General features: G+C 47.1%; 6 protein-coding genes, 1 long non-coding RNA gene and 1 pseudogene across 8 annotated transcripts; 4 read left to right on the top strand and 4 right to left on the bottom strand.

The window, feature by feature from the left end:
• The first annotated feature begins 22,429 nt into the window (after nt 1–22,429).
• Xylt2 (xylosyltransferase 2) lies at nt 22,430–35,005 on the top strand. The gene is made up of 11 exons (XM_027924686.2): nt 22,430–22,615; nt 27,927–28,419; nt 28,662–28,834; nt 29,125–29,327; nt 29,758–29,838; nt 30,031–30,247; nt 30,325–30,501; nt 30,740–31,002; nt 31,292–31,487; nt 32,171–32,504; nt 33,860–35,005. Exons 1-11 carry the CDS (start codon nt 22,481–22,483, stop codon nt 34,180–34,182), a joined length of 2,595 nt encoding a protein of 864 aa, XP_027780487.2. The 5' UTR covers nt 22,430–22,480; the 3' UTR covers nt 34,183–35,005.
• Nucleotides 35,006–40,955: 5,950 nt separating this feature from the next.
• Mrpl27 (mitochondrial ribosomal protein L27) lies at nt 40,956–46,525 on the bottom strand. 2 transcript variants are annotated; one of them, XM_027924605.1, is made up of 5 exons: nt 46,456–46,516; nt 45,090–45,212; nt 44,550–44,681; nt 44,214–44,281; nt 40,956–41,364 (listed from the first exon to the last, which is right to left on the bottom strand). In XM_027924605.1, the coding sequence occupies exons 2-5, from the start codon at nt 45,100–45,102 to the stop codon at nt 41,158–41,160; spliced, it is 420 nt and encodes a 139-aa protein (XP_027780406.1). In that variant the 5' UTR covers nt 45,103–45,212; nt 46,456–46,516; the 3' UTR covers nt 40,956–41,157. The 2 variants fall into 2 exon arrangements, with proteins under 2 accessions (XP_027780406.1, XP_027780405.1); XM_027924604.1 differs by lacking the exon at nt 45,090–45,212 and having other exon boundaries at nt 46,456–46,525.
• Nucleotide 46,526: 1 nt separating this feature from the next.
• Eme1 (essential meiotic structure-specific endonuclease 1) lies at nt 46,527–54,603 on the top strand. Its single transcript, XM_027924601.2, has 9 exons — nt 46,527–46,600; nt 47,936–48,735; nt 48,821–48,948; nt 51,989–52,075; nt 52,173–52,294; nt 52,495–52,612; nt 52,836–52,951; nt 53,547–53,736; nt 53,979–54,603. Exons 2-9 carry the CDS (start codon nt 47,955–47,957, stop codon nt 54,153–54,155), a joined length of 1,719 nt encoding a protein of 572 aa, XP_027780402.2. The 5' UTR covers nt 46,527–46,600; nt 47,936–47,954; the 3' UTR covers nt 54,156–54,603.
• Nucleotides 54,389–66,195, bottom strand: Lrrc59 (leucine rich repeat containing 59). The gene is made up of 7 exons (XM_027924603.2): nt 65,850–66,195; nt 64,110–64,169; nt 62,282–62,440; nt 61,958–62,062; nt 59,746–59,818; nt 57,223–57,396; nt 54,389–56,366 (listed from the first exon to the last, which is right to left on the bottom strand). Exons 1-7 carry the CDS (start codon nt 65,952–65,954, stop codon nt 56,119–56,121), a joined length of 924 nt encoding a protein of 307 aa, XP_027780404.1. The 5' UTR covers nt 65,955–66,195; the 3' UTR covers nt 54,389–56,118.
• A 1,586-nt stretch (nt 66,196–67,781) lies between these two features.
• LOC114083354 (dual specificity protein phosphatase 1 pseudogene) lies at nt 67,782–68,848 on the top strand (annotated as a pseudogene).
• Nucleotides 68,849–73,927: 5,079 nt separating this feature from the next.
• On the bottom strand, nt 73,928–91,395 carry LOC114083371 (uncharacterized). Its single transcript, XR_003581133.3, has 3 exons — nt 91,316–91,395; nt 77,520–77,561; nt 73,928–76,822 (listed from the first exon to the last, which is right to left on the bottom strand). It is a non-coding gene; the product is annotated as an uncharacterized lncRNA (long non-coding RNA).
• On the top strand, nt 91,295–123,435 carry Acsf2 (acyl-CoA synthetase family member 2). The gene is made up of 16 exons (XM_027924606.2): nt 91,295–91,478; nt 109,964–110,159; nt 110,517–110,645; nt 110,889–110,942; nt 111,339–111,457; nt 111,606–111,771; nt 112,328–112,423; nt 112,575–112,732; nt 113,006–113,097; nt 113,396–113,472; nt 119,497–119,604; nt 120,994–121,145; nt 121,925–122,066; nt 122,157–122,267; nt 122,458–122,526; nt 122,784–123,435. The coding sequence occupies exons 1-16, from the start codon at nt 91,369–91,371 to the stop codon at nt 122,832–122,834; spliced, it is 1,830 nt and encodes a 609-aa protein (XP_027780407.2). The 5' UTR covers nt 91,295–91,368; the 3' UTR covers nt 122,835–123,435.
• Nucleotides 113,997–117,602, bottom strand: Chad (chondroadherin). The gene is made up of 4 exons (XM_027924607.2): nt 116,767–117,602; nt 114,811–114,974; nt 114,415–114,560; nt 113,997–114,207 (listed from the first exon to the last, which is right to left on the bottom strand). The coding sequence occupies exons 1-3, from the start codon at nt 117,538–117,540 to the stop codon at nt 114,419–114,421; spliced, it is 1,080 nt and encodes a 359-aa protein (XP_027780408.1). The 5' UTR covers nt 117,541–117,602; the 3' UTR covers nt 113,997–114,207; nt 114,415–114,418.
• Nucleotides 123,436–124,962: the final 1,527 nt, after the last annotated feature.

The following is a 124,962-nucleotide window of genomic DNA, read 5'->3' as shown; positions in this document are numbered from 1 at the left end:
GAATTATACTTAGGACTGTCTCCCCCAGTTCTGAACCAGATAAGAGGCTGGCAAAGAAGTCAGGCAGGGGAGGGTCTAAACGTGAGCTTTCTTGCCATCTGCACTGGAAGACATGATTTGGCCAAACAATGACGACCTATTTCTAATGCAGTACCCCAGAACCAGGCTGAGAGACCCCCAGCCACAGGCAGCCCTGGACAACAGCTCTCCTCAGCCAGGGCAGAGCCTGGCACTTCAGACCCAGGGCCCAGAGGCGCGAAGCTGAATGTGGGCGTCCTGTGGGCACCTGGCTCCCAAGAACAGCGGCTGGGGGGGTGCGCCTGGCTTCTCCCTGGAAGCAGACAATTCACACCTCCTGCCATGGGGGGGAGGGAGGGAGAGGTCTGGGGCTGGGGCTAACAAAGCCCCTTTCACAATGAGCAAGACCCAGGGAGGTCTCCCACTCGCTCCCTTGGAACAAATAAAAGGCCAACTAAGGATTAAGTAAGTCTAAAGTCCAAAGTGATATTATGTTGACTGAGAGTTTCACAACCTCATGGGACCGGCCTTGCTTGGCCAGGCTGGAGGAAACTGACCAGAGCTGCTTCCCTGGCCTCTATCCACTAGCTGCCTGGAGCCACTGCCACACCACCACTAGTCATGACAACCAAAAATGTCCCCAGACTGTCTCTGGGAAGTCCCATCACCCCTGCTCAAGAACCACCACGTAGACTGATTAGAAAGGAAAAAGAGCTCTCTCCTGGCTGCTGTGGCTTCCTGTGCTCCAGAAGCACCCGGCGAATGGGAGAGAAGGGATCACAGGGGAGGAAGTGGGGGTGGCAGGGTCGGGGGGGGGGGGGTTGTCCCTGAGATGGAGGTGTGGGAGCTGGTGTCAGGGGGTGGGTAACAAGGGGTATAAAAGCAAAGCTGGGCCAGGGGAGGTGGTGCAAGTCTGTAATCCCAGCAGCTCAGGAGACTGAGGCAAGAGGATCATGAGTTCAAAGCCAGCCTCAGTAAAAATGAGGCGCTAAGCAACTCAGTGAGACCCTGTCTCTAAATAAAATACAAAATAGGGCTGGGGATGTGGCTCAGTAGTCAAGAGCCTCTGAGTTCAATCCCTGGTACACCCTCACCCCTGGCAAAAAAAAAAAAAAAGTAAACCAGGGAGGAAGGAAGTCCTCCAGCTGTGGCCAGCCTGTCCAGGAGGGGGAAAGAATGTGAGTGGGAGCTGCCCAGGGGTGCCCAGTCTCTGGTCCAGAGGGACACAATCCCAGATGGGGAAGGAACCACACTAGGGGTCTCTCAGAGCCTTCTTCACATTTTTATGAAAATGAGAGACACATCAAGAGATTGTACAAGGGCAAGTATTGTCCTCATTTCCTAAAATGATTCCAGAATTTTAAGGCCACCAAGCTTGACACCTTTGATTTTGGAATGAATTCAAGTCCAAAGGACCCAAATCGAGCCCCGACTTTGTATCCAGCCAGGCGTGAATCATCCACCAGATGGTGGGGGCACATTTAGAAACCAGCACAGTGAGCCCTGGAAGGCAGAAAGGCCCCGAAGATGGCCCTGGCAAGCCGCGCTGCTGAGAGTGGGCTGAGCCACCAGGGAATTTGTGGGTTCCGCTCTTCCTGGCTTCAGGGAGCAGCTGTGACTCCGCAAATTCAAGTAATTGAGAGGGAGGCAGCAACTGTCGGAACAGGAAAACAGATGCTAGGATCCAGCTCAGCCTGAGTCACAAGTCCTCCCTGTGGCAGAAGCTGGGAGGGCCCTGTGATTGACAGCACTCCCCCAGGACTGCGGGAGTGGGAGTGGGCACCCTTGCTCCAAAAGTATGCAAAGCAAGGAGTTCCCTAGCCCGACAGGGGCCCCCTGGACACTGACCCATTGAAGAACTGAGGTCCTTGCCACTTGGACAGGCAGGACCTGCCCCAGTTCCCACAAGGAAACTCCTGCTTCATCTGCTCAACTTGATTCTGTAGTTTCATTTTGACTTCAAGTACTTGTCTGAGCAAGCCTGCTCTTCCACGGATGGCTGAAAATACTTTATGAACTGGTACACTTCACAGGAGTTAATAACAAAAAGCCGAAGACATAAATATAATTAAAATCACATTATATTTCCTGTCGGTGGCTGAAGCAGGCATTAAGCAAGTCTTATCTTCGATATTACATTTAGAATTCCATGTCACAGAAAATTATCTTTAAATGATAGGTCAGAAAAGAAATAGAAAAAGCTCTTGTGCTATTTATTTTTAATGTGATTTATGTTACATCTCTCAGCGGAAAGCTGAAAATATGCCAATAAATTAGTTCAAGAAATGATATAAAATTAAATATTAATGAAGTGCTCAAACAAGCACCAATTATCCTGCAGTATAAGCTGGTAAATATTTTCATGAGTGATTCCTGCTCCATATTCTAGTAGCACCATAGACCAAGAAAACAATCATTAATTTGCACAGAGACCTTTTTACCGATACATTTTCCAATTTACAATTTGAATCTTCTTTTCAAAAAGCAATAAAACCATTAATCTGTGTACTTAGATTCATGAATAGTCTTTATGTTGAAAATGATAAAGTCCAACACAGAGGACTTAAACGAGGAGGAAAATTCACCTGCTTACTTAAAAGTCTAATTGAAATGTGGCTGCAGGCAAGGTTTCATCCAGCAGCTGAAAGGATCTCACCAAGGACCCCATATCTTTCTGCCCTTCCGCTCTGCCTTCTGCTGAGTCAAGCTCATCTTCAGGGCAGTGGATACTAGTATGTGCTAACTCCCTCTCTCTCTTGGGACCACAGCACCCAGCTATGGGGAGACCTGGCTGTTGATGGCTCACAGCGGAGTCCCCCCAGCACCTTTCATGTTTGTCAATGTTTGGTTTCATTACTGTCATCCTTATACTATCCTCTGCTTGGCCCAAAGTTACGTGGCCTCCCAAAGATTGCCCAGTTTATGGAGTCAAAGGCCTAGTCCTCTGGCCTGAATCTGAGATAACTCTGAAGGGCCACTTCCGCTCCAAATCTCCCTGCCGGATCTTGTAAGTCTCCTGGTGTAACTGCATTGCAGGTCCGCGGGTCTGCCTGCTCAGTCCTGCTTCGTACCCTCACTTAAGGATATTATTTCTGCATATAAACATACTGCATATAAGTCTCCATCACAGAATCTCTTCCCAGGGACCCAGACTTAGGTAGTTTGGGCCAGAAGCTAGAAGGCAGGACACCAATAGCCAATGGTATGCCAAAGTGGGACCACGTTCAGACACTGGGGATGGACTGGAATGGGAAATGAATGGAAGAGAGGCACAGTGGAGGCAGATCCCCAGAAGTCAGAGGGGCTTGAGGGCTAAGAGAGAGAGAGCGTTTTTCTTTCCTCCACCTTTGCTTTCTTTTGGGCTCTCAACAAACTGGAGGATGCCCACCCACCCTGGAGAGGCTGATCTTCTTTACGCAGTCTACTGCTTCAATCTAATCCTTCCAGAAACACCTTCACAGACATACTCCAAAATCACGTTTACCAGCTCTCCAGGCATCCCTTAGCCAAGTCCAGTTGCCACATAAAATTAACCATCTCAGCATCTGACCACGGGACATTGAGTGACCAGGTAGCCAGGGCTGTCCCTGTGAGCTAGCTGCGTCAGAGGCACGAAGCCATAATGCCAGGCAGGCCCAACAGCAGTGCAGGACCCAGGTATAGTTGTACCTCTAAGACTGGACCAAGCAGGGCCAGCAGGTTAAAAAGAGCTGTGCAAGCTGGTGTCCAAGCTCCTCCACCAGTGTCAAATATGCCTCCCACTTAGGTCACAGCTATCTATAACCGCCTTAGGATAAGTTTGGCTCCTGGATGAGTTGGCTGGGTGCATGGATGAGAGCTTCTGCTGCTCTAAGCTACACTCGGCATGGCTCTGGCAGAACAGGGAGGAGAAATCCACCATGGGCACAGCTTCACGTGACACAGCGGCCATCCACCTCATATGAAGAAAGTGGTCGGAGGGAGGAATGTGCATGGACGGGGGGAGTTGTTGCTGATGGCTTGGCTGTTTGGTCAGGAGCCTAGAAACACCTTAGAAAGTTAGGGGGAAAAGTCTGGGGCAAGATGTATGGCTGGACCCATAAGAGTGGGACAATAAGATGGGACAATTTGGAATCTCATGTTAATGTGATTAAGAAGGACCACCCAGGGGCTGGAGAAAAACTAATCCCACCCAGACCAGAGAGTAATAGAGAAAGTTTTGACAGATGGGATAAAGCGTGCCAGGAGACGGAAACCGCAGATGTCCAGGACAATAACAAATTCAATGACTAGTAGCCAAGAAAAATGTCCTTAGGTCCTTATTGCTAGATGGAGTTGAGAGAACATTTGGTTTATTCTCTCACCGAAAAAGTAACTCAAACTAACCAGCCTCCATGGGAACACTTGCAGAAGAGGATGCTCATTACCTCCAAGGCAAGCGTTGTCCTCCAGGTTCCACTAAGCAGGATTTCTCCCCACCTTGCAGGGAAGTGCTCCTGCCCCTCCCCGACCCGTGGGCTCCAAGTCAACCTGGGATCAAGAAGAAAGTGTGTGGATAAGATGAAGATCAGTGACAGAGGCTTTGTGAGCAGAGCAGTCGGATGAAGTTGTGCTTCAAGAAACGATCCCCAGCTGGGGCTGGGGCTCAGGGGCAGAGCGCTCGCCTCGCACATGTGAGGCCCTGGGTTTGATCCTCAGCACCACATAAGAATGAATAAACAAAATAAAGGTATAAAACAACAACAACAACAGAGAGAAATCATCCATTTTAATAAGAGAAAGGATGGTTTGCCTAGCAAATGCTTCACTCAGAGGGAACTAAAACCTCCCATCACACACCTACCACCTCCACTTCCAATGACAGAAAACCCAGAAAGAACAGTTAGGTTGAGACCCTGGAACAGAAAAGCAAATGGGTAAAATGGCCTGGGAGCTGGGCTGGGGTAGGAATATAGAGGAGAGGGGAGAGAACAAGGAGCCAGAAAGGAGGGATTTCTGATGCCCATTGAGTTGGGTTCAGTGGACAAAGGGGTAAAGGTTTCCCTACCATTATGAAAGCTCCAGCTATAGGATTGTTTGTCTAGTGATGAGACTTCATGTTACAGCTTGGATCTGGAACATTCCCCAAAAGCTCCTGTGTTGAAGATTTACTTCCCATCTGGGGGTGCTATTAGAAGGTGCTAGAAACTTTAGGAGGAAGAGCCTAGTTGAAGGAAGTACGTCATTGGGGGTATGTCCTTGAAAGGGGTATTGAGACCCCTGTCCCTTCTTCTGTCTCTCTCTTTCTCTCTTTTTAGTTGTAGTTGAACACAATACCTTTATTTATTTATTTTTAATGTGGTGCTGAGGATCGAACCCAGGGCCTTGCACATGCTAGACGAGCACTCTACTGCTGAGCCACAACCCCAGCCCTCTTCTGTCTCTTTCTGTGCTTCCCAGTCACCATGAGATCAGCAGCTTTGCCCTGCCCGGTGTTCCTCAACCTGATGTTCTGCCTCATCACGGGCCCAAGGTGACAGGGCTGAAACTGTGAGCCAAAATGAATCTTTCCTCCTCTTAAGTTGCTTATCTCAGGTATTTGTCACACCTTACCTTACCTTCCCACTCTTTCATATGTGAGGCTTACACACAGCTTACCTCTAGCTGAGACCAGTTCTAGGTGCTTCTGAGTATAACCCAGAGCCAGCTGAGAGGTAGACCCAAAGGCTTGTGTGTTGAAAATTTATCCCACTGCCTGGGGAGCTCTAGGATTCATGAGAAGATGATGCCGGTAACCGCAGTCTCCACCTGTGCTTCCAAACCTAACTACGTAAACTACCCGACTCATGCCAGAACGAATGAGGCCCTCAGCTGGAAATTTTTAAATACTCCTCAGCAACCCCACAGGACCTCTGCTGGGTGTTTTCACGGCTCACATGTCAATCAGAGAGCTCAGCTATAAGTGTAGCACCAACCTCAGCCCAGCCAGGGACTCTCCTCCGTGCTCCCTGAGGTCGGCAGCTGCAGTCAGCTGAAATTATGAAACCAAAGCACACAAGGGAAATCTCCTTTCCCAGAAGGAGAGATTTATTTTGTTGTCTAATAATTAAGTGGTTTGATATGCCTCCCAATAAGTTGTCTGGTTCAGAAAAGAGCCTGTAACAAATACATGCAATAAATCCCTCATTTTTAATGATGGGGAACATACAGACAGTTTTTATTAACAGAACATCTGTTTCTCTCCATTTCCTCTTAATAAGTGTTTAAAGAAGGTTGGTTGGAAGAGGCGCTTACAGCTCCCAGTCACACTGGCCCCGGCCTCAACAGCCTGTGGGTCAAAACTAAGCTGTATCATCATCAGTGCCCAAACCACAAAGCCCACAGCCCCTCAGCACTTCGCCACCCGCCCCTGTCTCTGTACAGGGTCTCCCGGTGCCCACGGCCAGCCTCCCTGCCTGAGCCTCCTTCCCAGGAAGCCCCTGCCCACCTGCCCCTCAGGGAGAGGCCTAGCACCGCTATTGATTCTGCAACTGGTCATGCCAAGTCTTTTCTTGATGCCATGGCAGGGGGTCAGCTTGTCCCTGTTGGTAGCACCAGAGCCCTGAGGCCATGAACACTGCTGTGGAGACCTGGAGAAGGAGGAGCAGAGGAACAAGTGTCATTCCACAGCTCTACCCGACCCCATCACCTGGACTGGGAGAGGCAGGTGTGTCCCGAGTCTCCAGTATCCTTCAATTTCAGGCGCCATGTATGTCCCTGAAGGTTCTACATCGTGTGTGTGTATGTGTGTGTGTGTGTACATGTGCACATGCGTGCACACACAGGCTCACGCATATGCATACACATGCACACACTAATGTAGGCTCCATGAAGTCAGGGGATTTTTCTTTTTTTTTTTCTTTTTGAGGTGCTGGGGATGGAACCCAGGCCTTAGGCACGGTAAGCAAGTGCTTTATCACTGAGCTACATCCCAGCCCATCATTATATCCTTTGTGCCCACCATAGTGCCTAGCACATAATAGTTTTGTAGCATAATTTTTTAAAAAAAGTTAAGGAGCTGGGGTTGGGGCTCAGCAGTAGAGCACTCGCCTAGCACATGCAAGGCTCTGGGTTCGATCCTCAGCACCCCATAAAAACAAACAAAATAAAGGTTGGTGTCCAACTACAACTAAAAAAATTTTTTTTTAAATTAAATAAAAGAAACCTCATGCCTTATCATTCACCACAAAAGCTCTAGGCCTTGGATGAACCATTTCAGATCTAAAATCCACAAGGTCCCCACTCCAGTTCTACAGTCTGGGCTCAGCCGGGAGACCCAGCTACATGAGGACACTATCTCTAGCCACACCCTGGCTCTAGTGTGAGTTCCACTCAATCACAGAAAGTCCAAACTTTCCAAGTGCTCCTGAGACTCGGGGGATGATGACATGTCCCCTCATGACAGTCTTGTGCCCCTTGCTGCCTCACCCAGCCTTCTGCTCCTACCACTGCTTGGCTCTCCCTGTCCACCCGCTGCCCACTCTGTCACCCCCTTTCCACCACCTGCAGGTGACTATCTTATCCCTGGCACTGGCTCAGACCCTTCCTGCAGTTTACCATGACAGTAGACCAGGTCCCAACTTCTGGAGATGACTGAAGTTTTGAGGAGAGAGAAAGAAAGAGGAAGACAGATGCTTCCACTGACTCTCCACAAACTCTGGCCCATCCTTAGGGCTGCCAATGCCCCCGACCCTGGGTGTGCACACATGGGGGGCAGCTCCTCCTCACGGCGCCTGCTCATCCACCCACAGCCCCTCTGGCCCCGCTGCCTTCCCCCGCAGGACCTGTGCTTGTCCTGGGACAACTGCCTGCCAGGACCTCTGTTCTGCTGGCGTCTCTGGTTCTTCCTTCCTGTCACAGCACCGCTCCAGGAGGCCTTCTCTGACACACTACCTAAAAGAGCCTTGGAGCCCGTCTGCCACCTCAGCAAGCCCATCTCTGCCACCTCAGCCTGCCTCTCTATCCTCATGGCTCCTGCCACTATCGGAATGGCTGGTGTGATTTTTGTTGGTCATCTCAGTCACACTGGCCCCTCTTGCTCTTCATTCAATTCTGTACTATTCACTGCTGTATCCTGACACTTTCAATGGCATCCGGCACACAGTGTGTACGCAGTTAAAATCCACTGACTGCATGTTGAACATCCTCCCCACCTGAGGACATTCCAGCCCTGGTCCAACAACTACCAAACCCAGAGAGGAGTTTTACCCTCTTCCCAGCTTTGGACCCTCCTCCCAGGCTCTGGTGTTTCCTGATGAGATCCAGATCCTCCCAGCGTGCATGTTGGTGGAACTGTTGGCACATTCAAGGGTCAATAGGGATGTGGCCCTTGCCCCAGTCTACCCAGCCAGAATTCCCTGAACTCGGTTAAACCCTTCCAAACCTAGGAGGATTTCGTTTTAGTCAAAGTGAAAACAGGGTCAGGCCGGTGTGCCTACTCAGCCATATTGATCTGTGAGTGTGCCAGCAAAAGACACACACACACGTGGCCATAGCCACAGCCACCCACTATAGACAGACAATGGAAGTCCCTTTGGAAAACTACAAAGCCTATACACCGAGATCCAGTTCTGCACAAACTTGGCCTCCTCAACGTTTGGAAGCAGACAATGTACTTCATCTGGGAACACAGGCTGCTCAGTGACTCAAGGGTCTTCCCCAGGAAGGATGAGGGGGGCTCCCTTTCTCCTGGGGTTTTGCTCAGAATAAGAATCCCCTGAGCACAAAGGAGAATTCAAGAGTGCACCGCAACTGTATTCACTTTTCCAAAGGCCCTTTGTCCAGCTCTAGCCCTCCAGGTCTCCAACCCCTTCCCCCCACAACTCTTCCTCCAGACACGGGTCCAGCCCCCGGCACTGTCTCTTCAGCACACAAACCTAGTTTGGTGAACTGGGAAGGGCTTTAGTGTTGCAGACTGTGTTTCATGACCAGAAATCAAAGTTTTAAAATCAGAACACACCAAGAGCAGAACGCGTGCTCAATACGGGGACTCTCTGAAGGAGACAGGCAGAGCACAGGTAGTGCAGGGGGCACACATGGTCAGCTCGGCCTGAGGGAGGACAGGGCCCAGGAGGAGGAGACCTTGAGCTATATTTGGAAGATGGGGCCGGTGTACCCAGGGCCACAGGCAGCAGGAGCTTCGGGGGTCTTATTTGGAGGTCTTGTAAGCCACTCTAACAACAGCACTGTTTTCTTGAAGAAGTTGCTGCCCTCAGGGCCTGAACTCAGCAGGAGTCACAATAATCAGAGAACAAGGATCCAAAAGCATAGAACATGGATTAAGAATAGGAAATCGTTGAGTTTTCTTGCTTTCTGAAGTTCAAGTACACATAATAATGGCAAATAAGCGAGAAACATGTGTCTGGGGATACCTGGTCCATGGGTAGCAAAGACTGGGCTTATTCTCCGTCTCTGGCCCCACTTTCTGTTCCAACAAAACCCTCCTGAAATGGCCACCAGTAAAAAGGGAAGACTTAGGGGCTGGGCTTGTGGCTCAGTGGTAGTGTGTTTGCCTCACGTGTGTGAGGCACTGGGTTCGATTCTCAGTACCACATATAAATAAATGAATACAATAAAGGTTCATCGACATCTAAAAACAATTTAAAAAAAAAGGAAGACTTACACAACAACCTTGGCAACTAGCTAGGCACCAAGAAAACGAGGAACGGCCAGACTGTCCCTGTGGAGCAAGCAGAAGGCACCGTGAGGAGAAGGCAAGCCACCTCCAAGGGGCAGTGCTGTGTGTTCAGGACACAGCAGAAGATGCCCATCACGGGGGAGGGGCCTCTCACTCTGCTGGCAGGGGCTGGAGGCCAGTCTGGCCCACGGGATGATGAGGCCAGGATGCACCCCTGACCTTCCCCTGTCTCAGCATCACTGAAGTTTACAGACCATCCCAAGAAGCTCCAAGAAGTGGCTGATGGCTCAGAAAGACATGTCACCAGCTTATCAGGAAGTCTCCCCAAATTTTTATTAACTCACTGGCACTTGTAATGCTTTCTTGAGAATTTAAAAATAATGATTCCATTTTTTTTTTCCTTTTCTAAAAATTAATCTGTGGAGGTGGTTCTCAAACTCCCAGAAGTGGCTACTCTGCTCTTGCTTTCTCCCGCTCCTGCCAGGCTGTGTGCCATCTGAGAGGCTCACGCTTGCTGCCAATCTTCCTGCCAATCTTCTGTGATTCCTTCCCTCTGCATCTGAGAAAGCTTTGGGCAAGTACTCTGACCACCATCCTGCTGAACCTAGCTAAGTTCCTTCTTGACTTGAAGTTAGACAGGCAACAAATGGTATCTCTCTGGCCCTCCTGGAGGCAGGGTCAGGTGAGAAACAGGTCACTTGAACTAGGCAGCTGGAGATCAAACTGTCAGGTTTGTCACTGACGCAGGGAATCAGAGCATGTGGCTTTTGCGCCTTAATGGAATGGGCTCCCCAGTGGTTCACACCTGAATTAGACAGACTTTAAATCAGCCCTGACACACGGCCTCCTGCAGAGCCAAGGCAGGCAAAGAGCAGCCCAATACATACTCTGAGAAGGGGCTGAGCCATGTCCATCATCACATCAGACAGTCCTCTGAGGAGTGGGCCTTGACAGTTTCTGTGGCTTAAGTTGACACCCCTACACCTATTCTCACCCCCCCCACACACACACACACACAGGGAGAAAGGATGCTACCCCAGCAGCTCTCTGGCAGGCTCAGGCCTTCCCTGTGATGGGGAGGCCAAGCAAAGCTCACACCTGGGAACAGACTCTGCCTCCAAAAGTAAATGTCCTGAAGGTTTTGAGGAAGCTGCCTCTCTGGGGAGTGGGGGGAAATATAGTTTTTCTGAAGCACAAATTTTTTTTAAAAAGTATTTAAAAATATTTTAAAGTATTCATATTTTATTCAAGTTATCAACAAGATTCTGCGGGCTTTGGAAAAGACCTAGAAATGAAAAAAGATCACAAAAAAGAGGGAGACATCTGAGAACAGGAAGTAGAGCAAGAAGTCAGAATCACAATAGCCAGGTTACAAAACCAGGATGTAGGCTGGAAATAGCAGACAAGACACCGGAGAAGGGAAGATTAACCTGGGCAAGGGTAAAATGAGAAAAAGATGAAAAGAAGGGAGGCAGACGCTCAGACACAGGAGATGTGGCAGGAACAATAGGAATTTCAGAGAGGGCAAAATAGATGTGGGGAAAGCAGTGACCAAAGAAATGGAAGGAGAAGACTTTGGGGGTATAAAGAAAGAACTCAGTGGAAAATTGAGATATGTCCTGACGTCCAAGCAAGGTTAATGAAAAAGGTGGGGTGGGTCACACTTAGACGTGCTGGGATGGAATTCTCAAAGTTAAAAAGTTAAGAAAGGAGCCAGACACGGTGGCGCACGCCTGTCATCCCAGCAGCTCAGGAGGCTGAGGCAGGAGGATCACGAGTTCAAAGCCAGCCTCAGAAAAAAGCAAGGCACTAAGCAACTCAGTGAGACCCTGTCTCTAAATAAAATACAAAATAGGGCTGGGGATGTGGCTCAGTGGTAGAGTGCCCCTGAGTTCAATCCCTAGTACCAAAAAAAAAAAAAGTTAAGAAAGGGCTGAGATGGAGCTCAGTTGTAAGTAGAATGTTTGCTGGCATGTGGAAGGCCCTAGGCTTGATCCCTAGCACTGCAAAAAAAAAAAAAAAAAGTTAAGAAAAATTTGGAAAACGCACACACACACACAACCCTTTGGAAGAGGAAATTGAGGTAGAAAAAGAGTTTTTTACCTCTTTGTATCTTTTGTTCTTTGGGTATGTGTTTGGGTGTGTGGTGCTGAGGACCGAACCCAGGGCTTTACACATGCCAGGCAAGTGCTCTACAACCAAGCTATCCCGCAGCCTTTTTAAATTTTTTGAGACAGAGTTGCCCAGGCTGACCTTAAATTTACAATCCTTCTCCTTCATCTTCCCTAGTACTTGGGGTTTTGACTTGTGTGCCACTATGCCCGGCTTGGGTGTTTGTTTTGATATAAGGTATTGAGTCGAGAAAGCTCAACCACTGAGCCTCATCACCAGCTATACATTTTTATATTTTATTTAGAAAGAGGGTCTCACTGAGTTGCTTAGGGCCTTGCTATATTGCTGAGACTGGCTTTGAATCTTCCTGCCTCAGCCTCCTGAGCTGCTGGGATTACAGGCATGTGCCACCACATCCAGCTTTTCTCTCTCTCTTTTTAAAATATCATTTATAAATATTTCTTTCTTCATTTTAAAAAACAGTCTAAATCAGGGGGAGGAATAGTAAATAAGGATCTCACAGACTAATGGGAAAAAAATAACAAAAATCCTAAATTAAAATGATCCCAGAATTTTTGCAACATCCAAAGAAGAATCAATCTATTTTTATCTCATCACTAGAAATACATTTTACTTTGTAACATATTTATATTTTTTCTTAAACAGAATAAAAGATATAAAAAGAAAATTAAACCTCCCTCTAACTTGGAGCTTTAGGCATTCATAAAATAGTCATTATCCTTACTGCATCCAATGTACTTTATTTTCTATTCTTATCTATGCCACTCGATGTCTTTAAAATGCAGTCACAATCCATTAAATTGGGTGGGCTATAAAATACACCAATCTAAAAAAACCTAAGGAAAAACCATATTGTCATTCACATATGGAGGCAACCAGAAAACTCCAGGTATCGAAGTTATTTAAAAATTAATCCCACTGAGGACTCTTCTGAGGACTTTCCTCGCATAAATCACTTGAGGATGTGTGCTAGGACATGGGAGGCAGGGAGAATCAGGCACGAAAACTCAAGAACAAGAAAAAAATCCAACTTGAAGTACCTGCTTAGAGGTTTAATAGCAGGAAAGTCTTCATGTAGTCTCTAAAGAATATAAATTGCTAGCACTTTTTTGTAATCTTCTGGGAATATCTTTGAAAATTGAAATGTACATACCTGTCTCACTCTTGGAAATCCATCCTACCAGAAAAAAAAAAAAAAAAGACACCAGTAGTTCAGGCTACACAAACTAAAACGCCTCTTACAGTAATAAGTGCAGTGATATAAATGTGCAATACTAACAAAGTCTAGCAATTACATAAATGTACAATAAACAGGTTCATGTTTTAATAAATTATGGTGTAGCTACATACTAAAGTAATAAATCTCATCTAGCTATATTTTTAGGATATCATCTATGTACGTATTAACTTAGAGGGACGTCCCTGATAAAATGGTGATATGTAGCTGGAGAATTTCTTTTCTTTTTCTTTTTTCTTTTCTTTTCTTTTCTTTCCTTTTTTTTTTTTTTTTTGTACCAGGAATTGAACACAGGGCCACATCCCCAGTCCTTTTTTTTAAATATATTTTTTTAGTTGATGATGGACCTTTATTTTTTATTTATTCATTTATATGTGCTGCTGAGAATTGAACCCAGTGCCTCACACATGCTGGACAAGCACTCTACCACTGAGTTGCAACCTTAGCCCTCCCCAGCCCCCTTTTATATTTTATTTAGAGATAAGGTCTCACTGACTTGCTTAGGACCTCGCTAAGTTGCTGAAATTGGCTTTGAACCTATAATCCTCTTGCCTAGGCCTCCAGAGCCTCTGGGATTACAAGCATGCACAACCAGCTATAAACTGGAGAATTTCTACATGATCCTGTTCCTTTAAAACCTAGGCAGGGGCCTTATTAAAGGGTTTACATATTTACATGAGCAGAGAGAAAAATGTGGAAGGAACAAAGTAAACTGTCAAGGCAGGTTATTCTAAGTGGGGGAGCAGAGGGAAAGTTAGGGGAGATCACTTGCTATTCTGAAACATTTTGAACTGAATTGTTGCCTTATATATACATTTTTTTTTGGGGGGGGGGTACTGGGGATTGAACTCAGAGGCACTCGACCACTGAGCCACATCCCCAGCCCTATTTTGTATTTTATTTAGAGACAGGGTCTCACTGAGTTGCTTAGCACCTCGCTTTTGCTGAGGCTGGCTTTGAACTCGAGATCCTCCTGCCTCAGCCTTCAGAGTTACTGGGATGACAGGCATATGCCACCACTCTCGGATCTTATATATACAATTTTTAATCCAATTTTTAAACTTACTTGGTAAAGGGTATTAAACACATTAATATACATGTGTCACTCTAAACAACTGTATTCTTAAAATTGTTTCAAAATTGATGACCCAAAATAGTATCTGTTCATTTAAAAGAGATTAGCTATGTTATAAAGAAAAACAATGAAGTTTATAGTCCCAAATGAAATTTGAAAAAGTAGGAATGATCCAGGTACAGTGGAGCATGCCTGTAATCCCAGTGGCAGGAGAGGCTGAGGCAGGATGATCACAAGCTCAAGGCTAACCTTAGCAACTTAGCAAGGACTTAAGCAACTTATTGAGACTCTGTGTCAAAATAAAAAATAAAAAAGGACTGGGGATGTGACTCGATGATAAAGTGCCCCTTTTTAATCCCTGATGAGAGAGAGAGAGAGAATGAGAATGAATGGGGAAAAATTTTTCCACAGCAGGTATAAAATTATAGTTCTATATGGACTGTGATTACTGAATTTCATATCACAAATATCTGAAAAGCCTTAAGATAAACACAGTAGAATTAGAAAAAAAATTCTAATTCTTGCCTTCTAAATTATTGTTGTTGTTAGTATTATTATTTGGTATTGGGGATTAAACCCAGGGACACTTTACCACTTAGCTTTATCTCCAGCCCTTTTTTATTTTTTATTTTGAGGCAGAGTCTCACTGAGTTTCTTAGGGCCTTGCTAAATTGTTGAGGCTGGCCTCAAACTTGTGATCCTCTTACCTTAGCCTCCAGAATTGCTGGGATTAGAGGTATGGGCCACCGTGCCTGGCAATTTGTCTTTTAAATTGTTGAGGAAGATTATAGCAAAAACAGTCAATTTAGCACTAAAAAGAAAACAGCACAATGTGTGGGAGGCTTAAAACTCAAGCCCAATATGAAATGCTGCCTTGACTTATGTGAAACTCAGAGGGCCTCAGAGGGCCTAACCCTAAGTCCTCCTCCCCAATCTACCCCTCTCAGGAAAGGTCCCCTAGCAAACCACCTCCTTACTAAGGAAAACAGGTGCAGTTCCTGCTTATTCCTGAACCAGTTTCAGTTCCCTGCTAGCCTGGAGCCTGCTGAAGTTCAAATAAGCCATGCACATCCTTCTGCAGAAGCCAGGGGGCACTCCACCTCTTGATATTTCAAAGCCTGTCTCCCACAGACCCATTTGAGAAAATATAGAATAATAGTTTTTAAAAAAGAAAGTTTGAATGCATCTTCAATATCAATAAAAGTAAATTAATTATACACACTTAATAAAATACAGAGCACCAGATTGGGTTTAAAAAAATCAATTGTATGTTACTAATGTTTCCCTTCAATTCTAGAATATTTTCCACTATCATGTCTTCAATATTATTTGCCATTTTCTTTATTTTCTTCTTCTGAAAAAATTATGAAATATATTGGAGTATTTTAATTTATTCTCCTACTCTTGAAAATGTTCTCTTACTTCTCTTTATCTCTCTGCACTGCATACTATGTAGATCTATTTAGAATTATTTTCCAGTTCACTAATTTTATCTTCAACTATTTCCAGTATAAAATTCATTCCATCTTTTAGATTTTTTTTTTATTTTTATTTTTTTAGGTGGGTACCAGGGGATTGAACTCAAGAACACTCCATCACTGAGTCACATCCCCAGTTCTGTTTTGTATTTTATTTAGGGTCTCACTGAGTTGCTTAGTACCTCGCTTTTGCTGAGGCTGGCTTTGAAATCTTGATCCTTCTGCCTCAGATTTCCGAGCTGCTGGGATTACAGGGGTGCACCACCATGCCTGCCTGGCCTTTTAGGGTTTTTTTATGATTATATTTAATGTCTGAGATTCATGATTTTATTTTCATGTCTATGTTCTTATCTTATTTTTAATCTGCATTTGTTTCACAATCTCTTAACCATGTGCAGTGGCTCATGCCTGTAATGCCACCCAGGCTCAGAAGACTGAGGAGGGAAGATCACAAGCTCAAGCCCATTCTCAGCAACTTAATCAGACCTGTCTCAAGAAAAAAAAATTAGAAAGGAATGGGGATGTAGCTCGGTGGTAGAGCACCACTGAATTCAATCTCCAGTACTACCAAAAAAAAAAATCAAATTAAATTTTGAAAAATTTCCTCTTTGTAAAATGATTTCTTCATTTATCTCTGGGTATGTTTTTTACCATATGAATCCAAAAATGACTGTAGTGGGCTCATATTTCAGTTGTTGAATTGGTTGGCGGCTATTTTTAGCATTTGGTTTCTTGAAGTGCTTTGGAATTTTGGTTTATAGGCTCATTATGGCTGGGAGTTTTTGTTTTTCTTTTTCTTTGTGGGTTTTTTTTTTTCTCTCTCTCTCTCCTTTTACATCTGGGGGATTTAGTTTGGTGGCTGCATCCAGTGTATCCTGGTCCAGAACTTGTCCTCTGAGGGCCTTGGAATTGGTGCTCTTCCCTCACACTGGGAGACTTGCAGACTCAATCACAGAGTTAGAGGATGGCTTGACCCTGCTCTCCAGCTTCCCTGGGCCCATGCTTTTGTTTTGGCCACAGCCCCTGAGATCTGCTCAGCTGCTTTTTTTTGTTCTTTTTTTCCCAGGCTCCTTTCAAAAGTGTGGTGGCCTCGCTCCAGTCCTTGGCTGGGCAGAGTCTGGTTCTGTCCTCCATTCTCTGACAGCCCCCTTCCCCCACAAGCCCTCGGCTTTGGCTCCTCTTGCTACTTTGCTTTACCAGTTCTCTTTCTTGTCCCTGAGATGTTTATCCAGATTTTTAACTTGTCTTTGTCATATGAATGCCTATTTTTTAGGTATTTGTTAGGTATTTGGAGGGTGTGTCAAAGCATACACGTGTGACCTCCTTCTTATTAATGTTTAAATCGCACGGTGAGGGAGTGTCTGCTTCTCACAGTGGGAACATGCTAGCTGACAGAGTCTAGGGTGAGGACCCAGGCACAGACTGCAACCCTGGGAGTCCAAGTCATGGGCATCTTGTCTGGGGTTGGGGGGCTGCTCAGAGATGTGGGCCATTAAGGACCAGCTTCCTGTAATGGCCCTATGAGGCAGGAAGAGGACTTGCTGAGAAGAACACTCCATCCCAGAGCTCTTCTGTTTACACCCCTTATATGTGCCTGTCATAGGCATTTTAGACAACTTGGAGAAACAGAGGCAGGCAGACAAGCGACTCAGAGGACCAAAAAGAAAGCTGACACACGTGGATTCTCAGCTGGCCTAAATGGAAAGATGAAAGAGATGTGACCCTTTCATTTTTGGGGACAATTCATACTGTTGGCACACATTACAAGTGAAATAACTGCAGAGGAAAAATAAGAGAAATCGAGTGTTTAAATTTTTCTCCAGAAAAACATTCATAAATTACACTGTTGAGCCAAAACAGAAACACAAAATTCCGAATAGGCCAATAACCAGGAGAGAAAAAAAAGAAATAGAAATTACAAGAGAATGAGCTCCCCAAGGAGCTCCTGGGGTAGATGCTTTTGCTGACAAGCCTTTTCAAATGCTTGAGAACAGCAGTGTCTGTTTCAAAAACAGGGGCTGGCCGCACAGCTCCGTGGGAACGTGTACTTAGCATGCGAGAGGCCGTGGGCTCAGCACTAAAAAAGGAAAAAGAAAAAGAATAAAGAAGTGTGGTGAACGAGTGTCACTTGGGTATCCAAATCTACCACAGATTCTTTTTAAACGAGCAAAGAAAGCCATATAGTAGGGGTTGCAAAGTCAAGTGTTTGTAAGGACCAGAGAGTGACACGAATGGGTACAGGTGATTGGGTGTGCAATGCCAAGGAGGCGGGAGCTGCAAACAACAGAGACTATGTTCCTGAGTACAGGAACTCGGAATCAAATCCTCCCAAACCCTGCCAAATATTATCAGTCCCAAGTCACCAGTCTGCAGTCTCTGGTATATCTCCTTTAAAAACATAGATGTAAAAAACTAAGTAAAATACTAGTAAATCCAATACAATCACAAGAATCAGGAGGAGAGGGGTGAAATTCAGTGGTAGGGCACTGCTCAGCATGCACTAGGCCCTGGGTTCAATTCCAGAACCAAATAAATAAATAAAATTTTAAAATCTACTGTGAGCAAATCATATTTACTATAAAGATGCAAAAGTTGTTCTAATATGTGGAAAAACATTTTTTAAATAATTCGCCCTCTCAAAATGTCACATTGGAACAACCCATATGATGCTTTCGAGAGATGTCAGAACTTTCTGACAAGCAGGGATCCATAGAACCAGAGATGGGTTCTGGGTGAGCTGGCAGAATGTGACCAAAAGGAACTAGGTGAACTTCATCCTAGGGTGAAGCCAGTCTCGGGGCTGTGGACAGCCTCGTGATGTGTCAATCCAAGGGAACTGGACAGATGAGCAGAAAGTCAGAGCCTGGAGCCTTTCCTGCAGGGGGGCCCTGTGCCCTCTGGTGCTGAGCCAAGTTTGAATTCTGGCCGTGGAAAACACACCTGAAAACATTCAGCACCCATGCCTCCTCAAATAGCTCTGCCAACGAGGACAGCAGGGACAACTCCCTCACATGGGAAAGGGGACCTCACACCAGCAACCTGCTTACGACTACAGGATGCCTTCCCATTCTGCTGTTCCCAGAAACCTTTTGGTATTTTCAAGACTTTCCACCATAAAAGAATAAAGCACAGTGAAATTTATTGGGAGAACTAAAGAGAAAAGGGAACCGAGGGGACAATCAACCTTTCATTTTATACGGTCCAATCTAGATCAATCTATGAAGGCTATATCTCAATAATGAATTTGTTTTAAAAATAGTAGAATCTAAACAGATAACCAGGTGCCGTGGCTCACACTTGGAATTCCAGCCATTGGGGCCAAGTTTAAGGTCAACCTGGGCAATTTAGCAAGAGAGACCCTGTCTCAAAATAAAAAATGAAAGGGACTGAGGATGTAGCTCAGTGGTAGACCACCCTTGGATTCACTTCCCAGTAACCCCCCCCAAAAAAAACACCCTAAGTAGAGACTGATGTTTTATTGAAGTGCATATGCTAAAAAAGTCCCTGGCACACCTATTTTGTATCATATTTTTTAAAAGTCCAGATTAAAGACTTAAATGCAAAAAAAAGATAAAAGAAAGAAAGAAAAATAATAGGAGAACATATAAGACCGTAAGCATCATCAAAGACTAAAGAGATCTAGTAAACCAAAGTGGAAAATGAGAAGCCCTAAAAGAAAAGAACTCCCCCCACCCCCAATACTGAGAATTTGAATCCAGGGGGTGCTCTGCCACCGAGCTACATCCCCAGCCCTTTTTATTTTTTACTTTGAGACAGGATCTCAGCTAAGTTGCCCAGGCTGTCCTTGAACTTGCAATCGTCCTACCTCAGTAGCTGGGATTTTGGTATTTTCAAATACTAAAATTGGTGTTTGCTGTGCCCAGCTAGAAACATATTTGATTACAAAAAAAAAAGACAAACAATAAATAGCAATAAATTTGGGGAGAACATGAAGAGGCATAACTAGAAAAACAGCAAATGCAAACAGTACACAAAGCAATTTAATGGCCAGTGCCCAGCAGAGAAGTGCAAATTAAAAAAAAATGAGGTCACTTCTCACCTATCAGATTAGCAAAAATTAAAAACAGAGTAACACCTGCTGCTGGAAGGATGCAAGAAAACAATACTCTCATATCCTCGTTGTTGCTGGAAATGTGACTCTCCACAGGAACAAATTTTTCAGGAACAAATTTGGCAATATCTGTTAAAATTTAAAATTTCCTTTTCCCCAGTAACAGTATTCCTGGGAAATTCTGCCATAGAAATAAAAGCCTCAGTCATAGGCTTAAGCCTAGAAGTATATTTATTGCAGTTTTGTGGCAAGACCCTGGAAACCTAGTGAATGCCGATTCAAGGAAGGAATAGAATATTATGCAGTCATTAAAAAGAATGAGTTAACCAGGCACGAGTCACCTGGGCATGGTGGCCTACACATATAATACCAGCTACTCGGGAGGGAGGCTAAGACAGAAGGATTGCAAATTTGAGGCCAGCTTCAGCAATTTAGCCAAGATCCTGTCTCAAAATAAATATTAATTAATTAATCAATAAAAAGGGCTGGGAATGTAGCTCAGTGGTAGAGTGCCCTGAACTAAACACCATGAGTGATGAGATCCCAGCCATTCAAAATTATGTACAAGCCGGGCATCCTGGCTCAGGCCTGTAATCCCAGCAGCTCAGGAGGATTACAAGTTCAAAGCCAGCCTCAGCAAAAGCAAGGCCCTAAGCAACTCAGTGAGACCCTGTCTCTAGGTAAAATACAAAACAGGGCTGGGGATGTGGCTCAGAGGTCAAGTGCCCCGGAGTTCAATTCCTGGTACCCCCACCCAAATTAAGTACACATAAAAAAATGGAGAGAGGATAGTCCCCATTATGTTAAAGACAATTACCTTGCAGGTGGACTTCAAGTAACTTTAACTTTTTTTCCTTTTTTATTTTGTTTTTGTTTAAATGTTATGTGAGTATATAGTATTTATATAATCAGAGGGAAAGAAAGCTATTTCCATGGGCGGGGGTGGGGAGTACTGGCAGGTAGAGGTCCTTAGGGGACCTGATTTAATGAGCAAGGAAGATCGATATTTAATTAACATATCAATTGTTGGCATGTCAACTGATGTTTCCCCAAATCCTTGAAGTGGAGGTTCTCTTAAGTAGCCAAACTGTCATCTGAAACATTGTTTATAATTCTTCCATTTAACTAACGCTGAAGAATGGACCGAATTCCAATGTCAAAGCAGGAGAGGATTAAAGAAAGTCTTATTGAAGTGCCTCAAATGACTGCCTGTCCTGTGCTCATCCCAGTTTAGAATTCTTTCTCCAAGGTATCTCCTGGCACCTTCCTAACACCACTACCATCAACTTCAAACTTTTTAGACTTGAATTTTTTGTTTGTTTGTTTGTTTCCTCTCTCCACCCCTCTCTGTAGTGGTTCTTAAAGCTTCATTTTAAATTTTCTTTCTTGGTTTTGCCATCTCTATTCACCTTACTTTGGGGCCACTGTTTTACTTCTCCTCCTCTTCCCTCTCTCTGCCATCCTGCCAGGCTCAGGAGAGACTTTATATGTTCAGTCCCTGCAAATGCCATGTTTGAACAGACTCCGGAGAAATGTTGAGGTCAGCTAGGTAGCTAGGGTTCCTCTGCTTTTTTCCCCAACTTTTTTTTCCCTCTCAGTACAGAATTGAACGCAGGGGGTGCTGTACCACTGAGCTACATCCCAGCCCTTTTTGTAATTTAAATTCTCACTAAGTTACTGAGGGCAGCCTCAGACTGTTGATCCTCCTGTCTCAGTCTTCTGAGTAGTTGGGACCTCAGGAGTGGGCCATCACTCCCGGCATCCCAGCATTTCTTGAGCGTTGCTGGGTGTCCTATGTGGTGGTAAGGATTCGAAGGTGAATAAGGCATGATCCCAGAGAAAAGACGACCAGATGTGATAGTGCTCCACTGGACAGTGAGCACAAGCAAAGATGCCATTGACGGGGGTGGGGGAACAGCTGGTAGGACTTGGCAGAGAGAACAGCATATGCCAAGGTCTGGTGGTTCTCCAAGTGTGGTCCCAGACCAGCCACATCAGCATCGCCTGGAACCTGTTGAAAATTCTAATTCTCAGGCTCCATCCGTGATTTACCAAAGCAGAAACTCCGGGGGTGAGGACCAGTGATAGTATCTGTTTTATCAAGTCCTACAGGTGACTCTGATGCAAGCTAAGATCTGAGAATCAGAACTCCAGAAGAGGTCTGAAATGCTTAGGATGAAAGAGGAGGAAAACAGTTCAGGGTGCTTAGGATGAGGTAGGGGAGAAAGGCCAGAAGCTGCTTAGGATAAGGGAGAAGAGAGTAAAGGATGTTTTCTTGAAGGGCCTCGGAGCCAGTCAACGGGTTAGACTTTGTCCTAGGTTACGGCCTGAAGGTTTGAAGCGGGGCCTTGTGGCACTCACACCACCACTCCCAACTGGCTCTTCTGGGAGATGTAGCATTTACTGGGACCCTGGGGTGGAGAGCTTACCGCCGGCAGAGCGGAGCTCCCCCACGCCCCGCAACACCAGGCAGGCGAGCGGTCGGGCCGCAGACCCTCCGTACCCCAGTACAATAGGTCTGCTGTCCGGGAAGAGGTGAGCACGGGCTGGGGCACACACCGAGGAAGGCACGCCGGATGCAGACCCGACGTGGGAGGCCGAGCGACAGCCAGCTCGCAGCCCCAAGCCCGCCGCGGTCCGGGAGGGAGGCTCTGCGGCCCAGGCCCCGCCCCAGCCTGCGAGGCGCGGCCCTCCGGGCCCCGCCCTTGTCCCCGCCCAGACTCGCGCCCGGCCCACCTCCCTAGGCCAGCAGGAGGGCTCGGCCCCGCGTCCGTGCGCGCGCCCGCGGCGGGGTTGCAGGGCTGGGCACGCGCCCCGCGTCCCGGGCAGGAAGATGGTGGCGAGCGCGCGGGTGCAGAAGCTGGTGCGGCGCTACAAGCTGGCGATCGCCACCGCGCTGGCCATCCTGCTGCTGCAGGGCCTGGTAGTGTGGAGCTTCAGCGGCCTGGAGGAGGACGAGCCAAGCGAGGTGCTCCCGCGGTCAGGCGGGCGGGCAGGCCGGGCGCGGGGGCGCGCGGGGTCCTAGCGGGCTGCGGGCGGCCCGGGCCAGCAAGTGGGGCGCCGGCAGCGTGCGTGTGGGCAGCTGGAGGCCTCCAGGAGCCCGACGTCCGGCTCCTGACTCCCCTTTCCCAGGCGGGCCTGACGGGCTGTGCTTCGGCGTGGTGGGTGACCCAGAGGCCCGGGCCGCGGCCGGACTGGGGGCTGGGGCGGGAGGAGCGGGTCATGGTGGGGTGGTCTCCTGCCGCGGGAGCGGTGAAGGTCAGGCGCGGGGAGCGGGGCTGGGAGGCGGGGCGGGGCTGGACCCTGCTCCGAGGTGGGGAGCCCCAGGCCAAACTTTCTGAAGTTGGGAGGGGGCGGGGGTGTGCACGCCGTGGGTGGAGGAGTGGGGCGGAGGGACCCCGGGCATCTTTGCCCAGCTGCGCTTGAGAGGCAGCGACAGATAGGAAAGTGGAGCTTTGGAGTGGAATTACGGCCTGTGACGAAGTGTGTACCTCCACGAACTGAGAGAACAGGGAGTGACCCTGAGGGGAAAAGCTGGAGTGTCCCCAGTTGTGGCTTCTCAGCCAGGGGTTTGGGAGGGAAAAGTTGAGCTGGCTTCAGGACATTAAAGAATCCGGGAGAGACCCCCTGTGGCTCTAAGGGGATAGGGACGACAGCAGCTTGTTCAGCAGCGCTCAGGTTCCCTGATCCAAGAGTCTTCCTCATTCTTGTTTGATGTGTTTTCAGCCGAGGGCCAAGTCGCATCCTCCCCAGTGTGGTTCAGAAGGGTCCAGTGAGATTGGAACTGAAAGGGCATAGAGGGTGAGCCATACTCTTAAGCTGTGGCTACAAGTTAGGAGTTCCCTGCCCCTGCCTCCACTTCTGGTCCCTCCAGGGCTCTGGTCAGAGGCTGTGCTTGCCTGCCCTCTTGGGCTTCTCTACCAGGGAATTGAAGGCCAAGGGAACCCCCCTGTCCACTTTGACTTCCTGCACCTCAGCAGTCTGGAAGGCCTGGTGTGGAGATTGGAGAAGAGTTGATCTCTCTTGTTTTGGGGGGAGAACCAAGAAGCTGGAATGGGGAGGGGAGCAGGAACAGTTACATGAGACCATTACTCCATAAGGAGTTGAGGGTGGGGACTGGGGAGGCTGGCTCTGTGACTTCTGAGGGAATGAGCTTGTTTTGTGTGGACCAGGGTGCAGGAGGAAGAGGAGAAGAGAGTTTCAGGCCTAGTATAAGAAGTCTTTTGGGACAGATAAGACTTTAAGATGGACTAGCGACCAACAGAGTTAGAGAGCCCCTGACCCTGAAATATGTGAGCAGAAACTGGTGACCACTCTGGGGAGGGAGATGTCAAAGCACCTGAGCCTTCTCAGAAGCAAATGGCCCTGTGCTGCATTCGCTTGTGAGTCTATGAATGATCTGAGGACCTTGCTCCCCTGTTTATAGCTTGGCATGGAGAATTGGCTCACCCCTTTCTCCAGCTTGGAAATTGGAGGAAACTGACAAAGGAATCCTGGGCTGAATGGAAAAAGATCCTCAGTGAGCTAATGTTGAGCATCAGGCAGCCACTGATGCTTGAACCCCTCAGCAGCTACCTCACCAGACTTGGGGGTTGCCAGGCAGCATAGCACAGTGCTCGGGAAGGCGGCTGCTGAAGTGGGACTGCCCTCTTCACCATCCTGTTCCAGCTCTGCTGCTGAGCACACCACCAGTGAATCACCGCTCCTCTTTCCATATCCTCCTCAGTACCCCCTCAAGACTGGGTAATAGTAGCACCTCTCTTGTTGGGTTTATACAGACAAAGTGAAACGATGCCTGTGAGCATTTGTAGGAGTTCCTGGCACATGATAAGCTGTCAGTAATGTAACACTTATTATCTCAGCACTGCACCTAGGGGACAGGAGTTCAGTCATTCAGTCAACAAACATTTATTATGTTCTATTCACACCAGGCACTGTGTCAATATGGAGAGATAGAAATAAAGACTAGGTGAGCCCTGGCCCTCATGGGCAGAGTCTACAGAGAAAGACAGACAGTGAAAAGGTTAGTCACCAGACTAACAAGGAGGCTGGTTTAGATCGGGAGGTTGGAAAGGCTTTCAGCAGGAAGAGGTGGGCAGGAGAGTTGGGGCAGAAGGCCCTGGGAGTGGGCTGAGCTGGGTGCTCTTGAGGAATGGACAGGAGGGTGTGGCACTTTCCCTGAAAATGAATCCATACTGCATGGCTAAAGGGGCCACAGGAAGGGCCTGGGGTTTTGTTCTAAGTGCAGCAGGAGAGTGCCACCCGGGATCCAATGTGCTTTTAAGATGTGCACTCTGCTGTCTGTGGGAGGGCTGGAGTGGCTACCTGGGATGATCACCAGACTCCAAAGAGCCACTTGATAGTTTTCAAAGCCTTCACAAACATTCTCACCACTTGTTTTATCACCACTTACTTTAAATGCAGTCTGAGAAGTCCAGGGAGGTGGGGTATGGGGTGAGCATTTCTATGTTCACTGTCTCCATGGCTCAGAGAAGGATTACGGGGATTCTCAGAGCCAGGAACTGGCCAAGGACTTTGAGTGCTTCTTCAGTGGGGAACAGGGGGCCTTTGAAGCCAATATGCATCCAGGCTTGAGGACCAGTCCCCATCCTTAGTAATCAGAGGGGGCCTTGCAAGGCCTCACAACCTGAGGCTCTGCTGATGCTCACATGGACTTACCTGGGAGAGGACAGGGCAGGGGCTATCGACTAAGGCTTCTCTCATTCTTCACCGCTGCCTCCTGGTCCCCTAGCCTCCTCTGGGATTGTCCTTCTCAGGGTCAGCCAGCTCCCTGCTGCAGTGCAGGGCACCAACATGCCTGCCTGCTCTCATATCCTGTCTCCCACCACAGCCAGCCTGGCCCTGTGCCCTGCCCTCCTGACCAGCTTCCTGACTCGCTGATACTGGCTTCCACCCGGGGAACCCACACCTCTCTGCCATATCTACCCACCGAAGCTTGGGAATGTCTTTCTCTGCTTGCTGTGTAGCCAGGCTCACCTTTCTAGAAGGCTGCCCAGCCCAGGGTGCCCTTCCCGATGGGGGTACTGAACAGGATCAGCTGCCTCCACTCAGGTTTCTCTTAGATGGGGAGCCTCCCCAGCTCTCATTGGGAACCTCTTAAGTCATCAGAGGGCTGGCTCAGTGCTAGGCACAGAGGGTCTGGGTGCCAGGGTATAGGAGAGGGGCTCTGGCCTGAAGGTGGCTGTTACGTTCTTGCTGTGCTCAGATAGGGGAGAGAATGAAGATCCTAGGGAAGTGAGGGGCAGGGAGAGGCCAGCCAACTGCTGTCTAAGATGTCTGAGGGTCTTGGGCCTCTCTTGACTTCACATTTAACTGTTTCCTTCTCCCCTTCCAATAACTAAAATGAAAAGAATGGCACATTTATAAATGCACCTAAGCCAAGACTAAAACCAAGACCATTGACATCCATTCATTCGGCTGGTGCTTACTGAATGCCTGTGATCACCAGACACTCTTGGGCTCTAGGAACAAATTAGCAAATAGCCCTAAAACACACAATATAAATAAATGGCAGGATGATGAAGGGTATCAAGTGCTATGGAGAAAATAAAGCAGAGGATGGGAGGGCCAGTATTTTGAATACAATGGTGGGGGGCTCCCTGAGAGGAGGCTACTCATGCACAGTTGAAGGAGGTAAGGAGCAAGCTGTGGGAGGGGCTGAGGTCCTGGGTGCAGTGAGTGGGAAGGTGGGATGAAGGGATGTGAGGAGGCCCTTGTGACAGGATGAGAGTGAAGCAGAAGGGGTCATAGGAGAAGAGGTCAGAGGGCAGGGCTGCCAGATCCCACCAGGGGAGGCCACTGGCTGTTTCCAGCAGCAGGATGGTGAGATGGAACTGAAGTTCTAACCGGAGCCCTAGAGACTTGAGGCAGAACAAGAGCAGGTCCAGGAGACCGGGGAATCCAGGCAGAGGGCGATGGAGAAAGTCCTAAGAAAGAGTCAGATTCTGCATGTATCTTCAAGACAGCTCCAACAGGACTTGCTGATAGATTGGGTGTGAGGGAGAGAGGAATCAAAGTTGACTCCAGTGTGTTTGGCCTGAGCCACTTAAGGATGGGGTTGTCATTAACTGAGGTGGAGAGGAAGCTGAAGGAGGAGCAGGTTGGGAGGAAGAGCAGGTGCTCCCACTCGGACCTGTGGGTCAGAGGTCTTTATGCTCCCAAGAGAGATGACAGGGAAGCTGCTATTTAAATGCCTCAGAGAGAGGGAGAGAATTCTGGGAGTGTGGATGAAGTTTAGACACTGAGACTGAGTGAGATCACTGAGAAATGAAGGTGCTAGGCTGGGGACAGGCCCCAGGGTTCCCTTTGGGAGCTGAGAGACTGATGAGGTGTGGGAAGGCCCAGGAGGGTCTCCTGGAAGCCAAGGGAAGAGGTTGCCCCACTGAGGTGTGCTGCCCACAGGCCACGTGAGAAAAGGACTGAGCTCTTGCAGGGCTGGAGGAGAGGGGCCATGAGAGAGGGCTCACACGGGGTGCAGGAGGGGAATGGGACAGTGGTAGAGACACTCTCTCAAGCTGCCTTCTCCATGCTTTCTCTCTCTTGTCCCTCACTCATGGCTGAGGGCATTGCTCAGGGAGACTGAGCGGCTGTTGGTGAGAGGGCAGAGCTGAGCTCAGAGCTCTGGGGACTCGGGACCTCTCTTTCCTCTGTCACTTCCATGTCTCAAGACACCAGCCAGATGCCTCTGTGTGTCAGCTACTCCACTGGACTCTGGGGAAATGGGGCTGCCATGGCTCCCCTCAAGGGGTCCACTGTCTGCTACAGGGACATCCAGGGCTTCAGAGCTCAGTGTATCCCACTCTAGGGCAAGTGTGATGGCTGCCAGCCAGGCAAGGGGGGGAGACAGGACTGGAGAGGAGGGTGGTTCAAGCTGACCAGGCCATGGGGGAAGTGTCTGGGTTGGAGTCAAGGAAGCAGGCACTTAGAGGAAGCACTTAGAGCCAGGAAGCAGGGGTGCAGCAGGCTCGTGGAGGGCTTGTTTCCTTCGGGAGAACCTGCTGCGAGTTCAGGTTGGACAGCCTCCAGCTGTGGGCCCAGCTCAGCCTCACCTTTCCAGCCAGGGACCAAGTGTGGTGGTGGCTCAGGGGCTTACCGCCTACAGGCAGACCTTGTGCCAAGTTCGGGAGCGCAGGACTTCTCTAGGGAAAGGGTGGGCAGGAGCTCCCAAGTCTGAGGGTGCCCCCTGCCAAGGTAGAGCTCGAGGAGGCAGAGTAGGCGAGTGACTGTCCTAGTGACCTCTGTCTGCATATCTTTTACAGAAAGGAAGGCAGAGGAAGCCACGACCACTGGACCCTGGCGAGGGCTCCAAGGATACAGACAGCTCAGCGGGGCGGCGGGGCAGCGCGGGCAGAAGGCATGGGCGCTGGCGGGGCCGTGCTGAGAGCCCAGGCTTGCCCGTGGCCAAGGTGGTACGGGCAGTAACCAGCAGGCACAGAGCCAGTCGCCGGGTCCCCCCTGCCCCACCCCCAGAGGCCCCAGGGCGCCAGAACCTGAGTGGGGCAGCAGCTGGGGAGGCGCTGATAGGGGCTGCCGGCTTCCCACCACATGGAGACACAGGGAGTGTGGAGGGTGCCCCCCAGCCCACAGACAACGGCTTTACCCCTAAGTGCGAGATCGTGGGCAAGGATGCGCTGTCTGCACTGGCCCGGGCCAGCACCAAGCAGTGCCAGCAGGAGATCGCCAACGTGGTGTGCCTGCACCAGGCCGGGAGCCTTATGCCCAAGGCTGTGCCGCGGCATTGCCAGCTGGCTGGTAAGGGACAGGGCACTCTGATCCTTCCTAGGCATGGATGGGGACGTAGCTTGGCTCAGATCTTCACCCTTATTTCCCAGAGGGCCCATCTCCTTGCCCAAGCTTTTGTTAAATGTATTAAGTGGCAGAAAGGGAGCTGGGACCCAGGGCTCCAAATGTGGGCTTCTTCCATTGAAAGGTGTTTTACCCGTACCCTTTGACCTTGTGTGGACCTCAAAGATGTGTCTGTTTTCTACTCTCAGGGAAGATGAGTCCTGGCATCCAGTGGGAAGAGATTCGGGCCCAGCCCGTGGATGGCCCCCCGGTACGCATCGCCTACATGTTGGTGGTTCATGGCCGCGCCATCCGCCAGCTGAAGCGTCTCCTCAAGGCCGTCTACCATGAGCAGCACTTCTTTTATATCCATGTGGACAAGGTACTGGGGGCAGGAAAGACCAAGGGTGTCTGGAGTGAGCAGAGCAGAAACTACAAAGATCACAAATAGACAGGGTCTCTGACTTGGCTTAGGCAGCCGAGAGACAGGAAGACTGAAGCTCAGAATGGGACGTGTCCAGCAGCAGGTGGCGCAACCCTTTAGGAACTAGAGCCCTGCCCTTTGCTTTCTCTACTCCATGTTATTTGTGCTCTCCCCTGGGGTGGAGTTGGGGAATTGTAACCCTAGGGCCCAGCTGAGTAGCCCCCAGCTGAGTACCCCCTCTTCCCCAGCGTTCCAACTACCTGCACCGGGAGGTGGTGGAGCTGGCCCAGCGGTATGAAAATGTACGGGTGACACCCTGGCGCATGGTCACCATCTGGGGTGGGGCCAGCCTTCTGAGGATGTACCTGCGGAGCATGCGGGACCTGCTAGAGGTACCTGGTTGGGCCTGGGACTTCTTCATCAACCTCAGCGCCACTGACTACCCAACCAGGTGTGGGGATGGGGCTCTGAACCTCTGGGTGGGAGGGGGCCCCAGCTGGGCAGTCAGGGTTGGAGGGCCCTGATGGGCTCCTCCTCCTTTGAGCCTCATTCTGGGATCCATACATGACCCTCTTGGCCCCCTTGGTCCTAGCCATGTATTAGAGGAGGAGCTGGTAAAGGTGATCTGAGGATTGGGAATGATAAGGGGAAAAGGAGGAGCCAGAGGTCTGTACCTGGATACATCTAGCAAGGGAGGGAGGATGATGTGATCTTTCTTGGGACCTCACGTGCCTACCACCATAGAGAATTAGCCAGGGAGGGATAAGGCTCATGGCCAGAGAGCTCTCAGCAAGAGAGAAAGGTCCAAGGGAAAGTGCTGGAGGAAGTCTGCTCGGGCCAGTGGTTGAGCAACCGCCCCTCACACCCCATTCTCTCACCAGGACCAATGAGGAGCTGGTAGCATTCCTATCCAAGAACCGGGACAAGAATTTCCTCAAGTCACATGGCCGGGACAACTCCAGGTGAGGGAGGTGTGGAAGGAGGCTCTAGTGTCTTCTCACAACCCTTCCCACACAGGGGGACTTAGTGATCCCAGCCTTGGGTTCCAGAATCTCCAGACCAATCACAGATGGAGGAGTGCTGTTTGCTGGGTAGATGAGAAGGCCTGGCCCCACTCTGTGGATCCCTCGCCATGGTCCTTTTGCCACCCCCAGGTTCATCAAGAAACAGGGTCTGGACCGGCTCTTCCACGAGTGTGACTCGCACATGTGGCGCCTGGGTGAGCGGCAGATCCCTTCAGGCATCGTGGTGGATGGTGGTTCCGACTGGTTTGTGCTGACACGCAGCTTCGTGGAGTATGTGGTGTACACGGATGACCCACTTGTGGCCCAGCTACGCCAGTTCTACACATACACGCTGCTCCCAGCTGAGGTGGGTGCCTGGGCCGGCCAGAGAGGGTGCGGGTTGGGCTACCCACAGCTCATCTTCCACACCCCTGCCACCTGCAGTCCTTCTTCCACACGGTGCTGGAGAACAGCCCAGCCTGTGAGAGCCTCGTGGACAACAACCTGCGGGTTACCAACTGGAACCGCAAGCTGGGCTGCAAGTGCCAGTACAAGCACATCGTGGACTGGTGCGGCTGCTCCCCCAACGACTTCAAGCCACAGGACTTCCTACGGCTGCAGGTGCTTGCTATGGCCTGAGAGGCCGCCTTGCTAGGCCTTCACCCACCTTTTCCCCAGGAGCCTTCCAGGTCAGAAAGGCAGGATGGGCCTCCACTGGGAGCAGCCCTGGGGTCTGGGCCCACAGCAGCAGCAGAAAAAGCCCAGGGAGGCTGATTGCTAGGCAGTGCTGAGAGGGGCCGGCTTCTGCCCTACTGTGGGGTCCCAGAGCCCTTCACTCTCCTTGCGTCTCCCTCTCCAGCAAGTCTCCAGACCCACTTTCTTCGCCCGGAAGTTTGAGTCGACTGTGAACCAGGAGGTCCTGGAAATCTTGGACTTCCACCTGTATGGCAGCTACCCCGCTGGCACGCCAGCCCTCAGAGCCTACTGGGAGAACACCTATGACGTGGCCGATGGCCCTGGCGGGCTCAGCGATGTCATGCTCACAGCTTACACCGCCTTCTCCCGCCTCAGCCTGCGCCATGCTGCCACTGCCGCACCTCTACCGGCCACCTCACTGTGCAGGTGAGACCCCCTTCTGACATACTGCAGGCCCTCAGGGTGTGGTGCCCTCTGGGAGACAAATCGAAAAGATAGTCCCTGCCCACAGCAAGTCCCCAGTCTAAGGCAAGGAAAAATGCAAGAAAAAGTAATGATAAAGAAGGCAAGAGCCAGGCACATAGGTGCTATGGGTTGTGAGATTTGGGGCAAAGGAAGTGCCTGGGGATGGGACTCCCCAGTGCCCCCTCCTTGGGACTCCAGGCTGAGTCAGGTGTGCTGATGGCATCTCCCTTTCTCCCTGCTGGAACCTTAGGTTTGAGCCCAGGGGTTTGCCGTCCAGCGTGCACCTGTATTTCTATGACGACCATTTCCAGGGCTACCTGGTGACGCAGACGGTGCAGCCCTCAGTCCAAGGGCCAGCAGAGACGCTTGAGATGTGGCTGATGCCCCAGGGGTCGCTGAAGCTGTTGGGGCGCAGTGACCAGGCCAGCCGGCTCCAGAGTTTGGAGGTGGGACAGGTCCTCCCCCTTGGTTTCTCTTGACCCCTAGCAAAACATAGGGAGTGGGGAAAGAGGGACAGATTCTCTATCGGGTCTTCATGAGCTGAGTTCACTGGAATCTTCTTTCCCAGTAATGGCAGCCTTGGTGATGTCCCACACAGACATGCCTGTGTCACCCTGCATGTACACTCTGAGGATCTCTCCCAGATGGGGACATAGGACATGCAGTGAGTAGGGAGGGATTGTCATTCCATCGTAACACAAGCCCAGTCCTTCTACACTACAAGGATCCTTCTAGGGGTATGAGGATATTCTGGTTGAGCTTTTGGGTGCCGCCTCATTCTCTTTCCTAGTTACCTTCTGTGGGATGGTCTGCCTATGGCCCCACTACTGTAGAGCAGTTCAGAATGAAAGCCTAGAATGAATCTCAGAGCTGAAGAGATTAAGATTCTCCTAGGGGCTGGGGATATAGCTCAATTGGTAGAATGCTTGCTTCGCATGTACAAGGCCCTGGATTCAATCCCAGCACCACAAAAAAAAAAAAAATTCTCCAAGTCTGACCCTTTTATTTTTCATACGGGGAAACTAAGGCCCAGAAACAGTGACTGGCCTGAGGTTACACAGTAAGAGCAGCATCAGAAGAGAGAAGGACATTTCCTCCAGGCTCCTACCCACCTCCTCCCTCCCTACAGGTTGGCACTGAGTGGGACCCCAAAGAGCGTCTTTTCCGGAATTTTGGGGGGTTGCTGGGACCACTGGATGAGCCTGTGGCCATGCAGCGCTGGGCCCGGGGCCCCAACCTCACAGCCACTGTGGTCTGGATTGACCCAACCTACGTAGTGGCCACATCATATGACATCACGGTAGATGCGGAGACTGAGGTCACACAGTACAAGCCTCCACTGAGCCGGCCCCTGCGGCCAGGAGCCTGGACCGTTAGACTGCTTCAGTTCTGGGAACCTCTGGGTGAGACCCACTTCCTCGTGCTGCCCTTGACCTTCAACCGCAAACTACCTCTCAGGAAAGGTAAGGATCTAGTGCCTAAATGATGACCCAAAGACAGAATAGGATTTGCCAGGGAGATGACTTCAAGAAGGTGACCATCAGAGCTGACCCCATCCTTAAGATAAGGGAAGGGAGGAGGTTGGGACCTTGATCTTCTATCCCTTAGCATGGAGGGCCCTACAGTGTGGTATAGGGGAAAGAGGAGCTTTAAGGTAAATCAGACTTAGGTTGGGAACAGGCCTCTGCTGCTTTCATTGGGCCTTAGAAATTACTTGGCCTTCCTGAACCTCAGTCTGTTCACATGTGAAGAAGGGTAGTGTAACTATCAGACCTCCTGGGTGCCTGTGGCACATATTATTAAACTCGCTCAAGTTTAAAAAGGGGAATCATTGGAAGAATACAGGATGCTTCCTCTATCCTTTGGGGGTAGCTTGTCCCCTGTCCTAGTTTCTCTGAGATCAGCTTCTTCATACATGGCCTTGCAGAGCAGCAGAGCCTGATCAGGGCCTCTGGGTCCCCAGGTTCCATGATTTTGGGACAGCAATTCTGACTGGTCATCTCAGTCTACTGTGTGACAGAGTGAGCAGAGTCACATGGCTCTCCCCTGACTTGGCTGAGGCTAAGGAAGCAGGTGAACAGCAGCAGAGGCTGGGCAGCTTCCTGAAAGGAGCTGGAGATACCAGGGACGAGTACTGGGTAACAGCTGGGGGTATGCAGTGGGTGCTCAAGCTAGATATTTCCTTCCCCCTCCATATCTTCTCACAAGATAGGTTAACCCAGGTTGAGGGTGGCGGGGGACACTGGGGGTTGGGGAGATCTAGGGCAAGTGAGCCACATCTGCAGCCCTCCTGGAACTCAGTCTGGTGAAGGAAACAGAAGAAGGAATAGAGGCAGCTCTGCTGGTGGGGACTGGGGCTGGGTCTCCAGAACAAAGGCAGAGCATGCTGTATGTAAATGGGAGGAACAAAGCTGGCAGGTATCTGATGAGGGGACAGAGAGTTCAGGGAAAGTAGGAGATGGGAAGGCCAGCTGGCCAGGCAACTGGGCCCTCAGGGAGGATCTAATAGGTTGCCAAGGGCTCCAGGAGCCACTGACAATGATCAAGAAGGGATGTGAGTGACACAAACCAGGTTGTTACCTTATTTTCTAAAGTGCCTTGAATGCTCTGTTTGACTTAATGAAACAGTTGAGAATTCAGGGAGTACATCCTTGGTTTCATATAACTTACAATTTTATAGACACAGAAAGTTCCTTGGATTAGTCCAGTGTCACTCCACCAGATGAGATTTAATGGCAGGGCTGGGATGGGAACTGGGCTACTCAGATCTGACTCCTGGGGTCTGACCTCGTACTTATTGCCTGCCCTACACCTCCAGATGATGCCCTCTGGCTGCACGCGGGACCACCCCACAATGAATACTTGGAGCAGAGTTTCCAGGGCCTGAGCGGCATCCTGAATCTGCCTCAGCCAGAGCCTGTGGAGGAGGCCGCCCGGCGGCGCGCAGAGCTTACAGGTCCTGCTCTGGAGGCCTGGACAGATGGGGAACTGAGCCGCTTCTGGTCTGTGGCAGGACTGTGTGCCATAGGCCCCTCTGCCTGCCCCTCCCTGGATCGCTGCAGACTGACCAGCTGGAGCTCTCTGTCCCCAGACCCCAAATCAGAGCTGGGGCCTGTCAAATCAGATGGGCGACTCAGGTAGCAGGGCCCCAGCCAGCACACCCGGAGAACCCGGGAATTGCACCTTACAGACAGTGGAGGGCTATCCCCTCCCACAGGCAGGAACCAGAGGCCCCCTGGGGGTACACCACATCAGCCATCCAGAGCCCGCACAGACGGCAGCCAAGGTGGGCTAATGTCTCTGCTAGGGACCAGAGGGTTGACAGGAAGGGAGAAGGGCTCCAGCAGCATTCCGAACCCAACTCTTCCTCCCCCTCCTCTCTAGTTTGTTTGTTATTTTTATTTAAAATGGGTGTGTGGGGGAGGAACTAGAAATAAAAGATGTGCAATAGGGCTCAGAGCAGCCCCAGGAAGTGGGCCATGGCTGGGCGGAGTGGGGCCTTTTGAGCCCATCTGCTACTGCTCTGGAGAGGCTGGGTCTGCTTCGCTCTCCAGGGCTGGGTCCCCCAGCCTGGGCTGTGGTGCTCATGGCTGAGGCCCTGCAAGGGTACAGGTACCCTGCCAGCTCTGAGGCCCAGAGAGCAGGTGTTCAGGAGCCACCGTGGAGCTGGACTCTAGAGGGACAGCCTCTCCCCTGGTAGCCAGGGGACCCTAGAGCAGTGAGGGAGTCTGGCTCTAGGACTTTCTAGCACACCCTGCCCCTTGATGGGAAAGGCAGGGCATCAGGGCCTACTGAGACCATTACAGTTTCCCAGGTACTCCCAGGTGTGCCCTGGGGCAGTGAGCCTCATTAGCAGTGTGGGAAGCCTGTCAGGGGCTCAGAAGAACCCAGAGTCGCATTGTGCCTGAAGCTCGGTGTGAAGTCTGAAATATGCAACAGAAGAAATATATCTCTATCTCTCTAAGCAGCCTCGTGTTTTTCCTCCTGCATGTCGGGGATTCATCGCTGTTCCCAGGGCCACCTTCTTTTAGGAGTCTTAGCTGCTATTTTGATGGCCCTGAGAAGGCAGAAATCTCAGCCCCCCAGAGCAGGAACAGCTTCAAATCCATCCCAGCCAGAAGGGATGCAAAAACTCCTCCAGTGCAACCCTTTCTTTTTCTGAGAGGTCAACGGCCCTGGGAAGCTCAGAGACTTCCTCACTGCCACTCAGCAGGCCAGCATGAGGGGAGCTTCGTTCTTGAGAGCCCTGATCCAGCACTTCCACCTCGCCAGGCTGTAGCAGATGTTGGCTTTTCTGCCTTCAGTGTCACCTGGGCCCATCCTGGAAGCCCTCATTGTTCTGTTTCGTGGGGCACCCTCAAGAACAGAGGCAATCCCAGCCATGGCTTGATGGTCATGCTGGAGTTTGTCCCTTAAAGCTGGGAGTAAGACTTGGGTTTCCTGGCCTCTGACCTGGGACCTGAAAGGATCCTAGAAAGGTTTGTCTAGCTGCATGCAGTGGAAGGCTGAGGCAGGAGGACTGCGAGTTCAAAGCCAGCCTTGGCAACAGCGAGGTGCTAAGCAACTCAGTGAAACTGTGTCTCTAAATTAAATACAAAATAGGGCTGGGGATGTGGCTCAGTGGTCTAGTGCCTCTGAGTTCAAACCCCTGTACCCCACCTCAAAAAAAAGGTTTGTCTATTCCTTTCCCTTTCTTAAGCCCCTTCCCCACCTCTGACTCCCCTCCTGTCATTAGCAAGGGCTCAGAGTTCTTCACACCTTCTGTAATGTGGGGAGCAAGAGTGAAGGTTTCTAGACCCAAAATCACCACTGCTGATCACACTGGTCTCAGCTCAGCTTGGTATATTAAAGGGCTCAATTCCGCCCAGGCTGCCCCATGTCATTTTCCTAGTTGCCATGAGAGGGCGCTCCTGACCACTAGTAACAGCACCAGAGTGGGTTGTTCAGCCACTGGGCTGACTGCATGCAGTTCTCATTTAATCCTCCCAACCCCTAAAATCAGGCACTTTTATTACCTTCCTGGGGCCTATCAGGAAACTGAGATTCAGAACTGTGAAATGACAAGCCCAAAGCTTGTCATCCAGTGGTAGCAGCAGACTTCAGAAGGAGGTAGAAAGCCTTAGCCACTGAAATAACTATGCTCTCTCTTGAGGGCTTGACTAGACAGGTAACCAGAAGGGGCAAACAGCAAGAGCATATAGTTCATGATGTTCAGGTTCAAAGTGAATATAATTGTGTTTTACTCCTATTTTAGTGAATATCTGAAGCTGTACTCTAGTCCTCCAGATCACTGGGGGATTTGTTTCTCAACATCAACTCTGAAGGGTTTTTTGGCTCTGGGGTTGGTACGCAGGACCTTGTGCATTCGAGGCAAGTGCTCTATTTTTCAGCTACATCTCCAGCCCAACTCTTAGGCCATTAAACAGAAAAATTACTATCTGGGTTCAGCATATTAAACACAGGCCAAACCAAAACAGTTGAACTGCTGGCCCAGAGCACACAAAGCAGCCCACATTAACCAGGGCTGCGTAGCACAACAGTTCTCAAACCATTGTTGTCTTAGTTTGGGTGGCTCATGCACTGTGTGTCAGCCCCTGCCACTCCCACCATGTCACACCAGGTCTTAGTTCCACATTGCTCTCATCTGCTGCAAACATTCTGTATTTGCATTCTTGTTTAGCCCAATAGATCATGAACTTGGTTTAACTGGTCTGACAGTCCAACAATGGTTGTCACTGCTCGCCAGTGATGCTCATTTGCAGGCAGGCAGAAGAACGAGGAAAGTCTGGTCCCAGCCCTGTTGCTCTGGCTGCCTTGTCTTGGCTTTAGTGAAGTAGAAGCTCTGTAGGACCCAGGACCAGAGTCTAGGACTCTTCCCAACAGGCTTAGAAGGTAGGCTTGAAAGTGGAGGCCGTCTTGGCCTCCCCTCCTTTGTTCACATCACTGAGGCAAGTTTGGGAGCAGCTTCTCTGCCAGAATCCCTAGTCTTTTAGTAGGGAGAGTTAGCTCAGCCTGGAAGCTCAGTCAGGCCAAGTCCCCAGAGCTCACAATATTTGCTCTGGAAGGAGGAAGAACCCCAGCAGAGAGGCCTTTGTGTATTGTGGTACAAGCCCAGTTTCCAGGGTAACCATGGAATCCACAGTTCCATTAGAGGTGGGAGCCCAGACCAGAAGACAGCCAATTGGCATCCAGAACCCAGTTATGTAGGCCAATAAGAAGTAGAGATAGGCAGAGTCAGACTGAAAGGAGATCTGAGACCAAGTGCAGAACCTTGGCAAACTGGAGCTCCCCTGCCTGGCTGTCAGGTTCAGCAGAAGCCGAGTCCTTTCCCACCAACCCATTCTCCTGAAGTGATAGAGATGCCCTCATGGCTTCAAGGCATACAGAGGGGAATGCCATCTACAGGACACCAGGTCATGGCCTAGTACTCCTAAAAGAAGGCAGAAGGAGTGGAAAACCTGGAGAGGTCCTCACAGGTACCAGGGCTCTGAAGGGCTCGATCCTCTTGACCCTCTAGTTCGGGGGAGGACCAGTGGTCCTGGTGGCCACCCTCAGGGCTGATGCCCTTTCCTGGCACTCCATGCCACTGCTTCTGTGTCCACACCATGGACAACAGCTTCCTAGCCATAGTCATGGCCATGATCAGTACCTACTGCCATTCCAAGTCATAGGGTTGGAGCAGATGCACTCTGAGCCCCTAACTATAGACCAGAAGCCCAGCCCCATCAATAGGTCCCCTGTAATAACAACATTCCTCCCAAAACCACCTGGAAGAATGCTGTATGGAGGCACTATGAGTCACTGTCTCTCCCCATTAGTGTCAAGTTCTACAGTGCCACAGTCTGATAGGAGAGGGCTGAGTACCAAGGGTTGAGTTCAGGCTCTTGGGTTCTCTCCTGCCTCCTCAGACCCACTGTTTCTAAGGTTATCTGCTCCTCCTCCCTAAATGTGTTCCTCTGTAAAGTCTCCCTTACACATGGCACTGCTTCCCTGGGCTGAAGGGAGACATAGGACAAAGCCATTGTGCTCTCCTGCCCAGAGAGTTGATGCAGCAGCAGAAAGGAAGCTGCCTGCACACAAGTCTGCCCTGTGTGTTAAGCGGGTCATTCCCACATCAGCTTCTGGAGTGGGATTCTAACCCAGGGAGGAAATGGGCCACAGTCAGTCCCAGGCTGTCCCTGATTGAGCCTCTGGGAGGGTAGTTTTGTCCTTGGTATTCCTCCTGCCATCCTGCTGTTGTACCAGCGACACCCCCAGTGCTGCCAGGTCCTCTGCTCCTTTCTCTTCTTTTATTGTCCTAGCCAATATGTAAGCACTCTTCCCCAACAAGCCCTTGCCTCCCCAATTCTGGCAAGAGGGCCCCTGCTCAGGGGAAGCAGTTATTCAGTAGCAGGGGGCCTTTGGGCTCTCTTCTCTGAATGCATCCTCCTCCAGCTTAGGCTCCCGGTGGGTCAGGGCAATAGTATGGAAAGGGTTAATGACATACTGGCCATTGTTAAACTCTGCAGGGAAACTTCAGTGTCTTCACCCAGCTCCCCAGTTTCCAGGGAAAGCCCAGAGGCCCAAGGGGCAAGTGGCAACATCAGCAGTCAGGGACAAGGGCACCATATGGCATCTATACAGAAAGCAAAGGTAATCTTGAGCTTCAGCCCCCACCTCTGCATCAGGTCCAGGATGAAGAGCTGGGGACAGGAGGATGAGGTCTTTTCTAACTCCCTCCAAAGCTCACCAGAGGTGGTTGTCAGGTTGTGAGAATAAGCCAGTGGCCCGAAAGAAGTGGAATCTCTCTATACCCTTATGCATCTCAGAAATGCTGAGAGTCTGAGTTGTGGCCTGGGACTTGGCAGAGAGGACTAAAGGATGGGAGGAAAGGGAACTGGGGACAAGACAGTGCATTTGGACTCTACTCTCTTGCACAATGATCCTAAATCTTGATTTTTCACCTTGAGTTATCCTTTGTGACTCAAGTTTTACTGCCTCCATCCCTACCTCAGCACCATGGCACACCCCTGTGAAGGAACAGGAGTCCTGAGGTATGCAGGGGAGATAGGAACTTTGGGGTTACCATCTGGGAGTGGTGGAAGATGTGTGTGCTGGCTCTTGAAGCCAGCAAGGAGCCTGGTTTGGTTAAGGAGACTATGAAGAATGCAAGGGAAGGAAAGAATGAGATGAAGCCTAGAGGTTTCTTGGGGAGGAGGGAATGTGGGACCTAGTCTTAGGAGGATCCAAGCAGAAACTGGATAATGGTGGCATGTCTTTCTGGCTCTGTCGGTTTTTCTTGGTCACGGTGTTATCCCCAAGGAGATGAGGTATGCTGTGTGAGGTTCCCCAGGAGCCACTGTGGACCCTGTGGCAGCTGGTTCACTTGTCCAAGTAGAATGTTCGACAGGACTGGCAGCAGCAGACTCACCAGCTGATGGCACACTTTGGGCTCTAGGCCTGCAGAGGTGGACATTCAGTCCTCCTAGCCTAGTGCCACAAGAACTGATTTTCCCGGATCACTCTTTCATACACAATGCCTCGTTAGAGACCCTTGGGTTAGAACAAAGAAAGGGCCACTAGTGGAGGAGCTAGAATTTGGTTGGAGGCTCCACTTCCCTTTGTATATAGGGATCCAACTTATTTCCAGGAAAGACCTGTTGCTGCGGGAGAGAACACAAAGCAGCACTCCAAAAAAAAAAAAGGTAAGTATACAGCCAATACCTTTGTTCTTCCATCACTCAACTGCCACCAAGTTATGAGGAGGCTCTGCCACTGTCTGCACTACCACCCAAATGTGGTTCTGCTGACCCATCCCAAGAGGCAGCCACCTGCCTTGCTCAGGGAAACATCACTGTAGAAGGGAGTGACCCCATCTTGCCCCTTCCTATTTCTTTAGGGGCCTTGAAGATACAGCATTGTGCCTACAGAGACAGTCCCCACCAACCTCCTTTGCTAAGGACTAGCTCTACTGGGCCCTTCTGGTACTTCACGTGGAAAAATGCCAAAGTGGACCCCCACAAACCTCAGGTCACATTTGCCTAGGATCTACAGGAAGTGGGGAATCCAGGGTCATGTCTTGAGAGAACAAGGCAACAAGTTCAAGGTGAAACTTCAGAAAAGGAAGACTTCTCTGCCCCCAAATAATTGGAGCCCATGCCTATAGGCAGAGGAGAGTCCTCAGAAAAAAGCCACTGGACTCTAAGCTCCTCTCTGGGACTGCAGCCAACCCCACCTACCGCCCAACGCCAGGAATGGCTACCCTCCCTGGCTGCAATCTCCCTGCTAGGCCTTTTAAGTGTTTGGTTGGGTTGACAGTGAATGCCTGCCCCTAGCCTGCTCTGGGTCCTCAGTAAGTATTCCCAAAGCCAGATTGTTTGCTGCTATGTGGTTTGAGATAAATTAAGAACCAGAGAAGAATGTGGGCTTACTATGTCTAGCTATTGTGGTAAGCGGGAAGAAGTCACTCGTCACCTACCTGCCTCACCACTGGAAGGACGTTGGTATTCCAGGTCAGATGGGGCCTGACTGAACCTCCTGACATCCCACATGCTCCCTCTGCTCTGGATTCAAAGAGGCAGGGGCCTACTGTGTAGCCATCTCTGGGGCTAAAGCCTGCTCCTTTGCATGTGGCTTTAAGAGAGAATACAACTGTGTTGCTTCCTCTATTGCCCTCTCTCCCTCCCAGGACCCAGCCCCTGGACTTTTAGGGGATACACAGGGAAAGCAGTTGGGATACCAAGCTCACCTCTTTCTTTTCCTCTGGGAAATGGTGCCAATGTAACCCTCTCCTCAAAACAAAGCCCCCCTTTTCATTTCCTCACTCTGACAGGATTCCTTCCTGCTATCTCCCTTTAGTGTACACAAGAGAACATGGGTAAGAACCAACAAAGCAGTAAGCAGCTACATCTAAGTTTGTCCCCAAACAGCACAGATTCATGATTCCAGCAGGCTTTATTTAGGCCCAGGACAGGTCTCCCAAAAGGCATCCCAGCAGTCATCCGAGTCTCCTGCAGAGTCAACTTCCAACAGACCTCTTCCTCAGAGGCCCTGTTGTGACCCTAATACTTGACTTCTGGTATCACCTTCTCCTGTCACCTGGGCTCCAGTCTCTGTTCCAAGCCCTCAACCAGGACTTCAAAGCATGGCTACAAGTTTGAAGGTGCCCTCAGGCTTGGCAGGAACAACGTGGACAAAAGTCTTGTAGAGCACAGCACCTTTGGGCAGTCTGGTAACCAGATCTACTGCCTCCAAGTTATTGGGATTGGGTACGTAGACTTCTTTAGTGTAGTGGACTATCCCCTCCTCCAGGGCATACAGGTACTTCCTCTTCCCCAGCCCCACCTGCAACACATAGTCTTGGTTAGTTGGATGGGGAGCCAGGTGGTACATCCTAGAGCCTCCACATAGACCTCCCCCCAAGATTCAGGTCCTGGGGCTGAATGGTGAGGTTTAGAGAACTCCATGTTTCCCTTCCCACTGCTTAGTACTTTTTTGCCTTCTGCTCCGTAACAGAGAGGAAAAAGAAAATTCCAACAGCCAAATCTGTTGGCTGCTGGGTCAGAATGCTGGTTGGAAGCCACACTGAATGGATCCCAAAACCAGACCCAGGGAAAATGTCTCAAATCATTGTCCCTACGAACATGCTTTATTTAGACTTTAAAATACTTTAAAAGAATTGTCATATTAAACACCAGTCTAACGTACATTTTCATTTATAGACAGTCCAGGCTCTATGGAAAATATAGATCAGTATTTTATAGATAATGTATGTTAATAAAGCAATAATAATGACATCAGCTAGTACAGTGCTTACTATGTTTAAGCACTACAGTAGCTAATGTCTTTATTGTTATTGTTATATTAAATATACATTATCCATATAACATTGATTATACACACACACACACGCGTTTTATTTTGTTTTGGTACCAGGGATTGAACTGAGGGGCACTCGACCACTGAGCCACATCCCCAGCCCTATTTCATATTTTATTTAGAGACAGGGTCTCACTGAGTTGCTCAGCACCTCACTTTTGCCAAGGCTGGCTTTAAACCTATAATCCTGCCTCAGCCTCCCGAGTCGCTGGGATTACAGGTGTGTAGCACCATGCCTGGCAATCTATATTTATGATAGAGCCTGAACTTTATATAAATGAAAATGTACATCAAACTGGTGTTTAATGACATACACAAATATATGTATACATACACGTACAAACACACAGATATGTATACATATATATCAACTCATTTAATCCTGACCTTGTGAATTACGTACTATTCTCAGTCCCATTTTTCAGATGACAACTACTAAGCACTAAGATCCCACTTTACTGTGTCTCAGTATAATACTAACTACTTTATAGGTCATCTTAAGGACTAAATGAGTTCATGGTCACAAAGAGCTTAGAATGCTATGAACTCAAAAAATGTTAGCTCTTACCACTGTTATTTTAGCAAGTTCCAAGAGTTCTCTAGCCACACATCCAAAGTCTTTTAAATTCTAAAAACTAAAGCTACTGCATATGAAATCAATTCACATTCAAATTAGCATCTCTGAAATAATTACAGATTACTATCAGCCTTTCTGTGTCTATTAAAATTAGCAATAAATGAGCTGGGGGTATGGCTGAATGTGGAACATTTGGCTATCATCTGCTCCCCAGCACTAGAAAACAAACAAACAAAAACGTCCTACCCACAACAAAGAGGTGGGAAGCTTAATTACAAAGGAAACTAAACTGAGGAAGGGTAGATGATTTTAAAAAAGGGGGAGGGGACTAAATTATTACTTAAAATAACGTGAAGGGTACAGTATAGTTCTGTTTTAACAAAGAACTCTTCTATCTCATGAACTAAGCCCAACCTGCTGAAATTGGAATCCCTGCCTGGTATGGATCGAATTTCTGACACACACAGTGAATTGTTTTTACTAAATTCAAGCTACCTTTCAACCACATAGCAGGTTTATGCAAAGAAAAATCTTAGAAATCATGAAAAATGAATAAATGAACTTAATTTCCTAAGACTCAAAAAAAAAAAAAAGAAAATATCTGAACTCACAAGGCATCTCACCCTCTTGAACTGAGGACTGGAAAGGAGAACCAAAACGTTAGGCTAACGTAACACCAAGGCAAACACAGCTAGGCAGACTCCCTATTCACTACACTGCTTATTGTTGTTTTACTCAAGTTTTTTTCTTTTAATATTTTTTTGGTTGTCAACGGACCTTTATTTTATCTATTTATATACGGTGCTGAGAATCCAGCCCGGTGCCTCACAGATGCTCTGCCACTGAGCCACAACTTATTCAAAAAAAATTTTTTTAATATTTATTCTGAAATTTTAGGTAGACATAATATCTTTATTTTACACTTATGTGGTGCTGAGGCTCTAACCTGGTACCTCGTTCATGCTAGGTGAGCACTCTACTACTGAGCCATAACCCCAGCCACCATTATTAGTTTTTAACAGAAGAAGAAAAAATAATTTACTGAATTTGATTTTAAATCTGAATTTAATTCTAAAAGCTCCTTTCAGTCATAATATGTGCATTATTATTAAAAAATATTATTTTTGGTACTGGGGATTGAACCCAGGGGTATTTATCACTGAGCTAAATCTCTAGCCCTTTTTCTTTTTTAATTTTGAGACAGGGTCTCCCCTAAGTTGCCCCAGCTACCCTCATACTTGTGACCTCCCTGCTGAGCCTCCTGAGTAGCTGAGATTATAGATGTGTACCACCATGCCTGGTTTAGAATTGTACATTATTAAGAACTTTTAAAAACACGTACCTTTTAAAAACATTTAAAACTGCCACCTTTGCATTACTATAGCTTAAGCATATTGCTTCTCAGTGCTCAGGTAGCTGCAGTTGCCCCATATATCAAATTATATAACCCACTCCTATTTCCCACTGAAAAGAAAATGAAGCATAGGATGTGCAATCATCTAATGTTAGACAACCCTGTTACTTAGGCCCTGCCACTCTCTTAGGTTTTTGGCATTTCACCTGTGAATCCCACTTCACAGGGATTTGGTAAGGAAAAATGAGATAGTAAGGGCAGGAATAAGCACAATGCTTAGCATATGGTAAGCACCCAATAAATGCAACTGTTTTCATTACTGTATTTAGGGACAGAAAGGTGGTCCTAGAAAAAAGGGGAGGGGAGGGCCCCCAAGCAACTCACGTGGGCACCTGGGTGCCAGCGAAATTGGCGCTGAGTCCCAAGGATGTTGCCAGCATGAACATAGTGACCTAGAAGAGAAGTCCACAAGTGTGCTCTCAGCCCCAGTGATATGACAGCACAGCAAACTTCTAGGAAAACATGTTGGCTGGCCAAAGTGCTGCATACCAACTTCTAAGCATGTCCCTCAACAGAAACAACTGCCAAATGGTCCAAGCAGTGCCCAATCCCCTACCCAGCAGCCTCTTCACTCTAGTTTCATTGCTAAAGTTCACACTTACTCGTCTTCAAGATACTTCAGCCCTAAACTGAAGTATGGAAGCTAAAACACATTCTCACCTTCCATTTTCTTGATGCCATAATGTTTGCCTCGTGACTTTCCACCAAGGTTTTTGGAGCTACCACCGGTCTTCTTAGATGCATTTCTGACAGCAAGAGTTATAGCTGGAGGAGGGCTCAACAGGGCTGTAACTGCAGAGAAAACAGAAACACTGTTAGATCTTTCTCTGCCTCCATGGCCCATTTGCTAAGCTAAAAGGTGACAGGGGAAATAAGAAAGATGTGTGAGGGGAACAGAAATGCTAAGTGTTAGATTTCAAGGAATTCCTGGAAGTCCTTTGGCCTTCTCCCATAACAGGGGACCATTCATTTCTTGTACTGTCTGGAGATTAAGTGCTGCCTGAGGTAGGGGCATAGGAGTGTATGTGTGTGCATGTACGCGCTGGGAAGTGGGGTGTACAGATGTGGGGAGAATAGGAAAATATAAATGGGGGGGAAAAAATCACATGTTCTGAATCCTGGCCATTCAGTCCTACTGAAAAAACCAAAAAAGCCGGCAAGAGGACACCACAGCACTGCCTGTTTCAGAGCCTCACTCACCCTCACACCCCATGGAGAGGCACAGCCAACCCAGACAGGCCAACAACAGGACACCCAGAGCGGCCTCAGCTGCAGCTTCCCCACCGTTTTGAAGCTATTCATTCACCCACTGCAACCAGATACCTGCATACAAAAAGCGCAATTGGTGGAGCATGGCTTCCACAGGCTTCTGGACATTTTAGCAAGTTGTTCCCTTTCTTTCCAAAGTACATCAAACAGAAGTCCAACCAAGATCAATACAATGTAAGAAGTTAATCTGACCTCATCCTAAAGTGCTCAAAGGCATTTATTTTAAATTAATAAGAACAAATGCAAGACCAAGAAGGTAGGGCATTTATTTTAAAAAAGACAATGAATTCAAACTCATACTAACATGGAAGCCTCTTGCTGTACGACAAACCTAGGAACAGCAATCCTAGCTTTCAGATCTCCAGACTCAGTCATGGTTTGAGTACTATGCAAACATCTGTAGGGAAGTTTTTTGAGTGTCTGCAGCCTCTTTATTCAGCATTTTGGAAGCCTAGCTTTCTGAAGTTTTCATGAGAACAGAAACTAGCTCGAACAAAGGAGCACGGATAAGAATTAACAGAAAAGGATCCCAGCAACTGAAGGGACTGAGACAGGAGAATCCCAAGTTTGATTTGGTAAGGATTTGGTAAGGAGAAATGAGATAGTAAGGGCCAGCCCTTTTTATTTATAGATAGGGTCTTAGTAAGTTGCTAAGGCTGGCCTGGAAACGACTGGTCAGCCTCAGCCTCCCTAGGATTACAGGCGTGTGCAACCTTGCCCCGCCTCCTTTTGTTCTTTAGGTCTAAACCTCAGAGGTTTCCTTAGAGGACTTTCCTGACAATTCAATCTAAAAGAGGATGCACATATTCTCTTTCTTCATGGCACTTGTAAAAATCAACTATTTTACTGATATATGCTTACTGATCCATCTACTAGCAAGAACTGCCCAGCGGCTAGAGACCATGTCTTCATATTTTCTTCTGATATTCTTAACACTCACCAGTGTCTGGCACAGAGAACGACCTAAATCTGTTGAACAAATGGATTAACTTTGTTTGAACTCAGTCCTTTCCATGGATAAAAGGATCCACACAAACCAAGAGAGGGGAAGCGGTGTGCCTGCGTCACCAACCGCCAAGGAAGTCCTCTCTCGGTGTTCCAGATAGAGGAAGGACACGTGCTTCCCCAACCTTCCCCGCCCCGCGTAGGAGCGCCCAAGACCTGTCACGTGATCAGTGGCAGCAACCCCCTCAACCCTCGCACGACCCCAACGCCTCCAAGGCCACCCTCGGGGTCAGTTTCCAACTCCCGGCCTCCCTCCCGGTTCGCCCCGAAAAGACTACAGCACCCCACTTACTAGTTGCCCGCGTCCTCAGCGCCAGAAGCGCCGACGCCATGATTGCTTCACACTCGCTTCCGGTCTTGGAAATCTGCTTCCGCTACCGGGAGATTTATTTCCGGGTTATACGTGCCAGTTGAAAGAGTGGCGCGGGAAGTTGCAGGTGAGCTCTGCGGGATATGGACCTTCCGCGGTGAAGGCTGCGGGCCTGGGCACGACTGCAGAGGGGTTGGTGGCCAGGGCGTGCGGGAAGTTCTGCAGCGGACCGCCGGCCTCCGCGGTGCGGAGCTTGACCCACAGGGGTCCGCCTGTCCCACTCCGTCATTTGGCAGGAGAACTGAGACCCAGGACCCCTCCCTAGTAATATTAAACTTACTTAGTAAAAAAAAAATGCTAGATGGTGCTAAGCGTGGTAAATACATTATTTCATTTAATTCTTTCAAGCCATATTATACTGAAAAAGAAAAATGAGACCCAGGAAGATTACAGGGGTTATTTAGGTCCATACACAGTGTTTGTTCTAAGAATGATTCTTGCCTGTGACCCAGCAGTTCCAGTCCTAAGTATATACACAAGAGAATTGTGAAAATAAACCCACACAAACTTTGTATGTGAATGTTCACAATAACATTATTCATGATAGTAAATAAAAGGAAAGGAATTAAATGTACATCGAGGGATGAATGGATAAACAAAAGGTGGCATAGTCATACAGTGGAATATTACATGAAGCTAAGTGAAAGAAGCATGTCATAAAAGGCCACATATTGTATGATTCCATTTGTAGGAAATATCCAGAATAGGCAAATTTATAGAAGCATTTTTGGTTGTCAAGGCAGTGACTTTTTTTTGCTTTACTAGAGATTGAACCAGGGGTGTGCACATGTAGACTAGTGCTGTACCTAGCTTTTTTATTTAATTTTGAGGTGAGGTCTCTCTGAGCTGGCCTCAACTTGGGATCCTCTAGTTTCATCCTCTCAAAGTTGCTGGAGATATAGTATTCACACCACACTTGGCTAAGGTGATGACTTCTTAATGGCTATAAAATTTCTTTTTGCAGTGATAAAAATGTTCTGGAATTAGATAGTGGTGATGGTTACATAACACTGAATGTATGAAAACCACTAAAGTGTGCATTTTATTTTTGCATTACTGGGGATGAAAACCAGGGCCTTGTGCATACTAAGCAAGCACCCTACGACTGAGCTACTCCCCCTAAACTGAAATTTTTTCTTTTTTTTGATGGTACTTGGAATTGAATTCAGGGTGGACTCTACCACTGACCTACAAGCTTGACCTTTTTTTTCTTTTGAGACAGGGTCTTGCTAAATTGCCATGACTGGCCTCCAACTTGTAATCCTCCTGCCTCAGCCTCTTGAGTTGCTGGTATTACAGGCATGCACCACCATACCTGGCTCATTTATTTTCATGAAGCTTGGTGATAAGAACATGTCTAGTGAACTGAATTGACACTACCATTTATGTCTTTTCCTTTTAGGCAATTAATTTGAAAGCACATGTTGGTGGCTGTAATGAAGTCATTAGAATCCAGTGAGAGTGATTCCGAGGAGTTGCCAACTTTTTCCTTTCTGAAGAAGGAACCATCTTCAACAGAGAGGAGGCAGCCTCAAAGGGCAGAGAAGATTGTAGTGATTGACTCCTCAGATTCTGAGGCCTCCTGTCCTTTATCACCAGGATTGAAAGATCCACCACCTGTCTCAGACACTGATGAAACTCTCACACAAACAAAACCAGTCGGAGTACTAAGTAGTGGAAGTGAGAGCGAAGAGGAATTTGTTCCCCTAGCTGAGAGGCTTAAGTGTAAGTTTTTGACCTACAAGCAGTTGAACTCTGAACACTCTAGTTCCCCAGTTAAAAGTGTTTTGAATCATCAAAATAATGAAGAAGCATCAAGTGACTGGAAAAAACAGCCCTTTTCAAAGATCCCTGACGTTCCCCTCCATGTTACCTTAGAGAGGAGTGTACTAGGTAACCAGGACCCTGTCTTAGACAATCCATGCATTCAGCCTCCAGCCTACCAGTTTACCCACCTTGTTCAGAACAATAGCCTGGAAGTAACCAAAACAAATTCTGATGTCCCCCCGCCCCAGAAGAGAACCAAGCACAGGAAGAATGTTCCAAGAAGAGACTTGCAGAGATGCCAGCTGCAGGAAAAAGCAGGCCGGAAGGAAAGCACCCCAAGACAACAGGAAAAAAAGAAGGCAACGCTGGTCAACAGGCTGAAAGCCCAGAGGCCAGAGGAATGCTTAAAGCACATCGTTGTGGTGCTGGATCCAGGTTCTCCTAGCATCTGTCTTCACCCTGAGCTGAACTGTCTGCTTTCAGGACCACCCACTGATAGGCTCTTTCCCATCTGTTGCAGTGCTTTTACAGATGGAAGGTGGGGGCCAGCTCCTGGGAGCTCTGCAGTCCATGGAGTGCTGCTGTGCAATTGAAGCACAGGCTGTGCCTTGCAGTATCACTTGGAGGAGACGGGCAGGATTGGCTGAGGTAGGGGTCTTCTGGCTAATGGCTCTTCTCCCCTTCTACCTTTTAGGATTACAGGGTAAATAATGCTTTTATTTTAAAGGGTATACATCATTTAGGGCTGCTTCAGAAAAGCAGATGGCATACTCAGTTTAGGATAATTTGAGGAGGATTTAATAAAGAGATTGCTTCCCAAGGCGTGGGCAGGGAACAAGGAAACTACAAGGGACAGCACAGCAGCTCAGGGTCTTGCTAGCATAATTCCTGGCTTCTCCACCTCAGTAAGGTTGACATTTTAGATCTGATAATTCTCTGTAGGGTGGGGGCTGTACACTGAAGAATTTTTAGCAGCATCCTTGGCCTCCACCCACTAGATGCCAATAACACCCCTCCCAGTTGTAACAATTAGAAAATGTCCTTTGTGGGAAAAATCGTTCTGGTTTAGAGGCATTGGCATAGCAGTTACAATCCCTGAGCCTGAGGGATGAGAGGAGAAAGTGGTTAGCAGAATTTTGAAGACATAAAGCCAGGTGAGGTGGTGCATGCCTGTTATCCCAGCAACTAGGGAGGCTGAGACAAGAGGATCACAAGTTCAAGGCCAGCCTCAGCAACTTAGCAAGGGCTTATGCAACTTAGACTCTATTGTGGGGGGGGGGAAAGTGACTGGAGATGTAGCTCAGTCATAAAGTGCCCCTAAGTTCAATCCCCAATACCTACCCCAAGAAAACCCTCAAGAGAAATAGAGAGAAGGCCACCTTCAGAGAAACTATGTCCTCTCCTGAAGAAGTGTAGCAAATGCCAAAGGACTCCACTGGGAGGGAACCAGGGAAAGAAATACCCTGATTTCACACCCTTCTTCCTTTCCAGTCCCCTATTTGGGTTCCCACCTGGGAGCCTGTGAACACGAGGACCTTGTGGTGTCTGTAGAGATCACCTCCTTAGGCAGAGTGGGGCAAGGGAAGATAATCCACATAGGATTCTTAATTCTCTAACTGGGCTTTGGGAAAGGGGCCTGTCTTTGAATCCCAACTTCCTGGTTTTATTGCTGCTACTCTGGGTAAGTTATTTGGGTTACGCATATTTTTGTGCCTCAGTGACCTCATGTGTAAAATGAGGACACTGTTACATCACTTTAGTCCTCCTGTTGTGGGAATTCGGATTACCCAGCACCAGCATTTTGTAGACTTCAGTGTATGTCCCTCCCCACTGAGGATCCCTAGGTTACTATACTTTACCTGTCATGCCTCATGTCTGAGTATGTGCATCCCAGTCCTCCACCCATCATTTTCAAGAGTTTAGAGACGAAACAAGATTTTTTTCCCCCTCTCTTTCTGGATCTCGTAACTTTCTCAGTAATTGAGAACAATAACCCATGCTTTTTATTTGAAGGTATTAGCAAACCCTTGTATTTGTCTAGCACTTTATCCTTTCTAGGCACTCCCGTATCCTCTCTTTGTCTCAGTCTCAGTTATCCTATAAAGTAGGAATTTTCTGCACACCACAGGTTGGGAAACAGGCTCAGAGAATTTAAAAGCCTAGTTCAGAACCACAGCCAGAACTAGAACCCAGAGCTACTGCCATCTACACTTTGCCATCTGAGGGGTCTTGCTTTTGCTTTTAGGGACCCAATCAGAAACCTTTCTGCAAAATTCCTGCTCTGCAGTCTCGCAGTCTCTTCGTTATACTGTTTTGCTGTTGGATTGTTGGCCCTGAAGCAGCCTCAGCTTTGACTGCGTCCTTGCTATTATGAAGAGGAGTTATTCTCACAGAGGTTCCTCTTGTGATTTTTTTCACCCACAACCTGTGTTTATAAGGGCCATTCAACTCTTAGCCTCTACCTTCAAAGTGCAATCGTGTATTTGTTTCCTCTATTCCCCTATTCAAAATGCACACAAAAAATTGGCAGTTGCTTCTCAGCCCCTTTAAATGTGCCAATTTTCCCGTTTCTTCCTCCTCCTCCTCCTTCTCCTCCTCCTCCTTCTCCTCCTCCTCCTCCTCCTCCTCCTCCTCCTCCTCCTCCTCCTCCTCTTCTACTTCTTTTTTGGGGTTTGCTTTCTTTTTTCTTTTTGTAGGGCAGGTTATGATCCACTGAGCTGCACCCCAGTGCTTCCTTTCTTATTCAGTGTTTCAGAAGTGCAGTGCACCAAGGTTAAAGAATTGAGGGCTAGGGAGGAACAGGATCACTAGTGTTGTTCCTTGCCACCTTGACTTCAGTCAAGAAGAAAAAGTTTGGGTGTGGTAGCACATGGTTGTAATACCAGCTACTTAGAGGGTGAGGCAGGAGGATTGCAAGTGTGATCCTCCTGCCTTGACAACTTAGCAAAACCCTGCCTCAAAATAAAAAATAAAATAAGCTGGGTGTGGAGTGTTCATACCTGTAATCTCAGCAATATGAAAGGCTAAGGTAGAAGGATGGCTTCAGCAACTTAGCAAGGCCCTAAGCAACTTAGTCAGACCCTATCCTCAAAGTAAAAAATAAAGAGGGTAGGAATGTGGCTCAGCAGTAAAGCGACCCTGTGGAGTATATAACTCAGTGGCAGAGCACTTGCTAGCATGTCTGAAGCCCTGAGTTTGATACCCAGCACTGAAAAAAAGGTGGGGGCATGCCTAGGGTTTAATCCCCAGTACCCAAAACTAAAACTAAAATAAATTAATAGAGGGCTGGGGATGTGGCTCATAATAAAGCCTTCTGAATTTAATCCTCAGTACTCGGTTGGGGGGGGGTTGAAAAGGAAGCTGGGCACAGTGGCACATACTTGTAATCTCAGCTGCTTGGGAGGTTGAGAGGCTAAGGCAGGAGTATCACAAGTTCTAGTCCACCCTGGGTAACTTAGTGAGACTTTGTCTCAAAATAAAATAATAAAAGAACTGGGAATGTAGCTCAGTGGTAGAGCACTTTCCTAGCATGGGTTCAATCCCAAGAACCACAAAAAAAGGGGGAGTGAGGGGAGAAGGAAACAGCACAAGGGGCAGGGAATTCATTCACCTGGAAGACCTGGGTCACTCATGGGGCCCCACACCTGCTGATCTCCCTCTCTGTCTTGTGTTCTGGGCCCTTTGGCAGGATGAAGAGGACTGGGTGGAGGAGCAGACAGTCCTTGTGTTACTCCTGGCAGAAGCTTTTATGTCCCTGATCTGCAACTTTAAGCAGGTGGGTAGGGCCAGAGGAGTGGGACTGAGGCATGGAACAGAGCAGCCCTCTTACCAGGTGGGAATGTTAATGCACCTGGTAACGCCCCTTCACACAGGGAAGTCCAGGCAGTGCCAGAAAAGGGAAGAACACACTTCAAGGCTTTGTAACTGACGTCACAGCAAGGACAGCAGGGAAAGCTGTATCGTTGGTGATTGTGGATCATGAGAAATGCTTCAGGTTTGGATTTTCCCTGGAGACTTAGTGTTAAATGAGGCAGCTCTTGGGCCAACAAGGGTGAGTTTCTTCACTCCATCTATAAATCACTGCAAGATGATGTCCCTGGAAGCCCTGTGGGATGTCCTGGTCCACTTTTCTTACACTCCTCTGCCTGCGTGTAGTCTGGAGGTGCTGTCCTTTACTTTGCTCCCCTGCTCCAGGGCTCCGAATCCTCCAAGGAGAAGGAAACAGGGAGCGTCAAGTAAACAGGCCAAGGAGAAGCAGCAGAGACGAGAGCCCAGCACAGGGCCTGTGGTGTCCAGGGTAGAAGTGGAAGAGGTAAGAACTTCCTGTTCATGTGGATGCTCACTAGTCACGTAATCCAGTTTGCTAGAGAATAAACTACCCACTAGACACTGCTTTCTATACTGGCCTGAGTAGGAGAGAAGGGATCAAATAAGGAGCTAAGAGGCTGGGGTGCAGTTTCTGTGAACAGTGGGAGAACCACTTCCAACTAGTCTCTCTCTGCCCTTCCAGTCCATCATTTTTTTGGGGTTTCTAGGCGTTGGTGGATCTGCAGCTACATACCGAAGCCCAGGTTCAGATTGTGCAGAGCTGGAAAGAACTGGCTGACTTCGCCTGCACATTCACAAAGGCCGTGGCTGAGGCACCCTTCAAGTGAGTGTCCCCAGAAAAGCCTGCTGCCTCCATGTAGGAACTTGCCTTTGAGGCTAATTCTTGCAGCCATGCTAGTTTTTCCTAGCAAAAACTCAGGAGCCTGAGGCAGGAGGATTACAAGTTTGAGGCAGCCTCAGCAGCAAGACCCTATCTCAAAAAATAAAGGGAGGGGCTAGGGATATAGCTCAGTTGGTAGAGTGCTTGCCTCACATGCACAAGGCTCTGGGTTCAATCCCCAACACCATCAAAAATTAAAAAAATAAATAAATAGGGCTGGGAATGTGGCTCAGTGATAAAGTGCCCCTGGGTTCAGTCCCCAGGACCAATAAATAAAATACTCTCCTTTAGCTTACAAGCAGAAGAATCTGGTACCTTCTATAGTAATGAAAGGGACTAGTTATAGTTTTTTAAGGGAAACCACAACTAACGCTGTGCTTGGAAATGAAGTAATTGCTCAAATCATTGAAGGCTCAAACTGGCCAGATATGACACTGTATCCACCTCCAGGTCACTGGACAGAGTACTTTTCAGTCCTTATTTGAAGGGACAAGTGTAGGACTAATGAGCAGCTCAGCTTCCCAGCTGTTATCTGCAGGACACTCCGAGATGAAAACAGCTTCTCCTTCTGCCTGGAGAGCGACTGGGCTGGAGGGGTGAAGGTAGACCGCACTGGCAGGGGACTGGCACTAGTCTGGAGAAGACAGATTCAGCAGCTGAACCGAGTCAGCCTGGAAATGGCCAGTGCTATTGTGGATGCCTATCCCTCCCCAAGGCTCCTGGTAGAGGTATGCTGCTCTAGGGTCACCTAACCTGCTTTGGCCTCAGAGGGCCCCCCAGATGACTTCCATGAACAGCCCTGTTGAGGACCCAAAGATGCCGTTTGTCAGCAGTGTGGGTTGGCTCAGTTCATGCTGACCCAGAGGGACCCTGGGTTCTCATTCCCCAGACCAAGCCTGCCACCCTTTTGTTCATGGATGGAGGACAGCTGGGGATGGTACAGCATTAAGAGATCATTTACTGCTTTCAGGCTTATCGGCGGTGTTTTTCGGAGCCAGAACGCCAGAATTTGCTGGCAGACATACAGGTGCGCCGCGGGGAAGGAGTGACGTCCACCTCCCGCCGTATTGGGCCAGAGGTGTCTAGGCGTGTCTACCTTCAGATGACCAGTTTGCAGCCAGATCTCACTTTAGATAGTGCTGACTGATGCTAGTCCACAGGGACAAGGATAAAATGCTGATTTCTACCTCCTCAACCTTAGAACCTAACTGGAAGCACCTCCTGAGGCCTAGCCAGGGGGTGGCCCAGTCTCTCCTTACTTGTCGTATTCCCTGTGAACTCAGGGCAGAAGGCCAAGACACTTGGTTCTGCTCTTCTCCCAGCAAAAACAGCTGTTACCCCTGCCCCAGCCAGCCCTCAAAACACAAAAGAACAAAGACAGACCACTCAGACATGGATTTAATAATTGTAGAAATCCAAAAGAATCAGCATCAAATCTCGAAGTCGGAGTGAACTCTTGCCTGCAGGTTGGCTCAGCCACTGAGCTGCCTCAACCGGCCAAAGGAACTATGATAACTAGGCTGACTTCTGTATTTTCATATCTCATTGTTATGTATTATGTGTTAAGTTTCAATAAAGCATTTTATACCAATGGCTCTGGAGCTTGGAGGAAGACTAAGGAATGTGTAGTGATTCTGAGTAAGGTGTGGACCTGCGTGGCACAGCTACCTTGGGGGAGGAGAGAGCAAAGTCCTTTCTTCCAGTACCAAGACAGTCATGAGTGATAGAACTACCCTGGAAGGGGCACTAGGGCTAAAAAGCTGGACTCTGCCCTCCGTCTCTAAACTATAGCAGGTTCTTGCTCCCTATGGGAAGAGGCAAGGAGCTTGCGATTGGGTTTTCAGTGAATGAGCACCAAGACATGGTCCTTCTGATCCCTTCATCCAGCTGTTGTGAAAAGATGAAGCATAGGCAAGAAAATGCTTAATTTAGCAGCCAAGAGAATGGACGGTACTGCCCTAGTTTGTGCTAGTCTTTAGTTTTATGCACCACTTTTCAGCTCCGTTGTTGCTACTTATTTCCCTTCATTTCCTACAGTTTGCATTCATTCCTTCCCTTCTGTTATAGGTCTAGAATCAAACAATTCTGAACCTCAGTGTCTATGAAGCTGAGCGTTCAGGTTGCCTCTGAGGTATTTAATCACACCTAGTGCTAATGGAGCTGTCACAGACAATGCAGCCTTGCAGAGATCCACCTCCTCATTTCCTGGCAATCAGGGAGTTAATGCTCTGAACCTGAGGCAAGGAGCGGGCCTGCTGCCATTTTGTGGAAGCTATTTAAGTTAGGGCAGGACTCCACAGGAGCTGCCCAAGACCCTGATGGCGTGAATAGAGTCATGACTCTGTCTACTGTGAAGTATCTACACCTTGCCTGAGACAGAATTCTGGTGTGAGTTCTGTTCTCTCTGAACTTTACAAAGGAAGCCAAATGATGTCAAGGAAAGAAAGAATACCAGAGTGGGAGTCTAGTTCTACCTTACACTATCTGTGAGACTGGGCGAGTTATGGAAGGCCTCAGTTCCTCTGCCTACAAGCATTACATGGGGCTGAGGGTTGTGAAGTCCCTTTCACAGCCAGAGGTTTTGATGGTCACTAAAATGTTGAATGTCTCAAGAGTTTTTTTTTTTAGGAAATAGGTAACCCCCTCCCCAATTTCGACTGGATTTACTGAATGTGGTGGTCCCCTAGTCCCCAGTAACACACTGCCTCCTGATCTGCCTGGGCTACCCAGGGAGGAATGAAAGAAAGGGTTTGTGACATACAAAAGTATAAATGTAGTGACAGCTGACCATTTAGTAGAAACAAGCCTTGCCTTTACACAGCTTAGTACAATAACTAGAAAAGGCTATTTTCTCTCTCCCCACCCCCAAGCCTACTCCTTTAGGCATGCAGGTAACTATCCCTCCCCACCTCCCATTTCTTCTCATTCCACCAGGGAACCCTGACTAAGGAACAACAAGAAGTCCTACAAAGGGGAGGTCTCAAGTACCAACTGGCAGCCATTTGATGATGGCAGGTAGGTCTGACGCTAAAAAGGTTGTGTCCAGCAGAAGCCAATTCCACAGGAATCCGAGCTCCAAGGCCGGGAGGCAGCAGGTGCGGAGGACAAGCTCACTGCTGGGAGTCGGTCTGCAGGACCCACTGGAGGATCTCGTGGCGGCGCAGACCCTGCACAGCATTGTCGTAGATGGTGTTCACACTGGTGCACAGGGGTTGCTGCTGCAGTGCTGTCACCCGACACGCAACCAGCCCACCGGCCACACACAGCAGCAGCAGCGGCAGCAGCAGCTTCAGCACAGCCCAGGACCGAGTGTGTTTCCGGGGTGGTGGCTTGCGGGGACGGGAGCCAGACTTAGATTCTGGAGAGATAAAGTCACAAGAGACAAAATGAAGTTCTGTTAGTTTGAGGAGACCCACTGTCTATAGTCTATGCAAGTCTCCCTGCAGATAGATCCACTCAGCCACTCCTCGAGACCTGAGGAGAAAGATGTCTTATAGATATTAGAGCTCTTCAAGACTCTGCTACACAGAGACCATAACATAAATGTCTCATCCCTGGGATCTCAAGGGACTACCCTGGAAACTGGAACTCATTCTGCATGACTCCTGTAGCTCAGTCCCCAGGTTCCTACACTCTCCTTAGTAACATGAAGATGGTCCAAGCCCCTTGGGAGCAGGAAGGGCTTATCAGAGGGTGTTCAGCAGGGATAGACTACTGCCCGTTTGGGAACAGAGTCCAGATTTACTAATACTGTGAATGTCATCATTATATAATACACGTATGAAAAACCTAAAAGGTAATACAATATATCACTTGTAAATAGCAATTACTACTGGGAATGTATTATAGGTGACTGCTGTTTTCTGAGATTATATCATTTCTAAATCTCTGCAATGAACACATATTATTTATAATCAGAAAAAATAAAAAATAGGCTTTAGGATGTCAGCCCTAGAGAAAGTGAGACTCCCTGCTCCACGGTGCTCTAGGACACAACTGACACACCCGTATGTGGCACTGGGAAACAAGCCAGCCAGCACCAGCTCCCCCAGAGAGTCCTCCATTCCCCGTGGCCACACTCTTCAGACACCCACACTACTCCCAGGTATGAATGTAGTTTATGTAACTGGTCTGTGAGCTTGCTCACTCATTCATGCCTGAAAACATGCACGTGTCTGCCCTGGGCTGCCACTTTGCCCAGACAGCAAACTTACTGGGGGCTTGATTTGCTTCCTTTTTGGGCTTCTTCTCCTGCTCCCGCTTGGAAGCTTTGAGGGCATCATACTCCTTTCGCCGACGCTCCTTCTCTTCTGCCTTTTCGCGCTTCCGCAGTTCCCGCTCCTGAGCTTCCTTAGCTCGCTGTTTGGCCTCCCGCTTCTTCTCTGCCTCTACAACAAAATATACCCAAACATGACTCCTCTCCCACCAACCCTCCAGCAGCCTGCTGTCCTCAATAATTAAAAGCTAGAATTCAGCTGCCTTTTGCTTTATGTCATGGGTCACATAAGAAATAGAAAAAGGAGGACTGGGGATGTAGCTCGGTGGTAAAGCACTTGCTTATTAGCACTCGTGAAGCTCTGGGCTCCATCACCGCACTGCAGCAAAAACAAATAAAGAAACAAAACCCTCCAGAAATAGAAAAAGGAACCAGCCATCATTCTACTCTCTAGGAAGTAAGCTCTTGCTAAAAATCTCTCTCGGCTTGCTGAAGGGATTATTAAGGGATACCCTGTCCACAGGCAGGAGAGATTGGAGTGAAATAACAAAGGGAACTAAGACAAGCACAGGTGACAGGTCTGCATTCCTCTAGAATTAGGTACTACTTCAGAAGGCAGAGCAAGCCAGCCCTGGTGGTGCACCCTGTGATCTCAGCACATAGGAGGCTGAGGCAGAAGGGTCACTTGAGCCCAGCCTCAAAAAAAAAAAGCAAATGGCAGAGCAATCAACAACCTCCTAGAACTTAGCCATGAAGAGAAGGAACAATGAAAGGGTTGCTCCTATAGGACTGCTATCTTCCCACACTTTAGAAATCAATGTAGCATGGGGAGGAGGGCAAGTAAGAAGACCATGATCACTCACATTTAGAGTTACAGCTAACAGCAATGTTTTTCTAAAGTGACAAATGATTTGTCAGTTATCTACCAACTTGGGAATCTATGTTCCATTTGCTTAACAGCTCAAGTATGCTTACATGTGGCACTCAACTTCCAAATTACTGGGTTCTAAGACTGCATTTCCAAATCAGTTATTTGGAAGCCTAAAATACATTTTTTCCAAAGCCCGAATGCCACAAAATGGTAGTTAAATGTCCTTTTAGGACTTTAAAGCCTATCTGAATCATAATGTAGCTGAACAGCAGTACTGTAAGTACGAGAGCTTTCCACTGCTTCTCTACAGCCACACCAGCTCCACATTCTGGCTGAGCACCAAGAATGCCAAGAACCCACTACAGCTAGCTTCAAGAGAATATGCACCATCGAGAAGCGAACCAGAGGGGGTCAGAGTGAACATGGGCTTGTCTGCCATGGTGGCTGGGCATGGAGAAGGGACACTATTACTTGGGCATTGTGAGTTCAGGGACTGCCCGTAGTCAGTACTGCAGGCACCCCTTCTGTAACCATGTAGTCCTTGGTAAGGGGACCAAAAGTCAGCCAGTCAGCAGAACACACTACATGCCAGGCACCGTTCTGAGTCCTTGAGGTGCATCAGTGGAAAAGGCAGGGCAGGTTCTAGCACCTGCACAGACAGAAACACACGATCCATAAGTGAACGCAGTAAAAACAGATAGATGTGCCACCAGGTCAACAGAAGAGGTGGGGGAAGGGTGGCAAGTAGGATGGCTACTTGAGTTTGGGTGCTCTGGCAAGGGTTGAGGGTGACCTTACAGCAACACTGGATCAGACATGAGGGATCACAGGAAGCAAACCAGGAGCCAGCTGAAGGAAAGGAACCAAGCAAAGCCTCTAAGGCAAGGCCACAGTTAGTGTATCCAAGCAACAGAAGAGGCCCCAGTGGCTAAGTTGATGGCACTGCGTGGCAGGCAACATTAGGCCAAGGTGGCCTGTGGGTCCCAACACCTGAATTTGGACTTCATTCTAAATTCAATGGAATGTCATTAGAGGGTACAGTAGCACTGCTTATTTAAAAAGATCCCCCCAAGAGCTGGAGGTATAGCTCTAGGTTAGAGCACTGCCTAGTATGCACAAGGCCCTGGGTTCAATCCCCAGCACCACACAAAATAAATAAGAACAAAAATAAAAAGATATCCCAGGCTGCCATGTGAGGATGAGTTTAATGGATATGGCACATTCAAGTCTTCTTTCAGAGGTAGTGCTGAAGGTAGAGAAAGTGTCACAAGAGGACTTGCTGACAGACTAGATTTGATTACAAAAGAAAGGGACCCATCTTTCCTATTTTAGGTTTGAATAACTACAAAGATAGTGACTTCTTGTTTAGGGGGAAGACTGGGAAAGGGCTGAAGGGAAACGGGTCTGCTTCAGCCATATCTGAGATACCTTTTCTCAAATTATTTTTTCTGAGATGCCTTTTAACCCTCTAAGAATAAGGATGGAGCTCAGTGGAGAAGTCAGGACTAGAGAGAGTCATCAGATAAAGATAACACCATCTACCACCACACTGTCCATCAGCACTCGCTCTTTAGCACAGCACCTGAAGCATAAGACTCAACTGGCTGGGATAAGGACTGGAAGATGACCAGATGGGGGACAGCCACCTACCTCGTTCCACTTCCAGCCGCCGCTGCCTCTCTCGCTCCTGATCCGCCTGCACAGCCTTCATGTGCTGTAGCACCTGTCAGAGGAAAGGAGGGCTCTGAACTACTCCAAGTAGTAACATTCAAAGTGCATGTTTGCTCAGGAAGTCTCAAAAAAGACTGCTTTTTTCAGGATCCCAGATCACCAGGGGCCCTGGCAGCAATGCAGAACTAGATGACTTAATCCCATTTCTGCATCCTAAGTCATTACACCAACCTCAGTAGCAGAAGAGTCATATAAATCCAGTTCACTAAAGCTGCCAGGAAAAATTTTTGGAACACAATATTGACTATTATGTATAGACAGTCCTGCCATCTACAATCACTCAAGTGCATGATTTCATATGATCCTCTCAGAAACTCCCTGACCAGCAGGAACAGCATTCCCTCCAATACACTTTCCTGACCCTCCCCTGTTTTTAACTACTTCGGGAACCCTTCTCCCTGTAATTCCTTGCAACCTGCCTCAGTCGTAAGATTGCAACTATCCTGTCCATAGGTATCCCATGTGGCTAGCACAGAGTGTACGTAACTGGAGGCATTTGATACGTGACACCTCTCCCAAGACAGCTGAGTTGATAAAAATGGCTGCTCAGCAAAGAGGTGCAGGTCTGGAGAAGGGCAAGCACGATGGTAAGGGCATCAAAGCTTCTGTCTGAATACAAAATCTGAATACTAAACAAATGCACGATTACCCAGTTGATCTGGCTAAGAGATGTCCCTTTTTATCTTTTTACAAGTACTGCCATCAGGAGTTAATTATCTGAAAACACAGGTAGTTCAGAAATGGGAGAGACTGCTCCAATGGAGATTATGAGCTCCCAGAGGACAGATTTTGTCCTAGAGACCAGCAACATCATTCTGACTGGCCCAACCCACTCCTCTACAATGCCTACAGGTGTGCTGCAGCTCTGGAGCCAAAGTGCCAGAGACTGTGGCTTCAGTGACCATATCCACAATGCATGGTGCTTCCTGGTCATGTCTGAAAGGGATGTGTGAGCAGAAAAGACCTTTGCACTCAATAAAAACTACTTTTGTAAGCCACAAACTGTGAAATAGCAATTTAATATGATCCAACATATCTGCTGAATGAAGAGCTAAATTATAGTGTATGCACAGAAATGGAAGCAATACCTACTTCCTAGAGTTAGGAGGACTATGAAATGACATACACAAAGCATCTAGGACCAAGGAAAAATCAGTGGTAGCTGCTGTCAGTTTTTAGAATTTACATCACTTCTAAAGCACCATGTTCTCTTTATTTCTTCATAGTACTAGGGACTGAACCCATGGGCACTTTACCACTGAGCTACATCACCAGTTCTTTTATTTTTTGAGACACGGTATTGTTAAATTGCTGAGGCTGGCCTCAATCTTGCAGTCCTCCTGCCTGAGCATCCGGAGTTGTTGGGGTTATAGGTATGTGATTGTGCTCCACAAAATACTGTTCTTAATGAGCAGGGAGGGCAGCACATTGTCATGGTTACTGGCCAAGAGCAAAGTTTGCCTAGTGAGAAGCCTGTAGTTCTTCACTCCTCTATCAGATGACCCCAATTATAATCAAATGCCATGTCTGCACTGGACTTGTCTGTTTATAGGTATAGATTTATAAATCCCCTCCCCAACTGCTGGGGATTGAAAGGTCCTTGAGCATGCTAGGCAAGCACTCTACCACTCAGTTGTATCCACAGACCTAAATTTATAAATCTGAATACCTTTATTAAAACTCACACAATAACTGTTCCTCAAAAGGGTTATATAGCCCCTATCCCTATTTTCCCATTAAAACCAATATCAACATAGTGTTCTAATGCAGATTTTTGGTTTGTTTTCCTCATTTACTCATTTGATTTACTGGGTTTTTTATTTGTTTTTTGCTGGGATGACCCCCAGGGCCTTGCACATGCTAAGCAAGCACTCTACCACTGAGCTACACCCCCAGCCCAGGCCCTGGTTTCTTAGAAAAGGAAGTACTGCATAAAGTAGAAGATGGTGGTATTCTAGTACTTGTAAGGTAAACATAGAAACAAATCTCCCCAGGGTTTAACAGACTAATTCCACTGAGACCTTAGCACTTTAGTCAACAGCTATCAGTGCCCTGGAAGAAAAAAAAACAAGAGGGCGAGGAAGGTCCTAGGGGAACATGGGAAGGAGACACCCAGGAGCCCCGTGCTCACCTTGTTTGCACACTGCTTACACTGCTTCTCATCCAAGCAGTCACCGGCCACTTTGGCCAGGACAGGGTCCAAGGGGTTGTCCTTCAGGTCCAGCCACTTCAGGTTCTAAAGAGATGGGTAAAGAGGCAGACTAAGCCTGAGTTCACACACTGTCCCTCTAGGTAGAAGAGTGGGCAAGAAGGAAGCTCCTCTGTGTTCCACCCCCAGGGATGCCATCTCAGGCCAGCAAGGTAATATTTTTGACTACCTTTCTCAGGGTCATGCACAATCAGTCCCTGGGCCTGGCCATGCCTGGCTGTGAAACCATGGTGTATGGCTTCTTACCTTGAGCTGAGCAAAGCTGACAGGCAGGGTGACCAGCCTGTTGTTGAGGAGATCCAGGTGCTGGAGGTTGACCAGACGGCCAAAATCAGCTGGCAGCTGCTGCAGCTTGTTCTTACTGAGGTCCAGCTTCACCAGGTGTGTGAGGCCACAGAAATCCGACTAGGACCCAGAGAGAGACCACTTAAGCCTGGGGCTCACACCCTTTGGTTTAATTGCCAGGGAGTCCCGAAGTTAGAGGCACCTAGGCATAAATCCCAGCTCTACCTCTTACCAGCTATTTCCTCCCAGCATGAACATGGAGAGAAAACCTGCCATTGCTAGTGGTCGTGACTGAGGCAGGCGCGTAAGACAGCATAGTACCATCTAGCAAAAAAATGTGTACATCCCTTCCTCCTCTGTTCTCCTTCCTGCTCATCTTCCACACTGCTACTAGAGTGACAAGGAACCTTTCTGTCCTCCCACAGCACCCTATCTTCATCTTTCATAGGATCTCTCAAAACACAGTGTTTAAGCCTTGAGTACTCAATCTCAGTCTTGTTACTTGCAGCGCCTAGTACTTTGCACAGGTGCTCAATGAGTGTTCCTGGAATAGCCGGCTGACTGGCTAGGGCCCACCCAGCCTATAACCCAGCTCTTCTTCAGCAAATGCCAAAACATCCCCACATTCAACCTTTTCAGAACCCATCTGAAAGTGATGGCACTAGCTGGCTAATGAGGCACTACTCATGCTCTCTGGGGACTTGTAAATGCCAGGGGATCTGCACTGCCAAGCAAAATGGAAATTGTTGGGACAGACAACAAAACAGTCAGACTGAAAAGTGCACTTGGGGGCGCCGAATAATTCTGGCAACGTGTAGAGCAGGTGTGAAGCTGCAAGGAATTGCTACCCTTCTTTAATTAGAAACAATACTTCCTGGAAGAAGTGGGACCTCAGATGCTTCCTGAACTGTTAGAAATAGTTTTGATGAACTGTGAAAAGATGCTATAGACAGTAAGAGGCTCAGGAGAATGCCAAGAGAGAACTGGACTAATGATCCAAAGAAGAAACTGCCAACTTCTGAATTTGATCCCTAAGCCAAACCCAGTGGGAATCTACCCTGGGATAAAACAAGGAGTGGCATGGCCAGAGAGAAGGGTGGAAGAGGCAGCAGTGACAGCAACACAGGCCCGACTGCAGGAGCAGTGCTATGGAGGAGGGAGTCATTACCCAGCAGAGGCTGAGGGGGCTGAAGGAATCTAGCACCTGCCCAGGAGCAAGGGAGCAAAGGGAGAACTGGGAAAAGTGATGCAAGCAAAATCAAAAGGTTTTGACACAGAATGGATGTGCCCAACAACAACAACAACAAAAAGCAAATATGAAGTAATTCAAGTCTTTGGGAGGATAATGATAAGATAGTCTTATAAAATCACATTCTGCTTTGTGTCTCATCACAAGATGCATGGAGGGACTGGTAAACTATTCGTACTTTCTCTCTGCAATGCAGAGCAACTAACAAAATGGTCTCTAGCCTCCTCTGTGCAATAGGGAGGTAAATTACTTTTCAAAGGAATAAAGCAAGAAAGAAGATGAGCCCTGTAAGTGACCAGCCAGCATCCTGTCGATGTTGTTTTCTGTGGCCTGACTTCCCCACTGCTAGAATGGGCCTGTACCTCAATTCCCTTCCCTCTGAGACAAGCCACTCCATCCATCTCCTCCCCAACATACCCAGATTAGCTGGAGCCTGCCTGTAGGCCAATCCTGAAATTATATCTTATGACCCTCCCACCCCCAGCAACAGGAAGGCAATGCATCCAGGCTCCAGAAGTCATGGTTGCTTGCCAATCTTACCGGTAGACTACTCAGTTTATTGCAGGACAGATCCAGTATGGTGGCCTTTGGAAGTGCAGCCTAGAAGAGATAAGAAAAACATGTCAAACCAACACCTGGAACGATTCAGTAACATCTGCTCATTTTCCAAAGAAAGTTCCCACGATTAAGAAAGGCCTTAAAAAAAAAAAAAAAAAAAATCACTAAAGTACCATGTTCCTGGGGATAAAAGAAAAAAAATGAGCCAGTCAACCACGATCTAGGGAAGAATACAAAGAGGAGGGATTTAGCTGTGGAACTTCCGAGAAAGGAAAACTTCAATTCTTAGAAATTCTCCATAGCACTTTAAAATTCTTCTCTATCACTCCCCTTACTAGGTTTTGGGGGAGGGACTATGTCTTATAAATCTCTGCAATTTACATATTCCCCAATTCAGGGCCTTCCTCAAAGAAGGCACTGAATATCCCATATGTGATGGCCAACTCGTGGCTGAAGGAACAGGTATGCCAGAGTGAATGCCAGAGTGAAAGGAGGCCCTCACAGCCCACCTCAATTTTTCCACAGTGTCCAGATTTTTCCCCCCTGGAGATAATGTGCACTGACCATTGGACTAAACCGTTTCAGAGAGCAGCCTAAGGCCAGACTAAAACAATGTTGACCATCTTCTTGGGGTGGGAAACGAAGTGAACATTTAATTAAAGACCTTGGGCCAACCTTGACTTTTCTGTCAAAAGTCCTCAAAATGAAGTATGACCACCCAAAAAAGTTTTGGATACTACAGGGAGAAAAACACCTCAATAACAATTCCATCTATCAGCACATGCTACCTTCCATGCATTTTACATTACAATTTAATCCTCATAAAAAGTATATGAGATGGAAACTATTAGTACCATTTTATAAATGAGGAAATTTAGACATAAAGGTTAACCAACTTGCCAAGGGCACTCAGCTATTAGGCAATGGAGCTGGGTTATGAACTGAGAATCCCATTCTAGTCACCACATTAAAAGCCACAATAAAGGGAAGACTGGGCCAAGGGTCAAGGGCAAATGTAATTTGTAAAGGAAGAAAGGAAGGAGAGTGTAGGCCATCCCAAGTGAGGCAGGCCAGAAGGGTAGTGGTGGGGATGGGGATCTGGTGGTTTAGAAAAGCAGGGGACGTAGGACCCAGCTCTACAATGGCAACTAGATGTGTGATCTCCTTGGGGCCCCAGGCCTTAGCTTAGGGTGGGGTGGGTAGTCGGCAGGGATTCCTGCCAGGTTCAGGGTCAAGCATGGAGACTTCACCTCTTCAAGGAAGGCTGCCTCGAGGCTGGAGTAGCCAGCTGGGATGGCCAGCTTCCTAGAAAAGCTGGGTTCTGGGCCACACCCAGGTCTATCAGGAGGCCTGCTTTCCCGGATCGACTCATTCATTCATTCATTCTGAAATACATCCAGCAACCCCGTGGCCGCTCCTACCGGGGGTCCTGCATGTAACTGGGCGCTGTGAAAGCCCCCAAGAGGGAGACAGATTCACTCTTGGCCCTGAAAATGCCCAGGGTCGGACAGGCAAATCCTCCCTATCTTCTGGAACAGCGCCAAAGTGACACGTGTACATCCCAGAAACGCTGGGGCCGGACGCAGCAACCCACCGAGCACTTAGCATTCCTCCACCACTTCGTTTTAAAGATGGGAAACTGAGGCTTGAGAAAGGAGGCGGCCCACGCAGTGGCCAGTGCCAAGCATAGTAGGCTCCTGGGCCTTGTGGGGCTATACTGACCAGCTCCTTCACCGGGACCTCATTCAGATCGCTGAGGCTCAGGTCCAGCTCGTTGCCGTCCAGCTTGTCGCGAAGGTTCCCGCCCTTGCTACCGGCCTTGGTCATGATGACGCCGGCTGAGCGGGCCCCGACTGCGGGACTTCGACGGGCAGGGGAGAGGCTGAAAGGTCGCTCGTCGTTCAGCAGAGGCGCACCCAACGGACCACGCCTGCGCCCTCCGCCGCTGCGGCCGCTGCGAGACCGCCGCTGCCCGTCCGCTCGCCGGACGCACTCCGATCCCCGCGCCCCGCTCCCACCGGTGCAGCTGCGACGACGACCACTTCCGTGTCCACGTCACCTTCCGCGGCCACTGAGACGAGTTGGGCCAGAGCGGCCCGAGCGGGTGCAGGCGCGCCCCCTGGCGCCTAGGACCGTGCATGGCGCCGCCTCGGCCAGAGCATTTCGGTAGCCAGAGGTGGCCTGCAGCCAGGCAGGGAAAGTCCATGTTCCTGGAAGTAGCAAGACCTGGGTTCGCAACCCAAACTGACCTCATCAGAGCACCCCCACCCGCTGATTAGGAGCAGAAACTGGGTGTTCTCCAAAATTGCTCACTGTTTTCTTAACCCCAAATAACCATGGACTTCCTGGATTTTTCTTCCTCCCCCCGCCCACCCTGCCTCTGCCCTTGTCTCTGTGGCTTCCATCCACCCTCACCCAGCTCCTGGGATGGTTTTTATGGAAATCTGACCGAGTCTCTTCTTTGCTTAAAACACTCCAGACCTACAGCTGCCTCTGGGATATGAACCACTGTCGTTTCTAAGCTGGGTCTGGCCTGCCCTGTGCCTCCTCGCAAACTCCTGTCCCTGCCTGGACTGGATGCTGTGCACATTTCCTCCTAAGTGGCTTCCAGGCTTTTCCTTCTCCAGCAATAGCTAACTCTTAGTCCTTCAGGAAACCTCCCCTGACCATTGTCTCTCCTTAGGCCTCTGGTACTGCCAAAGGTGTGCAACCTTATTATCAGGGTAATATTAGAGCTTCATATTGAAGTGGCACCCTCTTTCTCCACAGAAAAGCCCTCTTCACTATGGCTGATTTTAGGACTGTCAGCAAGAATCCATTGTAGATAAACTTCCTATTTTCATGTCACCCTGTTTACTTGGCCACTTGTTGAAAAGATACTAGCACTCCAGGTGCTAGACACCCCCTTATTAGTTTTCACAAACGTATCTTGTATATACTTTGAAGAAATGTGCAAACAAGGCCTCTGGCCTTGAGCTGGGCTTCACAGATGTCTACATTTTTAAGATAAGTTACAAATGGGCTCCATGGTAACAGCTGGCAGGGGGAAGAAAGAAAGGGGAGAAGAGGCTCTCCCCTTCTCAGGTGTTGTCCTTGAAGAGTTAACTTGCCCAGAACAGTGAAAGAAAAAGCTGCTTTTATGTGAACTTCTGCAGACTGTGAACTTCTGAGCCCCTCCCCTTACATGCTAGGTATAAAACTCTAAAACTCCCTGAACTCGGGGGTCAAGGGGGATTGATTGATTACAGCAAAGGCTGTACCCTCTGAACCTGGCTGCAGCCAAATAAAACTGTTTCCAGCTATCTTCGGTGCCTTGCCTCGTTTGTCCCTACAACAATATGGCTAAGTGGAACCTCTGGCACTAAACCAACTGAGTATGAATCCTGGCTCTGCCACCTGCTATTTATGAAACCTTATATAATCGTTGTATTCTGTCTTATCTGTGAATCTATGGGAAATGTGAGCCTCGCGGGCGCACAGGTCGGACAGGGTGGCAGAGAGCAAGAGAGGCCCGGAGTCCCGCTAGCACCCCTTGCTAGATCCGAGAGCAGAGACCCAGGGTCGTGCTTTTCCTCGAAAGCTGCCGCCCTGCCCATGACTTCAGAGGACCAAGAGCAGCGAGGACCAGGCACGCTGGGGGCGCTGGGGCCGGCCATGGTCATGGAGGTGGGCACGCTGGACACCGGAGGCCTGTGGGCGCTGCTGTGGGAGCGCGGCGCAGTGCCTGCAGCTGGACTGCAGCTCCTATCTCGCGTTCAATGCCGGCCACATCTCGGGCTCTGTCAACGTCCGCTTTAGCACCGTCGTTCGGCTGTGCCAAGGGTGCCATGGGCCTGGAGCACATCGTGCCCAACACCGAGCTTCGCGGCCGCCTGCTGGCCGGCGCCTACCACGCCGTGGTTCTGCTGGACAAACGCAGCATCGCCCTGGACGGCGCCTAGCGCGACAGCACCCTGGCCCTGGGCGCGGGCTGTGCAAGTTTTCTTCCTCAAAGGAAGATATGAAGGTTTTCCAGCTTCCTGTCCGGAGCTCTGTAACAAACAGTCGACCCCCATGGGGCTCAGCCTTCCCCTGAGTACTAGTGTCCCTGAAAGCGCAGAATCTGGATGCAGTTCCTGCAGCACCCCACTTTACGACCAAGGTGGCCCAGTGGAGATTCTGCCCTTCTTGTACCTGGTCAGTGCCTACCATGCTTCCCGCAAGGACATGCCTCAGGCATCACTGCCCTGATCAATGTTTCGGCCAATTGCCCCAACCACTTTGAGGGCCACTACCAGTACAAGAGCATTCCTGTGGAGGACAATCACAAGGAGGAATCAGCTCCTGGTTCAATGAGGCCACTGACTTAATAGATTCCATCAAGAATGCAGGGGGAAGGGTGTTCGTCCACTGCCAGGCCGGCATTTCCTGGTCAGCCACCATCTGCCTCGCTTAACTCATGAGGACTAACCAGGTGAAGCTGGATGAGGCCTTTGAGTTTGTGAAGCAGAGGCGAAGCATCATTTCCCCCAATTTCGGCTTCATGGGGCAGCTGCTGCAGTTCGAGTCCCAGGTGCTGGCCCTGCACTGCTCGGCAGAGGTCGGGATCCCTGCCATGGCTGTGCTGGACCGAGGCACTTCCACCACCACCATCTTCAACTTCCCTGTCTCCATCTCCGTCCACTCCACAAACAGTGCTCAGCTACCTTCAGAGCCCCATCACCACCTCCCCCAGCTGCTGAAAGGCCCTGGAGGTGGGGAGCTTCCATCCCACCAGGACTGCAGACTCTTCCTCCAGAAGAGAGACAGTAACTCCAGAGTTGGGCTTGTGGGTGCTGGTCCTTATTTATTTAATTTCACCCAAGTTCTCCTGGGTTTTGAGCAGTTGCCATGGTGAATTCAGCACTTTGCGGACCAATATACATCAAGTCCCTCTGACAAAACGGGGCAGAAGATAAAGGACTCGTGGGTGAGCTGCTTTCTTTTTGCTTGCCTCCGTTTTTTCTAGAAACTTGATGCTTGACATACCTACCAGTATTACCATTCCCGATGACATATATGTAAGAGAATATACCTTATTTATTTTCCCGTAGGCGGTCTGCCTTCACAAATGTCAGTGTCTAGTCCTAGAAGAACCAAATACCTCAATTTTTGTGTTCAGTACTGTACTATCTTGTAAATAGATCTGAGCAGGTCTGTTCTCACTGGTGGAAAACACAAGTTTTGGTTTATTTAGTTGCCAACAGGTGTTTGCTGGTTATTTATGACCTGAAATAATATATTCCTTCTTCTAAGAAGACATTTTGTTACATAAGGATGACTTTTTTTATACAACAGAATAAATTATGTGATTTCTATGAAAAAAAATGTATCTAGATGATACACTTTGAGGAGGATTGAATGAGTAAAGCTCGTGACAATTAACTGTTTCTTCAAAAATACCAATGAGTATTAGCTATAATTCTCCATCTACTTTAGTACACTTTGTGTCTGTCCATAGTGGGCTGTGAGGGCAGAGACTGTCTTAATCATCTTTGTATCCTTGGAGTCTGAGCCACCTATGTATGCATAGGAATTACTCCTTCAGATGTCTGTTGAATGAATGAATGAGATGCTTTTCCCACTCTAAACCTCAGTTTGTGTTAAATCACAATTGCAAAGAAAAGACCATTGACTCCAATTTTAAATCAAATTAAAGCAAGCTTGAAATTCCTGCCAGGACTGTCTCTCCTGAAATCCTTGGATTAAAGAACAGTACCCCAGCTCTCTAGGAGCACAGTTTTATAGCACAAAAAGTTGCAAAGGGGGGGGTGTATTGAGAACTCTCAGATAACAGGATTTTGACAAGCATAATACAAAGGCAGGTAGTAGGTTAATGATCTAAATGGTCTGACATTTCAAGTTAGGGAGTAAATTTAGATCCCAATACCAGAATTTATGAGGTGCTGCTGATAACTATTATTATTTATCTTTAAATGCCAGGAGTGGCTATGTTTTGGTTTAAACTGTTTTTTTTTTTTCCCTTAGATGTTTAAGATGAAGCAAGTCAAACTGACTTTTGTTTCTATCTATTATTAAGAGTCAGCTAAGTTTCCATGACAGTCACTCTTGGGGGAACTTGAGAGCAGTTTCTTAGTTCTGCTAATGCCATTTGCACTAGTATGGGTCCAGGTCTTGCTGACCATGTGGCTTCCCTTGGAAGCACCAGGGATGTCTCCCTTCTCCAATAACCCTCCTCTTCATGGTAAGTGCCTCCATTGGCTTTCTGTTCTCCAGTGGTCTCATGAATCTCCCTGATTGGGAGGTTATGTGGCCCAGAGTTGCAAAGCTCTTTAGAGAAGTTCCCTGTTCCCTGGGTTTTAGACTGACTCAGAAGGCAAGAGCCAAATATTGGTTCTTGGTCCCTTTTAATTTAACTTTAATTTTGTCTTGATCTTAAATATCTAGCAAGTCAATCTCACCAGTCTTAAATTAAGAATACTGGGCTTTAATTTTAATGTCTATAACCTTACAGTCATTTATCCCTTTTTATTAATTGGAGTCTGTACTATCCTATCTGTCCTTTAAGTGATGGCTTATTATCTTAAAGTAACCCAGGTTGTGTGTTCTTGAATCAATACCTCTGTAAAACATTAACAGCAACATTTAGACCATTTATAAGGAAAATACAAAATAAAATTAACAAGAGTAAAAACATATTTATTTTGTGTACTAACTACCTTGAACTTTGACTGAGTTATATTAAACCCTGCTGTGCCCCTCCCCTGACTCAGGCAATGGCAAGGCCCTACTGAGGTGGATGGCGCAAGGCGTCCATCCTCTGGAGGAGCGCAGTATGTTTCTGGGAATGGGCTGGTTTGTTTTTGTATTCCTTTAATAAGTATAGTTGCAACTTCTCATATGACCATTAAGTATGAAGGAAAAAACATGACTTTCCCAATTAATGCAACTACTTCTAAGAATAGATCTTTTTGCTCTAAATGCAATGATTCAGTTGTGGAGCGTAAATTGTTAATGTCTAATGAAAAACTCCCTGTATTCCTGTCAAGGAAGTTTTTGAGAAATTAAATTAAAATCTAGAGAAGAAGAATTAATGTTAAGAAGACAGATTAGTGCTTAGTACTGGGCAACTTGTTCTTGTTCCTGTGCACAATGGTTTGTGCTCTTACTCTTGTTTGATTAAAATTAATAACAAGTTAACCACTTGCCATAACCATGGCACCGGTTCCAGTCAGTAAGTCAAGAAAGAATAGTCAAGGTATAGGCCAATAGTTGGGACATTTCTAACTATTATTAAAAGTTAACTAAACAGAAACAGCTCAAAGCAAAACGCGAACTGAAAGGAAAAATGCTTGCTTATGCATAAGCCAAGATACATTATTCTATTCTAATTGTAGCTACGTAATATTTTGTTTCTTTGAATAATGATTCCTGTTTTGTAACCACAAAGTACTGTGAGCCTGCCAAAATGAAAAGTATGTATGATCAACTTCACAAGTAAAGATTGGGATCAGCACCTTCACTTTGGTGTCTGTGTTGTTTCTCCACCCCCCTTTCGCCAACTCCTCACCATCTCCTGAGACCCCCTGTTGGAGCTGGACTCTGACAAAACCCCTGTTTGAGATCCTAGTAATCTTAACAACAAAAATTAATCTTTTGAATATAACTTTAAATGAACTGAAGTCTGGCCTGCTGTGGAGTCATTCTGACATGTAGTAAGATGGGAGGCAGAGACTTATCTCAGGTAAGGCAGGGCTCTTTATAAATCTTAAGTAAGGTGTTCTAGTTCTGAAGCTGATTTTTGTTTCTTAAATATCATTTATAAAGTTTACATATATATTTTTCAAGGTAATATGAATATTAGCTAACACAATATGATATTACATTTAAAACATGAATTACAGAAAGGCTGGCAGCTTTTAAACTTTTATGGAAAAGTTGCAAAATGTTTGGGTTTTATAATATTAACCTTTACATACATTAGGCTCTCATTAAATTAAAAATACATTTAAATTTTACCCCAGTGTAAAAAGTAACATAAAAACTTTATATCTTATTGATAACAGGTCCAGTTATAGAACAGTAAATGGTATAAATAAATCTCCAAAAAAGTTTATTATACTTATAAGCCCAAAATTACTATACAACTTTAGTTTGGAGAACACCAGCTTGATATAATGTTATTTTAAAGCTTCTACCTTAAAGATTTGTACACCTGGAAGATATGAACATATTTAGTACACAAATAATAGTAATAGCACCATAATTACATTGATATTTTTATATTTAGTTTAGCTCTTGAGGAAATAACATTATAATATTTTAAAGTAACAGTTGTTGTTTAATCATAATTGTATAATCCTTAATTCATTTAAGATTACTTGCTCAAAAAAATAAGACTTAATAAACACAATGTTATGGATAAATCAATGTTTTAAGAAATCCTTGTCTTTTTAACATATAAATTAAACTTTGGTTTATATCAGTATATTAACATTTGACCTTAAGGAAAAACTTTAAATAGCCTTGACTGATTGTTTTACATATATATATATATATATAAAATCAACTCATATAGAACTTTTAATCTCTCTTTTCTATCTGTCATCCCTCGTTTTGCTCACAATATGAAACAATCCTTGTAAATTTTTGAATTTAGACAAATTATTTCGTTTTAATAAAAAGAAATACTTTATGTTGTTTACATTACTCTTAATTGGAACAGTTGAAACTTTTGGACCTTTGCATATAGAAATCGTCAATAAACCTTTGTATACAGAATTACATCTGCTTACCATTTCATGAAAACACAATGTTTAAGTATATAGAATTATGCCTTTGGGGGCTTTAAATTTTTAGTAAAACCGTTTTTAGTGATGACAAAGCAACTTTAACCCCCCCCCTCTTTTTTTTTTCATTTACAAATTTATAAAAACATCAATAATGTTACCCAATGGAATTTAAGGAATTAAGAGTACTTGATGGTATATTTAACAGTTAGCATTTTAACCTTGTAAATTAATCAGATGTCTAACAAACAAAATTATTGATAAATATGAGTAATCCCATGTCAAATCTACTTAACTTATTTACCAAAATACCAGACAAGTATATTGAACAGCATCAGCCATTTCTTCCTTATTGAAGAAAATTTCTAGAACCAAGGGATATTAGACACTTTAGAGACATCAACTTTTTATTAATTTTTTGACCACCTAGAGAAACTTGTGAGTTAAGTTTGATTTTAAAGACATATTTATTTTCATCTGTTTATCTAATTTAAGTTGAACTCTTTTAAATCATGTGAATTAAAGGTATTTGAACCCATTTTTAATTTTATGAGTGCTCCTTATATATCGACCAATTTTCATATCATGTACATGATATATGACATATGCACATACAACATATAACACAAGTGTGCACACATAACACAATAGTAAAGGCCTTATAGCTTTTCGCAGGTGAAATCTCTATTGCAATGTTTAAAAACTCCATAGTTGAATAAAAAATAGGGCTGATTGGAAAAACATTAACTTAGGTCTGTAGGATCAAAATCATGAGCTCAAAAAATACAGAATCTAAGAAAAAGCAAGAGTCCTAGAAAAAAATGACCAGCCAGTAATTAGTAAAGTATCATACAATTTCCTTTTTGGTTTAGTCTCATATAAGTTCAGGTAAAGGGCACTTTTTATAAATATAACTTTATTTTATTTATTTATATGTGGTGCCTAGGATCGAACCCAGGGCCTTGCTCATGGGAGTCATGCACTCTACCTCTGACCCATAACCCCAGCCCTTTTACTTCCCCCCCCCCCAGGGTTTGAGACAGTCTCCTACTGAGCTTCTATTTGCATTTCAATGTAAATCCTGGCTGAGGTCCAGAAGGAGCTAAGGAAAACTGCTGTTCTGAGCAGAAACCTCATGCCTAAGGCGTTTTAACCATTTTTTCCCCCTAGTTTGTAATTGGACAGGTTTGGATGTCTAAAATTATGATACCTTACTTTCTATTACCTTTGAGAACAAAGCTATGATGTTAAGTTCCTTATTAAAATAAGCCTTTTGCTGTTGAGCAGGTCTACTACCTTGTGTGGCCATTCCTAGGTTTTGTCTTCCTCTCTCAGTGACTAACAGGATAAATCTTGCTCCAAACCCTGATCAAAACTCAAGGGGAGTAAATCTTTGGTAATAGGCTGTTCAGATATTTTTAAGAGGTCTAAGGTGAGAGGTGAGAACAGAAAACCTGGCACTTGTATTCAATTGACTTCTAGATCTCTACAGAGAAGCAGGAGAAGCATACCTGGGGCATTTGAGGCTAAAGTTACCTCCACACATCTAAGGCAGATCAGAACTTGGGACACTGTATACTTACATCAATTGCTCTCTGGGGCTGGATAGAAAAGTAGGAAACAGCTTTGGCAGGCAGAGCCCAACATGCCTGCTCTGTATTGAATGGTGATTGAGAGCTGCCTAGGCCGGGAAACCTTTCTCCCAAGTTTTGAAGAGTTGCATTAAATGCATTAGCTGCATTTAAGTAGCTGTGGGTGCTCATATCATCCTCCAGAAGGAAAGAGGAGCTGAAGTATGGGGGGGCGGGGTGCAGGAATCCTCCTGAGAATCCTGCTGTGTTCATGCATTAGAGGCAGCACCTTTTGCATCCAACTCAGTTTTTGACTATTAAGACTCCTTATTAATTATTTTATCTCTGACAGATCAACTTTTAACTGCAAGATTGTACAAAGTTTCAAAAACCCATTTACATACCAGATTGTTACAGTAAAACATCATCTTAGACACATATACATCTGCCGCAGTCCGGCTGCAGCAAAATAACCGGGGGTGACGAACAACTTGTGTAGATTGATACAGCAGGAGTAGGAGCCGTTTATTGTAGGACAGGAGCGGCATTTATACATTCCACACAGCTTATCTAATTAACATAAACTCGATACAGCAGTCAACCAATAAGGAATCTCCACACTTAATGGCTCACTGGCGTGACTTCACAAACCACTCCCTCTGGCAAAATGCCAGGCGCCATCCAGACTTGTTTACAGACTCTAACATACATCCATAGGTAGCCCATTCAGCCAAGATCATTCCCAAGAAATAATCTATAATATCAACACATTATTGCCCATATCTTAAAGGGCCAGAAACAGATACAAAGACACAATGACAGAGAGGAGCTCCAAACTATGGCCGACAGACAGGAATCTTTAAAACAGACCAGATAAGGGGAAAATCTCCCCAAGTTTCCAACTCCCATTTAACTATGACACCTACACCAGTGGCACCATGTCCCCACGAGTGGACCTGATGTTCCCACAAAGAGGAAACCAGACGTGTAAAATCAAGGGTCTCAGTGTGTCAACTTTACTGTATTCATTTTCTTTTCTTTCTTTCTTTTTGTAGTTGTTTTTTGTTTGTTTGTCTTAAGTAGACAGAGATGGAGCAATCCTTATAGTGTAGGGAAGGAAGGCAGGAGTTCCCCAAAGCAAAAGGGACTTTGGCAGCTACTGGGAGTCCCTCAGTCCCTCCCTTTACTTACAAGAATAGCTTCTCTGGTTTGGTCCAACCCCAGGCACACTTGCACATCTCCTAACTTTCCGGTCGTCAGCTCTCAAAAAGTTCACCTTACATCCTTGGCATGGAAGTAGTTACTTGGAGTGCTAGGCTTCCCAAAGAAAGCAGGTTGGGGGGACACCTTTGGAGTCCCACCCAGGGTGTCAAAATTTGTATCTGAAAGTTCAGTTCCTGTCCTCAACCTATTAATGAGAATTTAATGAGGACAGGGTTTGAGAAAAAATGAAAAAGAAGGTTTATTGTTTTGCTAACAAAGGAGAAACACAGGGGATTTCTGTCCCAAAGGCTGTGACTCTCTTGATCTGGAGGGATAAGGGGTTTTAAAGGAATTTTTCTAAGAGTTACATTTTGATAGGGGTTCCCAGGGTGCCCTGATGGCAGGCTATGATTCACCTGTTTATTTGGAAGATATTCATTTCCTAGATCTCCAGTAGGCATTTCCCTCCTGCAGTGGATGTGCTCAAGGCAGCCAACTAGGGGAAGAAAAGAAAACATTGCTTCCCTAATCCTGCTCAACAAAGTGGGGTAAAGTTTATCAAAATTTTTAAAACACAGCTCAAAGGTTTCAGGCTTACTTGCCTTATTACCCATTTTGATGTTCAACTGTCTTAAGTTTCTACTAGAGAAAAACAATGAAAAGGAGAAAAAAAAAAACAAACATATAGAACACAGAAAAAGACACAAGAAAACAAGAACCAGGTGCCAAAACCGAGGGAGCAGAGCAACGTCTTGTAATGCTCCAAACAGGAGCGCGTATGTTCCTTCATCAGACATCTCTCTGTCCTTCCAGAGGAATTCCTTACTGAACCAGTAACAGAGGACAAAGCGATATTTCATTACTGTCCTAGACAGGAGTGTATGTGCCTCATCAGGCACCTCTCTCTTAACCCAATACCAGATGTTATAAGGGCGCCACTTACCTATGGAGGCCTCCTCCCCTGAATGCTTGCTAATTGTTTTAGTGCAGCAGTTCACTCCAGCAATCCAATGAACCAAAGGCACACCTGGGGCCTTGGAATATCTCAAGTTGTGCACCCCCTGGAACGGCATTCCAGCCCCGAGTCCCAGAGCAAAGCTCCAGCTTCAGAATTTTTGGTGGTCTGATTTCGCTGGGGCCTTCAGATGTTAAACTGCAATGCAAAGGAAATTCCACCAAATCCAATTTTAAATCAAATTAAAGCAAGCTTGTAATTCCAGCCAGGACTGTCTCTCTCGAAATCCTTGGGTTAGAGAACAGTACCCCAGCTCTCTAGGAGCACAAAAAGTTGTGTGTGTGGGGGGGGTGGGGGGTAAATTGAGAACTTACAGATAACAGGATTTTGACAAGCATAATAGAAAGGCAGGTAGTAGGTTAATGATCTAAATGGTTCAACATTTCAAGTTAGGGAATAAATTTAGATCCCAACACCAAAATTTATGAGGTGCTGCTGAGGTTTCAGAGAGGGTTGTTATCTGGTCAGGGAAAGCCAGGCATGGGTGATTTCAAGGCATGGGCAGGCATTTCAGGCAAGTTTAGAAATCGCAGTAATTTATAGTAAAACAGAAATTAACTTTTCATGACTTTGTGATGAGATGGCTCCCAAACTTAAAATGGAATCAGGATGGGTTCATCATTTGCTCATCTCAAAATGGGAATTTAAAGCTTATCTCGGGGGGGACTGAAGACCAAATGTCAGTGAAATCACCTATTATTTAATAAATAATTGGGCACAAACCTCCCACCCCAAGCAAGACACTGTACCAGGCTGCTAGGAGGAAGACAAGTGCAATTAGAGAATAATACATTAGCATTTGGCAGCCCAAATCCTCAAGCATCCATTATCTTACCTTGATAATGTACGTGAGGCCCATTTTATTGTGATTCTGATCCTACAGAGGAAGAAACCAAAGCTTAGAGAAAAAAAGTGACGGTTCTGGTTCTCAGCCATCTTACTGGTTGAGGGATAGACCAAATCTTGTGATTTCAAATACTGTTTCATATATATATTTAATATTTATTTTTTTTAGTTGTAGTTGGACACAATACCTTAATTCCATTCACTTATTTTCATGTGGTGCTGAGGATCGAACCCAGGGCCCCTCTACCGCTGAGCCAGAATCCCAGCCCTCAAATCCTGTTTCTTTTCACTGCACTCTATTTTTCCTGCCTCAAGGAAATCTACAGTGCACAAAGTAATTATCATACGAAGTAGTGGAGTCAGTGCCCTGATATATACATATGAAATCGGTGTGTGAATGTGTAGGACTGTGTGTGTGTGCGCTTGCGTGTGCTTACATGCAAGAGCATCCTTTGTGCCCTGAACAGTGATTAACACATACCGTTTCTTTCTTTTTCCTTATATTTCTTTTCATTTTTTTGAAGTGCTAAAAATTAAAGCCAGGGCCTCGGGACCTTGTGCATGAGTGCCCTGAACTACTGTCCATAGTCCCCTTTTGTTTCCTTTTTTCTTTTTGCACTAGGGATTGAACCCAGGGGTACTCTACCACTGATGTCTATTCCCAGCCCTTTTTATTTTTGGTTTTGAGACAAGGCTCCCTAACTTGCCCAGGCTGGCCTCAAACTGGAATCTGCCCTGCCTCAGCCTCCGGAGCTGTTGAAATTACAGTCACTATTCTTTCTTTCTTTCTTTTTTTGTATTTTTTTAGTTGTTGATGAACTTCAATTTCTTTACTTTTATGTGGTGCTGAGGATCGAACCCAGTGCCTCATGCATGCCAGGCGAGCACTCTACCACCGAGCCCCAGCCCCAGCCCCACTATTATTTCTTTTAACTCAGTCCTCCCACAGCTTTATAGGCAGTTTTCCAGGTGGAGGAATTAAAGCTCTGAGAGGTCAACTATTCAAGGACAATTACAACAAGGAAGTGAATCCGTTCCCAGTATGGTAGGAGGAGGAGCCTGCGAGAAAGAAAGAAATCAGAAGAGGCTCCAAAGAGGAGGTGCAGTTGAAGTTAGGCTTTGAAGAATGGCTCAAGCCTGGTTTGTCTGGTGCACATCTGTAGTAGCAGCTACTCAGGAGACTGAGGTGGGAGGATCATTTGAAACCAGAAGTCAGAGATCAGCCTGAGCAATACAGCAAGATGGATGGAGGGAAGGAAGAGAAGGAGGTAGGAGGGAAGGAGGCATCAGGGCTGGAAACCAGCAGCTTTGTGAGGAAGTCAAGTCTGTCATTCATGCAGGCTTTTCCTTGGGAACAGCTACTGGCCCTGTGCTGCAGCACCTCCTGCACAAAACCAAGTGCCACCTCGTGCCTGTGTGTCCAAGGTTGTTGGGAGCCTTCTGAGAGAACACCAGTACCAGCAGCCCTGGAGAAGCCAAAGATCAAGACCAGGACCGGAGGCAGATTGGCACTGTGAATTCTCTGACCTTGGATGTCAGACCAGCATTGCCACTATTAGCTCTAGGGCAATCTTAACAAGTCCCTGCATCTCTCCAAGTTTTTGCTTATTCTTCTGTAAAATGAGTGCCACAGTATGGGGAAGTGTCAAGGACGCACAGACAGACACATACAAAAAGAGTCAGTAGCACCGTGCCTCCAGAGGTTTGTCTTCACAACCAGAAGCAGGTTTTTGTTGTTGTTGTTGTTTTGTTTTGTTTTAATTTAACCCAGAGACTCTTTACCACTGAGCTACATCCCCAGCCTTTTTTATTTTTATTTATTTTTTTTATTTTTGAAACAGGATCTCCGGGAAATTGCTTAGGGCCTTGCTAAATTGCTGAGGTTGGTCTTGAACTTGCAATCCTCCTGCCTCAGCCTCCTGAGTCTCTAGGATTACAGATATGCATCACTACACCACTATGACTGGCAGAAGTACCATGTTTTAAAAAGGCAGATTGAAAGCCCTGAATTAGAGACCTTAAAGGGTTTTTTGTTGTTGTTGTTTTTGTTGTTTGTTTGTTTGTTTGTTTTGGTACCAGAAATTGACCCCAGGGGCACTTTTCCACTGAGCCTCATCCCCAGCCTTTTTTCTTTTTTCTTTTGAGACAGGGCCTAGCTAAATTGCTGAGATTGGCTTTGAATTGCAATCCTCCTGCCTCAGCCTCCGAAGTCACTGGGATTACAGGCAGGGACCCTCACACCAGCTCCCATAGTATTTTTTAACACAAATGATCTCTGTTTAGATAGTTTATGTATACAGACTTGCTTCAAATAAATCTGCCTATGCGCAGTGATGCCAAGACCCTTCCCAAGATAACCTTCAAATATGAGGCAATTGCAATTAGAAATCCCTGTAACAAACTGGGCATTCTAGATCAGCTTGGCAACAGAGTAGAACTTGTCTTACAAAAAGAAAAAAAAGAATCTTTATAACAAATTATATGTTTGTTTTGTTTTTGAAACAATGTAAAAATTATCTTAAAATGCATCTGGAGGAGGGGCTGGGGTGGTGGCTCAGTGGTAGAGGGCTTGTCTGGCATGTGTGAGGCACTGAGTTCGATTCTCAGCACCACGTATAAATAAATGAATAAAATAAAGGTCCATCAACAACCAAAAAAAAAAAAAAAAAAAAAAGAAAGAAAGAAGAAGAAAGAAAGAAAAAAGAAAAGCATCTGGAGGAATATGAATAACAATTGTATTTTTATTTTTTATTTTTTGCAGTATAGGAATTAGAACTCAGGGCCTTACACATGCTAGGCAAGTGCTCTGCCACTGAGCTACACATCCCCATCCCAATAAGTATTTTTAACACAAAGATGCAGATGAAGGGAAAAATAGAGTTCATATGAAAATATGAATATGCAAAAATCACCATGAATACTTTATGAAAAAAATAGCAATGGAACAGGGTGTGGCGTGTGCACCTGAAGTCCCAGCTGCACCATAGGCTGAGCAGGGCGATCACTAGAGAGCCGGAGTTCCAGGCAACCTGGGCAACAGGGTGACTCTTCATCTAAAAAAAGAAATAAGAGAAAGAAAAGAAGGAAGGAGGGAAGAAAGAAAGGAAAGAAAAGAAGAAAGAAGGAAAGAGCAACCAGCCTTCTGTCCTACTAGCTATTAGACCTTAGAAGAAAAGTCCAGGGTGCCAGGTGTGGTGGCACATGACTGTAATCCCAGCTACTCAGGCGACTAAGGCAGGAAGATGATAAATTTGAAACCAACTTGAGCAACTTAGCAAGATTTTGCTTAAAAAATTTTTAAACATTCTCCCTCCCTCCCTTCCTTCTTTCCTTTTTGGTACAGGGATTAAGCCACTGAGCCACATCTCCAGCGCGCCCCTCCCCAGGCCTTTTTTTTTTTTAAGACTGGGTTTCACTAAGTTATATAGGACCTCACTAAGTTGCTGAGGTTGGCTTTGAACTTGCGATCCTTCTGCCTCAGCCTCCTGAGCCACTGGGATCACAGACATGTACCACTGAACCTGGCAAATTTACAAAAAAAAATGTTTTAAAGGGCTGGGGATGTGACTTAATGATAGAGTGCTTTGAGGCCCTGGGTTTGATCCAGCACTGCAATACTAATACCACTACTACTACTACTAATAATAATAATAGTCAGCACAGCACAACATCATCCAAAGGCATGTATCTCAATGAAACAAAACAGAGTGGCTAAAAATATACAAATGTACATCTTTAGTATATAATTAAGATTACATTTATAATTAAGTCCATTAAAAGGGGAATGGCTGAATAAATTAGAATGTATTTATAAATGGAACATTACTGTGGAACATTATTTGTCATTAGAGAGAATAAGTAGGAACTGTATGTATTGGCCTGGAAAAAAGTGTTTGCTGTGTATGATCAAGTAAAAAAAACACAAGTCACAGATGGACAGGTGTGGTGGTGCACACCTGTAATCTCAGTGGTTGAAGAGCCTAAGGCAGGAGCATCACAAGTTCAAGGCCAGCCTCAGCAATTTAGCAAGGCCCTAAGCAACTTAGCAAGACCCTGTTCAAAATAAAAAATTGTAAAAAGCGCTCCCTGGCTTTAATACCTAATACAAAAAAAAAAAAAGTCACTGAGTGAGGTGCATAGTGTGATGTGATTTGCATAAGAGTTGCTCACTCTTTCTTTCTTTCTGGTACTGGGGATTGAACTCACGGGCATTCAACCACTGAGCCACATCCCCAACCCTATTTTGTCTTTTATTTAGAGACAGGGTCTCACTGAGTTGCTTAGCTTCTTGTCATTGCTGAGGCTGGCTTTGAACTTGAGAACCTCCTGTCTCAGCCTCCTGGGATTACCCGGTGTGCACCACTGCGCCCAACTGGGAATTGCTTTCTTTCTGTTCCTCTCTGTCTCTGTCTCTGTCTCTGTTTCTCTCTATATGTATGCGCACACTCTCTATATAGACACATACCTACATGCACACATTTCTGAAACAAATTTAAGAGTACAGACAACTCCCAACTCCCAATGGTTCAACTTAAAATTTTTTTATTTTACAAGGGTGTGAAAGTGCTATGCATTTAGTAGAAACTGTACTTTGAATTTTGGATTTGGATCTTTTCCTGAGCTAGGGATAGGCAGTACAATACTCTGTGGTGATGCTAGGCAGGAGCAGGGAGCGCACCTCCTGGGTCAGCTACATAATCATTAGGGGAAGCAGCCAATGCTCTATAGTGTACTAGTTGCTAAGCTGTAATGTTCTGTTACACTACCATCTAATATATGGACTTCATTTGATTTCACCAATTGTCTGGCATGATTGTATATATACATATGTATCTATCATCACATATATTTTTGTAAAAATATATAAAGGATATAAACACTCAAATATGTGTCTACATGTTCATACGAACCTAGGAAAAGATACAGAAGAATGTGCACACTTTTAAACTTTTTACCTTGAAGATTTTTTACAATGAGCTTTATTTCTTTTGTGATGAATTATAATATAGAAAAGGTCAATATAAATAAATAAGCAATTAAAGAATGAATGGATGGAATAATATGTTGAGACAGATCTAAGATCAAATCTAGTTTTACCAACTTTGGACACATTACCTAGTCTCTCCAAGCCTGTATTTTTCTCACTCATAAGTATCCATCTATAAAGCAAGCTATATATATATATATATTTTCTTTTTGGTAGCAGAGATTGAACCCAGGGGCATTTAACCACTGAGCCACATCCCCAGCCCTTTTTCATATTTTATTTAGAGACAGGGTCTTGCTGAGTTGCTTAGGGCCTCACTCAGTTGCTGAGGCTGGCTTTGAACTCGCCATCCTTCTGCCTCAGCCTCCCAAGCCACTGGGATTACAGGCATGTGCCACCATGCCCGGTTGGGCAAGCTACACTTTAAATAAGGATTGAATGGAAAAAAGTTACATGAAGTTCACAGTCCCTAGAAAGTGCTTAAAAAATAATTCCTGTGAAACTTTTCAACTCACCTCCTCTTCCACATCCACATCTTTTCCCCTTTGCTCACGCCGTTTGACGTGGAATGCCCACTCCTCTCTTGCCACCTCCCCAGGAAAACTTGCCTAGTCACCCCAACCACAAGTGAGCTATTTCTGCTGATGCCTCACAGTGCTTTTGGCCACAGCAGGGCTCACAGCACTATGTCCTGTTTGCACTGGAGTTTGGGGCATGGATCACTACAATGACAAGGAAATCCAAGGCAAGTCCATCAGGAGAGAAATGCTTTCCTCGCTAATCAAACAGTGCCGAGCCTCTTCGCTGGTTACATTTGTTTGTGACGCCTGGAACTGCCACCTTGAGACTATGAGGAAAGACACTGGCTTCACATGGCAAATGGCAGAGTGGCAGGATGGATTGGCTTGGGTTTTGATAGTAGCATCTGGAAGCCACCTGACACCCAATCCCAGGCCTGAAAACCTCACCTCTTGGTTTGAACCTCCAAATGGAAAATTCTCTTTAGTCTCTGACAACTATATGGTAGGCGTTCTATGAATATTCTTCGTTAGTCATTTGTCCTACTCAAGTCATCCAAAGTATATTGAATACCAACCACAGGCCACACACCACACAGGGGCTTGCTGGGAATAAAATCCATAATCATTACAACAGAGGCGCTGCCTGTCTCATTCATAAGGCTCGGCCTTATTTCTTACTACTCTCTAATAAGTGCTCTTTACTCTCCTAGCAAAATTGTGAGAAATTTCCAGAATGTACATGCCTTTGTCTTTGGATATGCTTTCCTTTTATAATCACAACATCTCATCAGCTGTCCACAGATTCTCCTGCAAATCCTATAAATGGTGGGCTGCATAATGGCTCCCAGAGATCCATGTCCTGATCCATTGAATCTGAATGCTACCTTAAGTAATAAAGGGGCTTTTCAGATGTGATTAAATTAAGAAACTTGAGATAGAAACATTATCCTGGTTCATTTGGGTGGGGCCTATATGTATTCACGAGTATAGGGACACTCTAACACTAAGCTACATCCACAGCTTTTTATTTTTTTATTTTTTAATTTTGAGATAAGTTCTCACTAATTTGCCAAGGCTGGCCTTGAACTTGCAATCCTCCTGCTTCAGCCTCTCAAATATCTGGGACTGCAGTGCTTATAAAAAAGAAAGGGGAAAGGGCACATAGAAGAGGTGGCAATGTGACCAAGGGGGCAGAGATTAGGGTGATGGGACTACAAACCAAAGAATATCTGGACCCATCACAAACTGGATACAAGGGATGGATTATTTCCTGGACCATCAAGAAGAAACCAGCTCAGCAAACACCTTGAGTTTAGTCCCATAAGACGTACTTTGGATTTCTGGCCTTCAGAACTATAAGAGTACAGATATCTGTCATTTAATCCACTAAATGTATGTAATTTGTCCAGCAACAATAGTAGAATAACACACAGATCATTTCTTAGGACTCAGCTCAGACCTCCAATAGACCTTCTGCAACGTGGCTAGGGTGGGTGATTGGCTCTCCCTGTTCCCACAGCACTGGTCACATCATGTGACATTGTCAGCCCTAGGGCTGGGGTCCTCTGCTAATAGTGAATTCCTTGAGGATATTTGCCGGGTTTCTGTTCGCGATTAAAAGGCTCAGGAGTCACTCCAGGAAAACTGGGCTGACTGGGCTGTGCAAAATAACCACACAAGAGACACTAATACCTTTTTCTTTGAGGTCACTGTGATGGCTCCTCTGACCTTAAGGGTTCACAGGAAGAGAGAGAGAGCGCGCGAGAGCACGCGCTGACCCATTTTATTGAGGAGAAGCTATTCAATGAGGCAAGGGGCCAGGTTTCAGGGGTCTGAGTCTATCTTCATGATGTCCACTGTCAGCAGGTTGACACACCCAAGGGCACAGTAAGAGAAGGGGACACACATAAGGCACTTCCATGGAACATTCTATTCTAAACAGGGAAAGGGGTAATATTACAAAGGAACAGGTGAGCATAGCTCCACCCATGGGGCTGTAGCAAGACATGCCCAGGCGATGACACTGTCCCTCCAACCCAAGAAGGGTTGGGAAAGCTCTGCCACATTTCTTGACTGAGCGCTTCAGCACCCAGCGGAGGAGTGTGACTCAGTCACGTTCAAGGTTGGTCTCCCACAGATACTCTTATTCGTCTTTCCAGACCTAAACTCAGGATCATGCCTGCTATTAAGTGGGCACTTAATGAATGTCTGTTGAACCAATAAATAGGAGAAAGAAGAAAAATTAAATTTGGTCTTATAACATGGGGTCTTTACCCATGACTTCACATTTGACTTTAGCTCTTGATTTTAACCCAAGAAAAGAAAAATTACAAGCAAGGCAGGGGGTGGTGTGCTCCTGTAATCCCAGCAGCATGGGAGGCTGAGGCAGGAGAATCCTGAGTTCAAAGCCAACCTCAGAAATTTAGCAAGGCCCTAAGCAACTCTGTGAGACCCCTGTCTCTAAATAAAATTAAAAAAAGGTTGGAGATGTGGCTCAGTGGTTAAGCGCCCCTGAGTTCAACCCCTGGTACCAAATAAATAATAAAAAATAAAAGATAAATTACATCTTCCAAAGAAAGATGTTTGTTTTCTTCTCTTTCCAAAAGTAAGGCTTTGGGGGCTGGAGTTGTGGCTCAGTGGTAGAGTGCTTGCCTGGCATGTGTAAGGCACTGGGTTCGAGTCTTAGCACCACACATAAATAAATAATATAAAGGTCTGCAACTAAAAAAAAATTTTTTTTAAAGTAAAGGCTTTCACAACCTTTGGCAGATGCTGGGATTGTGACTTATTTAGCTTTTCAATTTGGAAATGTCAGCAAGAAAATACTGATAATTTAAGCTCACAGGCCTTGGGGGTGAAGCTCAGGTGATAAGAGTTTTTCATAGCATGCAGGAGGCCCTGGGTTCAATCCCCAGCCCTTGGGGGGAAAAAAAGTTGTAAGATCATATGTGCCTACATCTACCATCGATCATTAATTGTGCTCAAACTAGTGTTACTCTACAAAGTAGTTTAGAGCAAGTTCCTTATTTTCACTTTCAGTTTGAAAATCAGAAACATCTGTTTTTAGAATAATTTTTCTCTGTCCTGTTTTTTGTTTTCGGTTTGTGTGTGTGTGTGTGTTTTGGTACTGGCTTCTGAAGTTGTTTGGCTGGATTGACAGAAAATAAGCATTATGGTCCAAGTCACTGAAATCTCTTTGAAAATTAAAATTCCCTCATCTTTCTCTCCCCCCACTTTTCCATGTGAATGATAGCAGTCCCTTCTGCTTTTCTCTCTCTCTCTCATTTATTTATCTTGTTAGTGCCAGTGATGCAACTCAGGGCCCTTCACATGCTAGTAAGGGCTCACCTCTGAGTTACATTCCTAGTCCAGAATCTCCATTTTACCACCACTCCTTCCTGATCACTGCATTTCTTGTTAAACAGCTTCTTTCTTAGATAAAAAGTGAGGAATTTCTTTAAAATGGACATTTTTTCACATGCTGCTTGGAAGCAGTCAATTACAACAGAGAGCTATGAAAAAAAATTACACCAGAGAAAAGTAATTTATTCAAGGCCATTGACATCGGTCACCTGGATCCTTTCAAGACCTGACTTCAAGTTTAAGGAATCCCTTTGCTCAAATTAGTTTTAGCAGTGGGAACCTCATCAAACATCAGTCCCTGCCAGGCATGGTTGGCACACACCTGTAATCCCAGTGACTCAGGAGGCTGGGGTAGGAGAACTGAAATTTTGAGGCCAGCTTTCACAACTTAATAAGACCTTCAATAACTTAGTGAGACCCTGTCTCAAAGTAAAAAATAAAAAGAGCTGGTTATGTGGCTCAGTGGTGAAGCGCCTCTGGGTTCAATCCCTAGTACTTGGGAAAAAAAAAAATCAGTCCCTATAACCCACTGATGCCCCTAGCAAGAGACCTTGCTTCGGCCTCTTAATAATACATTTTTAGGGCTGGGGCTGGGGCTCAGTGGCAGAGCGCTTGCTTCGCGTGCATGAGGCATTGGATTCGATCCTCAGCACCACATAAAAAATAAACAAATAAAACAGAGGCATTGTGTCCATCTACAACTACAAATTTAAAAAAAAAATACATTTTAAGTTAAAACATGTAGGGCTGAGGGTGTAGCTCAATGGTAGAGCATTTGCCAAGCATGTGTATGACCCTGGGTTCAATCCCCAGGACCTTGGGAGGTAAGGGGGCGGGGAGATAAAAATGTTTACCCTCTTAGAAAATAAAAATAAGAAAAAAAAATTTTTAAATAAAAAGCAGCAGATCTCTGGCTCCAACTGTCCTGGGAGAACTTCGACTCTCTAGGTTCCTCCTGCAGGTAGAATCATACAGATAGAATCATACTCTTTTCGCCTGTCTTATTTCATTTAGCATTTCTTCAGGGTCCATCTGTATTATAGCATGTGTCAGAATTCCTTCCTTTTTAAAGCTGAGTGTAGTCTGTTGTATGGATACACTACATCTGGGCTATTTCTGCCTTTCTGCTCTTGTGAGTAATTCTGTTATGAACACACAGTCTTGAGTCCCCATTTTCAATTCTTTGGGGTGTATATATATATATATATATATATATATATATATATATTCAGGAGTGGAACTGAAGGATCATACTGTTACTCTATTTTTTATATTTGGGAGCCCTTCCCCCCAATACTATTTTCCATAGTGGCTGTACTGTGGGGATTGAACCCAGGATCTTGAGCATGAACTCTACCACTGAGCTACACCTGAAGGCCCAATGCTTTTTACCTTTTTTTTTTTTGCAGGACTGGGAATTGAACCCTGGGGTGTTCTATCACTGAGCTACATCCCCAGCCCTTTATTTTAATTTTTATTTTGAGAGACGGTCTCACTAATTTGTCTAGGCTGGCCTCAACTTGCAATACTCCTGCCTCAGACTCTCCAGTTGCTGGAATGACAGGCATGTGCCACTTTGCCTAGATGTGTTTTTACTTTTAAAATGTCCCTGAGTCCATAAACAGTATATTGTATCATTTTCTCTGTACATTTTACATTTGTTCAGAATTAGCCAGTGTAATCCCAATGGCTCAGAGGCTGAGGCAAGAGGATTGCAAGTTCAAAGCCAGCCTCAGCAACTTAGCAAGGCCCTGAGCAACTTAGCAAGCTCTTGTCTCAAAATAAAAAATAAAAAGATCATTAGTTAAGCACCTCAGGATTCATTCCCCAGTACCAACAAAATGACTAAAAAAAAAAAAAAAAGGAAAAGCACTTATAATCATGCCATGTGAGTAATAAGTGCTTTTAGTCTAGGTTTTGTATTCATAAACAATGCATATTATGCTTTTATGATTACATTCTATGAAGCACAAGGATTCCAATTTCTCCGCATCCTCACTAACACTCATTGTTGTTGTTTTTGCAGTGCTGGGGCTAAGCCCAGGGCCTTTAATGTGCCGGGCAAGTGCTCTACTGTGTTAAAACCCCAGTCCTTTATTTTATTTTATTTTGGTACCAGGGATTGAATCCAGGGGTGCTTAACCACTGAAAAACACCCCCAACCCTCTTATTTTTTTATTTATTATTTTGATACAGGGTCTCACTAAGTTGCTGAGGCTGGCCTCAAACTGTTTTTTTTTTGCGGGGGGTGGGGCAAGGTTACTGGGGATTGAACTCAGGGTACTCAACCACTGAGCCACATCCTCAGCCCTATCTTGTTTTTTGTTTTTTTTTTTTTTTAAAGAGACAGGGTCTCACTGAGTTGTTTAGTGTCTTGCTTTTGCTAAGGCTGGCTTTGAACTCGCAATCCTCCTGCCTCAGCTTCCTGAATAGCCTGGATTACAGGCATGCACCACCATTCTTGGCTTGTTAATTTTGTAAAAATATTTATTTTTTAGTTGTAGTTGGACACAACACCTTTATTTCACTTATTTATTTTTTTTATGTGGTGCTGAGGGTCGAACCCAGGGTCTCACACGTGGGAGGTGAGTGTTCTACCACTGAGCCACAACCTCAGCCCCATGGCTTGTTATTTTTTAATAGTAGTTATCCTTATGGATATAATGTGGTATCTTGTGGTTTTGATTTGTTTCCTTAACAATTAGTGATATTGAGTATCTTCAGGTACTTATTGGCCCTTTGTGTATCTTCTTTGGAAAAATAGGTCAAATGAACAGTTTCAAGTTCATTTGACCTATTCTAACTTATTTAATCTTCTTGTTGCTTACTTTCTCTTGTTATTTACCTCTAAACATTTTCTTATTCTGCCATTTCTTGATTTTCTGTTTGAGAAAAGACTTTTGTCTGATAATGCCTCATAACATAGTTTTGTTGTTGTCGTTATTATTGTTATTACTATTATTTTGGCACTGGTGATTGATCCCAGGGGTACTTCATCACTGACCTACATCCCCAGTCCTTTTTTTTTTTAATATTTATTTTTTAGGTGTAGGTGGACACAACATAATGCCTTTATTTTTATGTGGTGCTGAGGATTGAACCTGGGTCTAGCCCGTGCTAGGCGAGCGCTCTACCGCTGAGCCACGATCCCAGCCCCCCAGTCCTTTTTATTTTTTATTTTGAGGCAGGGTCTCAATAAGTTGCTGAGAGTCTAAGTTGCTGAGGCTGGACTCAAACTTGTGATCCTCCTGCTTCAGCCTTCTGAGTTGCTGGGATTACAGGCATGGGTCACTGTGTCCAGCTATTGTGTTTATCTGATGAGTCAGTTTTTGAAGCAGAAAAGGGAAGGATATTGGCAAATGGGAGGAAATCAGGGTTTTCTTGGGGATAACCAATGGCATGAACAAAATCCCAGGGAACATAAACTGTGAGAGTCCTGTGCAGCATCCAGCAGACATGCTCAGCTCAGGCACAAAGTCTCCCAGGGAGCAAGAGGGTCTGAGCTGGTATAGAAAGTTGGATGGCCTGGATGGGCATGTGCCCTGCTCCCCACTTCCAGGACAGCCCAGTGTCTGGGAAACCCAGGATGGAGGTCAGGTCAGGATGGAGCTCCTCCCTCATCCCAGCACAGACCCTTGAACTAGTAAGGGAGAACAAGGGCCTGTGGGACCAGCACTAGCCCTTACTTCATAGAGAAAATGATTTACTTGGAGCAGGGCAATGATTTACCCAGGGTTACCCAGCAAGCCAGTGGCAAAGGCTACCAGGCAGGACTAGGAGCCTGGATGAGGGATACTTGCCAGTGCTCCAAGTTGCCTGCGGTTAGGAAGACATGCCCTTGCAAGTCCAGCTCCTCATCATCTCTCTGCTCCTTTGATTAGTTGCCGCAATCCCATAAAATGTGAAAGGTGGGGACCATCCTCACAAGCCAGTATTTTGAAATCACTCTGAATATCATAAAGAGGAGCAGTGGAGTGACCTCAGTTGAGCCAAAGCTCAAAGGTTCCTCAGGCCAGGCTCCACCCTCAGCGATGGCTTCCACCTGGCTTGGCTTTCCTCAGGGCCTCCAAGTCAGGAGAGGGCAGGCCACTTGCCATGACCTCTTGCCCTTTACTCTCCCCTTCCTCCTCTGAAAGAAGAGTCAAAGAGAGAGCGAGGAGGCTTGAGCTGAGTGCTTTCCATTCAGCCTCAGGGAGACTCAGAGAATTGTGTTTTAGGTCTTAAGTTGGCACAGGAAGATGGCAGATAGGATACACAGGTCCCACTCCATGAGGCCACCAGACAGCCCTGGTGGACAGCCCTGTAACCATGCTTGGTGGCGGGGGCGGCATCAAGGCAGAGACATAGGGGGAGGGTGTGAGGTGGGGATACCGCCTGAAGCGGATGCCTGGCCTCTCTGGGGACTTGACCCCGCGCCTGCGGGCACAGAGGGATTCTTTCGCAGCACTCTTTGTCCCCGAGCCTCCCGCCTGTTTCAGGCTCCCTGTTCCAGCTGGCAGCCCTCGGGGCCTGGATGCCGGTTCCTTTAATCTCTGGCTCACCACCCCGTGGGTTCCCACGTTGCCCTCGCGCTAAACGGGTGCAGGGGCCTGCGCAGCCTTGACCTTGCCATCTGGCTCAGCACTGAGGCTCCGCCGTCTTCCCCTTTAGGAAATTAACAAACTCCTCGGTTGCTACACCCAGGCCGTGTCTTGGGCTGCAGCCAGGCCTTCGGATTCAGAGGGAAACCAGGGCAATTCTTGGAGGGTGGGCTGGGAGGGACGCGGTCCCACGCGAAGGTGGCCCAGGGCGCAGAGTCGCCCCCTCCCGCCTCGTCTGGCTCCGCCCCGGCGGGACCGAGTCCTCCGCACCCCATAGGCAGAGGCGACCCTCCCGCCTCCCCGCCTGTTCCGCGCTCGCCCCGCCTCGGCTCACTTTAAAAGTTTACTCGGGCCGGACTTGCGGTGGAGCGAGCTGTCTCTGCCGGCATGCTGCGCCTCCGGAGGCTGTGTGCCATGAGCCTGGCGGTGCAGGGGCCCCGGCCTGTCCTCTCTCCGGGATGGCAGGAAGCGAATTCGCAGCACGTCCGTCCGCTCAGGTACCCGCCCCGGGGCGGAGAGGGGGCTGGGCAGTCTCCCGGAAAGGAGCTGGGGGGATCCTGCAGAGCTTCCCTGGGGACCCATCCCACTTGCTGGGAAGCCCGTCTCTGGGCCTCCTTGGGATGGTTCTCACTGGTACCCCCATCTAGTACTCTAGTACCTAGGCAACAGGAAAAACTGGCCTGGCTTGGGACAAGGGCCGCTGCTGGCCACAGTGGTCCTGTCTTGAGTCTGATCTAGTCCAGGACTGTAGATTCTTCCCTTTATGGCCCAGGAGTGTGGGTCTGTAGCGATCTATCCTGAGGGGCAGGGGCCAGGACCAAGATCTGTGCTCTGTCCCTAGAACCCAGCCTCTGAGCTGCAACTCCTTCAGGGATAAACTTGGGGATCTGCCTGGATGTCTCCCCTCCCCCCACTCAGGCCACTGAACTCAGCAGTCTCCTCAGTCCTCATCAGCTGCTGACAAATAGGTTCCTTGCCACCTACTCCTGGGCCTTAGTTTTTGTCCATCCTTAGTGCAAAGGGATGGGGGCTGGCAGTGGAGGATGTAGGTAAAGCTGATGTTGCAAGCCTTTGGGAGGACCCCTGAGACTGCAAGGGAAAGGCCTTGGTTAGGTGGATTGGCTCTCCCAGGAGATTAGAGGTGGTATTACCTTCAGCACCCAGCACTGGCAAGCCCAGTGTGCAGACTGCCCTGCCACCCATCTAGGCAGGGTGCTAAATCTGCGGTCAGGGCACCATTTTTCCACACCATATGGGCTGTGGGCCTGGACAGGGAAGAAACCTAACAGGAAACCATAAAGAGTGTGATTAGTGCTTTTTGCATAAAGAAGGACCATGAAATCATCTGGCTTCTCTCTTTGTGTAGCTTCTGACAGCAATATCTAGCAACCTATCCTGTGTTATCATGTCAGCCATTTCAAGGGGAGAAAAAAAGTTGGGGAGGCACGATTGAGGATCATTTTTCACAATTTAGCAATATGTAAGCAACAGCCTTTCAACTATAAAAAAAAAAAAAAAAAGGAAGAATGAATTCCACAGTTAAAATAAAGAAAGAGGACTTTAGCTGGGTGCGGTAGTACAAGTCTGATTTCAACTACTCAGAAAGCTGAGGTAGCAGGATCAAAAGTTTGAGGCCAGTTTCAGCAACTTAGAGAGACCCTGACCCACAATAAAATAAAAAGGACTGGGGATGTAGCCCATTGGCAGCGTACCCCTGAGTTCAAAAAAAAAAAAAAAAAAAGAAAGAAAGAAAGAAAAAGAAAAAGAAAAGAAACCTAACAGGACTGGGTCTTCAACAACTAGATTTGGTATTTAAAAAAAAAAAAAAAATGGCTAGAGGAGTTCAAGGGAGTTGCACATTCCTTTTAGGCTAGTAGGCCAGAACTCTTAGGATCACATTTATTTATTTTTTTAAACTCTTAGAATCACGTTTATTTATTAGCAATGTTCCTAAAATCCAGAAAACACCATACTTTAACATCATTCTGTTTCATTTTGTGAGAAAACCCAGGGGGATCCAGTCCTGTCAACAGATGGGGTCTGGAAGAAGGGAACTGGGTTCTCTTCCATCCCCCTCCTTCCCTCCCTCCCAGTGCCCTCCTAGGCTAGCTCAGCCCCACCCCCCACCCCCCAGCCTCCAAGCCTTGCTTTTGAACTCCTGTGTGCCCTCTTAGGCTATGAGGACTCTGAAAGTTACTCCTCAAAATGTACAAATTTTATGATGCTAAATCAGGCTCATAGGGCCACACAGCAATATTCCTGACCTTTGACATTTTCTTGTGTTAAACAAAGCCGGTCACTTTCCTGCCCCAGGCCTCTGACCTCTGAGAGAGGGGGACATCAGGACTCAGAGAAATTGTCTCTGTGTCAGGAAAAGGCCTGTTTATGTAGGGAGTTAAGATTTCCTGAGTGTTTGGCCTAACTTTTTTCCAATCCTTCCATTCCCTCTCTCTTGTGCTCTTACCCATGGTCTGATTTCTTCCCTACTTTTCTGTTCAGAAGCCTCAGCTGTCTCAAACATTCAGCAAGCACACCTAAGAACACATGCTGTGTCCAGCCCTAATAGGTGCTGTGGGTGTAGAAGCCTCAGAACTCAGTCCTGAGCCTTCTAGGAACTTGGCAGAGAGAGAGAAATCAAGATGATTACTGGTAGTGTTCCAGGTACCACGGTGTGGAAGCTTCTGGACTTCTGTCTTCCACTTGTTCTGATTTGGTCACATGTAGTTTCTTTCCTGCTGCCCAGCACCCCAGGCCTCTTATTTCAGGTCACTGAGGTTGCTTGTCAGGAAGGAGCAATAACTTCGTAGCCAGTCCGTCTTGAGTGACATCTTGGATCCTTCACTTCTGGGTCATGTTTCCTAACCTCTGAACCTGGGTTAGTTTGTTGCTAATGAATACCCACTTGCTGGTTTGTTGAGTAAATGGACAAAAGCTTGCTCTTGTGTTTTGCCTTTCCTTTGACGCAGGGCTAGTTCTAGAAAGCTAAGATCTAGAACTTGTATGTACCTTAGCAATTTCATCACGAGACAATGTCTTGAATCAGTCTCTAGCTATGAGTGACTCCCGGGCTCTTTCCTCTGGGGCTCTATAACAGTGTCTCAAGGGGAAACCTGAAGCATAGATGCCTCCTGAATCCAAGTGTTTCTGGCCTTCAGAAATGTCCCCTGTATTTTTGTTGTTGTTTGTTTGTTTTTGTTTTTGGTGCTGGGGATCAAACCCTGGGCTTCACACATGCTAGGCAGATACTCCATGACTGAGCTACACCCTAGCCCGATCCCCTTTCTGTTTGAGGGAGTTTACTGGACCCAAATAACAACTTCCTTTGTACTTTTTCTCCATACCCACAAAGACACACATACCAGTGATTCCTTTTAATATGGTGAGAATGGAAGCCACCACCAATAGACTAGCTTGTTCAAGAACTTTACTGTGACCCTTATTATGCAAGAAGTCTTTGTAGTCTGTTTCTTTCATAGGCTGTATATTCATTCCCTCAGGGTATGTTGGGTGGTGATCATAGGGCTTTATGATATAATTACATACAGTAAATTTCACTAAAGTTCACTAAATTTTAATTGCCTTTTTTTTCTATTGGCTATAACCGAATACCAGACTGAGCAATGTACAAGGAATAGAGGTTCACTTGGCTCAAGTTCTGGAAGCTGGGAAGTACGAGAGCATGAAGTCCTATTTGCTCAGCATTTGGTGAGGGCCTTCCCCACTGGTCGTAACGTGGCAGAGAGCATCACATGGTGAGATGGAGAAGATCGGCCAGGGAGAGTTTGTTTGTAGTACTGGGGATCAAATCTAGGTCCTCAAACATGCTAGGCAAGTCAAGTGCTTTACCACTAAGTTATACCCATGCCCATTTTATTTTTGAGACAGTGTCTCACTAATTGCCCAGACTAGCCTTGAGCTTGTGATCCTCCAGCCTCTGAACATGCACCATTACACCTGGCTTTGAGACATTAATTGATGATAGAACTTCTTTTTAAAATTTAATTAAGTTAATTAATTATTTTTTTTTTTAGTTGTCAGTGGACCTTTGTTTTTATTTGCTTATATGCGGTGCTGAGAGTCAAACCCAGTGCTTCACACATGCTAAGCAAGCACTCTACGACTGAGCCACAACCCCAGCCCAGATGATATTGCTTCTTTAACTTAGTATAGCTAAAATGTCATCTCAATGTGTAATCAATCTTTGAAAAAAAAATTGCCAGTGAGATACTTTCTTTTGTTTTCTCATAATGTGTTCTAAATGGGGTGCGCGTCTAATATCTATGGCATGTCTTCATTCCAACTAGCCACATCTTAAGGGTTCCATAGCTATATGTAACTAGGACACCATAGAGACCAGACAGATCTAGAAATTTCTCTCATGCCCCTTTCACGTTAATTTTTTTCTCTAAAAAAATTTGATCACAAGTTTGATCACAAGTTCAAGGCCAGTCTCAGCAACTTAGTGAGATCCTGTATCAAAATAAAAAATAAAAATGGGGTGAGAGGAGAGGAGGGAGGCGGAAGTGCTAGGGAGTGATATTGGCCCATTTATGTTATATTGTATGCATGTATGAATATGTGACAACAAATCCCACTATTATGTACAACTATAATGAACCAATAAAAAATGTGGAGGGGAAAAAAAAAAAAAGGACTGGGGATGTAGCTCAGTGGTAAAGCGCCCCTGGGTTAAATTCCTAGTAGCAATTTAAAATAAAAATAAAATATTTCCATCATGTATATTGTTTTCTTTATACACTTATCTGTTGATGGACACCTAGGGTGGTTCCATAACTTGGCCATTGTGAATTATGTTGCTACAAACATGGGTATGCATGTATCTCTAGCACATGCTGACCTTAGTTCTTTTGGGTAAATACCCAGGATTGGTATAGCTGGATCATATGGTGGTTCCATTCCTAGTCTTATGAGGAAACTCCATGCCAATTTCTATAAAGGCTGCACTACTTTACAATCCCTCCAATTGTGTGTAAGATCCGCCCCACCCCCAACCCCTGTATCGTTGCCAGCATTTATTGTTATTTGTATTCTTGATGATTGTCATTCTAACTAGAGTGAGATGAAATCTCAGTGTAGTTTTAATTTTGCATTCCCCTGCTGCCCAAAGACATTTAACAGTCAAATTACTTTTGGCCATTTGTATTTCTTTTGAGAAGTGTCTGGTTAGTTCATTTGTCCATTTATTGAATGGGTTATTATTTTTTTGGTGTTGAATTTTTTAAAAATTCTTTATATATTCTAGATATTAATCTTCTGTTGGAAGAGGAGCTGGCAAAGATTTTCTCCCATTCTAGTATGATGCCATCCCTTTGATTTATTGATTCCCAGTGTTATTTCCTGAGCTATAGGAATCCTATGGAGGATGTTGCTGCCTATGTCTTTTTTTTTTTGTACTATGGATTGAACCCAGGGGTGCTTAACCACTGAGCCACATCCCCAGCCCATTTTATTATTTTTTTAAATATATATATATATATATATATATATATATATATATATATATATAGTTGTAGTTGGACACAATACTTAATTGTATTTATTTATTTTTATGTGGTGCTGAGGATCAAACCCAGGGCCTGGCACATGCTAGGCGAGAGCTCTACCGCTGAGCCACAACTCCAGTCCCCTTTTTAAAAAAATTTTAAAATATTTTTTAGTTGTAGTTAGACACATAGCTTTATTTTATTTATTTATTTTTATGTGGTGCTGAGGATCGAACCCAGGGCCTCCCACGTGCTAGGCGAGCACTCTACCGCTGAGACACAACCCCAGCCCCTTATTTCTTATTTTGAAACAAGAAAACATCATTTCCCATCCTCTCACTTTTTTTTAATCTGTAGATGTTTTTGCCCTTGATGTGTGTTTCTTGCAGTCAATGTATCATTGGGCTTTGGGCATTTTTTAAATGTACCTTCATTTTATTTATTCTTTTATTAATCTGATGGTGAATATCAAACCCAGTGCCTTGTACTTGCCAGGTGAGCACTCTACTGCTGAGCCACTGGGCCTTGTTTTTTAATCCGATCTGCTAGTCTATGTCTTTTACTTAGAGAAATGAGTATATTTACATTCAGTGTTACTATAGAGATTTGTAATATTTCCTGTAATTTTGATTTATTTCTAAGATTTGTTTTGATCCTAATTCTCATTTACTTATCTAGTCTTCTAATGAGACTTATTCTCTTCCAAGCTCTATTAGCTGATTTTATCTGAATGCTCATCTCATTGCCAAAGTTTGGGAAATTCTCTGCTATTATTTTACTGAATAAGCTATCAATGTCATTAGCCAGTATCTCTGCTCCTTCCTCAATGTCTATTAGCCTTAAGTTTGGTCTCTTAATTTTGTGCCAGAGTTCTTGCATATTTGGATCATAGTTTCTTATTTTTCTTTAATATGATTTGAATGTTCAAGGCTGGCCACCTTTTCTTCAAGCTCCAAGATTTTTGTCTCCTACTTGATCTGATCTAGTTGAGAGACTTTCAACTGAATTTTTCATTTGATTTATTGAACTTTTCATTGCCAAGATTCTTTTCTTTTGAGAATCTCTCTTTACTAAAGTACTCTTTGATATTCTTTATCTTCTCCTTTAGTTAATTCCTTAGATTTTTTTAAAATTCATTGATCCTTTTAACAATCAACTTTTAAAATTCTTTGGGATTTCATCCACTTTGATATTTGTGGGTTCAATTATTAAGGAACTACAAAATTTTCAGAGGTTCTATGTTGTTTAACTCTTTGTGTTTTTGCGGGGGGTACTGGGGATTGAGCTCAGGGACACTCAACCATTGAGCCACATCCCCAGCCCTATTTTGTATTTTATTTAAAAACAGGGTCTCACTGATTTGATTAGCGCCTCGCTATTGCTGAGGCTGGTTTTGAACTGGCGATCCTCCTGCCTCAGCTTCCTGAGCCACTGGGATCACAGGCCTGTGTACCACTGCGCCTGGTTTGAACAATACTTTTGAATGATGAGTGGATGACTGAAGAAAGCAGAGGAGATATTTAAACAACAACATAAAAAAATTCAGTTTTCTCCTGGTGAGATTTTAAAAGTAGACACATTTCTTTACAGGGTTTCAATTTTATAATCCCCCCAGCTATGAGAATGTTTGTAGTATTCTAGTAGTATTTGTTCATTCATAGCTTTGACTTAAACTAGCCAAACTTGTTAGGGGAGTCTGTATACTGAGCTCCACCCCTTCCTGGCCTGCCAGCATGTTTTAGTGGAGCATTTTCCTTTTGGAGAAGAATTCACCCTCGATTAGCTTGATGATATTTTTGTTTCTGGGGGTAGGAGCAGGGGCTTCTTGCCCACCCTCTCACCTGGGGAGCCTGTGAATCAACCTGGATTACCCAGGACTCCTGGTACTGAGAGCCTCAGTCCATGTGCTGGGGGGTGGGTGGGGGCTGTGTGGAAAGTGCCCAGGCCACTTCAGCAGATTCTCCAACTACTTCTGGGTGTTGGGGAGGTGGCAAGGTCCACAGTATGATGCTGTGGGTGCAGCTTTCCACCCAATCCTGACCCAACCCAGTTCTACCTTATGTCGGTCCTTGCTCCTTAGCCCATAGATCGGGCTACCAATTCAAATGACAGTGCCCTTTGCTAGTCTCTGCTGTGCTGATCCCTGGACTGGAAGCTGCTGCTTTGGGTCAATACCTAAAGCTTCCCCTAAGTCTATGTTACAGTTTCACACCTGTGCTCAGATTGACACAGGTTGGGTGCCCACCAATCCAGTGAAAAGTAAAACATTATTGGATGCTAAGTCTTGGTACCCCAAAAGAAAACAAACCAAGAACGAGACCAATAAAAATAAATAGAGGGAGATAAAAGAAAAGTGAAGGATGCCTGCAGGGATTTCTAATCTAGTGCTGCTCCCCCACTTCCACCAAATCCGCTAGGAAGTGCCGGGACTCTGTCCACGCCTGCCCCTGCTCACTTTACTGTATCTCAGCTTTTCCTGCTCAGATTGTAAATTTGCTGGACAGTGGGTCCTGCTTTTCTTTCCTTTTCTTTTTTTTTTTTTTTGTGCTGGGCATTGAACCCAGGGCCTGTGTATGCGAGACAAGCACTCTACATATCCCCAGCCCAGGATCCTGTTTTTCTTACACTCACTGGAAAACTTTCTTTCAGGTCATTGGGGGGGAGTATCCCCTTCCCCACTGAGTCACCACATGCCAGGTGCTGCTGCAATCTAGTCCTTTTATTAATTCTCTTTCTTCCCAAACCCAGCATTTCTGGTTTTCACCAGATTGCTGGTCTCTGAGCTGGTTTCCGGTGTTCTCCCACAGCCTTCCTACCTCATCACGCTGCAGAACGGTCATTTCAATTCGGTCTTTGAGAGCAGTTACCATATGGTGGGGTCCTCTAGTCCTCCATTTTCAGAACCCTCCAGAGCCTGTCTTTCAATGGCTCTGAGTTCAGAGATGCACTGGATCATTTTGTTGGAACACATAGAGTGGTGGATGGGCATGTGAGGCTTCCTACCAGTATGGCCCAGGAACTTCACAGACAGATTGGGGCTCTTCTCTGCATTCAATGTAGGTCTCCTGTCCATGCCAAGAGGTGGCTCAGTCTTTCTGATGTTTCAGATACCCTCCTTAGGATGCCATGAAGCCCCTAGGTTTGTTTATTTATTTTAAAGAGAGCCTTATTATGTTGCCAAGGCTGGCCTCAAACTCCTGAATTCAAGCAATCCCTATCTTAGCCTCTCCAGTAGCTGTGACCATAAGCATGCGTCACCATGCTCAGAAATCCCTTTGTATTTTTCTTAAGCATTTCATATAAGATGCATACTTACAACGGTGACGCATGAGGCTGAGGCAAGAGGATTGCAAGTTTGTGGCCAGTCTGGGCAACTTAATGAGTTAAGCACCTCAGGGTTCACTCCCCAGTACCAACAAAATGACTGAAAAAAAAAGAATGTAGGGCTGGGGATGTGGCTCAGGCGGTAGCGCGCTCGCCTGGCATGCGTGCGGCCCGGGTTCGATCCTCAGCACCACATACAAACAAAGATGTTGTGTCCGCCGAGAACTAAAAAAAAAAAATGTATTAAAAAATTCTCTCTCTCTCTCTCCCCCACTCTCTCTTAAAAAAAAAAAAAAGAATGTAAAAGCACTTATAATCATACGATGTGAGTAATAAGTGCTTTTAGTCTAGGTTTTGTATTCATAAACAATGCATATTATGCTTTTATGATTATAGCAAAAAAAATTTGCATGCTAGTTCCTTGTGTTTTCACTTCGTAGTATGTGCTTTTGAGATCTGTTCACATTGACACATGTAGATCTAGGTTATTCATTTTACCTGTGACATATTCATCCATTGCGTGACTATATCTCTAGCAGTGGAATTGCTGTGCTGAAGAATTGACATTTTCAGCTATTCTAGATATTGCTATGGATGGAGAAGCTGTGCTACTGTGACCACTAGCAGCAAACACGTTTTGCTGTTTTCCTATATGGCTGCAGATACTTAGTATTGCTGACTTCCGGAGTGCTTGTGGTGCCTTCTGGCGGAGGTGAAAGGGTATCTCATTGTGGTTTTGATTTACATTTCCCTGATTGCCAGGGAGAGTAGACATCTTTTGAAATGTTTATTATTTATGTCTTCTGTGACTATTCTCTTCATTTTCTTTGCCCATTTATTGTGTCTGATTATTTGCCCTTATTGATTTATGTTTTTTTTTTTTTAAATGCAGGCTAAGTATCAATCCTTTGTTTCATATTTAAAATGAAATTCATAAACATAGGCATTTGCTTGTCTTTTAGCCTTTTTTTAATCTTTGTAAATGTTTAAAAATTTTCTTTTTTTTTTTGTAGTTGTAGATGAATAGCATGTTTTTATTTTATTTGTTTATTTTATGTGGTGCTTGAACCCAGTGCCTTCCACGTGCTAGGCAAGTGCTCTGCCACTGAGCTATAGCCCCAGCCCTCTTTTAGCATTTTTGATGGTGTATGTTTTTCTTAGGACCTGGGGACCAACTTGCATCAGATACAAGTGAGAGGAAGGGACAGAGGTCAGTGTTAGTCCACGATTGGAACCAAACAGGATATTACTTTCAATATCATTTCAAAAGCTTTTCTGTGACCTGGTGTGACACTGTTTCCAGGAAAGCGGTGGTTGACCTCAGTTTGGGAGATGTTCCTGCAGCTCCTTGGGCCCCATACCAGTCCTGCCCATCCTTCCTCCCCAGTTGTTCCTGAAAGATTATGAGGCCTTGCCCAGGGTCCGAGGCAGCTCAAGCCTCCTGCAAGGGCAAGGTCCACCTACCAACCTCTGCTCCAAGTTCCAAATACCTTCATCAGTAGGCAATATGTACAGGAGGCAAAGCAAACACTGTCCTCTTAGATCTGTTTGTTTAGGTATTTGCAATCATCCCTACCTCGGGTGGCTACTTCAGGAATCAGATGCCACAAATAAGTCAGGGAAAGAGTTTGGGTATGCTTGAGGACATCAAGAGATGATGCCTACAGGAACAGGTGCTGAAGGAATCCTCCCTGGAGAGGATCTCCATGGACCTTGGCCTTCACTGGGGTCTCAGAGGAGGCTGGGAATGGGCCGCAGTAGAAAGAGCAATAGGCTTAGGAGAGGGTCTGTATTTGCCACCCATCAGTGTCAGACCTCTTGCTTTTTCCTTTGCAAAAATATGTGGTCCAGGACTAATAGGAGAATCATAGGAAGCACGTGTGGAAGTCCTTTTTAAGGTATAAGGCTCTACCAAAACTCATTTTGTGTTGTATCAAGGCCTTGGAAGCCAGACAGTCCTGGGGTTGGGTCCCAGCTTGGCCGTTTACAGTCTCCGGGGCTTGGGGTGAGGCATATTATTTATCTGAGCCTCATTCCCCCATCTGCAAAATTTAGTGCAAATTTCATGTGAATTGAATAATCACTTGGAATTAACAAAATAATTTGCTACAAATTGCGGGGACCTCGAAGGCTCTCTTCTGAGATCTCTTTAGGCAACTTTCTGGAATCATTAACATATAAGTGCTTCTTGATTTGCAATCAGCCTCTCTCCAATTCCTAGGAACCAGAGAGGAGGCCAGGCTGGTGAGGGCTGCTAAAGCCTCTTTCATAGGCTTCGTGGCCCCTGTGCTCATCGTCCTCTAAAAGTCTTTTACCAATTTACACTCTGGTCCATTTCTCCACATCCTTGCCAACATTCTTTATTATCAATCATTCTTGTTTTTATGTTGAGATGAATAACCATTTTATTAATCAGAGAAACTTAAGCTCATTTTTTATTTTCTCCAGTGCTGGGGGTTGAGCCCAGGATCCCTGGCCTGCTAAACAGGGGCTGAGCTACAGTCCCAGCCCCTAGATAGCAGTAGCATCATTATAATCCAGTACTCTGTCGTATCCTGGGGTAAACTGTCTTACTGATGGTATCACGCCAGCAGGAATACAGGCTGCCAGGCTGAGCTCTCATTTAGCCGAAGCTGCTGTCTAATACCTTGCCTAGGAGGGCTGTTTGATGAGAATGCTGGTCATGGAATTTTGAAATTAAACATAGACTCCTTTAGAAAGACAGCAATGTGGTTTGGGCAAAGGATTGCTAATTTGTTAATTTTCCCCTATAGTAACTTTATGTTTATTACAGTATCAGACAGGCTAAATAGCTTCTTCTCTATATTACATAGCTACAGATTTATCTACATGTGTTTTTTTTGGAATAAGAATTTTTGGGGGGCCGGGTTGTGGCTCAGTGGAAGAGCATTTGCCTAGCATGTGTGAGGCATGGGTTCGATCCTCAGCACCACATAATAAATAAAATAAAGTTATAAGAAAAATAATTTGGGGGCCCTGTGCAATGTCACGCTGTAATCCCAGCTACTTGGAAGGCTGAGGCAGGAGGATTGCAAGTTCAAGGCCAGCCTGAGCAACTTAGTGAAAGCCTGTCTCAAAATAAAAAATAAAAACATAGAGCTGTCAGTGGTAAAGTGCCCCCTGGGTTCAATTTCCAATGCTAGGGGAAAAAAGCTTTGGGGGGGTTCCATATCATAATAATCTAGATGAATGATTGAGGGTTGAGTTTCAAATCTCAATGCTAACAGATCAGTGGGTCTCTCTCCCCTGGCCTGCACCCCCTTTCTCTGCAAACAGAGATACATTTTGGCCATTGTTTGAAGGTTAGTTGCAGATATAACATCAATGGTTTTAATCTTTGCTTATCTCTTGGGGGACAAATGCCTCTTTGAAGTGCTGATTTGATTTGTGACAGACAAATTTTCCTATGTTTAGTGGCCATTTGTCTCTGCTCTTCTGTGAAGTTGCAGCAGATTCAACAGTCATTGTGTCCTGTGCGCATCACTTGGTCGTTTTAGTGGAAAACCGTGATCAGATGATAAAGCTGTTTGTATCAACTTTTTTTTTTTCAGTATTAATTTCTCTATCATTTTTTTTTTTTTCCATTTGTAAAACAGAAGTAAAAGCCTTGGCTCCTTTGACTACTGGGATGATTTGCCTGGGCGGCTTTACAGAGGAAGAGTTCAGTGTTCTTTTCTCTCCTGCTCATGTGCCCTGTAGGCTTGCCCATCTCTGCCTTCCCCTCTGAGAGTGCTTATCTTTTTCATAAAACAGAATCATTACATTCCTGGCTAGCTCTTAAAAGTCTCCACGGACATTCTTGGAAATTTGTACTGTGAAGCAGATGGTCATGGAGTGGATTCTAGTTTCCTACAGGAGCAATATTCCTGAAAGCAGTCTTGAGCTGCCTTCTGGACCAAAGCCTCGAGTCTAGTAAGCTATATTCTAAGTAGCAAGCAATCCTAATCCTGGAGAATGTGCATCCCTGTCTGAGATGGGCTGGAGAACGAATAGTCACAGTGAGCTACGAACTGCAGAGAGCACATAAATTACTTTCTCATTTAATGGAACTCTCCAGAAGGAAAATACTACTACATTCAGGAATAGGATTATTTCTTTTCAAAAACTGGGCACAGTGGTACACACCCATAATCCCAGTAACTCAAGAGGCTGAGGCAGGAAAATGGCAAGTTCTAAGGCCAGTCTTAGCGCCTTAGCCAGAGTGTGTTTCAAAATAAAAAATAAAAAGGGCTGGTGACGTGGCTTAGTGGTAGAGTGCCTCTGGGTTCAATCCCTAGTAACACACACACACACACACACACACACACGCCGCAGTCTGTCTGGGCACAATTCTCGAGCCACTTATCAAGCAGAAATGAACTTTATTTTTAGAACACACACAGCCACATGAGGTCTTCAGGAATTCCCTCAGAGCCCAACTGCCACCACTAGCTTCCCACAAGCCTCTCAACCCCCCACTCCTCCTGCTCTTGAGGCCGATTGGCTGGGTCATGTGGGCGGAGCCAAAAGAGTCCCCCAATGAGCAGCTATGTGGTCTGAAAGGGCGGGGAAACAGCCCAATGAGCATCACCGCAGAGGAGCCAATCAGCTGGCAGCTGGAAGTTTGCTGGGGCCCCTTAGGCTGTGGCTCTCAACACACACACATAGATAGATAGATAGATAGATAGATAGATAGATAGATAGATAATTTAAAAAAATAAAGAAGAAAGAAAAGACATTTTGACATTTTGATGGACTCACAGAGAAACTCCTTATCCTGTAGTTACCACCCCTCTGTCCTCCCATCCTCCCCAGCCATAAGTAACCACTTAATCTACTTTCTTTTCTTTTTCTTTTTGTGGTACTAGAGATGGAACCCAAGGGGATACTATACTCAAATTACAATTACACCCAATTACCTCCAATTACACCCCCATATATTTTTATTTTTTGAGATAGAGACTTGCTAAATTGCTGAGACTGGCCTCAAATATGCAATCCTCCTGCTTCAGTATCCTGAGTGTCTGGAATTATAGGTGTGGTTTTCTGACTATGGGTTTGTCTATTCTGGATATTTCATATGCATGGAATTATACTGTTTTCTATGGTTAAATAAGGAGATGATCAGAAAGATTTCACGAATCACCTGGTGTATTGTCACACAAATAGATGCTTGTTTTATATATATATTGTTTTAGTGGCCAACAGATCTTTTGTTTTATTTATTTACTTACATGTGGTACTGAGGATCAAACCCAGAGTCTCATACATGCCAGGCAAGCGCTCTACCACTGAGCCACTACTCCAGCCCCAGATGTTTCTTTTTTAATTCACAAAAGAGGAGGAGAATAACAAGAACAAATCTCACAGGAAATACGCTGATTAGAGGAGGCACCTTAACCACATAGTAAATGAGTTCTAAATTTACTAGGCTCAAGCGTTCCTCCTGCCTCAGCCTCCTAAGTGGCTGAGACTACTGGCGCATGCCACTAGCCTGGCTAGTTTAAACATTGTAGTTGGCTTTATTTTCAGTCCTAGAATCCAGGAACTCTATGTTATATGCGGGGCAAGAGCTTTACTGCTTGTTGTACCTCACAAATACTCGGGGGAGTCAGCTTGGCAGGAAGACAATCTATTCAAAACTGTCTTTGAAGGAAAGTAGAGGAGGCTTTCTATCTCAATCTCCATCTTCAGAGAGTTCAAAGATGAGGCCGGCTTTTAGAATAGAAATGACAGCAAAGTACAACAAAAGACAGGAAATAGACATCAGCAGATTTAGTCAGCCAGGGAACTGGTCATTTTCAGTTTCCTTGGTCTGTTCTCAGCCAGTGGAGGAAGTTCAGAAGTTAAATCAGTTTGGAGCTCTAATTTCAAAAGGGGCTGTTTCCAATCCTGCAAGAAAAAAAAAAAGAAAGAAAGAAAGAAAGAGAAACAAATAACAACAACAACAACAAAACAAGTTATCAGAAAGTTGCCCCTCATTTCAGAGGGAGTCTGCTTCAACTACTTTCTCTAAAATACAGGAAATGTTGTAATGGACTGAGCCAAAGAGGTTGGGCTTATAGACAGAGAAGGGAAAGCAAAAACAAAGAACAAATTTCAAAGTTACTTTCCTTGTATACTGAGGAGAGGGAGATAGAACTGCAGAAAAATAGCTGATGGGTTAAGATTAGATTACTTTAGATTACCATATTTTGAGTGAGGATCATTATCACGCTGATTGAAACTGGCCTGTGGGAAATTAGGCTGTTTTCTCATTTTTTTCCTGGTATCCTGAAAGTTCATATAAATGGCTTCATTTTGTTTGACAATGTGGAACTTCAGCCTGGGTGACTCCATTTTGATTTTCAGTCTGGTCAGTTGGAGCCCAGTGCAGGAGCTGAGTTCAATACAGTAGCCTCAAATCAATGTTTATAGCAACTTAATTCAATAGCTAAGCTATGGAATCAACAAACTAAGTTCCCTTCACCAAATAAATGAATAAAGAAAATGTGGCATATATATATACACAATGGAATGTTACTTGGTCATAAATAAGAATGAAATTATGGCATTTGCTGGTAAATAGATGATCTGGAGACTATCAATCTTAGTGAAATAAGCCAATCCCCCAAAATCAAAGGCCGAATGTTCTGTCATGTGCAGGTGCTAACACACAATGGGGGGGGGGGCGGAATAGAAGCCCTTGGATTAGACAAAGGGGAATGAAGGGGGAAGGAGGAGGGTGGGAATAAGAAAGACAGTAGAATGAACTGGACATCACTTTCCTATATCCATATGAATACACGATCAGTGTAACTCCACATTATGTACAACCACAAGAATTGGAAGTTATACTCCATGTATGTATAATAGTCAAAATTATACATACATGGAGTATATTATACATACATGGAGTCTAAAAAGAACAAATTAAAAAAAAAGTTTTAAAAAATGGCCTCTCTGGATGTGGTGGTACATAACTATCATCCCAGCTACTGGGGAGGCTGAGGTAGGAGGATTGAAAGTTTGAGGCTATCCTGGACAACCTGGCAAGACCTTGTCCCAAAATAAGAAATAAGAAAGGACTGGGAGTGTAGCTCAGTGGTAGAGAGCCCCTGGGTTCAATTTCCAGTACCCACCGACTGCTATCCCCAAATTTCCTTGTTCCCAACTTCTCGCTTATAAAATAAGATCTGGGCCAACTGTCTTAAGGGCAGCATTGGGTGGGGCTGGGCTTTGTCTTTTTCCTGGCTTCAGTCCCATCTGGCTGTGGAAGGCCTCCCCAATCTAAGTAGCTGATGGCCGCATGAAAGGTTGTTGACTTTAGTTTTGTGAGTTGAGACCAACAAGGTCTGCTGGTTCTCCTCCTCCAACTCCTTAAGCTCCCTCCCTCCACACCCCAAAACAAAACAAAATGACAAAAATGAAAACCACAAAACATTTGTTTGAGAGAGGAACTTCCCCAGCTCTCTTTAAAAACAGAAAAACAAATGGCTGCCTATCTGGCCCAGGTGATTGAGGTTTGGCCAGGGAAGGAGAATCAGCTTTTGAAATGACTAAATGACAGGGGTGGTTCCTACCTTTATGAGCAAATTGCATTGATAGGAGTTTCTAGAACTCTTTTAACTCCCTGGAGGAGCCACCTGTCTCCCTTCTGCCAGGGTCTACTCTAGTCTATGTGTTGGGATCAGCTAGTAGAAAAAAATAAATATTTTGTGGAATAAATAAAATTTGAGACCAGATAGTCTCTGATGGTCAGACAGGGAATAAATTCAAAGTGGAAAGAGCAGGAATTGCCCCTCCCTGTGCCTCCTCCCTGGATCAGGGTGGCAGACCTGGCTGTAGGTGTTGAGGCAGCTGAAGTTCCACTGAATTCCCTGCCTCAGCTCAGTTATTTGCCATCCCTGCAGGCATCTGACTTCTTTGCCCTTCAGCTTCCTTACCAGGAGGAGAAGGGAATTCATAATTCTCACTTATATGTCTTTCAAAAAACATTTCTTTTTTTTAAATAACATTTTCCTTTTTTTAAGTATTTTTTTTATTTGTTGATGGACCTTTGTTTTATCTATTTGTATGCAGTGCCGAGAATCGAACCCAGTGCCTCATGCATGCTAGGCAAGCTCTCTACCACTGAGCCACAACCCTAGCTTCCCAAATACATTTCTGTTGTAATGCCAGATTCCTGGGACTCCAGTAGACCTCCAGGAACCGAATCTTATGCAATCACACAAGAGTCTTTATTGCAAGCTCGAGCCTGGACTCACAACTGTTTCTGACGTAGCGGTCCCAAGGAGTGAGTCCCGGTCCTTTGTTCAGTGAGATTTTATAGGTTTTGGGGGGATACTCTATGCATCACAACATCACACAGCAAATCATTCCATACCACAGGAAAATCAAACAACAGCTCTTAATGTTGATTAGCACATTCACTGGTGGGAACAAGTTGGGTAGGGGTGATTGTTTAGTACAAGAGGGGGATTCCTTTGAACTGATTGATTTAGGCTATGAGGGGTCTACATGCTAAACTACATGGTTTCCCAACATGTTATCAATCACCATAAACTATTGGGGGCGTCATCTGGCATCCCAGGTATTTTCCCTGTCTCATGTTGATTGGTGGTTGCTAGGGGGTTGCTATGGGTCCTCACCTAGACTGACTGAGTCAGAGCCACCTGGAACCGCTGCAGATCTCTCCTGTTATTTGTAGACAAACAACTTAGCAGGGTGGGTATGTGCTTAGGAGTGCTCTGTGGATTTTTCCAAGGACAAGGGTCATACCCCCTTCCTTAGGACAGGCCTTGAGGTAGAAGCTGCTGTTATTTATTTATTTTCAAAAATGGAATCACATCAGTTTCTCACTGTATATTAAAGCAACCTTAGGCAATAAAGAAACTGTGGCATATATACACAATGGAATATTACTCAGCATTAAAAGAGAATAAAATCATGGCATTTGCAGGTAAATGGATGGAGTTGGAGCGTATCAAGTGAAGTAAGCCAATTCCAAAAAACCAAATGTTTTCTCTGATAAGTGGATGCTGATCCATAATGGAGGTGGGTGGGTGGGGGATCATGGGAAGAATGGAGGAACTTTGGATAGGGCAAAGGGGAGGGAGGGGAAGGGAGGAGGCATGAGGATAGGAAAGAGGGTGGAATGAGATGGACATCATTACCCTAGGTACATGGACAAAAACACAAATGGTGTGACTCTACTTTGTGTACAACCAGAGTAATGAAAAATTGTGCTCTATATGTGTACTACGAATTGAAATGCATTCTGCTGTCATGTGTGACAAACAAACAAATAAATAAAACCCTTAAAAAAACAAAGTAACCTTAGATATTTGACGTAGAGGAGATGAGCGTTTCCTCTTTAGGGACAGTCCATTTGTGCCTGGCACGGGACATCTGCTACTGTGGCACCATCTCCTTCTGTCTTGTTGCCCTGTGGTGCCTGAGACCACCATGTGGTCCAAATACTCCCCCTCTTTTCCTGTCACAATTACCTCTGCTCTGCCGTGTCACCTGAGAGTTGGGAGCCTGAGCCCAGGTGCCATTCAGAACACAGGGACTTTTTTCTTCATCTGTGGGAGGGAAGATTCTTGCTGCAACCTGGTCAGTCTGTCAAATAACAGGATCTTTCCAACCACCGTTCCTAGGGCTACCATCTGCCTCCTAAACCCTTTGCCTATTCTGTCTTTGAACTTTAGACCCAGAGGAGAGAAACAAGGGCCCATCAAAGAACCCAAGGTCCTGGATTCCCACTCTGGGTCCAAGCATGGGTTTCACTGGTTCCTAAGAACCCCAGGGACCTTTTTATTTCCTGGCAGGCAGGGATTGGGGGTATAGGTACAGGCATGCTTCATAAGATCTCTGTGTGTGTATAAGTGGTCTCCCACAGGCTTCTTGGGGCACTTTATCCTTCAGGTGAGGCAGGTGAGGGAAGAACCCTTGTCCCCTACTTGAGGTGGCTTTGTCCCCATCCTACTACCTTGGGGTTTTGTTTGAGGTTGGGGAAGCGTCACAGGAAGTGTCCTGGGCTTATAAAAAGATCCAGAGAAAACTCTGCTCTGACACATTGGCAATCTGACCCCAGGCTGGGTGTGCTGGGTGTCCTTGTTGGCAGGGAGGGCCAGCTTGGCACAGTTCAGACCGTGACCCTCTCCCCACAGCTCCCAAGAGCTGGAACGCACCGCCCCTCTGCCCGTCGGGGGCTTCAGCTACCTTCAGGGACACACCAGTTTCCCTCTTATCAACAAGACTGTGGGGCAGTGCCTTGATGCCACAGCACAGAGGTTCCCCGACCGAGAGGCCTTGGTTGTCCTCCATGAAAACGTCAGGCTGAACTTCGCCCAACTCAAGGAAGAGGTGGGTCCTGACCTTGAACCCTCAAAGGGGGCAGGTGCCAGTCCCCAGGCTTCCCTGGGTGGGTGGAGCTGGAGGGTGGGACATGATGATGGGCAGTGTGGTGGCCTGAGGACCTAAGGGACAGCAAGAGAAGCAGACATAACTGAGGCAGAGATGGTCTGTCTCAGCAGCTCCTGGAGCACTGTTAACTGTGTGTACCTCGAGCTCCACCCAGAGCTCCACTGAGGCGAATCTGCCTGTCCCGGTATTCCTTGTGATTCTGATGTGAACCCTTGGGCCAAGGGCTGAGGGTGAGAGTCATGGGCCCCTTCCTGCTTGCTCCCATCTCACCCTCTGTGATCCATCTGTTTGCACCAGGTGGATAAAGCTGCTTCTGGTCTTCTGAGCATTGGCCTCTGCAAGGGTGACCGGTTGGGCATGTGGGGACCCAACTCCTATGCATGGGTGCTCATGCAGTTGGCCACTGCCCAGGCAGGCATCATTCTGGTAAGGAGGTTTGCATGGTGCAGGGGGGTATCTGTGGGGGGAATGCCACTCGAGAGGAACCCACCTGCCTCTTGGCCCCAGAACCAAACCAGTGCCTGGCTGATTTCAGATCAGGTAGTTCTGTCTCTTAAGGCCCACCATGTAGACCGGGTGGTGTGCTACCTCGTGCCTTCTGAGAGTAGAGGGGCATCTGCAGGGTGGAGTGGCTGCCCAGGACAGACATTCCCTCCTTGTTCCCCCCAGGTGTCTGTGAACCCAGCCTACCAGGCTATGGAACTGGAGTATGTCCTCAAAAAGGTAGCTCAGCGCCCCTGCTGGTGCCTGGCTCAGGGGCCAGACCTGGCCAGGCAGCAAGGGTGTCCCTCCCCCAGCTGTTTGTGGTTGGAAGGAGGACCCAAGCCTCTGGTGGTGGGCCAGACACAAGGCTGGCGTGTGTGTTGTTGGGGAGCACATGTGTATCACAGTGGTCATGGGCCAGTGTGGCTCTGCGTGTGTGGCCCATGTCTCAGGGTGTGGTGTCTGGAGCTGGTTGTGTGTTTGCTGTGGAGTCAGGTGCATGCAGGTGCAGCCGGTGTGTGGGTCAGAGGATGGTGCTTGCGTACATCAGGGTAGTGATGCACATGTGTAAAAGAGCAGCTGATTAGTCTGGGGCTTCCTGCTGATCATAAGTGGGGGGGGGGTGCCCTTCCACAGGTGGGCTGCAAAGCCCTCGTATTCCCCAAGCAATTCAAGACCCAGCAATACTACAACATCTTGAAGCAGATCTGTCCGGAGCTTGAAAAGGCCCAGCCCGGGGCCTTAAAGAGTGAGAGGTAGGTGTATCCTGGATTTGGGGAGCACCACGAAGCATCCCTGACTCCTTTACCCTCCATCAAGCCCCAGGGGTGGGGGTGGCATCCCCTGGAGCAACCCCTAACTTACCCACAGCCCCTGCTTCTCACCATCCTCCCTATCCCCCAGTCTCCCAGATCTGACCACAGTCATCTCGGTGGACGACCCTTTGCCGGGGACCCTGCTGCTGGATGATGTGGTGGCGGCTGGTAGCACAGAGCAGCATCTGGCCCAGCTTCGACACACCCAGCAGTTCCTGTCCTGCCATGACCCCATCAACATCCAGTTCACCTCGGTAGGGCAGAGGTCTCCAGGCCCCAAGCCCAGCTGACACATGCCCCCTCCTTCTGTGACCCTTTCCCAGGGATGGGGAGACCGCAGGAAGTCAGGAGAGCAGGCACTCTCCTGACACTGGCCTCTACCCTTCTGCTCTGCCTTGGAAAATCGCTGGTGTCCTTGTCACATGACCCTTTCCTGGCCCTCCTGCTCCCCGCTGTGGTACAGATTTACTGAACCACTAGGGCTCAGAGTTTAAAGTGATAGAACTTGTCCCTCCTTTAGTGGAAGCAAATCTGAGGCCCAGAGAGAGAATTTGTCCAAGCCCACACGGCTAGTGGGCCACAGAATTCCCTGAGCTTCCTCACGTGACTCACATGGGAGTGACATGAGCACTGAGTCCTTCTCGTTCGCATTTCTGGATCCCCACATCTGGTCCCATGCTGCGCGTGGTAGACCTTTGGTACATATACCAGAGAAGCAAATGGATCTGGGGCATCCATCCTGGGCAGTGGCTGAGGGTGGGAAGGAGATGGGGGAAAGCAGGCCAAGGTGTCACCTGCTTGTCTTCGTAGGGAACCACAGGCAGCCCCAAGGGGGCCACCCTCTCCCACTACAACATTGTGAACAACTCCAACATGATAGGCCAGCGCCTTCAAATGCATGAGAAGGTGAGATGGGTTTGGACTGGGGCAAGGCTTGGCGGCTGTGGGGAGGTGGGCAGAGCGGGACAGCTTGCTGGGCTCCCCCTGCTGGCTGGAGGAACTGGCTTCTGGGGCTTCTACTCCCATGATAGACTCAGCCTCATGTCTCCATCTTTAGCCGCCAGAGGAGTTGCGGGTGGTCATGCCCTGCCCCCTGTACCACTGCCTGGGCTCCGTGGGGGGCACGATGATGTGTTTGATGCACGGTGCCACTCTCCTTCTGTCCTCTCCGAGCTTCAATGGCAAGAAGGCGCTGGAGGCCATCACCAGAGAGAAGTGGGCACTGGTAGACAGGCTACCCATGGGCTGATGAGATTCTCCTAGTCCTTGCACCTGAGCCCTGACCTTTTCCAAAATGTCTCCTCCTTCTAGTCATGAGACCTGGGATGGGGTCGTGGGGGACTCCCAGGAGAAGACCAATTCCTGCCTTGAGCTTCTGCTTGTTCCCCACGGCTTTGGCTTTGGCCCTTAATGAGGTTCATGGTGGGGTGGGAAGAGGGAGTTCCTTTCCATTTCCAAGCCTAATTTGAAGACCCTCCCCTTACACAGAGGCTCCTTCATATATGGCACCCCAACGATGTTCGTGGACATTATGAACCAGGCCGACTTCTCCAGTTACGACTTATCATCCTTAAGTGGAGGTGGGGTAGGGCCAAGGATGGCCAGGCATGGGGACGGGGCTGCTTTCCCCCAGGACTGGCCTGAATGAGCCAGTCTTCTCTTTAGCGGGGGCAGGAAGGGCCCTGTGAAAACATGGGTGAGAGGGAGGCAAATCCCCAGTGTCCCTGGACACCAGGCGCAGGCCAGATGTTAGGTGTGGAAATAGGCCCAGGATAAGGGAAAGAAGGAAAGAAGGTCCAGGATCAACCAGCAGTAGATAAAGGGGGTCCACTGATCTGGGAGAAGGGGGAGCTGTGTCAGCCTCGCTCTCTGATTCAGGTGTGATCGCCGGGTCCCCTGCACCTCCAGAGCTGGTCCGAGCCATCATCCACAAAATGAACATGAAGGAGCTGGTGGTGAGTGGCAGCCAGAGTCACTGGGGGTGAGGGGAGGGTGGGGGGAGGACTGAATGACAGGTCTGGGGATGAACTGAGGCCAGATCTCCAAAGGTGACCCCTAGGCCAGCCCTCTCTCCAGAAAGCAGAAATGAGAAAACACAGTCTGACCTCTTCAGCACCTGACGAGGCATGGAGATAGGTGACCAGGGAGTAAATACTATACATCCATAAATTTATACTTATAGAAATCTGGGGTAGAAACGCAGCAGGGGAGGATGTGCAGCCAAGCACTGGTGTCCTGTGAGAGCGTCCTGGCAGGTGGGGCTGGCAGAGTTGGAGGAAGGGCTTGAGATCGTTTCTGGAAGCAGGGGGTGGGCTAAGGGTCTGATATTTGTTTCCAAATGGCAGGGAGAGAGGGAACAGAAGAAGGATGGTTCTGAGAGGGTGACCATCCTGATGATCACCCTGCTCTGGTTCTGCTGGACTCGGGGGTGTTGACACCAGCTTCTCTGAGAGGAGCCACAACAGGGCCAGCCGTGATGGTTGAGAGGGGCTTTGGGTCCTCCCCTGCACCCTGTCAGGTGGAGCTGGGTTGGTGGTACAGTGCCCAGGGCCCTCTGCCAGGACGTGTGTCGCTGTGGGCAGCTCTGTGCATCAGCAGAGGCTGAGGGGAGGAGCGGGTGGTGGTGGGAAGGTCAGTAGTCTCTCCGGCAGAAGGCAGAGGCCAGTCACCAGGACTGGCTGGGTCAGGACCTGTGGTGAGGTGAGGATGTGTGTTAGGACTCCAACATCATAAACAATGTAAGAGAGGACAGTGGGAGTCCTGGGCACTATCTTTTCCTCCCAGAGGGGAACACCAATTCTCCCCTCCTGCAGAGGTGGGGGAATCATGAGTGATACCAGCTCACTTGCTAGAATCTCCAAAGAGGAAAAAGGGGGACCTGCCTGCCCAGCCCCCACCTGTTTAATGGCGGCCTGCTTTCTTGGACCTCTTGGTGGGGAACTTGCAGCTGCGGAAGGCGTCTGTGTCACGGATGTGCTGGCCCTTGAACTTGGCGGGTGAGGCACAGGTGGCATCTGGGCGAGAAGCCTTGGCTTCCAGCCATCTGGAGAAACAGAAAGTTGCTGGGGTTGGGGAAAGGTGTGGGAATACTGAGGGGAAGGGACAGTGAACTACAGGGCCAGGATGGACTTGACCTCAGGATAGACTGGAGCTGTCATCCTCATTTTACAAATGAGGAAATTGAGGCTCCCAGGGTCCCGTGCTTACTAGCAGATCTGGAATGTGTACCCAGGATAGCTAAATGTGGGGCCAAATGAGGGGAGATTCTGTGGGTGACATGGGAATATTCTCACCGCCGAAGACCCCGAAGCTGACAGGTACATTTCCAAGGGTTGTTGGTGAGGGTGAGGGTCTCCAGGTTGTCAAAAGGGAAGTTGGAGGGCAGCTGGTTCAGGCGATTATTTTCCAAATGGACATGTTTCAGCGTGGTCACACCCAGGAAGGCACCATCTGAGAACTAGGGAGGTGAGGTGGGCCGGAATGAGTGCTCTAGCCTGTGTCCAGCCTTTCCCAGTTCTGTCCCCACAGAGGAGCAGGGTCTTCCCCTGGACACAGGCCTTGGTACCTTGAGGAGTTTTCAAAGAAGAGTGATCAAGTTATCTTGATGAGCTAATCCCCATGGCCCTTTTGAGATAGGAGGTGTTGTTTCTAACCAGCAGATGATAAAAAGGAAAAAAAAAGTTCTGTCCCTTTAGCCAGAGTCACACTAGAGAGTAAATAGTAGCCCTAGGACCACACCCCACACCCCTCCCCTGGGCACCACACTCCCTGTGCAAATACTGGGCTGCTAAGGCAGCCAGAATTTGTCCCCAGGAGCTCAGACTGGCACACGGTGAACCTGGTCAGTGTTTGGCAGGGTAGGCAGCAGGCCCAGGCTGCCCACAGCCCAGGGTCCTGGGACTTCCCCCAGCTTTATCCTCACTGCCTGCCAGACACTATTTGTGGAGCCACCTTGGTGAAAACATTGGCCAGTTGGACAGCTCCAGAGGAAATGTTCCATTGGTGCCCACATCTTGGCCCCAGGCGCCACTGTTCCTGTCTGGCTGCCCCTAACCCAAATCAGTCCCTGATATGCTGTTCTGCTGCCCACCAAAAGGCCACTCTGGCACTAGTGGCTCATAGAGGATCCCACCACCAGTGGGGGTGGGGTCTGAGCTACAGAAGGGCAAGCCCTGGCAGGCTCCATCCAACCAGGCAAAGTTTGGCTGCTGCCCAGGTGGATTCTGTCATCTTCTCCATGTCTGTGCCTTCTCCTACAGCCTAGGTTAAGGTGTGACATTCTCTAGTGACCAGACTGTCCTCTACCTTGTCCTGGCCCCCAACCAAACCTCCTGTCTGAAGCCTCTGTCCCAGGGTGATTTTCCAGTCCCAAGGAAGAGATCTGGCCAGACTGGCATCCCAGGGGAAGAAGGACTAAGTGAGAATGCACACAGGAGATGGGTCTGGGGACTAGAATGGGCAAAGGGCAGCCAGCAGTCTGGGGGACAGTGAAGCACACACAGCCCAGGCTTTCCTGTGGGTTGTCTAGTGCAAAGGGCTGACAATGGAGTGCTTGCCTTTGCTCTTTCATATGGCTCTGCAGCCTAGGGAGTCTTTGGTCCCCATGCCTTGACTTCCCTACTTAGGTAGAATGAACCTGAAAATATCATGGCGTGAGTGAGTAAGTGTGTGTGTGTGTGTGTGTGTGTGTGTATTGGTGGGGGTGGGGGCAGCACATCCACCAGGACCTCTGAGGGGTGTAGAGGTCTTCCTCAGGTATTTGCTCCCCCCTCACTCCCCAGTCCACCTTAGCACACAGGCCTTCCCCCACCAGGAACAGGGTCTCTTTGTGGGCCTGATTTGCCCAGAAACTCTGGAAGCCTTCTCAATAAACAAACCTTTCTTTATGGGATGGTAGGTTTACTGGAGACTGGGAAAAACAGCAGAGGAGGGGAGGAAGGCCCCACCGGAAGAGGTGGGCACTGCTCACAGTGGGGGTTTGGGAGCACTACAGAGGCCTCCTAAGAGGCCATTTTTGGGGCCAGGGTAGCCCCTCTCCTCTTAGATGCAGGAGTCCTGGGAGGGCAGCCAGATAAGGATTAGGGTGGGGATGTGACAAGAAGAGGGAGAGGTGGCAGAGCTCCTTGCCTTGAGATAGCCAGAGGGACAGGGAATTTGAGGAGAGGGGATGGTGCCCGGCTGTGGTCCTAGCTCCCAGCCTTCAGGGGGAGAAGAAGGAGCCGGGCAGAGCTCTGCAGTCAAGCACTCACCTTCTCCAAATTGGTGTTGTCCAGCCAGAGGGTCTCCAGGTACCTGCCGAAAGACTGGAAGGCGTTTTCTGGGATGCTCTTCAGGGGATTGTGGGACAGCTTCAGCTCCTCCACCACCCGCAGCTTGCTCAGGGCAGCGGAGGGGTAGCTGGATAGCTGGTTCTTGTCCAGATGGAACTTGGCGAGGTTCTCTACATCGTCCAGAGCTCCGGGCTGCAGAGAACTGAGCGCATTTTCTGACAGGTAGAGCCAGCGCAGGTCCTTGGCGCCCTGGAAGGCGCCTGCGCGCAGCTCACGGATCTTATTATTGTTGAGCTGCAAAATAAAGAGGTTGACTAGAGGGGACAGCAGCCCGCGGGGCAGCTCGGTCACCTTGTTGTGATCCAGGTAGAGGTAGGTGAGCTCAGTCAGGTCGTCGAAGGCGCCCGCACGCAGCACGCGGATGTCGTTGTGGGACAGGTACAGGTAGATGAGCTGCTTGAGGCCGCGGAAGGCGCCCGCGGCTACCTCGCGGATCTGGCAGTGTTGCAGGTGCAGCGACACGAGGTTCGGCATGGCCCGAAACGAGTTAGCAGCCAACACCGGGAAGTTGTTGCGCTGTAGGTTGAGCAGCTTGGTCTTCTCTGACACCTTGGGGATCTTCTGCAACCCCACTTTGTCACAGATGACATGCTGCAGGTCTCCGTGGCAGTGGCAGTTCTGGGGGCAGGCGTCCAGCGCCGGCAGAAGGCTGGCCAGAATGCCGAGGCTAAGTAAGAGCATTGCGCGGGCCATGGCCAGGATGCCTGGAGCCGGGGCTAGGGTCAGCGACGGCCAGGTGCGGGCAGCGGCAAGTTCTGGGCGCTCGGGTCTCCCGCCCTATTTATATGGTGGCCCTGACCGCAGCCGGCGGCCTGAGCCAGCTACTACGTGGAGCATCGAGGCCACTGGACTTAACTCCCTCGCGCCCAGAGATGCTCCCCCGCCCTCCATGGCGACAGGGCCAGGGGCCCTTCCCCCACCTGGCGACCATGCATGGGGGGCCAAGACCGTACCCCTCAGTCTGAGACCTTTGCTGCCTGCTCTCAGATGAGATGCCCTTTCTCCCCCTACCTCCTTTCCCTGGGCTTTTTTTTTTTGGGGGGGGGGCGATCATGGGTGTGTCTAGAGCCCCAAGTTTACACCGGAGAGGAGGCGTTCCCCGAACTTATTTGTTTGCTCAAATTTGAGCCTCCATGTTTCCCCCACCCAATGCACACTCGGCGGGGTGCCCTGAACCCAGGGAGAGAGGAAGCGGGGCCGGACAGCGGGATGCGTCTCGCCGTGGTCGGCAAGCCGGCGGCGCTTTAATGGGACTCTTGTGCTGCGCCAGCCGAGCGTGAGAGCCCTTCTGGCGTCGGGCTCCCCCTTCTGGCTAGACACTCCAGAGCCGACCCTAAGGAGCGCCTTCATCCTTGGGCTCCTCCCTGACTCTTCTCTTCTAGTCCTAGGCTTGCGATTCTGTCCCGCGCACCCCACCCTCTTTTCTAGGGCTGAAGGCTAAGCAGAGAAGTGGGAACTTGGGGGCGGAGGCGTGGGAAGTGACCCACAGAACTGGCAAAACATTCGGAGACCACAGGCCACGGGACACAGTCGTACCATCCCCCTCCTAGATCTCCCCCCAAATATCCCCATCTCCCAGTGGTCAGGATCCACCCCTGAGGGGTCTTAGGGTGGCAGCCGAGTGGCGCCGAGGTGTACTTGGCAGAGGCCACGCCTGGGCAGTGGCCCCAGGACTGTGAGGATGGATGAGGCGTTGTCAGGATCAGCCCTGGCCAGTTCAGGCTGCCAGATGCACAAGGTTGTGGGCAGCCCTCCCCAGCTGGGTCAGGTCTCTGAGTGCCCACTTGCCAGCCACCGTGTCCGGATTCCTGTGGACAGGGGAGGGTGAGCAGGAAGGTCATAGCTCTGGTCCCAGGTAAGCTCTGGGCTGCCTGGCAAGAGGTATTGTCCATTTTGGGGGATAGGGGAGGAACTAGACCCCAGCTTTGCCAGAGCCACACCAGCTGATACAGGGGGATCGGGGGCCACAGACAAAGATCTAGTAGAATACAGGGTGATCTATAACATTCTCTGATGGTATTTAGGCTGGCTTCTGATTTTTCTGATGCTCAGGATGTTCCAACCACTGAAAGAGGAGGGGTGGGGCTGGGGGTTGTGAGTGCCACAGGCGTTTTAAATCCCTGCTCTGGTTGTATTTTATTTTGATGAAAGTAAATTTACAGGAAATTCTGCAGAGCTCTGGGGCACCCACCCCAAGGTCAGGCACTTGTCCCAGGTTTTGGGGGTGGGTTGCATCTGTGCCACTCCTAGCTGGCCAAGGTGGACTGGCTTTCTCATCAAGTTTATGGGGCCTTCGGTTTGGAAGGAAGGGAGAGAGGATGTTGTGGCCTGAAATCAGGAAGGTGGAGCTAAGGCAGCATGTGGATGGGGGAAAGAAGTCTAGGATGTTGGTAATGCCAGGAGCCACAGACAGACATGTGACTGCTCTAAGGAAGCAGGACTGAGAGCCCTGGCTAGGACAGAATGGCTTCCCAGGTCTCAGTTTTATTTCATATCCGGGACCCCTGCAGAGATCAATGTCTCTGCCCCCTTCCCGGGCCCCTATCAACCAATGATGTCTCAGTTCCTACTATTCAACTGCCCTGAGTAGCTCACCCATCCCTCTGTAATTGCTGAGCTCCCATCAAACCCCCTTTCTGGACCCTCTAGGTTGTTTATGGAACTACAGAGAATAGTCCTGTGACCTTCATGAACTTCCCTGAGGACACTCTGGAGCAGAAGGCAGAGAGTGTGGGCAGAGTTATGCCTCACACAGAGGTGAGCCCCCGACCAAGACCCTCAGACCTCAACTTCCACCACTCAGAGACATTTATTGCTTTCCATTAGAGGTCCCAACAGTTCACAGAAGATGCTGAAAGCCCCTAGAAGCAGGATCTTTGCTGGGCCTGGCCAAGGCTCTCTGTGGGCTGAAAGGGGAAGAGCTGGGAGAGAGGCCCTGAGCAGCTGCCAGCTGCCTCCCTTCCTGTCTGAGGTGTGTTTTTGCCAAGCCCACTGTCTGCTTCAGGGCAGCCAGGGAAGCCTCAAAGAGGGGCCAGAGCACAGAGATTTTTCCTACCTAGCTCTTTCTCCCCCGTTGACTCTTGCCTCTCGCTTTGGTGGAGTTGCTCTTCTGACTGGGTGTAGATGGTTTCCCAAGCAGCCTATCCCTCTGGGGGTCCCTTGCATCTCAGACACTGTCCGGAGCTCATCTCAATTTCAAATTCCCAGCCATGACTCCTTTGCCATACCAGTTTCTCTGTCCCTGTGGGGTTACTGCCAGGGGTTCCATGCAGCTGCTTCCCTTGGGACTCACCTCTCCTCAGGTGCATCTCCTCCCTCCTACCCTCCCAACTGGAGCAGTCCCATGGGAAGTGAGTATGCAGGAATATGAGCCCCTCCCATATCTGACAGCCTTACTGCCACCCCCACTGGGATACCCAACTGGAAGGTAGTCTGGAACTGACATATTTATGCCCATATTTGGATGCACAAACCGAGACACACTGGCTGTGGCTCCTTTTTCTTTCTTTCTTTCTTTTTTTTTTTTTTTTTTTTTTTTTTTGGTACAGGGGATTGAACCCAGGAACTCTTAACCACTGAACCACATCCCCAGCCCTTTTTATTTTTTGAGACAAGGTCTTGCTAATTTACTTAGGGCCTCACTAAGGTGCTGAGGCTAGTCTTGGGTTTTCCATCCTCCTGCCTCAGTCTCCTGAGTTGCTGGGATTGTAGACATGTGCCACTGCGCCTGGCTGTGTGTGGTTCCTTTTGTACTAGGCTTTCAGACTGCCTCTCCTGATCACATGGCACTGCCACACCACCCTCCTTGGCTTCTTTATTTGGTGCTTAACAGGAAGTCAGAGGAGACTCCCTTCCCTTCTGCAGTTTATAATTCTTCAGCTGGCCTGGCCCTCCACAAGCTTCCTTCCCTGCCTCCTCTTCCCTCAGCACCCCTGGCCTTGGCCTTGACTGATCTTTCATGCCAGCTCAGGTCTCTGACTGGTGATGAGTCTACTCTGGCCTCTCTCCCTTCCCTGGGCTGTGATGGGCAGAGCCAGGGGACTTCATTATTGGGTGAAGGGAAGGCAAAGCTTTCCCCATCCCTAAGAGCTGCCAGTCCTGGAACGAGTGGGCAGGTGGCCCCAGCCTGAAGTTGACCTGTCCCAGGCCCGGATCGTGAACGTGAATACAGGGGAGCTGGCCGAGCTGAACACGCCCGGGGAGCTGTGCATCCGAGGGTACTGCGTCATGCAGGGATACTGGGGAGAGCCTCAGAAGACCTTTGAAGCAGTTGGGCAGGACAAGTGGTATCGAACAGGGTGAGAAGGCAGGGTGGGGGAGAGACTCCGGCTACTGAGGGGAGACTGTGGGTTCTGAGACTGAGCTGGAAACATTAGCACAAGGAGGATGTGGGTGTCCAGAGGGCCCCTCTCATCCTGGAGACTTGACTTCCAAAATGTGTACAACGTGGGTAACCACACCTAGCATGGAGACAAGACACCAGAACAGTGTGCTGTAGCCATATTCCCAAAATTGGAGCCAAGATTGATTCAGTCACTCATTTGTTAGCTCAGCACATTCTTAGTACTCACCTCCTAGGGGCCAGCATTGTTCTTGTTGCTGTTGCCCCAGTGGAGAGCAAGATAAAAAGGACCCTGCTTTTACTTCCCACTTGTCTGGAAGAGGATGACAGATTATTTTGGACATCAAAAAATTAAATGGGATTCTATGCTGTGTGCACTATAGGAGAAAAGGTGGCTGTAATGGGGAGGGGAGCTTTCCTCAGAGCCGGTGGTCAGAGAAGGCCTTTGGAAACTTTTGATCTAAGACATGAATGATGAAACAGAAACCAGCCTTGAAAAGCAAGTGCACAGATAGGGAAAGAGAAAGAGAAAATATGTGATAGGTATTGTACTGGTTTATTGTTCTCTGCCTTCCTACCTAGACTATAAGTTTCAGAGAATGTGTCTTATTCCTGCTGGGTCTTCTAGAACAATGGGGGACATATAGCAGGTGCTCAATAAATGTTTGATGAATGAGTGAGCAAGGGAGCCAGTTAAAGCAGAGAATAGAGGGCATTCCTCGGCTTCACCTACAGAGACATCGCCTCCATAGACGAGCAGGGCTTCTGCAAGATCGTGGGTCGCTCTAAGGACATGATCATCCGGGGCGGTGAGAACATCTACCCAGCAGAACTTGAGGATTTCTTCCACACACACCCACAGGTGCAGGAAGTGCAGGTGAGGCACCCAGGCCAGGTGAGCCCAGGTGTGATCCAAGAAACAAGCAGGAAAATGATGATGTCTGATATTTGTCTCTGACCTTGGAAGGTGGTGGGAGTGAAGGACCACAGGATGGGGGAGGAGATTTGTGCCTGCATCCGGCTAAAGAGTGGGGAGACCACCACTGAGGAAGAGATCAAAGCTTTCTGCAAAGGGAAGGTGGGAGCCTCAGTGTCCTCCATCTCCCCGACCCCTGAGTGTTCCCTCACACACCTGTTCCTGCCAACCATCCAGGATTGGGGAATGCCCCACCCTTACAGACATGACTCTCCAGCCAAGTGAGCCCTCTTGCCCCAACCCTAGCCCTGTGACTTTGCCCAGCGTCTTGCTTTATCTTTCTGTTCTGCAGATCTCCCACTTCAAGATCCCCCGCTACATCGTCTTTGTCAGGGACTACCCCCTCACTGTCTCAGGAAAGGTGTGTGAAGTGGAGGTGGCCAGGGAGGGGCAGGGTGTCATGGGACTCCAGGTGGCCCAACCCATGCCTCTCTCCGTGGTGAGCAGGAGAGGCAGCATAGGGGGACTAACCTGTCATCTCATCTTGATTTGTCCCAGGCTTTCTCAATCTTAACACTAAAAACTGAAAAAACCCTCAGTCCCAAGCAAACGGTTGTGGTTGCTCACCCTAACAGGCGGGGACTCCACCTGACTCTCGCTCCTTTGTTTTTCCTCTAGATCCAGAAATACAAACTCCGAGAGCAGATGGAAAGACATCTGAAACTGTGAATCCAGGGGAGGAGGGGTCCAACCCGGCCTGCCTCCGGCCCCTCCCCCCAAGCCCCAGTCTTCTTTGTCATTTGGCATAAAGAGCTCTATGTTTCCTGGTCTCTGGCTGGAGTACTCTCTCTGGAACGACAGTGGATGGAGAAAGGAGGAGTCTCAAGAGAAACCAGCACTTTCAGACTGATTCCTCTGAATACTACTTTTTAAGTAGATGATCTGTTTAATCTAACCCTCACCCCATCCCTTTGAGGTTGCAAACCCATTTTTTCTGTTTCTTCTTCTTCTTTTTGGTACTGGGGATTGAACCCAGGGATACTTTACAACCATCCTCAGCCCTTTTTATTTTGAGACAGGGTCTTCCTAAATTACTAAGTCAGGCTTGAACTTGTAATCCTCCTGCCTCAGCCTCCCAAATTGCTAGGATTATGGTGTGCACCACCATACCCGGCTTCCATTTTTTCTTTTGTAAGCTTTACCTGATCCATCATTTTTCACATTGTTGCCAGAGAAGTCCAACAATAAATATTCTTTTAAAAAAAATAAGAGCATATGTCAAGAGCTTTGTAATGTTTTGAACAACTAATAAAAAAAGATGAAAAAATAAGAGCTTTATTGATATAATTCACATACTATCCAAAACATCCATTTAAAATATAGTTTTTCCAGTGGTTTTTTTTTTTTTTCCTTTGGCAAGGTGGTATTGGGGATTTAACTCAGGGGCACTGGACCACTGAGACACATCCTCAGCCCTATTTTGCATTTTATTTAGAGACAGGGTCTCACTGAGCTGCTTAGTGCCTTTGCTTAGGCTGGCTTTGAATTCTTGATCCTCCTGTCTCAGCCCCCCAAGCCGCTGGGATTACAGGCATGCACCACCATGCCTGGCACCAGTGGATTTCAATACAGTCACAGATATGTGTAACCATCACCACCAAAGTCAATTTTGAATGTTGTTGTTACCTCAAAAAGAAACCCCATACCCTTTAACTATCACTCCTCCCATCCTTCCCAATCAACCCAGTAAAAATAAAGCAGGCTGTCATTTGACCCAAGAAATAAAAAAACAGTTGGCTTCTACAAGGCACATAGGTACTGTTACTTAACCAGCCTGTTTTGCCTGCTGTGCAGTTTGCCAATCACTAACACCAGGAGTTTTGCAAAAGAAAGTTTATTCATGAAGCAGCAAAGCATGAGGAGATGGGAGAACCAAGTCTCAGACCTACCTCCCACAGGGCAGGGCTTGGGGATATTTATGGGATAAAGAAGCAGGGCGATTGATAAAGAGCAGTGTGACTGGAGGTGATCAGTGGTTGGCACATCCCAAGTGTGCTCACCCCCCCCGCCCATACTGACGATTAAACTCAGAGGTGTTCTACCACTGAGCTACATCCCTACCCCTTTTCTTTTTCTATTTGGAGACAGGCTCTTGCTAAGTTGCTGAGGCTAGTCTCAAACTTGTGATCCTTCTGCTTCAGACTCCCGTGTCGGTGGGATTACTAGTGTGTGCCACCACACCTGACAATGTAACCAGTCTTCATAGCTCTTCACAGGACACATTTTTAGAAAATGGGGTCCCTTTAGCACCATCTGAGGGTGGAGTTTTTGGCCCCTTGATGTCAAAATGTCACCAATTGGATACTTGCATAGGCCCAAGTGATGAATCATTGTTTTTCAATCAATAGCCTTCGGGTCCCTGAAAAGTAACCTGGGCAACTGTTTATAATCATGACCCCCATGTCAGGGGTGTTATCTAGTGCAGAACTGGTGGGAGACTAATAATATATCACTCCACTGCAACCTCCAAAATTAGTGATTTGAAAAGTCAACTAAAATCGTGTAATGAAAAGCAAGTGAAGCTATAGGATTTATTGTTTTCCCTCCATTTCAGTTCCCAGTTCAGAGACAAACTTTTCTCCCGCCTGCAGCCCTCACCTCCTGGGATGTCTGTCTCCAGCAGCAGCAATTGCAGCTGTCTTACTTTTTAAGAAATGATTATGTATTTAGGATCCTCTGAGTGCCAGGCACTACACTAGATGTTTTCATGTACATTTTCTTTTGAAATCTTGCCAATGACTTTATCACATAGGCATTGGCCCAATTCACAAACACTGTCACTGAAACTCAAAGAGGT

The sequence above is a fragment of the Marmota flaviventris genome, chromosome 17, assembly GCF_047511675.1.
Source record: "Marmota flaviventris isolate mMarFla1 chromosome 17, mMarFla1.hap1, whole genome shotgun sequence".
NCBI lineage: Eukaryota > Metazoa > Chordata > Mammalia > Rodentia > Sciuridae > Marmota > Marmota flaviventris.
The sequence above is the reverse complement of the archived record's forward strand: the minus strand, read 5'-3'. Positions and strand labels throughout refer to the sequence as shown.

Coding starts and splice junctions, on each gene's coding strand:
- Xylt2 (XM_027924686.2), top strand. CDS start 22,481: ATGGTGGCGAGCGCGCGGGTGCAGAAGCTGGTGCGGCGCTACAAGCTG. Junction 29,839..30,030: donor CATGGCCGGGACAACTCCAG/GTGAGGGAGGTG, acceptor TGCCACCCCCAG/GTTCATCAAGAAACAGGGTC. Junction 32,505..33,859: donor CAAACTACCTCTCAGGAAAG/GTAAGGATCTAG, acceptor CTACACCTCCAG/ATGATGCCCTCTGGCTGCAC.
- Mrpl27 (XM_027924604.1), bottom strand. CDS start 46,495: ATGGCGTCGGCGCTTCTGGCGCTGAGGACGCGGGCAACTA. Junction 44,682..46,455: donor GCTGAGGACGCGGGCAACTA/GTAAGTGGGGTG, acceptor TTTTCTCTGCAG/TTACAGCCCTGTTGAGCCCT. Junction 41,365..44,213: donor GCTGGCACCCAGGTGCCCAC/GTGAGTTGCTTG, acceptor TATGTGTTGCAG/GTGGGGCTGGGGAAGAGGAA.
- Eme1 (XM_027924601.2), top strand. CDS start 47,955: ATGTTGGTGGCTGTAATGAAGTCATTAGAATCCAGTGAGAGTGATTCC. Junction 48,949..51,988: donor GACGGGCAGGATTGGCTGAG/GTAGGGGTCTTC, acceptor GCCCTTTGGCAG/GATGAAGAGGACTGGGTGGA. Junction 52,295..52,494: donor GATCATGAGAAATGCTTCAG/GTTTGGATTTTC, acceptor CCCCTGCTCCAG/GGCTCCGAATCCTCCAAGGA.
- Lrrc59 (XM_027924603.2), bottom strand. CDS start 65,954: ATGACCAAGGCCGGTAGCAAGGGCGGGAACCTTCGCGACAAGCTGGAC. Junction 62,441..64,109: donor ATAAACTGAGTAGTCTACCG/GTAAGATTGGCA, acceptor TCTGGGTCCTAG/TCGGATTTCTGTGGCCTCAC. Junction 62,063..62,281: donor TCAGCTTTGCTCAGCTCAAG/GTAAGAAGCCAT, acceptor CCATCTCTTTAG/AACCTGAAGTGGCTGGACCT.
- Acsf2 (XM_027924606.2), top strand. CDS start 91,369: ATGCTGCGCCTCCGGAGGCTGTGTGCCATGAGCCTGGCGGTGCAGGGG. Junction 121,146..121,924: donor GACAAGTGGTATCGAACAGG/GTGAGAAGGCAG, acceptor CTTCACCTACAG/AGACATCGCCTCCATAGACG. Junction 122,268..122,457: donor AAGCTTTCTGCAAAGGGAAG/GTGGGAGCCTCA, acceptor TCTGTTCTGCAG/ATCTCCCACTTCAAGATCCC.
- Chad (XM_027924607.2), bottom strand. CDS start 117,540: ATGGCCCGCGCAATGCTCTTACTTAGCCTCGGCATTCTGGCCAGCCTT. Junction 114,975..116,766: donor ACAACACCAATTTGGAGAAG/GTGAGTGCTTGA, acceptor TCACCTCCCTAG/TTCTCAGATGGTGCCTTCCT. Junction 114,561..114,810: donor CAGCTTCGGGGTCTTCGGCG/GTGAGAATATTC, acceptor CTGTTTCTCCAG/ATGGCTGGAAGCCAAGGCTT.